Source organism: Pyrus communis, chromosome 7 (genome assembly GCF_041283825.1).
Source record: "Pyrus communis isolate YQ-2024b chromosome 7, ASM4128382v1, whole genome shotgun sequence".
Lineage (NCBI taxonomy): Eukaryota > Viridiplantae > Streptophyta > Magnoliopsida > Rosales > Rosaceae > Pyrus > Pyrus communis.
In genome coordinates this window covers 29,496,713-29,633,537 of record NC_142571.1, presented here as the reverse complement: position 1 = coordinate 29,633,537, position 136,825 = coordinate 29,496,713, and the positions used below count along the sequence as shown (strand labels likewise).

General features: G+C 36.9%; 19 protein-coding genes, 1 non-coding gene and 1 pseudogene across 36 annotated transcripts in view; 10 read left to right on the top strand and 11 right to left on the bottom strand.

Annotated features, from left to right (window-relative positions):
- LOC137733365 (CLP protease regulatory subunit CLPX1, mitochondrial) overlaps positions 1–3,866 on the bottom strand; it is a 5,733-nt gene extending 1,867 nt beyond the window's left edge. The window contains exons 1-8 of the mRNA XM_068472516.2: positions 2,355–3,866; positions 2,113–2,174; positions 1,793–1,893; positions 1,389–1,468; positions 1,038–1,088; positions 545–619; positions 376–453; positions 109–165 (exon numbers count right to left, since the gene is read on the bottom strand). Of these exons, the coding sequence (XP_068328617.2) occupies positions 109–165; positions 376–453; positions 545–619; positions 1,038–1,088; positions 1,389–1,468; positions 1,793–1,893; positions 2,113–2,174; positions 2,355–2,921 (1,071 nt within the window). The 5' untranslated portion in view covers positions 2,922–3,866. The remainder of the gene's footprint in view (positions 1–108; positions 166–375; positions 454–544; positions 620–1,037; positions 1,089–1,388; positions 1,469–1,792; positions 1,894–2,112; positions 2,175–2,354) is intronic.
- A 1,002-nt stretch (positions 3,867–4,868) lies between these two features.
- On the top strand, positions 4,869–4,940 carry TRNAQ-CUG (transfer RNA glutamine (anticodon CUG)). The gene has a single exon. It is a non-coding gene; the product is annotated as a tRNA-Gln (tRNA).
- A 376-nt stretch (positions 4,941–5,316) lies between these two features.
- Positions 5,317–6,923, bottom strand: LOC137733367 (tyrosine sulfotransferase-like protein). Its single transcript, XM_068472519.2, has 2 exons — positions 6,785–6,923; positions 5,317–5,942 (listed from the first exon to the last, which is right to left on the bottom strand). The coding sequence occupies exon 2, from the start codon at positions 5,920–5,922 to the stop codon at positions 5,536–5,538; it is 387 nt and encodes a 128-aa protein (XP_068328620.1). The 5' UTR covers positions 5,923–5,942; positions 6,785–6,923; the 3' UTR covers positions 5,317–5,535.
- A 289-nt stretch (positions 6,924–7,212) lies between these two features.
- On the bottom strand, positions 7,213–11,126 carry LOC137733366 (protein DEFECTIVE IN MERISTEM SILENCING 3). Of its 2 annotated transcripts, none has more exons than XM_068472517.2 (8): positions 10,969–11,126; positions 9,957–10,100; positions 9,608–9,722; positions 9,208–9,445; positions 8,701–8,892; positions 8,274–8,594; positions 7,913–8,138; positions 7,213–7,556 (listed from the first exon to the last, which is right to left on the bottom strand). In XM_068472517.2, the coding sequence occupies exons 1-8, from the start codon at positions 10,987–10,989 to the stop codon at positions 7,515–7,517; spliced, it is 1,299 nt and encodes a 432-aa protein (XP_068328618.2). In that variant the 5' UTR covers positions 10,990–11,126; the 3' UTR covers positions 7,213–7,514. The 2 variants fall into 2 exon arrangements, with proteins under 2 accessions (XP_068328618.2, XP_068328619.2); XM_068472518.2 differs by having other exon boundaries at positions 10,896–11,102.
- Positions 11,127–11,667: 541 nt separating this feature from the next.
- GMI1 (gamma-irradiation and mitomycin c induced 1) lies at positions 11,668–22,110 on the bottom strand. 4 transcript variants are annotated; one of them, XM_068472520.2, is made up of 33 exons: positions 21,970–22,110; positions 21,407–21,744; positions 21,212–21,247; positions 20,983–21,069; positions 20,837–20,892; positions 20,431–20,514; positions 19,935–20,007; positions 19,687–19,742; positions 19,477–19,582; positions 19,277–19,345; positions 18,870–18,953; positions 18,660–18,719; positions 18,032–18,164; positions 17,795–17,856; positions 17,543–17,671; positions 16,885–16,975; positions 16,735–16,769; positions 16,541–16,616; positions 16,264–16,446; positions 15,890–16,048; positions 15,636–15,657; positions 15,413–15,527; positions 15,170–15,286; positions 14,765–15,079; positions 14,504–14,653; positions 14,200–14,349; positions 13,852–13,965; positions 13,634–13,735; positions 13,311–13,425; positions 12,909–13,110; positions 12,624–12,815; positions 12,161–12,481; positions 11,668–12,054 (listed from the first exon to the last, which is right to left on the bottom strand). In XM_068472520.2, the coding sequence occupies exons 2-33, from the start codon at positions 21,737–21,739 to the stop codon at positions 11,814–11,816; spliced, it is 4,068 nt and encodes a 1,355-aa protein (XP_068328621.2). In that variant the 5' UTR covers positions 21,740–21,744; positions 21,970–22,110; the 3' UTR covers positions 11,668–11,813. The 4 variants fall into 4 exon arrangements, with proteins under 4 accessions (XP_068328621.2, XP_088553137.1, XP_088553136.1 ...); XM_088697011.1 differs by having other exon boundaries at positions 13,903–13,965; XM_088697010.1 differs by having other exon boundaries at positions 14,215–14,349.
- A 5,571-nt stretch (positions 22,111–27,681) lies between these two features.
- Positions 27,682–31,153, top strand: LOC137735085 (protein IQ-DOMAIN 21). The gene is made up of 4 exons (XM_068474458.2): positions 27,682–28,158; positions 29,461–29,766; positions 29,865–30,260; positions 30,332–31,153. Exons 1-4 carry the CDS (start codon positions 28,078–28,080, stop codon positions 30,971–30,973), a joined length of 1,425 nt encoding a protein of 474 aa, XP_068330559.2. The 5' UTR covers positions 27,682–28,077; the 3' UTR covers positions 30,974–31,153.
- A 998-nt stretch (positions 31,154–32,151) lies between these two features.
- On the top strand, positions 32,152–36,860 carry LOC137734979 (soluble starch synthase 1, chloroplastic/amyloplastic). Its single transcript, XM_068474325.2, has 15 exons — positions 32,152–32,593; positions 33,442–33,803; positions 33,895–33,972; positions 34,078–34,202; positions 34,348–34,429; positions 34,522–34,695; positions 34,870–34,951; positions 35,048–35,139; positions 35,213–35,275; positions 35,368–35,457; positions 35,568–35,692; positions 35,774–35,882; positions 35,963–36,018; positions 36,124–36,163; positions 36,347–36,860. Exons 1-15 carry the CDS (start codon positions 32,290–32,292, stop codon positions 36,503–36,505), a joined length of 1,941 nt encoding a protein of 646 aa, XP_068330426.2. The 5' UTR covers positions 32,152–32,289; the 3' UTR covers positions 36,506–36,860.
- An 8,294-nt stretch (positions 36,861–45,154) lies between these two features.
- Positions 45,155–46,998, bottom strand: LOC148696035 (uncharacterized; annotated as a pseudogene).
- Positions 46,999–50,158: 3,160 nt separating this feature from the next.
- On the top strand, positions 50,159–52,926 carry LOC137734840 (phytolongin Phyl2.2). Of its 2 annotated transcripts, XM_088697008.1 has the most exons (3): positions 50,159–51,409; positions 51,864–52,081; positions 52,453–52,926. In XM_088697008.1, the coding sequence occupies exon 1, from the start codon at positions 50,475–50,477 to the stop codon at positions 51,240–51,242; it is 768 nt and encodes a 255-aa protein (XP_088553134.1). In that variant the 5' UTR covers positions 50,159–50,474; the 3' UTR covers positions 51,243–51,409; positions 51,864–52,081; positions 52,453–52,926. The 2 variants fall into 2 exon arrangements, with proteins under 2 accessions (XP_088553134.1, XP_088553133.1); XM_088697007.1 differs by lacking the exon at positions 52,453–52,926 and having other exon boundaries at positions 50,180–51,409; positions 51,860–52,312.
- A 2,175-nt stretch (positions 52,927–55,101) lies between these two features.
- TAP46 (2A phosphatase associated protein of 46 kD) lies at positions 55,102–58,037 on the bottom strand. Its single transcript, XM_068474295.2, has 9 exons — positions 57,606–58,037; positions 57,377–57,499; positions 57,168–57,254; positions 56,935–57,039; positions 56,583–56,744; positions 56,411–56,446; positions 56,246–56,317; positions 55,724–56,004; positions 55,102–55,569 (listed from the first exon to the last, which is right to left on the bottom strand). The coding sequence occupies exons 1-9, from the start codon at positions 57,705–57,707 to the stop codon at positions 55,317–55,319; spliced, it is 1,221 nt and encodes a 406-aa protein (XP_068330396.2). The 5' UTR covers positions 57,708–58,037; the 3' UTR covers positions 55,102–55,316.
- Positions 58,038–62,698: 4,661 nt separating this feature from the next.
- On the top strand, positions 62,699–67,617 carry LOC137734088 (Ribonuclease P protein subunit P38-like protein). Of its 6 annotated transcripts, none has more exons than XM_088697005.1 (7): positions 62,699–62,951; positions 63,058–63,214; positions 64,032–64,158; positions 64,302–64,435; positions 64,644–65,860; positions 65,964–66,814; positions 67,046–67,617. In XM_088697005.1, the coding sequence occupies exons 5-7, from the start codon at positions 64,669–64,671 to the stop codon at positions 67,394–67,396; spliced, it is 2,394 nt and encodes a 797-aa protein (XP_088553131.1). In that variant the 5' UTR covers positions 62,699–62,951; positions 63,058–63,214; positions 64,032–64,158; positions 64,302–64,435; positions 64,644–64,668; the 3' UTR covers positions 67,397–67,617. The 6 variants fall into 6 exon arrangements, with proteins under 6 accessions (XP_088553131.1, XP_068329464.2, XP_068329462.2 ...); XM_068473363.2 differs by having other exon boundaries at positions 64,252–64,435; XM_068473361.2 differs by having other exon boundaries at positions 62,716–62,951; positions 64,037–64,158; positions 64,252–64,435.
- A 4,231-nt stretch (positions 67,618–71,848) lies between these two features.
- Positions 71,849–73,955, top strand: LOC137735141 (uncharacterized). 2 transcript variants are annotated; one of them, XM_068474527.2, is made up of 2 exons: positions 71,849–72,708; positions 73,496–73,955. In XM_068474527.2, the coding sequence occupies exons 1-2, from the start codon at positions 72,154–72,156 to the stop codon at positions 73,577–73,579; spliced, it is 639 nt and encodes a 212-aa protein (XP_068330628.2). In that variant the 5' UTR covers positions 71,849–72,153; the 3' UTR covers positions 73,580–73,955. The 2 variants fall into 2 exon arrangements, with proteins under 2 accessions (XP_068330628.2, XP_068330629.2); XM_068474528.2 differs by having other exon boundaries at positions 71,854–72,719.
- A 168-nt stretch (positions 73,956–74,123) lies between these two features.
- LOC137734554 (uncharacterized) lies at positions 74,124–76,237 on the bottom strand. The gene is made up of 3 exons (XM_088697002.1): positions 75,997–76,237; positions 75,298–75,823; positions 74,124–74,518 (listed from the first exon to the last, which is right to left on the bottom strand). Exons 1-3 carry the CDS (start codon positions 76,071–76,073, stop codon positions 74,339–74,341), a joined length of 783 nt encoding a protein of 260 aa, XP_088553128.1. The 5' UTR covers positions 76,074–76,237; the 3' UTR covers positions 74,124–74,338.
- Positions 76,238–77,832: 1,595 nt separating this feature from the next.
- On the bottom strand, positions 77,833–82,214 carry LOC137734717 (cyclic nucleotide-gated ion channel 1). Its single transcript, XM_068473984.2, has 8 exons — positions 81,870–82,214; positions 81,208–81,342; positions 80,255–80,807; positions 79,732–79,944; positions 79,346–79,644; positions 79,092–79,203; positions 78,758–78,994; positions 77,833–78,665 (listed from the first exon to the last, which is right to left on the bottom strand). The coding sequence occupies exons 2-8, from the start codon at positions 81,234–81,236 to the stop codon at positions 77,967–77,969; spliced, it is 2,142 nt and encodes a 713-aa protein (XP_068330085.2). The 5' UTR covers positions 81,237–81,342; positions 81,870–82,214; the 3' UTR covers positions 77,833–77,966.
- A 4,276-nt stretch (positions 82,215–86,490) lies between these two features.
- LOC137733739 (putative protein phosphatase 2C 76) lies at positions 86,491–90,837 on the top strand. The gene is made up of 9 exons (XM_068472910.2): positions 86,491–87,237; positions 87,579–87,864; positions 88,042–88,169; positions 88,670–88,768; positions 89,042–89,200; positions 89,393–89,479; positions 89,766–89,857; positions 90,199–90,273; positions 90,432–90,837. Exons 2-9 carry the CDS (start codon positions 87,617–87,619, stop codon positions 90,588–90,590), a joined length of 1,047 nt encoding a protein of 348 aa, XP_068329011.1. The 5' UTR covers positions 86,491–87,237; positions 87,579–87,616; the 3' UTR covers positions 90,591–90,837.
- Positions 90,830–94,516, bottom strand: LOC137733740 (uncharacterized). Of its 2 annotated transcripts, none has more exons than XM_068472911.2 (9): positions 94,287–94,516; positions 93,314–93,432; positions 92,852–92,992; positions 92,647–92,752; positions 92,290–92,472; positions 91,956–92,118; positions 91,519–91,754; positions 91,276–91,365; positions 90,830–91,110 (listed from the first exon to the last, which is right to left on the bottom strand). In XM_068472911.2, the coding sequence occupies exons 2-9, from the start codon at positions 93,326–93,328 to the stop codon at positions 91,064–91,066; spliced, it is 981 nt and encodes a 326-aa protein (XP_068329012.2). In that variant the 5' UTR covers positions 93,329–93,432; positions 94,287–94,516; the 3' UTR covers positions 90,830–91,063. The 2 variants fall into 2 exon arrangements, with proteins under 2 accessions (XP_068329012.2, XP_068329013.2); XM_068472912.2 differs by having other exon boundaries at positions 93,314–93,398; positions 94,287–94,478.
- A 1,398-nt stretch (positions 94,517–95,914) lies between these two features.
- Positions 95,915–99,929, top strand: LOC137734861 (uncharacterized). 3 transcript variants are annotated; one of them, XM_068474170.2, is made up of 3 exons: positions 95,948–96,085; positions 97,076–98,957; positions 99,045–99,929. In XM_068474170.2, the coding sequence occupies exons 2-3, from the start codon at positions 97,215–97,217 to the stop codon at positions 99,552–99,554; spliced, it is 2,253 nt and encodes a 750-aa protein (XP_068330271.2). In that variant the 5' UTR covers positions 95,948–96,085; positions 97,076–97,214; the 3' UTR covers positions 99,555–99,929. The 3 variants fall into 3 exon arrangements, with proteins under 3 accessions (XP_068330270.2, XP_068330271.2, XP_088553127.1); XM_068474169.2 differs by having other exon boundaries at positions 95,915–96,085; positions 97,076–99,929; XM_088697001.1 differs by lacking the exon at positions 95,948–96,085 and adding an exon at positions 96,212–96,349 and having other exon boundaries at positions 97,076–99,929.
- A 4,009-nt stretch (positions 99,930–103,938) lies between these two features.
- On the top strand, positions 103,939–111,593 carry LOC137735426 (putative trehalose-phosphate phosphatase C). 2 transcript variants are annotated; one of them, XM_088697000.1, is made up of 11 exons: positions 103,965–104,068; positions 107,072–107,094; positions 109,157–109,369; positions 109,492–109,632; positions 109,728–109,799; positions 109,904–110,029; positions 110,176–110,229; positions 110,379–110,480; positions 110,582–110,659; positions 110,776–110,916; positions 111,009–111,593. In XM_088697000.1, the coding sequence occupies exons 3-11, from the start codon at positions 109,163–109,165 to the stop codon at positions 111,207–111,209; spliced, it is 1,122 nt and encodes a 373-aa protein (XP_088553126.1). In that variant the 5' UTR covers positions 103,965–104,068; positions 107,072–107,094; positions 109,157–109,162; the 3' UTR covers positions 111,210–111,593. The 2 variants fall into 2 exon arrangements, with proteins under 2 accessions (XP_068330949.1, XP_088553126.1); XM_068474848.2 differs by lacking the exon at positions 107,072–107,094 and having other exon boundaries at positions 103,939–104,068.
- A 12,857-nt stretch (positions 111,594–124,450) lies between these two features.
- LOC137733946 (abscisic acid receptor PYL8) lies at positions 124,451–127,102 on the top strand. Of its 2 annotated transcripts, XM_068473167.2 has the most exons (4): positions 124,451–124,703; positions 124,792–124,968; positions 125,620–125,835; positions 126,476–127,102. In XM_068473167.2, the coding sequence occupies exons 2-4, from the start codon at positions 124,798–124,800 to the stop codon at positions 126,692–126,694; spliced, it is 606 nt and encodes a 201-aa protein (XP_068329268.2). In that variant the 5' UTR covers positions 124,451–124,703; positions 124,792–124,797; the 3' UTR covers positions 126,695–127,102. The 2 variants fall into 2 exon arrangements, with proteins under 2 accessions (XP_068329268.2, XP_088553125.1); XM_088696999.1 differs by having other exon boundaries at positions 124,662–124,968; positions 126,476–126,879.
- A 186-nt stretch (positions 127,103–127,288) lies between these two features.
- On the bottom strand, positions 127,289–132,583 carry LOC137733948 (polypyrimidine tract-binding protein homolog 2-like). The gene is made up of 11 exons (XM_088696997.1): positions 132,329–132,583; positions 131,281–131,486; positions 130,975–131,184; positions 129,663–129,725; positions 129,503–129,576; positions 129,131–129,226; positions 128,886–128,943; positions 128,466–128,570; positions 128,296–128,377; positions 127,899–128,011; positions 127,289–127,751 (listed from the first exon to the last, which is right to left on the bottom strand). Exons 2-11 carry the CDS (start codon positions 131,464–131,466, stop codon positions 127,413–127,415), a joined length of 1,326 nt encoding a protein of 441 aa, XP_088553123.1. The 5' UTR covers positions 131,467–131,486; positions 132,329–132,583; the 3' UTR covers positions 127,289–127,412.
- Positions 132,584–133,129: 546 nt separating this feature from the next.
- Positions 133,130–135,085, bottom strand: LOC148696034 (uncharacterized). Its single transcript, XM_088696998.1, has 3 exons — positions 134,602–135,085; positions 133,823–134,074; positions 133,130–133,727 (listed from the first exon to the last, which is right to left on the bottom strand). Exons 1-3 carry the CDS (start codon positions 134,956–134,958, stop codon positions 133,410–133,412), a joined length of 927 nt encoding a protein of 308 aa, XP_088553124.1. The 5' UTR covers positions 134,959–135,085; the 3' UTR covers positions 133,130–133,409.
- Positions 135,086–136,825: the final 1,740 nt, after the last annotated feature.

Here is a 136,825-nt window from a genome sequence, read left to right as displayed (position 1 = left end):
AATAGGCTTCTTTATGATTATGATCAATATGTAATTGTATTTATGAGCTAGTGCAGTTTACAATAATATATAGGTAACTGAGATATATATCTTCAGCCACTGAAATACCTGAATGTTTTCACCTCTAGGGTGCTTTCGAGCTCCCTTCTCAGGAACATTGACAACCTAGATCATAAGAACTCCTCAGATCAGAATACAATGAATTAAACACGCATAGATTATAGTTGTTTAAATGAATCCAAATCATAAATGAGACATCGATGACTCTGTACAAGAATATCCCAAGATGGGTCCTGACACAGCCTTGACCAAGATGCCACCTCCATGATGCTCGCTAGCATTAGTACTAACAAATTATGTAAAATGTGCACTTACGGTCCCTTCCAGCATCTTAAGTAAGGCCTGCTGAACACCCTCTCCAGATACATCCCTACTTATATTTAGGCTCTCAGCCTGAAAAATATGAGATGTCAGTACATATAAAAGAGTAAAGCTTCTAGAGAGAGAGAGAGAGAGAGAGAATGCGAGGAATATAAAAACACACCTTTTTGGTAATCTTGTCAACTTCATCAATATAAACAATTCCCTGCTGTGCAGCTGTTACATTATAATCGGCAACCTGGCATTGAATACAGATGCACATTGATGAACTTGGGATTACTAAGCAATTTAAGCATATAAATGCACATTCCACGAAAAATTTCATGATAAGTGGGAACTTGATAAGTAATAACAAAGGTTTATGGCTAAAAAAAAAAAAAGAAAAAACAACCTTCAACTTCCCCACAGAATTATGGCATAAAACAATAAAAACAGGTTTATGTTTCTCATAGGCTTTTATATATAAGTATGAAACCGTAAGCAAGAAATATTTTTCAGAAATTCTTCTTGCCAATTCCAATATTAATCACAATAAGAAGAATGCAATTAACAATGAAATGCACATGTAACACCAAAGAGAGCCCTTGATATTGAGCAAAGGCTATCAAATCACAAAATTCAGATGGACGCAAATAGAATATGCTCAAGGAATTTACCGTAAGGAGTTTGTATAAAATTGATTCCACATCTTCCCCTACATATCCTGCCTGCAAGTAACAACATTGTGTCATGGCCACCATAATGATAGGAACAATGCCATTCAAATCCATATTAAACTCTTACAGTTCTCAGAACATGCAACAGAAATTTGGAGAAGAACCTAAATAAAAAACCATACATGTACGTTGAATATTCTAGGGACCATGAAGGCCAGTGTTTTCAAAAAACATCCAAGCTGATCATTGCATAGAGCATAGTGACTTCAAATTTAATGATATAGGAAACACCACTGGCAATTACAAATGAACTCCAATTACAAAACAACAATGAAGAGTAACAAAACTTACCTGAGTTAATGTTGTTGCATCTGCAATAACAAATGGAACATTCACAAACCGTGCCAAGGTTTTGGCGAGTAGTGTCTTCCCTGTCCTTGAAAGAGCATCAAAGAGAACAAGTGAGACCAGTAACCAAATCAACATACTAATGAACACTTCAAAAGCAGACAATTAAAAGACATCCAAACAAGAAAGCACTAAAGACACAAAACTCCAGCTATAATGCAAATACATGCAACATCCATAGATAAGATACAGACAAATGCAACTTGGACATAGGGGTCTCCAGGTCTTTTGGCATCTCATCCAACCGCAATTTTAAATTTTGACACACAGAAAATCTTAACAGTCATTCAACATTCTACCTCGTAGTGAAAATGTACATAGCAGATTCAAGAATCATTCTAAATTACCTGAGCCTGTTGGCCCCATTAAAAGAATGTTACTTTTTTCAAGCTCCACTCTATCATCATCCATTGCATCTACTTTGCCGTTACTTGAATCTCCTGCAGACCTAATTTCCCAATAAGCAGCATGTTAAAAGCAGGAGCTAGCATCAGTTGGTAGGTCGGGTTATAAGTAGAAACCAAAACTAAACTGACTATAACTTTTCATGACTTCTAGTTAAAGCCAATGATATATGTTTAGTACAAATTCACTCAAGCTACGAAATGATTCTTCTTCATATAAAACATAGACTCAAACAAGATACGTATATGGATATGGAGCTGACCATTTCTGCAGGGACTCATGATATATCCTCTTATAGTGATTGTAAACAGCAACAGATAGTACCTGCACACAGAAAAGGCACAAAATTTACAAGAATTGCAGAACCAAAGTTTTTGAGTCTTAAAGAAAATTGTTTTCAAGAAATGTTTTGAGAAATAATAAAAAATTTCGAATAGGATACCCAAAACTTTTCAGATATCTCAACACCATAAAACAAACAAAAAAGGCAAAGTAAAAACTCACCTTCTTGGCCTTCTCTTGCCCAATTACAAACTTGTCGAGCCCTTGACAAATTTCCTTCGGTGTAGGAAAATTTTTCCCCAACTTGGAACCACCCCAATTCTCATCCTTCAAATTCGAATCGAACCCACCTCCCGAACCAGGGCTCGGACCGCTTCCACCGCCTCCCCCACGAACCAAATTCGAGCCGGGAGCGGCCCGAACCACAATTCCATCACCGGACCACACCTCCGGCGGGTCCCCCTGAGACGACATAACACCGTTACACCTGCTGCTGCTCAACTTTCGTCCCCAATTCTTATCACTATTCTTGCTGGCTCTCTGGGAAGCTCTAGGGTGATCGAAAATCTGCGAACCCTTTTCGACAAAGTTGCCGCCGAGCAACACCGGCTTGAAGGAAGTGAAGTGGTAGGGCGTGTTCATGAACAAGTCGTCGTTCTTGGTGCGGTGGGCATAGTGAGAGCTTGCCACCCGGCCGGCGTGCATGTAATTAAAGACGAAGTACCTGAATTGGGAGACGGCGGACGACGCCGTGTCTCTGGAGGGCTTGGATCTGAGCGCCGCGGCCATTGCGGGTTTCCGGGAAAACGACGGGAAATGAAAGAAAACGAGGGAAAATTAGGATCGACACATGGATTTTTTGGGTGAAAAATGAAAGCTTGAAGAGTGGCTTGGGAAATTTGGGGGTGAATTCAAATATGTTTATCTGAGATTTTGGGAAGAGTGTATGGTGAGGGAATTTTGATGGTGGAATTGGAAATTGAAACTTGGAAGAAGAGAACAAAGGAAAGTAGAGAGATTTGATATTCCACCTCGACTGTTCTTTTAACTTGCAAGAAAGACAATGAAAATATCTGAATTTACAGAACAGGGCTTTGAGGTTTGATCGATTTTCTATTTCATCACGTCTTTTTTAAAATTTTGATCCCCCGTGAAAGTATTTTCAAAATAATCAAAAACGCTTTCAGTAGAGACAATGTTTCTTATCGAAAGCATTTCAAGTATTTTTTTTATAATTTACTTGCATTTTTACTAAAGATTGATTTTCAAAATATTTTGACCAAAAAGGGTTTCAGTTATTTTAAAAGTAATTTCAAACAAATCTTTAAACTAGATTGTTTCGTGTTATAAATTTCAATCTATAAGCATAAAAATGTTAGTTAACTTGGTCAAAATTGTACCGTAATATAACCGGCCATGATGAGAAAGTTTTGAGGGGCTTATTTACAAAAACAAAAAACAAAAAAAAAACAAAAAAAAAAAAAATCTCAAAACGTTATCATTTAAAACTTTACATGAAATAGTTGTCTCTACAACGCAACATTTAAGAAGGCAAAGAATACACGAAAAAGAATGAAGATTATGACCCAAAGAAACCAATGACCACTTCTCTACAAGCCCTTGCGTTGAGCTTCATAATCCTAAAACTCTACAAGCACTCGAGCCTTCATCTCCGACCGGCACTTCCAATTGGAACGGCCGCTCCTCCTAAGCTCCCACGCCCCGTTTAATGAACTGCAGGGTCGCCGGAAACAATCAGACTCCGTGAACAGAAAACAAGAACTACAATCACGAGATTACTATTTTTCGGCGTTAGATAATGAAGTCCTCCGGAGAAAGATCACTCACTCATTTGTCGACGTTAGATTTTCGGCTTCAGTTATAGCATCACTCGCGGCGTAGAGCGCCATCTTCTTCTCCTGAAAGCAGCAAAATCATTCAGCGCACACATTCTTGCTTCTGTGAAGGTATAATTCTTACTGATGTACAGAAATATAGACGTTTGCTGCAACGAGACACAATACGTATAAATCATATGATCATATTGCTGCATGCATGCATGCAAAACGAATAATTTAACTTATTATTACGATCAGATTGTTCGGGATGCAAAGCCACCTAACGATGAGCTCCAGGACCGATCCAAATTAACACTACCTCCAATTTATCTTCCTTGGATCTGTGTTTTTCCGGAAGCAAAGAGAGAAGAAAATGAGAACTGCTGATAAATTAGCACTGCTAAAGAAAGGAAGTGAAAATTGGCACATCGATGGGACGAAACCTCACCCTCATATTTCTCACTTGATGCGGGCATCCAGCAGGAATGAAAATGTGGGGGTGGAACCATCCCGGTGATCTTTCAATTATAATTTGGTTTCGAACTTGTCATTTAAGAGGCAAATTCACGAGCTTTCAGGTTGGCAGAAGTTAATGTACGAAAATGTGTAGCATCATGGAGAAAATTGTATCGATGACATTGCATTATTGATCTGAAACATTAAAATTTTAATATGTGTTACAACCGCTCGCACAACTTAAATCTATGTGGAGCTCCTGTACTTACACGGCCACATCTGATCAGCTCAAAATATTTCATTTTTCATTTGTTTATTTTTTTGGTCTGACAAGTCAGATGTTTATTCCTTGTGATTCCTCGGAATCTTTGACGTGATACGGCTGTGCTTTTTCCCTTACAAAGGAGGTAAATAATAAAATAGTAGGCGTTGTTGACAACAAGGTTCTATGGTCTAGTGGTCAGGACATTGGACTCTGAATCCAGTAACCCGAGTTCAAATCTCGGTAGAACCTTTCAAACAATTTTTTTGTTTTTATTTTTTTATTTTTTTAAATTTTTAGAATTGGCCACCATGTGTGTACTGTAAACAATTACCACTGTTTAACTTTTTCGGGAGAAATTTTTCATTGTGACGGCCCTGACGGGAACATGTATGGTACCACGGGATGTACCACCATTTATATAGTGACACGTGATGTACCATTTCATGTGCCGATCACACTGAAAAATCTCTCGTCAATCAGCTCATGAATTGACTCGAACATGAGACATATAGAAAGATAAATCCAAACACAACCCATTGCAACAACCGAAGAAAATCGATTCTTTTCTTTGGTCAGCGATTGGATTTGCAATTCTCAAAATATATACCTCAGTTCTAACACAGGCTTGATCCAACTGGTGATTTATGAACTTAAACGGGAAAAAGTTGCACGAAAAGATGTTACACCTTGTGATCAATGAGGTTTTAAAAGTAAAACAAAAGCCAACAGAACAAAAAGTCGGCATTCATACACTGATGATTCGGACACATCTATCTTCTAGTAGCTCTAGCAAACATTCAACACGCAGGCAAAAACTACACCAACATCATCGTCACAGACACGATCAGTCCTTGGCTTTCTCTTCTTCCTTCATCTTCTTCTCCCACTTGCGCTTCTTGAAATCGGCCAGCATTTGTGGCATCTTCGCCATCAGCCTCTCAGTGTTCTCCCGTTTCTCCTTAGCTATCCTGTCAACCTTGTGCCCTTTCCTCTTGGTTTTCATTTCTTTCCTTGCCGGGTCATATGGCCAGTCCTCTCCCGCAAGGAGGACTTCCCTTCGAATTTTAGCTCGATGACGAGCACTGATTCCAAGCGGCTTCCATGCCCCTAGATGCCAGTAGCCCCACACGCCCTTGGATAGCTCGGTTCTGTATTTAGTCAACTTCTCACGCCACGGGTACTGGTACTCTGCAATTGTCTTTGCCACAGATTTTGCAGCTTGGCCAGCCATTTTTTAACTCTTGAGGTTCTCTGCCAAACCACAGAAGAAGTAAAGGAAATTAATGACTTAAATCCTAAATACCGACAGAATGATAACTGATGACGCCACTAAATTTCTCCACATTCATTCATAATGAATCATGTACATCCTAAAGATGCAATGTGTCCTAATAGAGTGACCGTACACATAAACCCGCTAAGCCTTCGTTGGACAGATTACCTAAATCAGTGACGGCGCTAGGTTTAGGATCTTCAAGAGTTGGAAAACATGAAATGCATCAGAAACTAGGGTACATTCGAAACCCATATTTTCTTGGTGAAAATGAACAAGCACTCAGAACCGAAATTCCTTAACAACGATGTTGAAGCCGCAGTCTCAAATGTAAATCCAAAATCACCGAAAACAGGAGAAACGAAAGAGCCTCAATAAAACCCAAACAACAGACATATTTCTTCTTCCTAAACCCTAAAAACAACCATTTTCTTTCGCTTTCCTCTACCTTTTGTATACAATCCCAGAACGAAACTATACAAACCAACTAACTCAGTAAATTCCAGTAAAGTTAACCGGTTTTCAAATTTGTAAAACGCAAGGGAACCTGCAGCTGCAACATTAATCCAAATTTTCCCTTTCATTATCTCCGAAAATCCAATTTAATTTAATTAACAACAATATCCACAATGGCAGCTAGGGTTTTTCTGCAAGCTTGAAATTTGACAGCAGAAACAACCAGAACGAATACATCCCGAAGGAAATGGTGATTGTTTCCGTATGCTAAAACCCTAAATCAAATCAAAGCTACCCACATATTCGATCGCCAATCAAATTACAAATCAAAACTGAGAGAAATTTCTAGAGAGAGAGTAAATACCTGATCCGGGCGCCGCCGGATTTAGAGAGAGAAAGTGGTGCGGTGGCGGGGGATTGAAGTTGGAAACGAAGAGTGAAGAGGGAAGAAGACGAGAGAAGTGGATTTTGCTTTTGCCTGTTTCTTCAAGTCGCAGCAGCACGAAAAGGTAATGGGCTTTTTTCTTATGGGCCTCAAGGTTTATCGTGGTGGGCTGGGAGTACCGGAATCCGGTTGGGCCATAGAGTCCAGTCAAAACCCGATTTCTATTTTCGGTCAAAAGCCTGTTTGTAAGTGGCTGATAGAATTACGCATAACTTTACAATGACAATGCGTGATTAACTTGAAACAACGCTTGACCGAAGATAAAATGTTACAACCGGTGAGTGTGTGACTAGCTTGAGGTACCGCCAGAGATCGAGAGAGATCGAGAGAGAGAGAGAGGGGTTGTGTTTGTATGGAAAAATGATGCATAAACTTCTGTCACAAAGTCACAAGCATTTGAGCAGAGGACAAACAAATAAAAAAAAAATCCTCAAATCTAATTCTGCTTCTACAAAGCCCTAAACTTCAACAAGCGAGCCCCCTCACTAGACTCAATGAATATGCGTTTTCCCAATACAATTTCTCAGGCTTTCTAGAGCAGAGATGAAAAATTGATCCTCCGCCGGACGCTCAACTGGACAAAGGTCAGAAGGCTCCCCCTTCTGTTTGGTTGGATGGTTTCTCGCTCCTTCAGTGTACTCTTAAGTTGTCACCTCGGGGCCATTCTGCTTTGCGATGCATAAATTTGATGCTGCGATGATAAAGGGCGCAATTAAAGCTCATTTACGAAGGAAGGAAATAAAACAAAATTAAAGAAAGAGACTATGAACTACTCAACATGAGCTCCTGTCTAGTGGAATAGCAAGTTGAATGATTTACTTCAGTATCCACGATTTATGAAACTATTTTCCCTAATGTTCCCACAATAATGGAATAAAAACGTATTTAACACTGCCGAAGGACTGAATGAAAAAGGGTCCTAGGATCCAGCATTAGTCTAATCATTTCTTCTTATCGGGTTGCTGCAGGCAACTGAAGGCACATGGTAGGTTACTTTTACGACTGTACTGCAATTTGTTGTTAGTTAAGATATGTGACGGGTGTTACCTGAGTTACATATGATGAACTATCAGCCAGGAACTTGAGAAAATCTTGCTTCTTTCTGTCAAAATTGAACTTTGCGTTGTCCAATAATGCTTGTTCTCTCTTCATATCTTCATGCATTTTGTCCTTTTTCCACTTCAACTCGTTGATTTGTCTTTCAGACTCCAGATAGTTTTCAGGTAGGCCTGATGTTGCTGATACTTTAGGGAATCTCACATCTACATCTTCCCTAACATCAGAGAGGTTTAAAAACTAAGATGTTAGCAGCAAAGAAAATCCCTGTTAGTATTAACAAATGACGATAACATCTAAGGCAGTTCAAAAGTTTAATTTCCGATTTCCTTTATTTGGCAGAGCTTCTTACCGGTTGCCAAGAGAAAACACACCAGTTGACCTAATAATCCCGCCATCTAAAGAAATGGCTCCATCACTTATACAAGGAAGAGCTGGAACCATATCTGCCCTTGTTTTATATACTTGCAAGCGACCAAAGAGGTTATAAAATAGAGTTGCTCTTAGTCCGTGCCCATTGGCTGTGAGACAATATAAGTTTGCGCTATCCACATTAATCATATTTACAGCATAACCAAGAAAGCCGGGTGGACACTCCCCATTGGCTAACCTAGGTTTTAGAAGATCAAGCCTCATCTGTGGGTCATCAGGCACAGATGCACCAGCATATGGTCTGCAGAAGAACAAAACAGATTTTGAGTGCATAGTCAATATAGTAAAGTTTACAAATCAATACTTGTTCAGATTGCTTGAGGTATGACAGCATACAGGATACATACCTTAGATTTTCAAGGCAGATGACCTGAAACCGGCCTTCCAGTGTCCTACCAATAGACGAGCCAAGTCCATGGAGACCAGCAGTTTTCTTTACGTAGCCTTCATTCTCATACACTTCTAGAGCTTTAACACCCTCATAAGTCTTACAGACAATTGCCAACATAGTCTCGATCCCTAAGTACTCTGAAAAAATCCTGCACATTCCAAATAAGCTGAATGAAAACTAGGTCCAGTATGGTTATAGGCCTAGATAGATAGGGGCGAAAGGGAGAGCTGGAGAGGGGGTCAATTAGAAATATTTTCATGGCCAGGTGTTACCAATGTATTCATTCCACACTACAACAACATATCCATTGCAGTACAACGTCGCCTAAACTCACCCCACTTTCCAAAATCAAAAGAAAATGCACGGAAGGTCGCAGAACACAACCACTTATGTGGTCATATGACTAAAGTACAATTCCACAACTTGAGAAATAAGTAAACAACAAACAATATGGGACTCTGACCTGCTAAGATTATCATCCTCTACTTTGCCAAGCATACCAACAATACCCACGACATCCTTGATCGGGGGAAAAAGGGCAACCTGAGTACCATGACGAGTTTTCAACTGCCATAAAATGCCTGCGGCAGACTTCTCATGCTGAAGAATCTTTTCAGTGGTTTCTTCCTCACTTTTACGGCGGGAATGGTCATCATCTTCGATTTTAGGAGTGCTTGAGGAGTGATACTTGCCTAGAATAACTGAAAGGAAATGATTCGGTAATGGAAACAAATAAAAAAGTGCCCAAAAAAAATATTGCAAACCGTATGCTTAGATATTTATTAACTTTTTAGTTTACTAGATTTATGACATCACCAATGAAATGTAGATAGTGGAGGAGGAAGAAGACGAAGATATTATACCTTGCAAATCAAGAATAGAGTCATCTAGTTTGTGCTTCTGAGACTTAAGCAGTTTTAAGTTGTCCTCATGCTGTTTAATTTTCATTCCCATCATTTGTAAATCATCTTGAAGTTTCTGTATAGATTAGTTCTTTGAAAAGTCAGTTAGTTTGATCCATCCCCGCTCAAAATAGGATCCTCCACAATAATTTCATTAATCATGAATAACAAAAAGATTGAAATGCTACAATTTTGTTACGATGAATTAATTACCTCAAACGGAAATGCATGGTGAAATATCAACTATACATTACCACAATGCACGGTAAATCAAAATATAAAGGCTCTCAAGAATTGGTTCTTGTACAACCTTAGTGTAGTAGATGATGGATTCTGCTTGTGAGAAGCCTCCATTTTTCACTTCTTCCTGCACAACTACACTAGTTTCTTGTTTATCTACTTGCATCATAGCTGCAGGATCTTGAACAGCCAATGGCTGGGGCTGATCTGGAACCTGCAAAAGAATGATTAAATGGCATCAATAGCACAAAAAGGACCAAAATGCATGTACACAGACTATACTGTTCAATAAGTTTGACGTTGGGCACGAAATAATGAGCACAACTTAGAAGCGATCTCCGCTCGCCAATAATTCATGGAAGTACAAATTAGTTTCTAAAAGCACATGCCTTTCTAAATGCTAAATACGTTTCTTTACCAACAAGAAAAGCCTGTAAACAATGTCGACTCACCACAGCAGCAGGCACATACACATTTCTGTGCCACAGTTTCTTAAATTAACGGCAGTATCTACAGCGAAAACTAAATCAACCAGAAAATTGTTTTAGAACATTAATGCCTCGACACCGGAAAAGAATTACACAATTCAAGACCGAAATTTCGGACTACAAATCGCAATCGCCTCTAAAGGGTCAATTCTAAAACCTATTTCAAGCAATTACAAGCACCACTTTCCCCAGAAAACTGCCAAGGACGAAAATGCAAAGATGCATGCTGATTTTCCATTCTTTCTTTTTCCTCGTGGAAACTTACAGCAACGGCAAGTTTAAAAATTGAAGAGAATTAAATAAACCCAGTTACCAAAAAGATCTAAAAATTCAAAGAATTGCATTGAGCACACAATTGAGGTTTAAATTTTTGGCATTCGAAGCAGGAAAAATCAATGGCGAAGAGAAAAACGACATGCATTTGAATTACCACAGCTAATTCCATGCTGGGCGTTTGACTAGCTATCAAGAGAGGAGAAAAGAAGAGAAAATTTTGAAACTTTATAACCTAAGATGGGTACCCAGTTATTTTCTTGCATTTTCTCGGCTGCCAAACAGAGGGCAGTGAGTGAAATTTTGAGAAGGGCGGCTCACCTGGTTGCTGGGGTGGAACATCTTCCGAGTTGACTCAGTGCTCTCGCCGGTGGCTCTCTCTCACTGAGTCACTCTCTCTCTCTCTCTATCTCTCTCTCTCTCCAACTGCAACTGTTCTGGTGGTTGTTGAGAATGTCAAATTTCATTGACCTCCCTGTGGTTTTCTGAGCTAAAAAGTTGGGCTTTATTCTCCGCGCGGAAATGAGGACCGTTGGATCAAATTAGATCCATGGGGATAGTTGGGCCCATATGATCCAAGGGCCGTAACTTCATCACTTACGAGTAAGGTGGAACTCTTTCAACTTTTTATTTGTCTTTACTCTTCAGTTTATTTTTACTAAGATTATAAAATATTTTCATATCCAAATCGAAATTTTTGTAGAACTAATTTATGGGATATATATAGGGGTGGATTCATGGTACCAATTTTTTTACACAATTTTTTGACAAACATTTTTTGTGAGCACACTTCGTAATGTATTTCAATCATCCAAACAATTAATCCTTTAAGTCTTTCTTCAAATATTATGTCTATCGAAAGTTACCTAATCTGAAACAATATGACCGTTCGATTAGGAGTTTAGGGTTTCTTTATAGAGCCGTATTCGTCTATTTTTTTTTACTACAAATGAATATCTTCATAATTTTAGATTTGTCTAATTTTTTGCAAGGATGATCCGAGAATAATGTTCTAAAAAATAGACAGCTAAGATCGTTGATATACATTAAAGTGTGAGCCCCACAAAACGTGTGTCAAAAGTTGTGAAAAAAAATTGCTACGGATCCGGACATATATATATGCATATACCAGAAGAACATGATGCAGCGTCAGTTGTGCAAAATAATCACAAATCATCTGTGATTCCTACGGATCCGGACATTTTCTTTTGAAACTCCTCCCCAGTCTTTGTTATCAGCTTCTGCTGCTTCTTCAATTTCTTCCTGAGCTTCTTCAACACTATCTCGCGGTCTTTGGCAATTTCCTCCATGGCAGCAACGACCTCACTCTTTGCTTCCTCGTTTGCTGCAATTTCCTCCAGGACTTCCGCGACATTCACCAAAATCGGGAAACAGATTTTAGGATTCCTGAAGGGCAAACAACAAAAAGGCCACATTGTGTAATCGTTAGACTTGTTCGCAAAGCAATGAATTTAATATGAACATACATATTATCAAGTGTAGAGAGAGATACCCGTATCCAAGAGAAGCTATCCCGGTTTGTTTTAAAATCCCGCCATCCAAGGATACAGCAGCTTGTTTGATACAAGCACGAGCATTGAACATTTGTTTCCTAGTTCTGTAAACATGGAGCTCACCGAAAAGAGCATAAAACAATGTCTGCCGCAGATTATGGCCTTCAGTTGTCACGGTGTGTAAATGTTCGTCATCTAGGTCAACCAAATTAACTGCATACCCCAAGAAACCAGACGGGGTATCTCCACTTGGCAATGCAGGATCTGGCAAGAAGAGCTTCTTTTGAGGGTCAGTACCATCAAAGTCACCTGTGTAAGGCCTGCAATACAGAAATTTCAAATTTCATGTTTCTATTTGCTTGTGCCATAAAGCATAGTCCAGAGTTATTTTCTCTAGAAGTAATCAACACGGATTGATTTATTACACATAAGTAAAACTACTTGGGAAGATTTATGTGTTACCGTAGATCTTCGAGGCATATAACAAGAAACCGGCTTTCTATGGATCTCTCAAGTTTAGCAGCTTCTGCATAAAGAGCATGCCTAGAATCAACTTCCCCACTGCGGTGATACTTCTCGAGAGCACAAGCAGCTGTGAATGATTTACAGACAACAGCAAGCATCTGATCTTCACCCAAGTACTCAGATAATATCCTGCATACAAATATATATAAAGATATGAACATCAAAGGAGAGGAACTAACTTGAAGAAGGGGAAAACGAAATTGGAAAAAGGGGGTAGCGGACCTGCTGAGCTTAATGTTCCGAACTCTGCCCAGCAGAGCAACTAAACCAATCATGCCTCCCATGAAATCGTTGTCTGGCTCTTGGAGTGGAACTCTTGAAAGGGTGGAGACAGTAGAAGCTGCCATGTGGCTCATTCTCTCTATGTGGTTTCTCAGCTCTTCTTTCTTTGATGAGTAATCCAAACTGCTCAGTTGATAACAAGCTGCACACGAACGTAAGTAGCATTTTTCCAATTACATACATTGTACATAGCATGTGAAATTTAATAAGAGAAAGCTAAACAAGTGAGAGACTCTTTGGGTGAAAGAGAATTTGACGTTTCAAAAATGTATTAAGTGAGCAACGAACATTCTAAGATGAACATGGTTTTAATATATTTATGTGCAGCCTGAGAAATATAACCTTGCAAATGAGATATTTCTAGCTCAAGAATTTCCTTGTCCTCATTAAGCTCAACCAATTGCTTTTCCAGATCTCCAATGCGCAATCCAATTCGTTTAATGTCATTCTCCTTTCTCTGAGAGGAGAAGAAGAAAAGTCAAAAATAGAAAGGCATTTTGAGGTAAGATTTCCAAATCTTCTTGGTTAATGCAGTCAACGGGTAATTTGGGCATTCGTAATTGAGAATCCTATTCATAAAACCTATTTCGGGTTAATGAGAGCATACAAAAGCAATTTGAAGCTGCATTTGTTTTCCCTATCTTATCATTATTCACAATTGATACCTGCAGGTTTTCCACTTGCTGAAGGGAAGATGGATCTTGGAGAAGCAAAGGAAATGGGGATAGTTCTTCGCACTCCACTTTTGGAACTTGCATTTCTGAAACCTGAACATAACAATAATCCATGATTGTGGATGGTGGTAGCACACATTGTATACTCTGGGTTACGTATAAATTTAAAGCTGCAATTGTCATGTAGCTTCTCATTATTCACATAATACCAGAAAGTTTCCTCCTTCCTGGAGGGAAGAGGAATCTTGAAGAGGCAATACCTTGCCAGGTGACAACGGAACCTGACTCTCATTGTACTCCACTTTTGCTCTTTTTACAAGAACCTGAACATAAAAGTTAACAGCCATCATTATCAATATGGCTAATACAGAATATGAACTTACATCTTTAAGTAATTTAAGAGTGTGTTGGTTTCCATGCTTCACTTTTGGATCTGGATGTGATATGAAAAATGAACTCACTATGGTACTTTCATGCTGAGATATAAAACTTCATGTGACTGTAAGTGAATTAAAGCTGCATTTTTATTTGTATTTTCTCATTAGAACAACTATTACCTGTAACTTTTCTACCTTGGGAGGGTGAGATGAATCTTGGGATCTCAAAACATTTTCCTTTGGGGGAGTCGATTGAATTTGTTTATACTCCACTTTTCGAGCTTCCTTGATAAGTACTTTTTTATCAACACTCTTGCCATTTGACTCATCCTTGTAAACAAATTCACAAGTAAAACTATCAGAAACAATTAAACAAATGAACCCACTATGGTACATTCATGCTGAGATATAAAACGTCTCATTTGTTTATTAGTAAATTAAAGCTGCATTTAATTTCGTATCTTCTCGTAAGCACAACTATTACCTGTAAGTATACTACTTTGGAAGAGTCAGATGAATCTTGGGGCCACAAAACCTTTTCCTTTGGGAAAGTCGAGTGAATTTGTTTATACTCCACTTTTCGAGCTTCCTTGATAAGCACTTTTTTCTCAATAGCCTTACATTCTGACTCATCCTTGTAAACAAATTCACAAATAAAATTATCAGAAACAACTTACAATCTTAATACATTTGAAAAAAAACAACAAAGAGCAAAGATTTAAGAGAGGTTACCAATATTACTTACAAGATGGAATGAAAATGTATAGATACCAGCATTTTGAAATAAATCTGGGTACTTTGATTTAAGTGGAAAGATGTATAACCCTTGAAATCCTTTTAGCGACTTGGGTGCTACGGACACTGAAATGTCATGAACTCTTTGAAGACCCTCAGCATCACTGCTGAACTTAACTTTCATGGACATTTGTAAATTAGTTCTGGCAATATGCTTCTGGTCCAGGGTCTTGGAAATACAAGAAGAGTCATAACTGGCAGGACGAACAATAGCCACAATTGCTTCTGGAGGATCTTTTCCAGTTTGGGCATCTACAGGCAGTGCCTGAAAAGAAATTAAAAAATATATGTTTTACTTGATTAATTTTCTATTTGATGAGCAAGACAAAAGTGAAAAGTAAATGAAAATTCTAACCCCATCAATGTCCAACTCTTGACATTGTTCTGCATCCAGCAAATCAATTGTAGAAGGAGATTTCTGACGTTGTTTCTCAAGTTGGTTATCCCACTCGGTACTTCGAACAGCTACACACTGATGCCAATGGCTCACAATTTAGCAACACAATAAGCTAGAATACCAGAAAAATATTTACTTTTTCGCCAATGGTATAAAAAGCAAGGTGTGAAGCAAGATACTAAGATAAAATAAGAAACGAACCATTCCAGTATCAATGACACTGACAGGTACAGGCAAGGAGCCACCAACATCTAAACTGGTATCCCCATCACTTATGGAAAGGATGCATCCCTTCGCTTCTGGATTACTTAAAGGCCTTGTAAAACAACAAAAATACAAAACTATGCCAGTCAAACCAAAACATAATCAAGTGCACAGGTTACAAAAAGAACGATTACAGAAGAACATACACAAGAAACCACACCTGCAGAACATTTGAGCCTGACCTGTTAAGAAAGAAAAAGAAAAATGAAGAAAAAAGTCAGGGACTTAAATTGACCAAACAATTTCATTGAAGAAGAAATCTACAAGTATAACTATCCTTAAGTAGCATGCCATAAAAAAGTGGAAGGTGCATGCCATGACAAAATTATGGAAGATATAAGCATGTCAATTATAAATCAATATTTATGAATGTCACATGAAACAATATAAGGATACTCAAGTTTCATGCCTTACCACCAGAGTCACCTTCAAGACCTTCAAGCAAAAAATATTCAATCGTAGCATAGACATTGTTCTTATGGACCCCAGCACATGCTCCCTTAAGAAGTTTGATTTTCTGGCCACGTTTCCAGGCTATTCCTCTTCTCTTTAGAGATTTATGCACCCTTGCAACTACAATTTGAAGTAAAAAAGTTCTATGATTAACGAGCATGGATTAAAGTTAGAAACTCAATTAACGTAATGAAATTAATAAGGACATCATGTAACAAGTTACAACAACCAAGCCAACAACAACCAAGCCTTATCCCACTAAGAAAATCATGTAACGAAGGATTCAAATTAAGTCATGCTGCATCAGAAAATCAAGCTTCTCGATTTACACCTACCTTCAGATGACATGTGAAGTGCCTTTTTGTTTATAGGACTGACAACAACCACTGGTTGATCTTCACCACAGTCAGCTTCATCATCATACTGCTCGTGCATTTGAAGAATCCAATTCTCATACTCCCTCTTTAGTTGAGCAAGATTTAAATGCTTTCCATCTCTAGAAATTTCAATTTTGATATCTGTCGGAACAAAAAATTAACAGAGTGAGAAGAATAACAAACAAACAATGCATCAAATCAAAATATTTCCATATTTATCATAGAAGAAATATACCATTTTCATTCTCCAGAGGCTGATTACCAAAATTCCTCAGTGCAGCGGTAAACGGACCATGGTGTGCAAGATCATTCTGTGGTTAACAATGCATTAAAGAATAACGTTTTTAAAAAAAAAAAAAATTATGATGGCCAGTGGCCACAGACATAATTGAAATTATTTTTTTCACTTAAACATATAGCATTTTGTACCTTAGATGGTGTTGGATTGAAACCAGCATCAGTCTCTGCAACCACAACATTCTTTGTTCATTAATACTGACAAAACAGAAGAATTCTAAAGAATATTGTATCAGTGACAAGAAAACATTGAGGCAAGCTATCAGGAAGGAGCTGTCCTACCGATAAAGCATTTAACTCTCAAACAACATCTTTTCAACAAGTGTGCCCTGTCTCCTTTTTTTTGCTTGAATTCCATGAAAGGAAGCAAGGCCTGTGGTAAATCAGATAAAAAAAACACCATTAGAACGAATAGCAGTTGCAACTCTAAATACAAATCGGATCACATTCCTGAACATCAATGTTCCAAATTGTGCATTAAACATTAAACAATTTCAAGAATAGTCTTCAATGGAGTTATAAAGCTTGTCAATATCTTCATTTAAATTCTTAGAAGTACTATAATGCGATACAAAAAAACACAACTACAACTCAATTTTCGTCTGTATGTACAAGAATTTGCTCTAAGGTCAAAGAGACCAATGATGGCTACAGAAGCATTAAGATGCATATTTCAAAAACTCCATTTCATCGTGTATATTTGGAACCCCAAAAGGTTTAGCTATTAGGAAAGATGCCACCAATGTATTTCAAGATAACAGTTACAATACAGAGCACTGCAGCTTTCAATATGCACATGTGACAACAATTACTGGAACCATCCTTCAGCCATAGAAAGTAAAATGCAGTAAATCTCATTCTAATTTTAAGAGTGTAATTCTAATATAACTTCTAGAGATTAATTTACAAGAACATGATTTAAAGAGAACTGACTACCTACCCAACGAGCATCTGGAAGTAGGCGACCAAGCCTCCGAATAGAGACACGACTATAGGTTTCAAATTTTTCTGAGGTGCTGCATCCCTCAGATTCTAAACTCTCCAAAATTCTCTCAATATTCTCTTTTCCCTGTGATAAACAATGTCATTTAATTTGCGCAATGTAGCTTACATAGGATATGTATAAAAACAATGACATATATATCCAGCAACAAAAGATTTTTACATGGTGGTATAGACATGGTCTTCATACCTTAACAATAGGAAAATAGACACACTTAAGGCAAGCATTAGCTTTAATATCTGTCTTTGAATCTACATATATGAAGTATGACAAAGGGTCACTTGAAGTTGAAATTTCTTTAACAGCTAAAACATAATATGAAAATAAATGAGTAAACAAAACAGGATGATAACTACATTATTACAAATTTTTCTCTCTTTACGAAAAAAAGGAGACAATTTACTAAAGAATGAAATTGGTAATTACCTGGAGATTGAGACATACTGTTTTTCTTACAGAAGAAATGAAGCTGTAAAACAAAATCAGGACCATTGGATGAATGCAAGTTAGTTGTAGCAATCTCCCCACCTGCAATCTCAGCTAAATCAACACCATTAACCTGGGAAGTTCAAAGGAAAAATTTATTAGCAATATTAGACTTAAAAGTGAAATTACCATAAAATTCAAGGTACTACCAGTCTACCACTAAGAAGTAAGGGCTCATATGTGCAACAATAGATGGTTATAGGATTTGAAACTTAGCCAGTACTCCTGATATTCGATAACTAATAGTATACTTGAATAATTCATACAGTATGTGAAAGAAAGCATCTATTTTTTCTTGAGCAAAAACTTCATCTATATGTTGTAGTGATTCCTGTTGGAATAATTGAGATTAAAAATTACTAGCATAAGTATGCAACAATAAAACTGGACAAGCCTGCAAGCACACCTCGCATAATCTGATGCACCCTAATCATGTTACAACTCAGAGGTCAAGGATACCTACGCATTTTATCTGGCAAAATGCAAATGACTACCAAGAGATGCAGCTACCATAGACACAAAAACGAAATACCAAATAAACAAAAAAACAAAAAAAAAAACTTCAAACCTCAAAGTTTACTGGTGTTACGGTCTTCCAAATCTTCCCTGCTTTGGATTCTTCATCACACTGCAGATGAATAAAGTAATGTATGACAATAGAATTTAGGATATTATAGTAGAACTTAGGAAATAGCAATAGATAAACAAGATCTCCAGTAGAAATCGTAAGTATGTCAGCAAAAGTTAATAATGTTCGTGCTCCATAAGTATTTGATACCTGAATATACGGGAAGTATATGTCCTTCAGCTTGCATCGGAGTTGATCTATGTCCAATTTCGATTTTGGTTTATAAATTTCAACCTGTCAATCAGCACTTAATATATAAACAATGTGAAGTTTATAAAACTCATAGCTATTCAAAAGCTTCACCTATGTAAATTAGCACTTAACATTGGATTCACAAACTTCACCTATGTAAATTAGTGACTACTGCTTACGGCCTAGAAAAACCAAAGCTTGAAAAAGTAATTTAAAATTGTGTCCAGACAATTTCAAATGCAAAAAAAAAAAAAAAAAAAAAAAAAAAAAGAAGAAGAAGGCCAGAAACAATATTTCCAAGAAAACTAACTTCATAACAGAATTGGACAATAATTTGATAACTACAAAATGTTGCAACACTCTACCTTTGTAAAGCTACCGTGTGGTGTTCTGATCATTTCTTCTTCTAAAGGATCCCTCATGCCACCAGCAGTCTAAAATGAAAGGTAAGGTTACCAGTTTGAGAAAATAACACCAGTTAGAAAGTTATATAAGAAACGAGAGAAATCAACGCAAGTGAAAGCATTGCCATTAAAAAGCGATAAACTGCCAAGCGCACTTTTACCTTCCAATTAGAATTAGAGTTTGACCTGCTCAGTAAAGCCTCTCTATCAAGATGTAATGTATAAACTTTCCTGGAATCCTTTGTCTTGGAAGAAATTAATGCATGCCTATAACATGATAGTACAATGATCATGGTTTGAAATGTGTTGGAAACCTTTCACCAGAAAATCGACACACATGAAGTAGCAAAAAGAATTCAGAGAAGTCGTACCTCCCTAATTGCATAGATGCTATAGGTCCACCATATCCAAACATTCCAAAAAATGGCTACGTGAACACACAAAACAGAACTTTAAAGCCAAGCCAGTATTGAATATACAACATAGACAGACCAATGGCATGCAGATTATAGAAAATTTTCAGTACATCATGGCATAAAACTTAACTTATCATGTTTAGCACACACACAACCTATTTCACGATTATCAATACAGGAAGATATTTTTAAATTGGTTCTACCGTTAAGTACGGAGGTGTGCCCCCTATCGCCTGGTCCTTAAAAGATCTATGAAGTGAAGCACCCATCTTTCCCCTGCATAGAATACGAATCACATTCTTAGCATGAAAATAGAACACTTAAACCTCACATTACTTGCCGTCACTAATGAGAATTATATACATAATTTTCCAAAGACTTGTGTAAGTTTTGCTATCACATGTGGAAAAGGTCAGCCAACAAGCAAAGCCATTAGATAACCTGAACAGAAATTTGAGACAATTTCGAGAAGGAGATAGTCACAACAGTATGAACCCCTACGGAGGTCCTTTTGCATAATTTTTCTTGATTGCTTTCCTTTAGGATCTTTTTCCAGAGAAGGAAAAATGATAATGGATTCAACCAAAATTTATTTCACCCTTCCAACCCGAACTTCTGTCTTGGACTCTTGCAATTCATAGCCCTCACGAAATTACATTCCAAATATAAGACAGAAAATGGTTCAAGGAAAATAAATACCACTTCACTATAGAATTTTCATCGCTTCCATCCATCCCAGGGCCAGTGTCAAAAATTGAGATCACATTATCAGCCACATCCACACTGAAAATAATAAAGGGAGAATGGGTAAAGTTATGAAGTAACCATAGAGATATAATATAGCTTAACATTGAGCAAAAAATGGATACTAGCACAATAAATTGAGTAGTCTGAAATAATCAAACAATAATATCAGTAGTGTTCGTCTAGGTAATAATTACGAATGAGCTAGCAAAGTATCTGTAAGCAACTATAATGACATGATAGACCATAGTGAAAAAGCAATCAACGAAAACACAAAAACCAAAAATCCATCCCAACAATACCAAAAATTAACATATAAAAGAAAAGGCGTGTACAACTAAAGGATCTACAATTTCCATACCTTATAAGCTTCTTATGTCTCCTGTCATTTGCCCAAACAGCTTGAAGGGAATTATCCTGATGAACAAATGAGCAGCAGAATGTAGGTAATCAAATGAAAACAAAATGAACCAAAACAGTGAATAACCAGCAGTATATGCAACTTACAATCAGATCCGCTAGAGCAGTCTCAGACGTGTACTCTTGTGGTAATTCCCTTAGTAGATCAGTAACAGGTGTCAAATCCCACATATTCTACAAATCAGAGAAGTCCATCATGAATTAACGGCATCCTTTGATCAATCGCATAAAACTTCCGAACGGAGCAAGATAAGATAATTCTTCAATTATGAATTTCAAAGCAAATGGAAACAATAATGTAGGAGATATTACTAACCTCAAAAGTAATAACTCTCTCAGGCACATTACCATCCTAAATCATAAACAAAACAAGCACAATATCACCATTCCGGAAAATATATTTATTATCCATCAACAAGCAAACAAATTAAAAGAGCACAACCACATGTTGAGAGTATTAATCCCACATCGAGAAAAGAAGGAACCTTTAAATCGTGAATCTTATACTCACATGAAGCTTCAGAATGTGGCACTCATGTGCCTTGAAGTTCTTGAAATTCACCACATCCTTTATCTCCCGGTCATTGGCATCTTCAAGAAATAAACCGCCAGCGTTCCAATCAATCTCCCGCCTCCGCTTCCTCGAGCTAGATTCTCTCAAGGCCAGGTGATGCTCCCGTTTCAGCATCTGAATGAAATCTCCAAGTGGCATTTTGTGCTCAGGGTTTTGCAATTGCAACCCAACACTCATGCCATTTGGTAACAGCACCTTGAATCTATACGTCACGTCCTTATCGCCGTGATCTTCGCGCACTTGGCTCCTTTTTGTTGGTGTCTGCTGCATCTTTGCTGCATGCATCCATTTTCAAAGACATACAAACAAATATACACATATATACATATATATACACGTATATAAAGAAATTTTCACAGAATAAAGGGGTTTTAGTGAGTGAAATAGCAGACAATCTTAACATTTGTACTTCCTTCAAGTAAAATCTAACCAAGTTCATGCTTTTAATTTCAAACAAATATAATGACAAATCGCAGACGCAGAATGTATAAAGTTCATGCCTTTTTTCGAAAACGTGAAGCTCTGTTCTTGTTGGAGCTCGCGCAGTGAAGCAGAAATGGGGGATTTCTAGGGGTTTTAGAGATAGAAAACGAAAGGTTTGAGCTTTGTAGAGAGAGAAAGCGACGTCGGAGTGAGCTGAACCGCCACCTCTCTAATATATTGCTCTTGTGCGTGGCTGGGAAGCCAGTTGGCTCGGGTACACGCTAAAATGCGCTGGGTTGGATTTTTCTGCCACGTCAACGTTAAATTAGCCATCGGTGTAGCGCACGTTACCCGAAAAGTTTCATGTTAGCAGTTTCGTATGAAGTTGGCGGTAAGTTGCTCCGCTGGAGATATATGCGAAAGTTGCTGGGTGTTTTGCGGAACGCGCCGACCACAGCAGCTTTATTGTCCGATGAATCCACGTGGCGGAGAGGGATTAGATGAATCAGGCGTGGGGACCCACCTCCTGTGACTGGAATGGCCAAGTAAGAAATTCTTTGTGCCCAAGTAAAGTAGGGAATCGAGGAGATCAGACAGGGAAAGGGATCCTCTCCGATCCCTTCTATCAAGTCATTTCCATTAAATAAATCGGATCGTTAAAATTTGATTTAACGGCTAAAGTTATTATAACATTTAAAGTGGACCTCTGTTTGTAACCGTTGAATCAAATTTCAAGGACCTGATGAGGAGATCTTAGTGGAAGGGATCCGAGGATCCCTTTGACAGGTACACATTTGTGTGAAAAATTGGGGAAGACAAATTTGGAATTTGCAGAGGCTCAAGTTTAATGGGCCTAACAATTGAGCCCAAAGAGAGAGTTTTCAATGTATCCATAACATGGTTGCAGTATGCTGTATATTATTATAGAAGTGGTGGCAAATATTTTTTTAATTGTCTCTCCATTTTTATAATGATCTATAGCGTACGTGCTTGTGTTTTGGCACATTAAAAAATCTCATGAGCCAAATGGGCACGTTAACATAACATTTTCAATTAACTGGTATTCAATTGAGTGCTTTACATATCATTAAATAAGTGGAGGATATGGAAAAAAGTAATACTTAGGAAATCATGTATTTAAACCATATTTTATAAATCATGTGACGTGATTTTTTATGATTTTATTACTTTTTTTAAATGATTGAATTATTAATTAAGTGTTGATTAACGTACTTATTTTCTATTAGTGACACATTAAATAGCTTGCAAATTTAATCTAAAAATTAGTTTACCTAAAATTACTTAACAGAAAAATATATTTTTCCTCCACGTAATATATGGAGTATTGCTTAAATAGCCGGTAGTTGAAAAAATCCTCTCCAAAAGCATACCATACAAACTTCGGTGTAGTAGCCCAGTAAAATAAGCCCATAAAGCTGCGTTGCAGATAAAACTTGATCCCGGCCCAAAAAGGCCCACAAAAATTCCTACTCGACCATTCCATTAAAACCCAAACAAAATGACCGTCACGAAACACGTTAAAGTGAGGGTGGCGCTATTAACACACTTATTTTTACATTTTCCATATTTTTGTTAATTTTTGTCAATTGATTTTCTTGAATTTATTTGATCTGACAGCCGGAAATTGAGATGAGTATATGAGAGGTAAAAATAGGTATGTGGATAACACCACCCTAATGTAATTATCAATTTATCCATTGTTGTTTATCTAGTAAACCAAAAAAGAAAAGAAAGAGATTAATTACTTGATAAGTAAAGATTCAACAGGAAATTCAGAGACATTAGATATGTTTTACCAAATCCTAATTGGAATTAAAGGAAGGTAAATACATCATGATAACAGTGAGTAGTAGTTGAGATCTCTTAGTTTTAAGTAGTTGAACTCAAGTCATCGTCTCATTCCATCAAGTTGCGTATATAGCTTTGATTCTGAATACACAAGGTGATTTGCTACCCGCCCGTTGGGCACGGAACATTATATAGCTTTAGATTAGATGCATGGTACAATGATAATAATCATGCTTAGAATCTACACTATTGTTTTACTTAGACGATAATTATATCGACGGACCAATTAATGCATGGTCTTACTTTGGAAGCACCATGCCAACTAGTCTTATGCCATATATGAGTTTTTGGGGTTCATGAACCTTTTTGCATTCATGGGGCAACAAAAATGATCTATGCAACAAGAGATTTTCGTATGTCATGGTATCTCTCTTACCACGTGATATTATTTATGAGTCGAAAGATATATTACTTAATATGAGAATATACACGTATTACGTGATGGAAGATATATTAATGTGTTGTGATTACCGATTTGGATGAAACCTTAAACTAGACGATTTAGTTTAGTACAATATAAAATGAGCCATATAAGAGTGTCACTTAAAGACCTTTTTGCCAAAATGGTCCATGAGATTGTCCTAACTTCTCATTTTGGTCCCTTAGATTTAAAATCGATAAAAGTGGTTCTTGAGATTGTCCACCGCCAATCATTTTTGTCCTTCCGTGATGAATCTTCGTTAAATTTGAAGAAACCATAAGTTCAAATAGAGGTGTTGATTTGACGAAACCCTCAATTTCACATAGATTTTTCGTGGAATGACCAAAATGATTGACATTGAACAATCTCAAGAATCAATTTTATCGATTTTAAATCTTAGAGACCAAAATGAAAAGTTATGACAATCTCAGATACTATTTTAACAAAACAAAAAAAAAACCAAAACATTTGAATAAGCTTGTTTAAAAAATTTCTTCAGTGACATATTTATACGACTTGCTTAAATAAGGATTAAGGAACATAAATATGTTGAAAGTTGCTTTTCACCAACCAAAATTTAATCCATCGAACGTAGGGCAAAAAAGTGAGATTGTGAGACCCCTCTTTCCCCTTCCTAATGAAGCATTTTCTTTATATCTTGCTTGAATGTCCCTTTAAATGCAAGTATTAGGTCATATCTACCTTAGTTAAACCCCTTTTATTTTTCGATTTTAATGTCCCAACCACACCCAATACTACCTCAAGTGACCCTGCGCACTGCGCAGGACCGTGGGTCTAATATAACTTCACAGCTCAGCAAAGGAGGGTTATCTGGTGGAGCCATGTTGCCCTTACTGCAGGTCTCTTAATTACCAAAACAGACAAATCGATTCTATACATTTGCCTCACAAATATCTGCCTCTCGCTTTCGAGATAAATTACAAGAAGATGTCATCGTGATAATGTTTTTAGTTAATTACGCACCGTCATATGTTTAAATCTCTTGTATGGCAGTTTTGCATTGGATTGGTATATTATCATGAGTGCAGAAAAACTTGGATGCTAGTATAATTGGAGGAGCATCTGAACTATAACTAAATATTAAAAGGGCGATTTCAAGCAATAAAGCTCTCTGCTTTTTGAGGGTTAGTGAAAGGGGAAGAGGAATATTTATCATATGAATTCTTATCTTTGCTTTGCAAATAAGCTGTTTCTACGATTCGAATACTTGATTTTTTCTTTTTAACAAAAGAGCAACTTTTCCGTTGCGCTAAACCTCAAACTTCAATTTGTCCAAAAAAAAAAAACCTCAAACTTCAACTAAAGTGCACACAAAATTAATTAACCGTGAGCATAGTTGAGTGGTATGTCAAATCTAGGAGTTTCACAGGTGAAAATGATATTTTTTACAATATGGTACACCAAAATCATAACTTGTCGTTGAAAATAACAAAAAGAATAATATGAATGGTTAGTGACAAGGGAATTGGGGTCTAATTCTTCACCAAATTAGTATGTTCGATAAAGTAGGAGGTCTATGTTTTTGGTTAGGGTGGGAGGATTAGTTGTGAGGTAATAAGAATTTGGTGATCACCAACACCGACGGTCAGGTGGATGAAAAATGGAGCCGCAGAAAGCTGAAGCCAGAGATAAACGAAAAGAACGTCCATACAACGGGATGGACAGAGATTCCAGCCGGATCTCCTCCATCAAGTCCTAAGAATTTGGAGATCTGGATCTTTGAAATTTGATCAAACGGCTATAATTATTATTATTTTTAGAAAGATCATCTGTTTGTAACCGTTATATCAAATTTCAATAGTATGAATTTCCAGATCATTAGAATTTGATGGGTGGGATCCGGCTGGAATCTCTATCCCAACGGAATGACACGGAATGACATTATGCATCGCTTAAGAGATAGAAGTCTTATATTTTTGTCCTTAAAACAAAAATGAAATAGAAATATTTGACAGAGGAAAAAAAAGAAACAAATATTATTAAAAATAATAGGATATATGATGGAGCAAGTTGTCTTATCAACTCGGGCATCTTGTGATGTTGGGTCACTATTGACTTGCCCCATGGCCCCCTCTTTCAAGTCCAGATCCTCGTCGGATTTTTTTGTGAAGATTTCGATGATTTATGAATCGTGTCCGTTCATCGTACATTATACTGTTAGAAATTATTTTAAATATTTTTATTTAAAAATAAATATAAACAGTACTTGATAAAAACTGATTACATGTTGTATGATAAACGGACATGATTCACGAATTTTCATGATCATCACCAAAAGGATTCGAATAGGATCCTGTTGGTTCTCTTTCTGTGACTAAAAACACCTTAGTTAATTGAAATTACGTTCTGCTTTTAATATTTGGTAGGGGAAAAATGGCCTTGAAGTTTTAAATATTTAACGACTTGTTTGAAAGTGCTTGTAAAATGACTGAAAACGTTTTTAGTAAAATTGATTTTGGATTTCAAAAACACTTAAAGTACTTTTAGAAGAAGCACCATACATGTGCTTCTTACAAAAAACATTTCAAGTACTTTTTCAGCATCCACATGAAACATTTTAAGTACTTTTTCAAGATCTATATAATTTTTATTAAGAATTAGTTTAAAAAATAATTTATTATTATTTTTTAATTATTTTGAAAGCACTTCTAAATAAGCTATAAATTAAAATTGTCTTGAAGGCTATCACAAAGACAATTACTCCAGTACAATTTACAGGTAATGTGATGATTTCGCTTGATACAAAATTGGAAAAGCAATTGCCCTTTTGTTTCACCAAAAGTTGGAAAATTACAAAATCCGTGACTTGATTCAATATAAAAGGTTTCTAATTATTTTGTTTCTTGTACAAGTTTACTGATGTGTGTATTGATAAAAAAAAAATAAAAAAAAGGTTTAGTAATTTGTATTATATACATTAAAGCCTTTATCACTTTATAAGAAAACTCTAGATGATGTTGTAGAAGTCCAATATTATAGAAATTATTAAGTACGAACTTCTTAACTACGAACGATCGTATTATATTTTCATCCATTAACACACACAGAGCATCCCATTTAAACTGTATTTTAGTTCCATCCACACTCAAACTGACACTTGTATGTCTGATATATTCAAGCGTTCAGACCAACGAATTACTTGCCAAATTGAGCCAGCCCCAACTACAACACATATAAACGACGATCTCAAACCAATATGGCTCTCTAGATTCTCTACTTTATGAGGGTCGGGAAAACGTTTATCGTACGCAACTTTACTTTTACTTTGCAAATAAATTGTTTTCACGACTCGAGTATGTGACATTTTAATCACACAGAAACAACATTTCCGCTACAAACTGCAACATATTATATACATATTTATAATGTTGGTATAGGTACTAGGTAGTAAACTAGTATGTACTGGTAGCTACAAATTTCTACAAGATCGATTCGCACGTGAAATCGTTAAATAGTAACGGCAATTGCGCGGGCTTGCAGTTATTACCCTCACAACACTACTGCTCCCTTCCCCATTCGACCCTCCATCTCTCTCTCTCTCTCTCTCTCTCTCTCTCTCTCTCTCTCTCTCTCTCCTCACAACACTACTACTCCCTTCCCCATTCGGCACTCCATCTCTCTCTCTCTCTCTCTCTCTCTCTCTCTGAGACATCCTTTCACTCTCTCTCTAGATCTCTCTTCAGTCTTGATATTATCAGCTCATTTCCTCTGTTTAATTTGTGAGCGACACTACTTCCCAACAAACATATACATATATACGTCTGAACTCTGTATTCTAATATATATATATGCGCGCGCGCGCGCGCGCTCTCGTGAGATGAGAGGAATATGATGACGGCAATGAGAGGTTGATCTTTTGACCAGCCGGCCGGAGATGGGGAAGAAAGGAAGCGGCTGGTTCTCCTCCGTTAAGAAAGTCTTCAAACATTCTTCTAAGGACTCGCCCGACAAAAAGGTTTTCTCTTAGTTCCGTTCTTTCAGTTTTCTTAGCAAGTTTTCAGATTCATATAATTTCTTTGAAAGAAAACAATTGTTCTTCATATAATTATTATTTTTTCTTTTCAATCTCAATTTATTTTCTGTGAATTTTTTGTACCAATCATCATCACACCAACAAGGCAAGCAATGATTCAATTTGTTATGCAATAATGATACAATTTATTAAGGGAAGTGTTATTGGCACTCCAAAAATCTCATTCTACACTCCTCACTAGTGTATTTTTCTTTCCCAATATGGAAAGTTTGGAATGTAGAATGAGATTTTTGGAGTGCTAATAACAATTCCCTTTATTAAACCTAATTCAACGATATTTGTGATTACATGCACTTATTTTGTTCGGGTAATGCTAGGAGACCAAATTTGTAAACCAAATGATGTGGATGTTAATGATTGGATTATTACTTAAATGTTAATTAACGTACTTATTTCTTATTAGTGACGCATCATTTGATTGCAAATTTGGTTTAAAATTTTGATATCCCTAGCATTAGCATTACCCATTTTGTACATTCACTAATTAATTCATTTTTTTGTCGAGATGTAAATTACCAAAAAAAAGAGTTCAAGCGTTTTTTATTGTTGGAGATGATTCGATCTTATATACAGATAATTGGAGCACAATGTCTGCCGCTAATTATTCGAATTTGTATGCATAATTGGTGTTCATGAATCACTAGTGGTTTCTAGTAATCTTATTTCAAATCAATAGGAGCTAGTTAATAGTTAACTTAATTATTTGGATATATAGAAGTAAACATATATCAATCTAGATCGTGACCTTTGTTTGTTTGGAGGTGAAGTTAAATGGTTTGCCTCGTGGAATCACGTCACATTAAAGATGCACGAGCTACCCTTTTGGTACTGGCATTTTTAGGACCATCAGTGCAAGAGATTTTTTAATGTGCCCGGAACATGCACTATATGTTATTATATAAGTGGATGGACATTTAAAAAAAAATTTCTCCACTTATATGGCGTACCGTCCTATGTTCTGGACACATTGAAAAAACTATGGACGGGATCACAACCAAGCTGCATGCCCCAACACCATATGGTCCCCTATCACTATCATTATATGGATACATAATACTGTAACAATAAGCTTTATATCTTTCCTTACAAGGCACATGACTCGACCTGACTTATCATTGTCATGCCACCTAAGCCATCACATCAATATTAGTTAACTTATTTGATAATTAAGTGTTAATTGTAGTACTAATTATGATATTTGATGCGTACCATGATATAATCCAGAAGGAGGTCGGTGAGAAATGGCAGCATGATGCCGCGGAGGTGGTGTCATTTGAGCATTTTCCAGCGGAGAGCTCGCCGGACGTAACGAACGATGAGAGAACAACCGAATCTTCAACTCCTCTAAATAATGGTCATCAAGATAGAAGCCACGCCATTGCTGTTGCTGTTGCAACTGCTGCTGCCGCTGAAGCAGCTGTTGCCGCGGCACAAGCTGCCGCTAAAGTTGTCCGATTGGCCGGTTATGGCCGTCACTCTAGGGAAGAACGAGCTGCAATCTTCATTCAGTCATATTACAGAGGCTACCTAGTAAGTTTACCATAACTTTATATAATGTTTAACATTTAACTTCAAAAGCCATTAACACTACGATCTAATGATATGTCTATTAATTACTTATTTTTTAGGCTCGGCGCGCTCTGCGTGCGTTGAAGGGATTGGTGAGGCTACAAGCATTGGTGAGAGGAAATAACGTTCGGAAGCAGGCACAAATGACGATGCGATGCATGCAGGCATTAGTGCGTGTGCAAGCAAGGGTACGAGCTCGACGGCTCGAATTAACCAAAGACAAGCTTCACAAGAAGGAGGATGATCAGGAAGATTACGATGAAGATGAAGAGGAAAGAAGAGCTTTGATGGAGGAAGAAGAGCAAAAGTCAAAGAGTCCTCTGCAAAAATATGAAATGCAAAGTGCGAATGGGAGTAGGCATCAAAGGCGTCAAAGTTTCAAGGAAAATGCTTCAAGGAAGCATGATGCTGCGGTCAAAAGAGAGAGGGCTCTCGCTTATGCTTATAGTTATCAAGTAAGTGACTTTGTGACGGTTGCACTGAAAAATTATTGCTCATTTTGCGTGACATTGTTTAACTGTAACAGAGACAACAACTTCTTCAGTCAAGTCCGGATGGACCCGAATTTGGGCTCCAGTCCAATATGCCTGATAAGGCCCAATGGGGATGGAATTGGCTCGAGCGGTGGATGTCATCGCAACCCCACCAAGACCGCCACTCAGGCCCACGAGATACCTCTTACGGAACACCCATCACCACTACGACTGCCAGCGACTTGTCGGAGAAGACAGTTGAAATGGACATTGCCGCACCTTCAAGCTCGCCTCACGTCAATATGAGCCGACTCAATCCAGACATGATTGATTCAGACATGTATTCAATCCGGCAACAACGCCAGCAAGGGTCGAATAACATCCCGAGTTACATGGCCCCGACCCAATCTGCCAAGGCCAAGGTCCGGGGCCAAGGCTCGGGCAAGCAGATTAGCCCGCCAACTCCCCAATGGAACCCTTCAACGAGGAAGGGGTCGGTTGTTGGGTCTGGGTGTGATTCGTCGAGCTCGGGTGGTGGGACAACAAACTACCTGATCCCAAGAAGCCCAAGCCCGAAAAGTAGTGGGCCGCGTGGGCTGGCTAGAGGGGCTGTGGGCTTTGGGCCTGATTCACCCCACGGTGATGATTGGGGCCTGCCGCTTGCTGTTCACAGTTGGAGACATGATTTCGGTTAGTTGTAAGTTAATATGTGGTGTGACATAAATTTCCATTTGCAAGACTTTTTGTTTATAATGTGTGAAAAAAAACATTGTATTATTTATTTTAATTGTGTTATGGACATGGATCCACGAGGCTTTGTAATAATATAATATTAATTTATTGTGAAATATTATATAAAATTGTGTCGTTGTGTATCATCAACTTATAATCTGAATGAGGGATTCTTTGGGGAAAAAAAAAAAAACAGAAGAAGAAGAAGAAGAAATTTAGGTCAATTATGCTTTCACTCTGGGCCGAGGGTCTACTGTTCCCAATCATCTGTCTTTTCTATGTCTTCTTTCTGGTTTTTTGACATATGTTCTTTCACTTAACTTTAAATTTCACACACTTACTTTGAGATGGTACATCACGTGTCAATATATAAATTGTGAGATATATGTGTTAAAAAGTTAATAATTTAAAAAGTAAAATTTTTCACCACTTACATAAAAACATATGGTATACTACCCATGTTCCCGTCACAATAAAAACACCTTAACTACGGAAGTATTTTTCACATTTATTCTTTTTCTTCTACACTTGGATTATCATATTGACTGACCAATAGCATGAACCAAATTAATCACAATAAATTCTTAGCGAAGGATTTAAAAGCTATATATTCCTCCTCCATTCTAGAATTTCTCTACTCTCGTTTTTCTATAGCATTTGAATTGAATTAATGAAAATTTTCTAATGACAAAATACACAAAAATATTAAAAAATAAAAACGAAAATGTAAAAATCACTAATATTCTAAAAAGCGACTCTCGTGAAGGGACAAAATTGTTCGAGTCTTCAACAATTGCACTAAAAAGGCTGCAGATTTCAAGTTTTGGCAAACTTTACCTTTGGCATCACGTGTGTCTCACTCCACTCCTCAGTCCTCGCCAATTACAGCTTTACACGTGTACCTTCCCGACCACGTCACCTCCACAAGCTGAACCATAATCCCCTGCGTCCCTGTCGGACACCACAAACCACCTCCTCGGTCGCGATCCTGCCACGTCCGACGCTTCAATATCTGTCTTTCTCATCGCCAACACGTGGAGTCATCTTATTGGGTGCAGGGTTTTTACAGGGATGTGGTGCGGAACAGGGAATCAATGTTCTGGGTTTGGCGCTTTTTCTGGATCTCACATATCTGATCCCTACAGGTGGTACGTAGTTCCTCGTTTGTGTGGGACATCCTTATTTTTTCCAGGTTTTTTTTTCTTCGTTCTGTCAAACGTAATTCTCGTTTCCTTCCGGCCTATATCGGACTCCGGTCCTTTCTCTCTCTAGAACTCTAATGGAGTCTCTGAAATTCACTAGCTTAATCCCATGCAAATCGTCGTCCTTAATTCCGGTTCCAACTAAGTTCGCGAACCATCAGGCGATTGGGCAACTGGGTTTTGCTCCCCTGTGGAAAAGACGGTGCAGAAGAGTCGGTCTGTGGCTCAGAGCGTCGGTTGCCGGCGGAACTGGCGGCGGCGAGCAGGACGGCGCTTCTGCGGTGGAAGACCAGCAGGAGGACGAAAAGGGTGCTTTTTTGGGCGCCGAGAGAGACGATTCCGGCGCCGTTCTTGGGTTTAACTTGGTTCCTCCTCCTAACGGTAAGTTTTCAGGCTTCCGATTTTGCTTATTTATTTATAAATTCTTCTGCTTTTACACTGTTTTTAAATTGGTTTCATGGATTATTTGAGAAATTGGAAGTACTTTCTATGATTGATATGTTTTTGGATTAGAAAAATAAACCAGAATTAAGGGTTAAATCTGATTAGTTTTTAAAATTTTGGACTTAAAAAACCTTGAAGGCAGAAAGGTTTAATTTGGTCACATTGTGTGGCACGCTGATGGAGACACAACCTAACGTGGAAATATTGGTAAATGTTTGATTTGATGCATTGATTGGTGAATGTGGTGTAAATGTACTATAGATTTTAATTGCTATTTGCCCAAATTAAGTCCTCAAAATCATTGCTTTTTGTTTGCAAAGCGATATTCTAAACTACCTTAATTTATGGGGAGAGTTACTGTTCTGATCAACTTGAACTAACCCATGTCTCTCCGAAAAATCATTGTTTTTGGTTAGATAAGAGACGTGTGATGTGTCAAAATTTGCTATTTTTAGTATATTGGGGTCATTCATCACTAGTGGTGGTTTTTGGTGGATTCTTGACTTGTCTGTGGTAGTCTTGGTTTTGGATGTCCACATCAATTTGCACATGAGGACTCCAGGTCCTTACATTTTATGTGGTCTCCACCTCACATTGTATTTTTTTCCACTCTTGGTCCCATATCGGGACCTCATAGCATGTACATTGTTCCGTTCATAATCTAATGCTGCATTTTCATTGGTCGAACTGAGTGATCCAGCATATTTTGATGAGTAATTCCAAACGCGGCATATCGACATATTCTAAATTTTTTTATGAATTATTTGTGGACCCGTTTACTTCAGGTGAAACCAAAGTCATTGACTCGCCCGAAGATGTTAGTTCTGTTGGAATGGAAGAATCAGTGGAAGTAGATGGCAAAGAAAAGTCCAAGGCAAGTGTAACACACAATGTTGTGTTTGTTACTGCCGAAGCTGCGCCTTATTCTAAGACGGGAGGCTTAGGAGATGTTTGTGGTTCTTTGCCTATTGTTCTAGCGGCACGTGGACACCGTGTTATGGTTGTTTCTCCCAGGTACCAAAACGGTACTGCTGCAGACCATAAATATTCTGGTGCTGTTGATTTGGAAACCCGCATCAAGGTTTATTGCTTTGGTGGAGAGCAAGAAGTTTCTTTCTTCCATGAATTTAGGGCAGGTGTTGATTGGGTAAGATATTGGGGATATTTCGCATGTTCTAGTTTCTCCAGACTGATAGAATTCTCTTACCAATGACGAACTCTTTCCGTATCTTCTTTAGGTATTCATGAACCACCCGTCATACCACAGACCTGGAAATCCATACGGCGACAGTTTTGGTGCATTTGGTGACAATCAGGTATGGTTTTAGACTGAAAAGTTGTACGTAGTGGATAGATCATTTAAGTAGTAACCTGTTTTATTCACGAATAATGATACCTTTTATTCTCGTTTGGTTTTACAGTTTCGGTTCACTTTACTTTGCCATGCAGCCTGTGAAGCACCATTAGTGCTTCCACTGGCAGGGTTCACCTACGGCGAGAAAAGCCTGTTCATAGTCAATGACTGGCATGCCGGCCTTGTGCCACTGTAAGTAGTTTCAATTAATTAAACGGATTAGCTATATGATTTTGTTTTAAATCTTTCCTATATTGCTCTATCTTTTTGTTTTTTTTTTTTTCGGGTAAACAAACTGATAGTGGAGATCTGATGATTACATGTCCCTCTGATTCAGGCTTTTGGCTGCCAATTATCGTCCATATGGGGTTTATAAGGATGCACGAAGTGTTCTTGTGATTCATAACCTTGCACATCAGGTTGATGCTTGTTCTTCCTTTTTTTGTTTTGTTATCAATCTTCAGTCGTATATCCGATCAACGTTATTAAACGTTGTCTTGTAATATGCAAGGGAGTGGAACCGGGAGTAACATACAAGAATTTGGGGCTACCTGCAGAGTGGTATGGAGCACTGGAATGGGTGTTTCCAACATGGGCAAGGACCCATGCTCTTGACACAGGTGAAGCAGTGAACATCCTGAAGGGTGCAATTGTGACATGTGATCGGATTCTGACGGTCAGCGAGGTCAGTTGTATTCCATATATAGTCGTCGTGTCTCATTTAATGAAACACTAAACGTTTTTATGGTGGTCAGTAATAAGACCTGCTGTCGGATTTTCGACCTCATTGCATGTGCCTCCTTATTTTTCATCATGCTGTTCTTCTTTCTCATGATTAAATTATGCCTTCGAATTGTAGGGCTACTCCTGGGAAATAACAACTGCTGAAGGTGGATATGGTCTAAATGAGCTACTAAGCAGTAGAAAGAGTGTTCTCACTGGTACGTTACTTGAACTTCATCTCTCATTGTCTAGCTTTCTATGTGCCATCCTCGAGGAAATTAACTCTCAATTAACGGAATAATACCATCTGACAGGAATAACAAATGGCGTTGATGTGGTTGAATGGAACCCATCTACTGATGTACACATTGCTTCCCGCTATTCTACCGATGATCTTTCCGGAAAGGTGGCTAAGTCTGTCAATTAGTATGGTGTTATTATACTATAGTCCGCTTACCCTTCTTGTGTGCGGGCTGCAGGTTCAGTGCAAGCTTGCTCTGCAGAAGGAATTAGGTCTTCCCATTAGGCCGGACTGCCCATTGGTAAGACATAAGACATTGCTGTCTAATTATGCTATGCTTCAATAACGAAAATACTCCACTCCTAACACTGATTCGAGTTTTGAACCATATAGATTGGATTCATTGGCCGACTGGACCACCAGAAAGGTATTGACCTGATTCAGTCAGGAATGCCACAGCTTATGGAAGATGACGTGCAATTTGTGAGTCTTTCTCCTTTCATTGATTTTGGTGTTGTTATTTTAAGTAGCTTGCTCCCAACTTTCGACAATTAACTCTTTTGTTTCAACCATACGTATGTAATATTTCTCAGGTTATGCTGGGGTCTGGGGATCCACTGTGTGAAGATTGGATGAGAGCAGCAGAAGCAACTTATAAAGATAAATTCCGGGGCTGGGTTGGATTTAACGTCCCAATTTCTCATAGAATAACCGCAGGGTAATTCAAGATTTCGTGCTTCGTTGTTTAGACGTTTACTGTATACGTGCATCATACTGACCCTGATCCTGTAATTACCAGCTGCGACATACTCTTGATGCCGTCAAGATTTGAGCCCTGTGGACTTAATCAACTCTACGCAATGAGATATGGAACTGTACCAGTGGTTCATAGCACAGGAGGACTTAGAGTGAGTTTAAATACTTGAAGAACGAAATTCGGTTCTTCATCACGCGGCCACTTTGTCTGACGATTTCTGTTGTGTTCCAGGATACAGTAATGAATTTCAATCCTTATGCTAAAGGAGGCCAAGGTGACGGGACAGGGTATGTTTCTCAACTCTATTGCTCGATGCATTTCCCTGACAGTTTCACGTTACAAAAGTTCTTTAGACTCTTTACTTATAGCATCATTGTTGATAATATTGGCAGGTGGACTTTTTCTCCATTGACGAAAGAGAGTATGCTGGCGGTAAGTTTTTCTGCTACTTCTCTCGTTTTTAAAACCCAAACATCGATTATTACCATGTTCTATATCAAAGAAGCGAGTAAATTGGATGTTCATATAGTCTTGCGGAGTTTATTCAACTTAAACCAAATGTTGTAAATCTTTTTCACCGTACTGACTCACGGAGTCACGGTTAATACATTGCAGGCACTAAGACTTGCTTGTAGGACTTTCACAGAGTACAAGCCTTCCTGGGAGGGATTGATGAAGAGATGCATGGAGAGGGACTTCACATGGGAAAGCGCTGCAATCAAGTACGAGCAGGTCTTCGAATGGGCGTTTATCGATCCACCCTACGTCAAGTAAAACGTCTCAAACAGAAAAGAACACCCGAGAGATGAAGAACAACGTCCAAAAAATTTCACGGTTCAGTTCTATCTATTATCCGTCGGCTGAGAGATCAAACACACTGCAACAGAGAAGCTTTTCGTTTCGTGTTCATTGTTTTAGGTTGTCGACACGGTAGGTATACACAGGAGCAAAACTATGTAGTTCTGATTCATTTTAGGGAGTGCAAATTAATAAGCATCCTGCAGTTTCACTCCCCATTACATAAGATAATTAAGAGCAATCTCAACCCTTTAAACCTTAATTAGTAGAGACATTTTTAAACGTATACTTTAATTAGCAGAAGAAATGGGATATATTTATTTGTTCTAAATGATTTGCTTCCTCCGGTTGGTTTCTGCAAAATTAAGAAAGTCAACTCCAACGAGGTTTGGTACGATAATATATTTTTTTTGTCACCAATTGTTTCATAATACTTAATAAACCGAGTCATATTTCTAGCGCACGGAAAATTTCTCTATAAACAAAGAAGAAGAAAGGTCCTAAGTTGACTTCTCTGCTAGAAAGATGGATTACTCAAAATACTTTAGATGAAAATAATAATTATTCATCTAGTTATATTATAAAACTTTTGTCCTCAATACAAGCATGTTCTATATCAAATTCTAGTTTTAACACAATTTTTCCGACGTGACTGATCTAGTTTCTAACACACTGGGAAAATAAGATAGAAGGATCGACAAGCGTTGAATTCAATAACACAAACAGAAATTCATCAGTATTTCGAAGTCTATCGGAAAATGAAGAAAACTTCTAAAGTTAATTGAAAATATTAAGAGTTAATCTGAATTACAACCCCAAGATGAACCTCTTTATATAGGCATCAAACGCTAATTCTAAGAGTAAATGGGAAATCTAATGAATATAGGAACTCCTAATTAACTAGAGAAAAGAAAACCTAATTCTTGTATATACGGAAAGATAAAATCACCTAAACCCTATTCAAGCAATCCAAATATTTTAAACGATCACTACTACAATATATGCTATCACCGGCGGAGGACAAACCGACGAGAAATCAAATTTCTGTCGAAAATTTGGCACAAATCCGACATTAAACAATGTAATGTCGCTTTTCAATAGCGACACTATTGCTAGCGTCGCGAAAGGGCTTCAGTGTCGCTTTTTGAGCTTAATCCGCCACTACACAGTGTCGCTTTAAAGCGACACTAATCTTAACGTCGGTTTAATGCGACGCATACTTACACGTGCATCAGCTATTTAATTATAAAGTATGCAGTCTACTGTCACTTTAAAGCGACATAATATTAAAATTAAATAAATAAAATATTCCTTAAACCGACGTTAGATAACAATTAAATAAATAAAATATAAAATCTAGTAACGGTCTTAACCGACACTATATTTGTTAATAATAATAAAAATAGATGGACAACTGCATGCAATTTCAATTAATTCCAACTAAAGTAAATTATATAATCAAAATTATAAATTTTAAGATCTAAATAAACATTAATGAAAATAAATAACAAAAACAATAGTGCCAAACTGTACATCTAACATTTCACATAAAATCCAAAAAGTCGTCCGTCGTAACAAACATTAAATCCGACATTACAAACATAACATAAAAAAACAAAAAGATAGACCAATTATACTGTCGTATTTAACCGACAAGAAAAAGAACCAATTAAACTACCCAACCGAATCTGCGCCTGAACGTCGTCCAGATCCTTCTGCTTGAGATCCTCCATCTGATCCAAAAATCCTCGACAAGTCCACATCAAATCCAACACCTGCAAGCATTCCAGAAAACCCCCCAACTGGAACTTCAGGAAAAGATCCACTAGGAGCAGCCATCTCAGGTCGATATACTGGCACTTGATAAGGTGGCTGCTGCATGTATGGCATGGGCTACGCAGGCATCGGATACACATGATATGGAGGTTGCTGATTATGGCCAACATACGGATATGCAGGGGGAGGCTGACTTTGGCCTGACTGTTAAGGAGGTTGACTGTGGCCTGATTGTTGGGTTCACGGGCTATACGGTGGTTGTGGCTGAAATCTTTGAAAAAACCATGCAAACAACTGATTTTGCTTGTTCTCTAGGTCCGAAATCCGTTTATTATTATTTTCGTCCCTCATTTTCAACTCATTATTTTGAGTCATCAGCAACGCCATTAAACTCTTAGATGATCTCCTGGAGGAAATTGATGTAGAAGATGAAGAAGATGCATAAGACACCATATCAGGAGTCACACTATGACCGTATCCTCTGACTCTATTATACCTCTCAGGACCCATAGTATCAACATAAACTTGGGTCCTAAGATCTTCATTATCGTCTTGGCCCGACTCAATCAATGTTTGCAGGTTGCTCTCCATTGTTGACTTGCATTACAATTTTTAAAAACAAAAATTCAATCGTAAAACAGAAAAATAAGCTATAGATAATAAATACTAATAAAATCAAATACAAACACGAAAAAATCAATTACCCCTGTACGCTCCGATGTTTCATCAATCCATGTTTTATCTTTTCGTGTATGACATTCACGAAAAAAGGTTACAGGATCTGCTTCTTTCCCATGCTTCTTCCGCTTTATCAAAAATAAAATTTCATACAAACAAATTAAGCAAACCTCATACTAAAAATAAATATAATTATTTAAAATTAATCATCTCTTCAAAATGTACAATCCATACATATTCTTCCCGCACTCTTGCAAAGGATTTTGTACCAGTAGTATGGTTCATTGATTTCAGTCCCCGATTAATCTTATTTTTTTCAGCAACCTCCTGAAAAAAAAACGAACGAAAAAAAAAAAGATTATATTAGGCAACTTTAAAGTTATAACGAAATAAATCGTGTAAGGTTTACCTTTGTTTTGTCTCTATTCCAATATGCCAACAAATCATCCCACTGGGCAGGAATCACATCAGGATGAGGCTCGCTACGCACCTCTTCTGCTCTTTTAGTGTAATACTTTTTTTTTAACTTATTTCTAAACTCTTTGTGCGCATGCTCTGCAATCTTAAGCGTCATATGACGGATCAAAGGCATTTTTACTATATCTGCATCTTCAAAAAAAATATTTCCCTACATACATAAAAACAAAAAACAAAAAAAATCACGCTAGTCAAATATTATTACAATCATTGACCTATTCTTCTATTTTCAACTAAAAATAAAAACATCTATATATACCTTTATTCTATTCCAGAAAGCTTCCTTATCTTCTTCCGTAACCTTACGCCAATCTTTCTCCAACGGCAGATTTCTATAGTCCCTAACCTCCGCTGCTACATGTTTTAAAAAAGCACTAGCATTATCACTAATGCATTTTCCGGACGAATCAAACGAACAAAGTTGTTTCGTCCATTTAGGAATTGAGGGTCCACGCCTCCGTTGAGATGTACCTTGTTAATACAAACACACAATTAAAAACCAGGAAACAAATGTATATTATCAATTTAGCAATAATAATAGTTCAAACACACACACAAAAAAATAAAAATAAAAACTGAGATTAATAACAATTCAAAAAAGAACTAGCATCACCCTCGTCCTCTTCCAAGTGACGTTCTTCAGAACGTTGATCTTCACGAGAACTATCCATAGCAAAATTTAATGGAAGGAGAAGGAATATGGCTGAAATGGGGGAAAGAGACAAGAGACAGAAGTGGAAGGAATATGGCTGAAGTGGGGGATAGAGATGAAAGACAAAAGTGGGGAAGTGGGGGATAGAGACGAGAGACAGAAGTGGGGAAGTGGGTGGGGAAGTGGGGGATAGAGACGAGAGACAGAGATAGGAAATCAAGAAGATTAAATGTGGATAATTGCATAGCGTCGAAATATGAACACTTTGCGTCGGTTAAAACCGACACAAGGTCTGACTTTGACAGAAAGCCTACACAAACCTGACATACTTTGGGCAGAAAGCTACAGACCTGACATACTTTGGGCTTGACATACTTTGGGCAGAAAGCTTGACATAATTTTCAGACCATTGCGTCGGTTAAAACCGACGTTATGTGGCATAGTGTCGAAATAAGGACCCATTGCGTCGAAATAAGGACCCATTGTGTCGCTTAAAACCGACACTATGTCTTATAGCTTTTGACTGAGGACAGTACCGTCTGACTCAGCCATCATTATAGGCTGACATACTATGTCAGTACCGTCGAAATTAGGCCACATTGCGTCGGTTAAAACCGACGTTAGACTGACAGATTTTTATAACATCGAAATAAGAACAAGTTTGTGTCGAAATAAGATAAAATTTGCGTCGAAAAAAGAACAAATTTGTGCAGTGTCTCTGACAGAAAATCCATTGTAGCAGATACTCTCGAAATTGTATAATTTTGCATCGGTTAAAGCCACTATAAGCATAATTTGATATGATAATGACTGACAAAGTCTTCCAACCCATTCCCCCGTGCAAAAAAACCAGGAAAATTCCCGCCCAACATAAAAAAAAAAGTTTTAAGTTACAAAAAAAAGAGAACAAGGATAAAAATAGAAACAAAAAAATTAAAAAATTTTAATCCAAAATTAAAAAGTAATCAGTTATCTCATATAATATTTTAATAAATAAATTTATTAAGTTGAATCAATTTTTTTTGCACTGTAATTGTTATTTTAATTTGTTTTTATTTTGATAATTTTTTGTTGTTATTTACTAGAATGGATTAGATGAACATAATTTGAGTTGTTTTGAGAAAATGGAATGAATAATATTTATAAGCATTTATGTTAAATTAACAATATTAAATATAACATAAACTTATAATATTTAGTAATATAAGTATATATTATGGATTAGATGAGCATTTCTCAAAAGTTTAACTTTGATAACATTTGGTTGTTATTTACTATAATGGATTAGATGACTTTGATAACATTTAATTTGTTGTTATTTTGATAACTTTGATAACATTTGGTTGTTATTTACTATAATGGATTAGATGAGCATTTCTCAAAAGTTTAAACCTTGCCAATGTAACTCAAAGCTTGCATTTTATTCTTTTTACAAAATCATCAATTTTCATTGATCATCACACTTTCATTAAGTATAACGTAAGATTTTGTGGTATCCACTAGTATAAATATTTTAATTTGAAGATCGAATTCATTCATTGTATTCATATAGGTTCAAGGAGTGTAGCTGCAAAAAATCATCAAAATCGGACTTAAAATAACCGTTAAATCGTCATTTTTCATTGATAACCGTCGAAATTTTTTGTCCCGTTACTTCATCCCAGAATGTTTTTTTTTTGCGATTTTTTTCGTATACAATCTCGAATTATATACAAACATGTTTGACGGTTGGATCATTGAAATTAGTTTCGTAGAATGCGTATCCCATCAAAACAATAGATTCACTAAGACTTAAGAGTTTATTCACACTTTCATTAAGTATAACGTAAGATTTTGTGGTATCCACTAGTATAAATATTTTAATTTGAAGATCGAATTCATTCATTGTATTCATATAGGTTCAAGGAGTGTAGCTGCAAAAAATCATCAAAATCAGACTTAAAATAACCGTTAAATCGTCATTTTTCGTTGATAACCGTCGAAATTTTTTGTCCCGTTACTTCATCCCAGAATGTTTGTTTTTTGCAGTTTTTTTCGTATACGATCTCGAATTATATACAAACATGTTTGACGGTTGGATCGTTGAAATTAGTTTCGTAGAATGCGTATCCCATCAAAACGATAGATTCACTAAAACTTAAGAGTTTATTCACACTTTCATTAAGTATAACGTAAGATTTTGTGGTATCCACTAGTATAAATATTTTAATTTGAAGATCGAATTCATTCATTGTATTCATATAGGTTCAAGGAGTGTAGCTGCAAAAAATCATCAAAATCGGACTTAAAATAACCGTTAAATCGTCATTTTTCGTTGATAACCGTCGAAATTTTTTGTCCCGTTACTTCATCCCAGAATGTTTGTTTTTTGCGATTTTTTTCGTATACGATCTCGAATTATATACAAACATATTTGACGGTTGGATCGTTGAAATTAGTTTCGTAGAATGCGTATCCCATCAAAACGATAGATTCACTAAGACTTAAGAGTTTATTCACACTTTCATTAAGTATAACGTAAGATTTTGTGGTATCCACTAGTATAAATATTTTAATTTGAAGATCGAATTCATTCATCATATTCATATAGGTTCAAGGAGTGTAGCTGCAAAAAATCATCAAAATCGGACTTAAAATAACCGTTAAATCGTCATTTTTCGTTGATAACCGTCGAAATTTTTTGTCCCGTTACTTCATCCCAGAATGTTTGTTTTTTGCGATTTTTTTCGTATACAATCTCGAATTATATACAAACATGTTTGACGGTTGGATCATTGAAATTAGTTTCGTAGAATGCGTATCCCATCAAAACAATAGATTCACTAAGACTTAAGAGTTTATTCACACTTTCATTAAGTATAACGTAAGATTTTGTGGTATCCACTAGTATAAATATTTTAATTTGAAGATCGAATTCATTCATTGTATTCATATAGGTTCAAGGAGTGTAGCTGCAAAAAATCATCAAAATCGGACTTAAAATAACCGTTAAATCGTCATTTTTCGTTGATAACCGTCGAAATTTTTTGTCCCGTTACTTCATCCCAGAATGTTTGTTTTTTGCAATTTTTTTCGTATACGATCTCGAATTATATACAAACATGTTTGACGGTTGGATCGTTGAAATTAGTTTCGTAGAATGCGTATCCCATCAAAACGATAGATTCACTAAGACTTAAGAGTTTATTCACTTTCATTAAGTATAACGTAAGATTTTGTGGTATCCACTAGTATAAATATTTTAATTTGAAGATCGAATTCATTCATTGTATTCATATAGGTTCAAGGAGTGTAGCTGCAAAAAATCATCAAAATCGGACTTAAAATAACCGTTAAATCGTCATTTTTCGTTGATAACCGTCGAACTTTTTTGTCCCATTACTTCATCCCAGAATGTTTGTTTTTTGCGATTTTTTTCGTATACGATCTCGAATTATATACAAACATGTTTGACGGTTGGATCGTTGAAATTAGTTTCGTAGAATGCATATCCCATCAAAACGATAGATTCACTAAGACTTAAGAGTTTATTCACACTTTCATTAAGTATAACGTAAGATTTTGTGGTATCCACTAGTATAAATATTTTAATTTGAAGATCGAATTCATTCATTGTATTCATATAGGTTCAAGGAGTGTAGCTGCAAAAAATCATCAAAATCAGACTTAAAATAACCGTTAAATCGTCATTTTTCGTTGATAACCGTCGAAATTTTTTGTCCCGTTACTTCATCCCAGAATGTTTGTTTTTTGCGATTTTTTTCGTATACGATCTCGAATTATATACAAACATGTTTGACGGTTGAATCGTTGAAATTAGTTTCGTAGAATGCGTATCCCATCAAAACGATAGATTCACTAAGACTTAAGAGTTTATTCACACTTTCATTAAGTATAACGTAAGATTTTGTGGTATCCACTAGTATAAATATTTTAATTTGAAGATCGAATTCATTCATTGTATTCATATAGGTTTAAGGAGTGTAGCTGCAAAAAATCATCAAAATCGGACTTAAAATAACCGTTAAATCGTCATTTTTCGTTGATAACTGTCGAAATTTTTTGTCCCGTTACTTCATCCCAGAATGTTTGTTTTTTGCGATTTTTTTCGTATACGATCTCGAATTATATACAAACATGTTTGACGGTTGGATCGTTGAAATTAGTTTCGTAGAATTCGTATAATAATTATTTATTATAGTTTTTAGGGGTGTAAAACTGTTAAATTAATATATAATTATATATAATTATTATAGTTTTTAAATTAATATATATAATTATATATAATAATAATTATAATTATTATAGTCTTTAGGGGTGTAAAACTGTTAAATTAATATATAATTATTATAGTTTTTAAGTTAATATATATAATTATTATAGTTTTTAAAACTGTTAAATTATAGATAATTATTACATATGATTCACAACATTGCGTCGAAATATGATAATAATGCGTCGCATAAAACCGACGTAAGGTTAACATTGCGTCGGTTTAGGATAAGGTTGCGTCGGTTAAAACCGACGTAAGGTTAACATTGCGTCGGAATAGGCTAAGGTTGCGTCGGTTAAAACCGACGCTAAGTCTGACACACATGACATATGCCGTCGGTTAAAAGCGACAGGAAACAAGAAAAAAAAAAAAAAACAGAAATACAATTTTATGATAGGATATCATAGCATACAAAATGAAACAAAGTCTAATTAATACAAAAAATAATTAATATATTTATTCCCTGTCATCATCTGTTAACTCATCGTCGGTATTTGCATGATTAACGAACCCGGTAGGCAACGCTAATGATTCAAGAAAGGGAGTCTCTTCCACGCCAACCCTTGTATGGAAATTTTCATTATCAAGAATTCGATCATCCAAGTTCGGCATGGCATAATCATCAATAGCATCACTATCCTTTAACACGTCAAATAAATCTCTTGGCTGAGTTCGAACAACTACGTGCCAATCTTTTTCAATCGTATCCTCCACGTAAAATAACTGTCTAAAAATTGCACTCAACTCTAATAAAACCATAGTAACAGCTTTAGGCAAAACCGGGCGTATTGCAAGCGGGAGTAACTGCTGCATTAAAACATGGCAATCATGACTTTTCAACCCATGTATTTTTCGTTCATTCACGTGCACACATCGCGACAGATTTGATGAATATCCATCTGGGACCCGAATAGTAGACAATACTTTACAAAACGCAGTTTTTTCTTCTCTTTTCAATGTGAACAATGTTGGAGGTCGAAATGTTCTATTTCCTTCTCTACGTGGGTGTTGACTATGTCTTATGTTCAAGTATTCAAGATCTGCACGTGCCGCCAATCCATCTTTAGACTTTTCTATATTTAGCAATGTTCCCACCACACTGTCACATATATTCTTCTCGATATGCATAACATCAAGATTGTGTCTAATCAACAGATGCCTCCAATAAGGTAGTTCATAAAAAATCGATTTCTTCTTCCACTGACTGTTACTACTTGTACTGCTCGAAGCTCTTCTTCTGCGTTGCCCAACTGAAGCATCCTTGTTTGGTTTTCCAAAAGTAAATCTCAATGTAGAAAGTTCTTTGAGACATTGTAAACCAGTCCACTGCCTTGGTGCACTACGATGCTCTCGACGACCATTAAAAGTGATGGTTTGCCTTCGAAACCTATGATTATCTTCAAGAAAACGTCGATGCCCCATATAACAAATCTTGCGACTCGCTGGCAAGTAAATAGATTCTTTATCATGCATGCAATGTGGACAAGCTTTATAGCCATGTGTACTCCATCCTGACAACATTCCATAAGCCGGAAAATCACTTATAGTCCATAACACGGCAGCCTTCATCGTAAAACTTTGGTTGGAATACGCATCATAAGTGGAAATGCCCACCTCCCACAACTCATTCAGCTCGTCAATCAATGGAATCATGTATACATCAATCTCTTTACCAGGATTGCGCGGTCCTGGTATTAACAAAGACAATAACAAATTTGGTTGCTTCATGCACATCCAAGGTGGCAAATTATAAACAGAAAGCACCACAGGCCATGTGCTATGATCATTCCTCATTTTCCCAAAAGGATTAAATCCATCACTGGCTAACCCTAATCGGACATTTCGAATTTCTGACGCAAAATCTGGATATAAATTATCCAAATGCTTCCATGCGGGAGAATCTGAAGGATGTCTCATAAACTCATCCTTAGGACATTCAGTTGCATGCCATCTCATATGTTCAGCCATATGCTTCGACATAAAAAATCATTGCAATCGTGGTTTTAAAGGAAAATACCACATAACCTTTGTTGTGACCTTTTTCCTCTAGCTATCCTCTGCATTGGTAATTTTATATCTTGATTTACCACAAACTAAGCACACGGTCAAATCTGAAGTATCTTTCCAATAAATCATGCAATCATTGGGACATGCATCAATTTTCACATACGACAGCCCCAAGTCATTTATAAGTTTTTTTGCCTTATAACAAGATTCAGGCAAACAATCCCCTTCAGGCAACATTCTTTTAATTAACTCCAGTAAAGTGGTGAAGATCTCGTCAGGCATTCCCGCTAAACACTTGATCTGATACAATCTTACAACTGCTTCCAATTTCTTAAACTCCTTACAACCTGGCCACAAATCTTGATCTGTCTCTTCAAGCAACTTAAAAAAAGTCTGCACCTCTTCTGGACGCCTTTCCCCAATAGGGGGCTCAGTAGATGGCCCAACACCTTCTTCTGTTAATGGTTGGACAAATACATCATTAAGAAAATCATGCATGCCAATCACCTCATCTCCTGTTTCTTCTTCTCCAATTCCCACATTTTGCTCTCCAATGTTTTGCTCGCCATGATGTCGCCAACAAGCGTTTTTATAATCTTTATCCATATCATACAATATGAGATGTTCAACAATGGTGTTCCTAACAAAAGTATATCGATTACAACATCTTTTGCAAGGACATCTAAACTTATCATGACCAACACCATTTGCAACTGCTTGATCCAAAAACAAATTAATTCCAGTTGTATACGCTTCAAAATTTCACGGTATTGTCAACCAAATCTTGTCCATATTTTACCACTTTACGAAGGTAAAATATTACGTTGACACTAAGATGCCTACAATCTTTCAATCCCTATCATGTAGGCATAACTATCAAAATTTTCAATTTCTATCTTTCACCCCTCGAACTCTATCACGATTGCAATCTTTTAATTTTCAACACCTATTATAGTAAAAACAAATTAAAATAACAACAAAAAGTTATCAAAATTATGCTCATCTAATCCATTCTAATAAATAACAACCAAAAGTTATCAAACTTATCAAAATAACAACAAATTCAAATAACAATTAGAGTGCAAAAAAAATTAATTAATATATTCTTATATTCCTAATTATTATAAGTTTAGGTTATATTCTTATATGAAAGGTTATATTCTTATATGAAAGGATATTCTTATATTATAAGTTTAGGTTATATTCTTATGAAAGGTTATATTCTTATATTCTTATATTCCTAAATATTATAAGTTTAGGTTATATTCTTATATGAAAGGTTATATTCTTATATGAAAGGATATTCTTATATTATAAGTTTAGGTTATATTCTTATGAAAGGTTATATTCTTATATTCTTATATTCCTAAATATTATAAGTTTAGGTTATATTCTTATTAGAGTGCAAAAAAAAAAAAAAAAAATTAACATAATATATTCTTATATTACTCAATATTATAAGTTTATGTTATATTTAATATTGTTAATTTAACATAAATGCTTATAAATATTATTCATTCCATTTTCTCATAACAATTCAAATTATGTTCATCTAATCCATTCTAGTAAATAATTACAAAAAATTATCAAAATAACAACAAATTAAAATAACAATTAGAGTGACAAAATTAATTAATTCGACTAAATTTTTATTAATTTAACAAAAATAGTAGAATTTTATCTAAGTGCTTAAATTATAATTTTTTTAATAAATAAACTTGTGTATTATACAATTTAAAAATTAAAGAAGTTAGTGATACAAACCTGATTTGTTGAAGAATTTCGACGTCAACAATTCTTTATGTACTCAACCAACTCAAATAAATTTCCTACAAAAATAAATTGTAACTAAAAATTAAACATAAGAAGAGAAAATAAAAATATTATAAGCAAGAAAAACTTACTGTTGTGAAGAGGAAATGAAGTTTGAAAACCAAAGGAGAAAGCTGAAAGAGAGAGAACACGGGAGACTTTGTAAAAATTGGAAGAACGAATAAGAAAAGTGCAAGAGAAGAAAAAGAAAACACGGGGGAGAGGATATAAAGACGATCAATGTGTCGCTTACAACCGACACTGGTTTTCAAAATATATGGCGCTCAAAACCGACGCAGGATTTAAAATATTAAAAACAAGAATTAGTGTCGCCTAAAACCGACACCCATAGTTTATGTCGCTTAAAAGCGACGCCAGTACTTAAAAATATTAAAATATATGTCGGTTATAAGCGACACTAATTTTTTACGTCGGTTTAAAAGTGACATAGAAATTTTATGACGCTTATAAGCGACAGTAAATACAACGTCATCTTCAGTGAGTGTCGCAAATCTCTTTTTCGCCACTATATAATATTAAACCGACGCAACAACTGACACTATTAGGTCCTTTTGTAGTAGTGGATACGCCTTTCTATATTTTATCGTTTTGTGAAATGTAAATTTTCTTTCTTGCGTTGTCCATTGTCAATCATCTAACATTCTCTTTTTTTCTAGCTTAACCACTTTAATCAACTCCTATGTATTTCACACATTTTCTCCTTTTAAGTTCCTGATTATCTCTTGATTTATTTAAAATGTTAGAAGAGTGATTCTTTTTATCAACAGATCACAGTTATTGTTTGAATAATATGAAACGAAAATTATCATATTAAAGGAGTCATTCTTTTTTGTCAACAAATCACAATAATTTAAAATTTCTTTTTATGGCAGTTTCTTCGAATAAAACCTGAAAATCATTTACCAATACACTTTTCTCTTTGCCAATGGACCGCCACCGGAAGTATACAAGTTCGTGCCCCACACCAAAATATAAACAAAAGATAACATGTGATTGCTTGCATCAACCAGGCCAGCAAGCACGGAGTGAACCTTCCACGTTGCACATTATAAAATAAAATTACATTGTATCAATCAACTAAAAAACTATTTTCTTTTTTCTTTTTTTCTACTGAAAAGATAATATAAAAAAAAACGACTTTTTGATTTGAACACTTTCGACTTTGTTTCTCATGTTTTTTAATGATGAAGATTTAGAGTGGCAAATTACCTTATTGGTTGTTGATGAGTAATTGTTAAAATTCGTTTAATGTAATATCATTATAATATATAGATGAGATTGATAATGTTAATAATAGTGTAAAGTGAATCAGACTAAATGTGTCTTAATGGGTGTTCATTAAGATTTTGTTTATTTGATATAACGATAATATAGAGATAAGATTGATAGTAGTGACAATGGTGTAATGTGAAATCAAACTAAATGTGTCTTAATGAGTAACCACTAACAACTAAATGAGTTGATTTGCTACCTCTAAAAACTGTTTATTTTCAAGATCATTGTAAATGTCATATATATAAAAAAAAATTAAAAAATTAAAAGAAATAAAAAATATTTAGTCATCTAGTTGTTATTCAATAAATAGACACATCATATTTTTCACTTAAACATTAAAATTTAGAGCATATTATAACTGAACGATTATAACTGAACGGTTAAATGATTCATGACTTGATACTTTTTTGCAAAGTTAATTTTGAAATAATAATTTATAATATGAACGATTTTGACTATCAAACAACATTACATAAATAAATAAGCAAAACAAGAAAATAAAACAAGAACCGTTATGATTATCCAATAACATTATATTAATAGAAATTATTATTGGCACTCCAATAACATTTTTCATATTTATGTATCGCGTAATATGCATATTGAAGGGTACATCCGTAATAAATCCCTCCCGCGATGGCACTGATTAAACCAGCCGTCATTCAGTTTCTTTTCCCTTCAATTCCCACGCATTCCAACTGTTGATTCCTCCCTTCAATCGGAGGAGACTAAACCCTAGATATTTACACCGAGAGACAAAGAAACGAAACACAATCCGATCCTCCGGGAAATGGTATAGAGAGAGAGAAAGCAGCAGAGAAACTCATAAGAAACGTTTCGGCGTCTTGGGGATTCGAAAGATTCGATCTTTCCGAATCGAACACCCACGGTCGAAATCCCATCTTGTTCTTCATCCCTTGAATCTTCGATTGAAAAGATTCAAAAGTTTTGTTTTTGGTGGGAAGAAAGAATCGATGATTTCGAATCCGGATCTGATTTTCTACGCCTGCATTGCCCACAAGGTCACGATTCTCGGCGAGTTTTCGAAAGAGCCGGGTCTCGGAAACTTAGCGCAGCAATGCGTGGAGGTAGCCCCTCCCCACCATTCCATGTTCAGTCACACGGTAAGAAAAAGGACTTACATTTTCTCATGTCATGACCCTTTTGTGTATTTCGCTATCTGCGATGCCCATCTCGATGACTCCGAGGCGCTTTCGTTCTTAAACCAGTTGAAATCCGGTTTTGAGGATGTTAGTGGAAGTGGGTCGATCTTGGTTCGGGATAATTTTTCCCCCAGTTGCTTGCAAGTCCAGTTTGATTCGATTATTCGAAAAGTAATGGCCTCGGACTCGCCCAATTCGCCGGCAGCCAGTCGGAATCTAAGCTTTGGTGCGAGTAAAGGGAAGAAAATGGTGCTGACACCGCTGCTTGGGAAGAATCCGAGCGAAGGGTTGAAGAAGAAGAGGAGGTTATCTGGGGAGGTTAATGGCGATCCTTGCAAAGATGTGACTGCAATGGAGAAGAAGGTGGATGTGTGCGATGATGCTAATGGCAGCGGGTTTAGAGATTTTCCGTTGCCAACACAAAAGAGTGGTCTTTTGCATTCGGGTGACCGCCAAAAGGCCAAGCAAGTTTGGAGGAGGCATGTTTGGGTTGTTTTGATCCTTGACTTGTTTGTTTGCGCCGTGTTGTTCGGGATTTGGTTGTGGGTTTGCAGGGGATTCAAGTGCATTGACAGTTGAATGGGTGGATTTGGGAGGTTTTGGTGTTTCGGCGTTGTATTGTGCTTTACTTTGAAGACGGATGAAAATTCTGTAACATTACAAACAAGCACTCGGAGGGATAAGTTAGCAAAGTCAATCAGGCTCTGTTTCAATTGTGTACCGGCAACTTTCTCCTTGGCCCTCCGGTGAGCGTCTTGTATGTATCTTAAGCTATATAGCTTGTGTTATACAAATAGTGATAAGCGTTTTCATGTGATGCATCAAATTGTGTATACTTAGATCATCACTATGCAGGCATTGTTTTTACTTTCCTTCCGTTGTTTTCGGTTGATGTTGTAATTGCTCAAATGTCTTGATATTTGAGTTTACCAATAGAAACTGTTTGTTTGCTTTAATGGAAGTTGTTTCTGTTTCTGGATTTGATTTCGTTTTCCTCCGCAGTTAGTCTCTTTATTTGATTCTTTACCTAAAACAAGATAAGACCAAGAAGCGAAATCTTCTTTATTTGATTCCGTTGTCTAATGCGTTCCCCGCTATGGATACTTTTCTTCCATGATAGATTAGCGTCTCGAATTTGTATAGATGCGTTAGATAAGTCATGAATTACTTACTATTTGAGGATATCGAATGTCAAGGCAGTTATTGCGCCTTGTTGTTTGGGATTTGGTTGTGGGTTTGCAGGGGATTCAAGTGCATTGACAGTTGAACGGGCGGATTTGGGAGGTTTTGGTGTTTCGGTGTTGTATTGTCCTTTACTTTGAAGATGGATGGAAATTTTGTAACATTACACTCGAAGGGTCAAAGTCAATCAGGCTCTGTTTCAATTGTGTACCGGCAACTTTCTCCTTGGCCCTCCGGTGAGCTTCTTGTATGTATCTTAAGCTATATAACTTGTGTTATACAAATAGCGATAAGCGTTTAAGTGATGCATCAAATTGTGTATACTTAGATCATCACTATGCAGGCATTGTTTTTACTTTCCTTCCATTGTTTTCGGTTGATGTTGTAATTGCTCAAATGTCTTGATATTTGAGTTTACCAATAGAAACTGTTTGTTTGCTTTGATGGAAGTTGTTTCTGTTTCTGGATTCGATTTCCATTTCCTCCGTCGATGTCTCTTTATTTGATTCTTTACCTAAAACAAGATAAGACCAAGAAGCGAAATCTTCTTTATTTGATTCCGTTGTCTAATGCGTTCCCCGCTATGGATACCTTTCTTCCATGACAGATTAGCGTCTCGAATTTGCATAGATGCGTTAGATAAGTCATGAATTACTTACTATGTGAGGATATCGAATGTCAAGGTTACTGGTGCTGGATGGAACAGTCTAACACCATGTGGTGGCAGACCGGCAGTGTCACGGTCGCATTCAAACATTTCTATTTGAGCTGCTGCTTCTTACCAAATTGCAGCAGAAGCAAAACATACCAACCTTCCAGCTACAATTTTCCGGTTCTGCTACAAACCAGGTTCATCTGACAGTTGCGGTGACGCACGCAGATGTGCAAGAACGTTGAGTTTCAGAGCTTCAAGGAGCCTACTTTGGACGCCGTTGCTGATATTTGCTTCATTAGCTCCGCGACTTAGGGAAGATGTCGAGTTAATAGGCCAACTTTGTAGAACCCAATGGGTTTGGGTTTCTGAACGCTCTGTTTTTCCTGGACATTTTTTATTATTATTGCTTAAATCAAATTATCGAAAGTATAGAAACTAAAAAAGACGTGCTAAAAGAAAAAGGGAGTGCGAAAATTATTTCTCAATCATTATTTAAAAAAATTCTTAGATGCTCGAGTGGTCTTGATATTTTAACTGTTAGATTTTAATTTTTATAATTTTAAATGAAACTGAGGGTTAAAATATTCATAATACCAAACACTCTGGAGCACCCAAAAAAGTCCCAGATGATTTAGCTTAGGGGTGGGCATAAAAACAGTCAAACCGCAAAACATCATCGAACCGTATGGAAAAAAACTGAAAAAAAATCATGTTGACTAAAAAAGTCAACTTTGAGTTAAAAAGGGAACTGGACCGGTTCAAAATGGTTCCGGTTTGGTTTCGAAGGAACAAGAACCGATCGGAACCGAACCTAACCATTTTATTAATAATAAATAAATAAATTATATATATATATATATATATATACACTTGTCATGGTATAATAGGTTGAAACATTAGTTTCATCAAGTTGCAAAACAGTGAATCCATCCCAATTAGGGCTCACCCACCCACAAATGTTACATTTGCTTGCCGCTATTGCTGCTGCTTCCAATATCAGGAGACCAATGCTGTTTAAATTCTTGATTTTTTTTTTGTTTGCTGACCGACCAATGTATATTTCTTTTAATTGTCTCTTTTTGTTAACTTGGTGCCACTGCCAAAGATATTTGCATTAAAAAGGATTTGTGTTGTATGCAACTTTATATAATCGTTTTAGAAGACCTATGTGAATGCATGATGATTTGGTGTTCAAATAATTTAGTATTCGGAACCGTAAACCGACAAAAACCAAATCGGAACCGTTGTACACCGAATGGCACGGTTCTAGTAATAAATTTAAGTGGAACCGCACCGAATCGAACTGTTGATATTTTCCGATTCCGATTCTAGTTTAGGGGTTGAACCGCACTGAACCACACCGTGCCCACCCTTGATATACATGCAAATCGAGCCGAAAGGCTACTGACACTGTCCCAGAAAATGTACAGGGATACTCCGAAACTTCCATATATAATGGTTTGCGGTGTCTTCGGCTCCAAGATTCTCTTCGCCAGCAGCGTGAGGCCCTCGTACTCCGAGGACCGAAGACTACTTGCGACACGAGAAACATATATGCTCGACACAAAGTCGTCTCAGTCTACGCTGCCGATCATTGAGAAGGGCCAAAAAATCGTGGGGGTTGAATTCGGGACAGCAAAACCTCGACCTGTGCTGGTTGAGATCCACCGTAACATCTCCGATGTTTTGCTTTGACGCTCCGGTGTTCATACTCAAAATCTATAGCCACTAGGCGTTCCGATCCAGTTCCAACAATGCACTTTTCATACCGAAAATTTTGAGCTGCTGGACGTTGCAGATTAAAACTCATCATTGCCCGATTAAATGTGAACACACTAGATAGATCAGGGTGCTTAGTTAATTTGTGGTTTCTTGTTTGAATATTACAAATGCATTGATTTCCCAACTTTCGAGCAGATAATCTCACATGTGAATGTCAAACCCGATTCAAGGACCTCGCGGTCGGGAGTCGGGCATCAACAGCCTGCATTATGATCCTTTCAGTAACCCAGTTTACATCGGCACACTGTTTTCTTCATAAACAGACCTTTTTTATTTGGTTTTGGTATTTTATTGCAGATGGTCCTGAAATCGACTTAAAACTCTTCATTTTAGTCCCTCTATTTGAAGATCGACCATTCTCGTTCCTTAACCTTAAACACATCAATGTCGCCCTTTCGTTTGAACTCTGTCGACAATTCCAATTCTGTCTGGTGTGCTGGGATCACCAAATCCTAATTTGATATACAAAATTTTGAACAAACATGAGAATATTGTTTATTCAAATAAGATTTTTAGCCAAAATGTTCCTGAGATTTTCATAACACATAACTTTAGTCTCTAAGATTTAAAATTAATAAAAGTGGTCTCTGAGATTATCCACCATCCATGATTTTAATCCTACCATTAAAAAACTTCATTGAATGGTCCTGAGCTTTTTAATGGAAAACCCAAAATGATGGACAATCTCGAGAACCAAAGTGATATGTTATGCAAATCTCAGTGATCAAAATTATGTGGTATGCAAATATCAGGGACCAAAATTATGTGTTATACCCTTAACTTAACGGAGTATTTTAACGGAATAACCAAAATAATGGATGGTGGAGAATCTCAGAGACCACTTATATTAATTTTAAATCTTAGGAACCAAAGTTATGTGTTATACAAATCACAGAGACCGTTTTAACTAATAAGCCTTGAAATAAATACATGGGTAATATACATAACTTAATCTACACAACAAGAACGACACCAAATACAAAACTTTCTAATTTGCAGTAAATCAAAATCTCAGGGCTCCCCAATGCGCCATTTTATCCACAGGGAGTGAGCTTCTTGTTGCCAGCACCCCGAGGATTATCATCTTTCCAGTCATCCCATGCCCTCGCCCTGTCTTGAGCGGCATCATCATCTTCCTCTTCCCCCTCCGGCGGTGGTCCTGGTTTCATAGGTTCCTTGTACCATGCAGAATTGGCTTCTTCCATGAGTTTCACATTCCTCTCTTGCCACGTATTCATTATCTCCATCTCCTTCAGTCCAGCTTCCTCTATGCTCATGGTCGGCATCCTTCCCGCACAGTAAATTCAATTTAGCATCTCAAATGATATGTTTAACACGACGAAAGATGAAAACACATACGTGAACACCAGATATTTCCAAACATTTGTGCTCATGATAAATTAGACTTGGCAAAATAAAGTAACAGAACACGGAGATATACCTATGACTGGGCTGGAAAACCTGAGCCGCCATCCTTTCCCTCTCACTTGTTGGGTTTCCACCAATAAGACTCGCTGGTCCAAATATTAGTGGCTGGTGCTTGTGTTCATGCATCTCTGAAACCCTGGCTCTCCCTTCTAGAACATCTTGAGCAAAAGTTGCACAGGTGATAGGCTCTGCTGGCCTACTATACTGCACCCGGGTTGCAGCATCACGATGCCAAGCCTCGGCCCTTTTGGCACGATCGTCAAGAACTTCTTGATAAAATTCCTTCCCGCCATCCTGAAATACATGACAATAACAAAAGCTTTTATAACAGAAATAGGTCAAGTTGCAGGACACAGCTTTTCCTATATGCTCTACAAATTTCTCTCTCCGCCCCCGCGCACCCCCCCCCCCCCTCTAATTATCACCAAAAATTGCAAATTCATGACAGAGTAATGGAACTCAAGACCAACACTGACAATAATACAGTAAAAGTGTCTAATCTTAAGTTACGGTAATGGGTGTTAATATTAAATACCTTTGATTGCCTTTCCTTAAAAGCTACAAGCATTTCTTCCTCTTTCTTTAGCATCTCCAACAGATCAAAAGTCTGAAAAAGATTGCATGGCAGAAAGACACGAGTATGAATTGACGTGAATAAAAACGACAGCATGTGGAGGATTACTTTAAGCTATAAACTAACCTTGCTAACTGCCAAAGAGACTGTAGTAAACCACGCCTGCAAAAACAAGGGTTCTAATTAGACAGTTTTTTCTTTCTACCAATGTAATTAGACTTCAAACTTATGAAAACATTCTGATGTAGAACCAATCAACATGTCAGTAAAGAGAATATGTAAGAAGAAATCTACAAACCTCCCGCTCCTCCTCTCCGTCATCATCCAGCACATCTTCCTCTCCTGCCTCAATAGGAGTTGACAAGGCAGATGCTTTAGTTGAACGACCTCTTCGCTCTTTCCGCTCCTTAATTTCCAGCAATTTTGATTCTGCAGCTCTTTGCCTTTTGAATCGGGCAATCTGGATACAGAAGCAAGAGCATAAGTAACAAATTACAACACCAAACCTATACTTTAACATGTTCCGCCAGGCAACATGTAAAACAGTCGGCAGCAGAACAAGATGCCATTATTAAAGTCATGAGTATAAATGAAATTTGAGATAGGATCTTCATGCTTTCTAAAGAAAGACAATAAGAAAACTACAGTACCTTCAGAGCCCTTCGATCAACATGTGAATTTGGGCCATCAACTGCAGATGCTTCTAACTCCTCTTTCGGAACAAGTTCCATTGCCTCGCAAATTGAAATAAACTCCTACAACATGCCGCCGTCCTAGTTAGTTTTAACAGAAACATAAACCTCAAACCAACAGGACACTGACTAGCAAGACATATCCGATGTATTATTGCTTTACCGACAAGTAACTAATAAAAATGGATCACCTTTAATTTAGCCTGGGAAGCCTTAAGAATCAATATCCTGTCATCCTGCGCAACCTTTTCGGTTAATTCACCGAGATAATACGGCACCTGTGATCAAAACCCCGTCAGAAGTTAGCTCATTACATTCAAACCAAAAATCTAAGCTTTCCAAACTATTCCATCAAACATTCAAAGTTTTCGACTTTAAAAATTAAACCCAAAAGAATTACCATAAGATATTTGAGATTGGTGGTGCTGATATCCTCCTTGGTCTCATTGGCTGAGAACAAACCCAGCTTGCTTATCATTTCATCGCACTTCTCCAACACCCTGCATCCCTTCCTCACCTCCTCCTAATAGTAATATCCAAATCAATTAAATTAATTACACAAAAAAGAAAACTTTGAAACTTTCAATAAAATGTGCGAGCCCATGAACTTATGGTGTGGATTTATGTACCTGATCGACACCACCCCCGGACTCCGTCGCCGCCACATGGATCTTCCGAGCTTGCTCGAAGAGCGCCGGAAGAGGCATGTCTTCCATAGTCAATTCTCCCATGGAATTTGAAATGGAGCTTCTGGTGTGGGTTTGAGCTTCTTTAATTGCTAATTTCCGAGAAATGTTAGGGCGGTTGAATCGAGAATTTGAAACTTAGGGTTTTCAGATTTGGGGATAGAACTCTGGAGAATATAAAATTAGTAACTTCGGGAGGGAGATGGAGACGTGCTTATAAAGGGAGATATGCGCCTCCGGCGTAAGTTAGCGTGGAGCTGAATCGAATGCGGAGCGGTGCATGGGTTGGCCTATCGTGGATCTCTACGCCCAGTTTGCAACCGGGTCAAACAACACTGATTTCAAACGGCGAAATATTATTGTCGTTTTCATGGTAGATCAGAAATTAGAAAGAAAAATGCTAAGTAGACTTTCAAAATAGAATTTTTCATAAACTCTCTATCACTTTATATTTTAACATTAATTTCCGATATTATAAAATATTGTGGAGAGAATATGAGTGGCAGAGAGTTCAATGACAGATTCACTTTTAAGAGTCTCTTTTGCGTTTGGAATTAATCGTATATAAATGAAGAAGGAAAAAAAGAAGAAGCCTTCAAAATCTTGTTAATTGGTCGGCAAAAGTCTTTTGTTAATAGGTAGTTTAGATATTAGTCAATTTATTTTTTTATATAAATTTGATAAAACTAAGAGAATTGTTATTGGCACTTCAAAAATCTTATTCTACACTCCAAACTTTCTATATTTGGAAACAAAATTATACTTATGAGGAGCATAGAATAAGATTTTTGGAGTGTCAATAACACTTCCCAAAACTAATACTAATATATAAAAAAAATAAATAAATAATGTTAATTGTCACACGCACAGGGATAGTGTTTGAGAAAAGCTAAGCATACGGCATACAACATTTTGTAAACCACGTCTAAATCGTCGCTCTTATAGAGGTGGGATATGTCACTTAGTACTACGGTCTAATGATATTCCTCTTCATTTGTAAGTAAGAGGTCTTAGGTTTGATTCTCATCCAAAATTGAGTTCGAACTACATTATTGTTAGTCCATTGTGAGATTATTATCTACACTAATGGGATGGGATGGGATGGGATGAGCTTAGCCTCACAATGGGCTAACAATAATGTGGTTCAAACTCGCATTTGACCAGAATCAAACCTAGGACCTCTTACTTACAAATGAAGAGGAATACCAATAGACCGTAATATTAAGTAGCAGATAATATCATTTATTAAAAAAGAAAAAAAATAGCGGTGGGATCTATTTATATTGTGTACCCTACCATTTAGATATGGTTCACAGAACGTGTTCCGGAATGTTTAGTAAGGGATAGAATGTTACAGAAGAACTTACTGTATTTTTGTCATGATATTCGAATATTTCTGTTCAGATGTTCTGAATCACCCATCATCGACGGCCTTCCCTGCCAAAATATTGGGTTCTCACGTCCTTGAATTTGATTGGGATCAGGTATCTGCTCAGACCTTGGCAGACGAACTACTCGGTTGCTTTCTGCTCTAATTATTAAATATATAAGAGATTTGTTCGGTAATCATTTTAGTTTTCGGTTTTTAATTTTTTTTATTTAATTTTTGAATATTTTTTTTTTGTAGTTAATCATTTTATTTTGAGAAATCTGGGTGAAACGACGATTTTACAAATTTTGTTTGGTTAAATGATCAAAATCAAATAGTAATGATACGGGTCAAATAATGATGACAAATCAATAAAATCTTGACAAGATATTATTGCAGCAGTTGGAATTTGTATTTTCATCATTTGAGTCAATTTCTCTTGTCGACGTTGGGGTCAAATCTGTTGAATTCAAAAAACATATAGTTTTGTTTTCCGCTTGTGAATTATGAAGAGTAGGTAGGGTATTATTGAGTTTTGACTAGGGGTGCTTCGGTATGGGATACCATACTGAAACTAGTATCCCGAATCCCAAACCAAAATTTTTGGGGACGGGAATTTGAAGACCAATCCCAAACCAAATTTTCGGGAATCCTAAATTTCGGGAATCCCAAAATATTTTCGGGATTTTGGGACAAATCGGGAATCCCAAATTGAAATATGAAATTATGAATTGTTCTTCAAATATATAATTCAAGAACACATTCATGAACTAGGAATTTCATTTCATTCACACTACCATTTAATTGAACACTGGCATGCCTGACTGTTTTTATCATAGTCAAAATTCAAATTAATTAAACCCTTTTTGCAATCTGTTGAGAGACAAAAGAATCAAGTCTTCTGAAATCATCAGTCATGGCAGCAGCAATAATAAAATCCACATGAATATCAAACAGAACATGAAAAATATGCAAGGTGTAGGGCATTCCAAGTTGCAGAGCATGAATTAGAAACTACTAGCATCAATTATAAAAGAATAATATATATATATGTATAAATATATATATAATAATTAACATTATATATTTTCGGTTCGGTATGGGATTTCCGAAATATTGAGAAGCCAATCCCGAATCCCATACCGAAATTTTGGGATTGGTTCAGGATAGCATCTCGAAAATTTCGGGAATTTCGGTTTGGGAAATTTTTGGTTTGGGATCGGGATTTTTTCGGTTCGGTTCGGGATTTTTGGGAATTTTTTCCACCCCTAGTTTTCACCATTCATTTCGATCATCCAATTTCACCATAAAATTTTCTGTATGTTGTGAACACGGTACTGCACATTAAGTATCATATTACAATTAGTTGGAAATTTTGTTTTTTAAGTTTCCAACTAATTGTATTATTACACTTGTATACCAAGCCTTGTTCTTGACACACTAAAAAATTTCTCTAATTTCACAGCAATATTACCTTTGCACTGCTATGTGTGCTGTTTTTTGATATTTTGCAACATGTCAGATACAAACAATATAGAAAATTCAAATTTCAAACCTTAAATGCGAAAGGAAACTCTTATTTAACTCATTCAAGCCCACGATGTTATTATTATTATTTTTTTTTTTCATTTGACATACATCAATTTCTTTTTTAAATTTGATGATTTGATGTCAATGGAGTTTTTGAACCAAAAGGGAAAAATCTCAATGGAGTTAACAAGTTTTGGTGAAAAGTCCTAATCAAGTTCTTTGGAAGGGTGTGTTTGTGAATGATTGATGACTCAATTATTCAGTATGCCAATATAGAGAGTCATACTGAATATGAAAATAATTACCTAACGTTTGAAAACTAGACATCTGGTAAGTTATCACAAACTTCACCAACATTAAGTAATGACGTTATTAGCATTAAATGATGAGGTGGACAAATACTAAAGTTGATTTTCACTAATCGACATCTTTGGAGTTCAAATTTGTCAAATTGCCCCATTTTAGGCAAGTTAACCACAAATTTGCTTAAGCTAAATGGCGTCAATTTGGAAATTCAAATCACCATAGATGACTTGAGAGTTACAAACACTGCTTAATATTTGTCCATGTCATCATTGAATATTAGTGAACCTAATATATGTCCTTTCTTTAAAACTTTAGGTAGTTATTAAGAATGTTTTAATATGTTAGGACCAGTTTGGAATCACTCCTAAAAGTTGAGTGGTTTGGAATCACTCCTAAAAGTTGAGTGGTTATCCATACTTAACTTGAATTTTAATATATAACTCGTTGTTGTGGCCTATTTGTGAGAGAGGGTGCAACAGAGAGAGATGTAGTATGACATTCCACATCGTTCAGGGGAGTGATCCTTAAATGTATATTCTCATCCCTACCTAGCACGAGTCCTTTTGGGAGCTCACTGGCTTCGGGTTCCGTAGGAACTCCGAAGTTAAGCGAGAAGGGGGCTAGAGCAATCCCATGATGGGTGACCCACTGAGAAGTTGCTCGTGAGTTCCCAAAAACAAAACCGTGAGGGAATGGTAAACACAAAGCGGACAATATCGTGCTACGGTGGTGGAGTTGGGCCCGGGAAGTGATTCACCCCGGGCCGGGATGTGACAATAAACTGTCACATCCCGGCCCGGGGCAAAAGGGCCCGCTCTACCACCGTAGCACGATATTGTCCGCTTTGGGCTTACCATTCCCTCACGGTTTTGTTTTTGAGAACTCACGAGCAACTTCTCAGTGGGTCACCCATCATGGGATTGCTCTAGCCCCCTTTTCGCTTAACTTCGGAGTTCCTACGGAACCCGAAACCAGTGAGCTCCCAAAAGGCATCGTGCTAGGTAGGGATGAAAATATACATTTAAGGATCACTCCCCTGGGCGATGTGGGATGTCACATGTAGAAAGGCTTGAGGAATCCTGTAATGCTATTCCTTATGCCTAGTTTATCTCTACTAATTAATGGAACCCTATTTGTCAACCAAAATAAGGTAAAAAGACAAATTAGTTTTCTATCACACAAAAAAAATGATGACAATAATGTAATTTCACAGGTCCAAATTTTTCTATTTTTTATTGAAACCTCACTTACAAGTGATGTTAAAATTCCTCCACTATAAATAAAATAAAATAAATAAATAAATAACGAAAAACAAACACCTCCCACTCCCCCCACGTTCTCCCTATCTCCCTCTCCCTTTCTCGTTCTTATTTTCTTAAAAAATGTGTTCATACACATAAAGTGTATAGGCAAATGCTAGTAGTAATAAGAAGAAAATAACTTGTTCTCCAAGTAAAATAAAGTTTAATAGGAATGATATTCTAGATTTCTAAAGATTCTTAACTTATAATTTACACAATTACACATTATTAAATATTAATTATAACAATAATTGTATGTTTTTAATTAATATTATTTTTGTTTCATGTGCACGGAATATACAATCGGTTACATCGCAAATTTTGTACATATGAGGCTCATCGTGTGTGAAAGCACTAAAATTGAAGAGAAAATGTCAAACCATTTCGTATTCGTGTTCTTTAAATGAAAGATTAAAACTTTATTATGAAGCTAAATTTTTGAAGCATTGTGCAGCAGTACACATTATCCTGCTGGGACCCAAGAAAGGCACAATAATTTAATACAATGCCATGGTGGGAGCTGGGAACATGGGCTGTGATCCCAAATGCCCAGACTTGACTGTGACCCTCGTTTCTTTTGTACCTTCTAATTGTTTTTTCTTTTTTATTTATTTGATTTGAGATATGTTATGCAAGAGAGAGAGAGAGAGAGAGAGAGAGAGAGAGAGAGAGAGAGGAGAGGAGAGAGAGATTGCTTGGAGAATGGAGATAATCAAATGAATACTGCATTACCAACCCCAGATTCCAAGGGCAGATCAAGGAAAAATTAAATAAAAATTTAAGGTGATTATTTCTCTAACCAATAATTAATTAGTAAATATGATGCTGCTCTTTCAAGTGCAATGGATTTGCAGTGTAGTGTTTCATGAACAAGTTTCCTGCTTTACAGGTCTCAGAGGCAAAGCAAGGAACTTGAGAGGAAGCCCACCTCCCTCTCTCTCTCTCTCTGTGGACCCATGACCTTCTTGCCTTGCTTGCTCTCATCATTTGCAAGAGATGCTCTGCTCAGTTGCAGCTCACTTGGACCTTTCACTGGTGAAACTCATGTATTTCTACTTCTTTTTTACTTTGCAATGCATATCTTATTGGTTTGCTAACGGAGTGTATGATGAAAAATCGAGCGCAATGGGGTTTTAAGATTCATATAGCAAGCCGATCCCACTTAATGGCAGCGGCATTATAGAATTCATACAACTGAGCGAATCCCACTTAGTGGGATGATACTTGGTGATGGTTGTTATATCTTATTGGTTTGCTATTGCTGTGAATAAGTAACCGAAGAATTGGTTTTTTTTTTTTTTGGGGGGGGGGGGGCAAAAGAACTGTTACTGAAGTCAATTGGATTTCTTGGTGCATGTTGAAAATTTAATCATGGGTTTTTACTTTTCAGTGCAACTAATGAGGTTTTCTAATCCTAATTGGGTTTTTAGTGAGATAGAGAAATGATTTTTACGCGCTATTTTCTTTCTCTGCACATTCATGTTTAATTTAATGCGGGTTTGCAGTAAAAGTGTGTAGAAATCATTTCTCGGAGATTTGAGCTAATGAGCTTGTTTATTATTGCACTGATATTTTGAGTCCACCCAACAGTGCAAGAACATCTTTTGAGCTTGTTTTAGTAGATAAAATTAGAAAAAAAAGGAAGAAGCACAAACTTTCTGATTACTGAAAAGTGCTTTTGATTTTGTAGTCTTTTGGGGTCCCTTTTGTCTATATGCTTTTACAAATTATTTTATGCAGTGTAGTTTTAATCCAGGTAAGCCACTCTGGAAATATACAATATTTATAGGGAGAAGTGTTTGGTTGAGATATGTTTATTGTTTTGTTGGAGTCCACTGTCTGATCAGTAATGGTGACAAACAGCCCAGGAATCTGGTGCTTTTGATTCCAATGGCAGCAATCACTCATGACTCCTGACCTGTGCTGAAGAGAAAAAGGAGGATAAAAGCCGGTGGAGGGGAGAAGAAGCATGTGGGGCTTGCTTTGCTAGGTCAGTCTTTCACTGAAATCCAGGGGATTCTTTAAATTCTGTTTCGTTTTTCATTTCCGTTTTGAATACATCTCGATTTAACTGATTTTGCAGTACCAGGCACGAGTAACGCGTTTGTTGTCATATAACTTGTGTGGTAGAAGGTGAATGCTGTTTGGTGTGGTTGATGCTTCAGGATCTCCATTGAAGCATTGCTCTTTCCGAGCTACACTTTTACTCCGCTATAAGCTTCGCTCTGTGGTTTTGAGCTGCAAGCAATCATAAGTTCCTTCTTTCTGTAAGTTCAACTACAATTCATGAAACTCGTTGATGAAACAGTTTCTTTCTGTTTTCTAGTACTGCACTAAGTGAGATGTTTATATCTTATTAGAAATTATAGTCGATTATCTTTCCTCTTTTCTCGAAATGGATTTTTGTGAATGCTTAGATTTTCAGTTTCCTGATCGAATTCTAATCTTTTGTTTTCCGGTTTTATGTTTTCCCAGACGAAAGGAAGAAAATTTCTGAGTAATGGAAGAGAAAGTGGTCTCCAATTCAAATTTATTTGTCTGTGAAGATAAGAGTGATAGTTTGTATCCTACGTATTTTGGTGTGTCGTGTGCATTCTTTGCTCTGCGGCTCCTGTCAATGCCTGATATGCAAGATGAGAGGTTGTCTGAAGTGCGGGAGAAAATGCTTCGAGGAAGTGCGCAACTGTTGGGATTGCTTGTATGGAGAGTTCAGAAAGAAGGAAGAAGTGTGCAAGATTCCGCACTTCTCCATAAACTTGAGGATGCAGAAAAAGAGATCAGAGAGTTGAAGAGACTGAGGCATGAAGATGCAAAAGCCAACGAGAAAGTCGTGAGCATCTTTGCTGCACAGGAGCAGAGCTGGTTGAACGAACGAAAGAAACTGCGGCAGCATATTGGGATGCTAATAAATGCATTGAAGGTTCGTGAGAAAAAGCAGGATGAAGCAATTTCTGCAATGAATGATAGAATGAAGGATGTGAAGCTTTTGGTGCAATCTAAGGATAAGGCAATGGGGGAATTGGAGCAGAAGTTGAAAGAATTGGAAGAGAAGCTAACAAAGGCTGAAAGTGCGGCGGAAGAATTGAGAGAGAGTGCTAAGCGTGCAGCCCAAGAACATTCTTCTGAGCTTTTGAGGCACAAAACTGCACGTTTGGAGCTTATTTCAAGCCAACGGCAGCTTGATGCTGATATGGGTCGAGCACTTAGGCAAGTTGAAGCTACTAAGCGAGAGTTGAATGTCGTCTTAGATCAAAAGGAGGAGTCGGTTTTGATGGTTCAGAAAATATCTGCGGAGATTGTAAAGATGCATACGGATTTGGAACAGAAAGACAAGATTTTGTCAGCGATGCTTAGAAAATCCAAGTTAGACACAACAGAGAAGCACATGCTTCTAAAGGAGATGAAATTATCAAAGGCAAAGAGGAAGCAAGCTGAGCTTGAAACAGAACGATGGAAGGTAGTCTCCTCGGAGTCTAGACATGAGAGGCATTCATTGAAAAGTATGTTGGTGAAAGCGAATTCTAGGTTTGAAATTGCTTTAAACGAAAGAGGGGTGAATTCCAGTGCAACAGGTACATCTCATTTACAAAATGGAAAGACAAGACCACAGCCAATCAATGCTCTTCTTGGCTATGAACATTCTGAATTTAGAGACGATTCTGATGGGTACTCGTTTGAGGCAAAGGACCTAGGTGAGAATGAATTATTAATTATCCTTTTGATTTAACATATATGGTTCCTCCGCTTAACCACTTTCGGTTTCTTGATTTAACCTTGTTCTATGATTGATCGCAGCTGATATAAAGCAGTTGGAAGGTTGGGTTCGCTCCGAGGCAGAGAGGTATGCAGCGCTAATTGAGCAAAGGCATCACCTAGAAATGGATGCTTTTGTTGAACAATTGAGACTTAAAGATGAGAAATTAGAAACTTATCGATGGCGTTTGATGAGCATGGAATTAGAATCTAAGCGGCTAGAATCTCATGTTGAGGGACTGAACAAAGATATATCGCATCTCAGACACGATAATATGAAGTTGGAAGCCTTGTTATTGGAGCGGGAAGATGAACTAACTTCCCTAAAAGAGCAGTTTGCATCACAGTCACGGTTTCTAAACTGCCAGACAAACAACTTAAATATCATAAGTACGAAAGTGAAGACGGAAGATCCAAAAAGAAAGACAAGTTCGGTGGAACCATGCGAAGAGGAAGGTGGTAAGAAAGGAGAGGAAACTCCATCTTCTAGCCAGTTCAATGCTGCAGCTGTGAAGTCTCCTGACAAAGAGTTTGAAGGTGAGCAGGATACTTCCCACGAGGGTACAAGTCAAGCGGGAAGTACGAGTCCAGTAGAAGTTGACGGTGCTGAAAAGTTAGCATCACCAAGCCAGGCCTCAAGTACAAATACTTCGCCGTGGAGGATGGATCTTCAAGCTCTTGGTGTTTCTTACAAGATCAAGAGGCTGAAGCAGCAGCTTATTATGCTTGAAAGGTTTTCAGGAAAGCAAGAAGCCGGTGAAAGTCATACCGAAAGCAATGATGATGGGCAAAGTGGGATTAAAGGCTTTCTCATGCTGATGTTGTTGCTGAATAAGCAAGTTGGCCGGTATCAGTCCCTCCAAGGGAAGGTTGATGACCTCTGCCAACGGATGGTAAGCTTCGATTCTTAATCTTGTTAGTGAATTTTCAGCAAGCATACGACCTTCACAACAGTTTCCTACAAAAAAACTATACCATCTAGCTGTAGTTCTATGAAAATTTAGGATCTAACGGTGACCAAAAAGGTCGAAAACTGAAGTTAATATTGAAACTAGCACATTGTTACTAGCTTCACTATACAATAATGACACGTAATTTGTTTTTGAATTCCTTATGATTTTCAGCATGACAATGATCTCGATCTAAATGGTAGACATGGAGATTCAAATACTGCAAGAACAAAGGACAAGATAAAGACACTAGAGCGCCATCTTGATGAAACGTTTCAGCTGCAGAGATATATGGTTGCAACAGGGCAGAAACTAATGGAAATCCAACCCAAGATTGCTTCTGGACTCGTTGGGGTTGCGGAAGAGCTAGAGACGTGTGCAAGCTTCGACATGAAGCGCTTCACCGATTTCATTAAAACTCTCTTCCAGGAAGTTCAAAGAGGTCTGGAAGTTCGGATAGCGCGAATCATTGGAGATCTTGAGGGGACCTTGGCTTGTGATGGGATGATACATTTGAGGAGGTAGTGATGAAAAAACGCAAGGAGTTCGATCAATAACGGTAGTTCGACTGATTTATATACTCAGATTTGTATAGAGAGCTATAGGCAAATAACATATATAATTTTAATGCAGAAGGAATGCCAAGAACTTAACTTTCATGTACTATACTTTTGATTGAGCAAATCATCTCTGCATGTCAAGCTTTTGATGAATAAAGGGGTGATGAACACATAGGATTATTACCAGTGGCGGAGTCAGCATTCAGAGTACAAGGGGCTCAAATGTCTCAATCTAAAAGCTCTCATAATCTTACAAAAATTATTCTGCCATGTGGTGAGCAACTAACCAACATTGTTTGGGTCTGGTACCGTGTCATCCTCATCATCCTCTTCATTAAACCTAAATCTCAAGCCTCTCTGACTTTCTTCCTCTCTCCCACTCTCCCTCTCTCCCTCCACTAATCTCCAGACCAAAGCCCTCCTCAAAGCTGACAAGCACTGAATTGTCTGAATTCCATAGGAGCTACCAACCTCAAATCAAACGTAATGAAAGAAATTAAAACAAAAACGTTGGGTTGAGGTTTTGAGCCTACGGAAAACCTTGAAAATCATAAGCATAACACTACACTTTTTTACCTGAAAAAAATGTCAGAATGAGCCTGAGCCCATCTTGTCCCTTCAAGGCTCCACTTCTAATTTTTCCCACTAAACTCTGATAACTAGCTATTTGTCGTCTAAATTTACTAATTAACTTGTCTAAACATTGATCACTCTCCAAACTCCATAGCTTGTCTCCTTCAAAGTTCAATCATGGGACCTTGAAGAGCTTCGTTGTCTTTTATTAGCAGCCGCCCCCAAATCGGTTAAGCGTCGTGATAACAAAAAAATGTTTGTGTTTCAAACTGATGGACTAGTTTTGTTGGGTTTTGATGCCTACTATTTGTCCCAACAAATTTTGGTCATTGCGTTCATTCATTCGGGCGTCGGTCGAATCCAATACTTGCCGACCTTCAATTGTACTATAAAGTTAACAAGTTACAAGAGACCGATAGTTGTCACAATACATTAAGAGCGGTTTAGAGACTACTCTTGTAGAAAACCATTTTGCTCATATACAAGTGCTTTCATTAGAAAAACGTTTAAATTTTTGTTAAGCATTCAAGTGTTTTATTGAAAAAAAAAAAAAAAAAACTTGAAATAGCTTTATAAAAAAACATTTGACAAGCGATTCTTCATAAAGCACTTCTACGACCAATAAACACTTTTAGTTTTCAGAAAGTGCTTTTGGCCATTTCATAACCAATTTCAAACAACACTGAGCTAATAACAAACGAAGAGAAAACTTGGTGATTAGAATTTGAAAGTTGAGGTCAAAAGCTCAATGTGAGAGTTCCAGATGGAGCTTTGGGATGAACTTATTAGGGTTTCAATCCCATGTTCTTTTTCCTGGACGGAAAAGGAAAGGCTCACAGTTCTCAGTCACTGATAGATATTAGAGAGGCGGCCATTAATGGGGAGGATGGGGGTTGGGGATGTCTCAGTCAGGTTGAATGGCTCAACGTCTGCTAGTGTTCCCAATTTGCATTTCAGTTTTGAATTGGGGTGGTTGTGTTGGGGCTCTGCTGATTTAAAACTTGGGTCATCAACCTTTCTTGTCAAGGAGAAGGTTGCTTTCTTGTCAATTAGGTGCTATCATTGCTCTCTCTCTCTCTCTGTTGAATTGTATTCCTCATCAAAGACATTTTTAAACACCACGGGTGGCTAGTGATCAGAGACGAATTTCAAGTTCGTATTTCGCACGGCACTCTTTAAACTTGATTTTTGACGTTGGTGGACGCACGATGGTGGTGAAGAAATTCTGAAATGTCTATGTAAGTCTTTCCAACTCCCATAATGATGAATTATTATGACGAAGCCACTGACTGATATTTTTTTTTATAAATATTTTTCATGATGCATATTATTATTCTGTTCCAAAATAGTAAGCACATGTTCTTGTTGTTGTTTTGTCGTTTAGGGAGCCAATGATTTGAGTGTCCAGGTATAGGAACCTCCACCTTAAGTAAAATTTGATCATAAAACTAGTGCCGAAATGTAGTCTACAATTGAGGCAAATTTAGCTCTCAGATGAGCTAAGACTCGAGTAAAGGCTATCAATGTGATTTTTGTGGGCATAATTTTTTTCCTTGTTCAAGCGATATTCTAATTTAATCTAATTATAAGAAGGAGAATTCGAACATAACTGCAGAATGTGAGCACACTGTTATATCATCTTAATTACGTTAATGTCTGCAAAATAAAATAAACAATTTAATAAAATGAAGCACTAGAAGCATCCTTGCCTCCTTGGACAATTGGAAAAGGAAAAATGAAATTAAAGACCTAATGGGCAGGTAGTGGATACAACTATGTATCTAAAAATCTGAAGTCCAACACTTCCATACCAAGAAAAGAGAGATCATGTGTAATTGTCACTCTATCATGGCTGGTACTGACTTGGCATTTTGGAGTTGAAAGGTAATTTGCCAAGTCATATTACACGTTTGTCGACAGATGTCAATAATCTTCGAACGAGTATGTTAATTTATGTTAATAACTTTTGAGTGAGTATGGGGACAAATGCAAACTTATGCCGAGTGAGCCTGTCTAAAGATGCTCATAGCAATTAGCAAACCATACAAAGAGATGAGGCTAGCATCTACCCTGCTCAGTGTCGATAGAGGTAATTCGTCAAACAGTTAGAGTGCAGCTTTCAAAGGCATTTCATGTTTTCTAAGGGCAACACAAGTTCTTCCATGAAGAATTTCTGAGTTATGCAGTCAACTAACCCACCTTGTCCCAAGGTGGATCCGCCTCTGTCGCCTTGTTTAGCTTTTGCATACTAAATGTATCAAAGATGAATCGAAAGACAAAAACAAGAGAACGAGTGGAGAAAAAGAACACAAGAGTTCGTAAATCATTGTGCCAAGTGTTGAGAGAGGAATGGGACTTTAATTGGGGCCCTAAGCCTTCTTAAAAAAAACTTGTTACTTGAACTTGAGAGCCAGCTAGCAAGAAGTTATTTATTTTCCTCAACCAATAATAATGCAGAAACAAGTGACCAAATAAATTGGCAATGTTTCTGTTGCGTGTTTTACCCTAACTTTCTACACTGCCATTGTATAATATGTCGGTTGGAGTGTATAAATGAGGAGCAGATATATGCAGTCGTTATAGCAAAAGCCTCGTGCACGACTGATCATATGTCGTATATCTCTCTCGTAGTCTCATAACATTATCTCGCTTATCGTGTAATTACACTGACATACGTAATAATTTTTTGCTAATAAACAATAATTTTCAGTGTTTCTTTTCTTCTTTTTATTTCTTTTTCGTTTCTCCGCCCCAACATTTTAGAAAATAAAGTTTCATGGCATGCACATGTGCCACCTTTGTGCAACTTTTGACTGGTTAAAGCTTGTAAGAATGCCGATAAAGAGCTCTCTATCTTCCAAATATTTCAAATTTCATGTCACAAAACTGACTAAAAGGAGAAGAGAATAATAATTCCCACTCAAATTTGTTCAATTTAAATTTTAGCACCATTTTTTCATTTTGTTTTGTGTGTGACAAAAAAAGTGGAAGAAGATGATTCCAAGGAAAAGTTGTTAAAAAATATGTGCCGCAGTTAGCCGGCTCTTTTAATCTGTGTTGTAGAGAGATTTTTCAGTGTACTCAAAACACGTGACGAACATTACATGTCATTATATAATTTGAATAACATATAAAAAAAATTTCCTCCAATTATATGATGACATGTGGTGTTTCGCATAATATTCTGCACGCGCTTCAAAATTTCTTATATGGTGTGCACTTGTGTGTGCTAAAACTTTGATCTTTACAAATTCTACCATTTGCCATCATAACCATCCCATCGTTTTACTTTCTCCGCATCCGAGTTTATACACTGATGTGTTTACTTAGAACAAAAAAAATGCGAGTCTTTAATTAATTTTGAATTTGATACACACGAGTTTCGAACGTAAGATTTAAGAAAAATACCACTCAAATTTAATGTTTTTTATCATTTTTCTCACCTGGGTCCATACACCGACATGTTTTTTGAGTACATTTATATTTTTACATTAAGAGGAGGAAGAGTTCGGCAAAGTTACATAATGAGCAGTCTAATTTGATATCGAATTTGTCATCTACGAGATGCAAACTTAAAATATCTCACTTTTAAATAAAGATGAATAAGACCAGATTATAGTAGTGACCATACCGACGTGTTTACTTAGGAATACGCGTGTTTAGAAAAATCAATGGTTAAAGCTATAGTTTACACGTTAACTAAGACTTTTTCCACGACCCAATTGACGGACTACAATTGAATTGATGGTCGTTATCCACGTCAGTCTAAAACACCAAGTGTTTCCAGGGTGGGACCCCAAACCTCATTGACTAAAGGGCATTTAGGTCTAACAGCAGGTAAGAAAAACTATAGGAAACTGGCATTTTCTCGTGAAGAAGAAGCGCCAGGAGCGTTTGCTCTCTGCCCCTCACAACAATTCACCTTCCTCCACCGCCTCCCAACCCCCTCTCCCTCTCCCTCTCCTCTCTCTTTCTCTCTCTAAAAACCCCTCAAATACTCTCTCTCTCTCTATAAAAACTCACACTTCCCGTCTCACCAACCGACTAGAAACGAAGCTTACTCTGTTTTTTTCGAGAATCCTCTACTTTCACTGTTTTTTCGAAAGAGTTTTTAGAAATTGTTCTAGAGAGAATCGATAAGAAGAATCAATGGCGTCGGAACCAAGTAGAACACCGAAGCTGTCTTTGTTCTCGCTTCCTTCCCAGCCGCCGGAGCCGCAGGGGATGTTAACACCGCCGCTCCAAACAACCGCCTCGGTTCCATTCAAGTGGGAGGAAGTTCCAGGAAAGCCCAGGGACTGCGGCGGCAGCGCAGAATCCAAACCCAAGTGCGCGAGATCCTTGGAGTTGCCTCCGAGGTTGCAGAGCGAGGCGGCCAAAATTACCAACATGCCCTCCCCGACCACCGTGTTGGACGGGCCTGACGTCGGGCGGACTATGTCGTTTTCGTTCAGAGATAGGAGCCCTGGTGCTCTTGGGAGTAAGAGGTTGAGCAAGGAGAGTTGTAGGAGCGGCAGCGGTGGCGGTGGCGGTTTTGGGTCTATGAGGTGGGCAAGTTTCAGGAAGAACAAAGAGGTTGTTGACCACGGCGGCTTTGACTTTTTGCCTCCGGCTAGTGGCGGCGGTGAAACGAAGGTGAAGATCACAAGAGTTAGGAGGACAGCTAGCTTCTTGAATTCTTCCAACACAAGGTCACGTATGTGGGTAAGTACGAGGTAACCAAATCTCAATTATTTACTAGCTCCCCTAACGCTCAATTAGCAAATTTAATTAAGTTTTTGCTTGAAAATTGTATTAAGGAGGATTAATAATCAACCAAAAACGATGTAATTTTATATAATAATATTGAAAATTTTGGCTAAACCGGACGAGTCATATTTAAGTATTGAAAATTTTAGGTCAAAATATAACATATTCACCTACTATAATAAGCATCGTAGGATCGTCTAGTGATTTGAGACGAATTCTAGACCCCCATGGCATGTTTTAGTTCGATTCTTATCAATGGTGAATCTCACGACGCTCGTCAAAAGAATATTGAAATGTCTATGTGAGTTTTTTCAACTTTTGAAAGATTAGACTACCATGATAAAATCATCAGCTGATTTTTTTTTTATATAAATAATAAAAATAATAATAATTGTCACTCTGGACAAAATATTTGATGCCACACTCTTTATTTTTAATTTCTTCACAAGACTTTAAAATTGCTTGTCAAATGTTTGGCATTGTGCGCATTATCTTCCCATTTTCTGCTAAATTAATACCACTAATAATTATTGGACTTCTCTTGGATACCAAATGTGATTATTTTATAATCAGTTTCTTTTTTTTATTATTTGTTTAATTGATTACAACATAATCTTATTTGGTATCTTCTAATCAGTTACCTAATGTGATTATTTGTGACATAATTTCTCAACTCACAAATATTTAATTAGTGTTTTGCCAAATAAATAGTTAATTAGTATTAATTTTTTTATCATTGCAGGCAAGCATTTGCGAAAGCTTTAAGCAGGTGGTCCCCGTTCCATGGAGACGCAAGCAAGAAAAACTGAGAAATATGACCTCCTAAAGTCTTCCAACCGTTGGATCAACCCCATCTGACGCTCCATTTCCAACTTGTTGAAGAATATGTGTAAATATATCAGAAAATTAAAAATAGTTTAATTAGTCTAAAATTCATGAGCTTCACTTTTATAAGGAAATCCCTTTCCACCAAATTCACGGGATCCGGACTGTTGAAATTTGATCTAATGGCTACAGTTATTATAACTTTTAAAGAGACTTTCTTTTTGAAGCCGTTGGATCAAATTTTAACGGCCGAATCCTGAACTAGATGGATTTGGTGGAAATGAATCCGGAGAGGATCCCTTTCCTTTTTATAAACCCTCTATAATTCCTCAGTGTACCAACAAATTGCCCCCTTTATCTAAATTTCTGAGCATCTACTCTGATTTTTTTATTAGATTAATTAATTAACCTTTTCTTATCGTAAATTTCTTGTTATTTTAGGAGAGAAACTTCTCTAACGCCTCATGTGAGAGAGAAACTTCTCTAACGCCTCATGTGAGAGAGTAAATTTCTTGTGAATGAAATGCAAATTCTAGATCACAATATCAAGCAAGGAAACGGGTAATCGATGAAAATAGTTAGATACAAAGTTCAAGGTCACATCAACCTGATGTATCAAGTCTTCGACATTTTTGAATCGAAAATATACCAATCTTGCCAATTGTTTCAAAGATGTGAACTTCATCCTCTCAACACGTCCTATCCATATAACATGTCATGATTTTCTCATCTATTCTATAATTTTGCGTATATAAGGTAGCTAGACTAAATCTTGGACCGGCAGAGCAGTCAAACACAAAGCCCTCTTCTTCTTGTAGTTGGTTTTGAAGCAAGCCTGCCTCAGCCTCTTGGCTCTCTCCGGCAACTCCATGTCCGGCATCTGCTGTAGAACCCTCTTGTGCTCCTCCAGCATCATCACATCATTCGTCAATCCCATCCCCTGCAATATTTCAATTTTCAACAGTCAATCCCTACATTACTAATTACGACTTTCCAAAAGCAAAACTCATTGTCAATTAACCCCTTACCGTCATATTTGATGAAATTTCATTCACTGTGCCGTCAAATACTGGCACGTGACCAGCACATTATTCACTTTTGAGGATAAAGTCGTGCCACTATTTGACGATAAAGTGGATAAAATTTCATAGAATCTAACAGTGAGGGGGTTAATTGATTAATTTCAAATCATTTCGGAGTTAATTTACCAAAAAATAATTTAGGTGGTCAATTCAACTAAGATAATCCTTGAACAAACGATAGTTTACCTAAAGTATATGTATATAATAAATTCATGGCACATCATGACCTTATTTTAAAGTCGTTTTCATCGCAACACGTGTTTACCAATATGTAGGTTATTTTGAAGATATTTCAAGACTTGAAGATTGCTTTCAAACCCTCTTTTAATTTTTGATCCATAAACTAAGTAGTCATCCTTCGTCCTTGGTCAGAATTTAGAACAATAGTAATGGGCCTGACAATAAACTAAGTAGTCTCGCAATTACATCCTAAGTAGTCTCCGTGTAAGAAAAGAACTGAGAAAAATTCTCAGTAGTATATCTCTGGTCACGTGATAAGAAAGATATATTAACGTGAAAGTATACTCCCATGACACCGAAATCTTTCTCGTTTCGAGCGGAACCAATAGCATCGGACAAAATAAGCACTAAAGATCATATGACAAGTTGACAACACATGAACATGAAAATTACGTACCTTAACATTTTCAATGAGAGCATTCAAGCTCTTGATCTTTCTGCGCGGCCATCTCATGATGTTCAGTTCCCTGCACCTCCTCTTCAAAACCGTCAATCCCACCTTCAACTCCTTGGCCGCCTGAGTTATCGGCACGTCGAAATACTTCTGAATCTCGTCCAGTTCCAATGGAGTGCCACACCTCTTCTTGCAACAACTCTCATTTTTTGTCCTGCTTTCATCTTCATCTTTGCCCCAAATCTTCATCCCCCACTCGATCGTCCTCAAAACATCGTCCGAATCACCCGAAACACTGTTCGAACAGTCAACGGATTCCGCCATTGTTGTCAGGGGCTTTTCATCAACCACCTCGTAACCAAAAGGTGATCGAAAAGCAGCGTCGTTCAAAATGTAGTCCCAGATGCCTGAATCCTCAAAATCTTGAGAACCCATTTTTGGAAGCTGGTTGGACTTGCATCCCAATGGCAATGGCGGTGAATCGAAACCATTGAAATTTTCAAGGTGCAGACTTTCTAATGCAGCAGCACTGCAAAAGTAAAGTAACCCATGTACTAAAATTCATGTAAAAATCATAAAACATATACATACACAAACACATATATATACAGCCTTCTTCAGTTCTTGAGATGTTTGAACAAATAAATGGAAGATTAACAGGGGGAAAAAAAGCAAGAAGTACAAATTTTTCGATCATCTTACTGTATGGAGGAGTTAAACTCATGTGGGTCTGTCTCAATTTTTGGAAACAGAAGTTGGGAGGAAATGGAATCTGCCATTGGAGAGTTTTGGAAAGCTTGGAGAACTATCAGAGAGGGTGGAGGAATTAAGCAGTATAAATTTGACTGGGTCGGGAAGGAGATTGATGGGATGAGAGAGTCCGTGCCGACGCTCTCAAAGGGGTTACGGTTCCTGTTTGGCACTTACTACATCGGACATTTAATTTGTGAACAATTACCAATCACAAAAGGGGGCTGGACCATGCCTTAATTATGATTTTAATGTTTAAGAATAATTGACTTGAATATGGCCTTAAAATTAATTTATCACCCACAAATTCACGGAAATTTTTTTGCTCACCACCTTCAAGTGATGATGATGCTTATCAGTCACCATCCTATTTATTACTGTTAGATGAGTTTAAATTTCGAAATCTGTATAGTAGATAGAAACAAATTTAATAATTTGTTTAATAATAGTCAATGAGATACAAGATGAGAAAAGTATACACGGGAAATTCGTTTATTATTTGTTCTTTTATTTTTTGTCAAAAATCAAGTATTACTTATTCAAAAAATCTATTTTATAGTATTTTTTGAATAATAGATAAAAGAGGTGTGCGGTAAAGAAAATTACTTTTGCAAGATATGTATGTATACGTATAATGCATATATTAATGTGTGTGTGTATATATATATATATATATATATATATATATATATATTAATTATGTCGTTTAGAATTACGGCCTAGTAATATTCATCTTTACTTGTAAGTGAGGGATCTTAAGTTCGAAATCAAAAAATAATGATAGCATCAGTGAGGATTGATGCTACACCAAGATGCATAGGCTTTTATGTTTTTCGCCATCATGATAAAACGTCATCTGCTTTTTAATCTTTTTTATGAATATTAGGGAGGATTTTTTTTCCTAGTTAAGAATAATGGTGAAAATAACGATTGATAGGATAACAATTTTACAATGCATGCACAAATAAATGTATGAACATGGCGCAAAAAAACAGAAAACTTGACTAGAGGTTAGGATAGGATAGGAGGTTACTGAACGATTAACGATGTAGTGGACATAAATTCACATTAAAATTTGCTTAATTACGATTCTACGGTAACAGTGTAAGAATAATCATTTCACGCATTACTCTACTAAATATTCTCATCTCTTAATTAATTACGGTAGTTTGTGATTAAGAGGAATAAAAATCCTCTCTTTTAAAGTGGAGACTCTTTGCCACATTATATTTTGGCATACGTTTTATAATGTTAGCACGAGAATTTACGAAAACAACATTAAATAACATTTCTCTAAGAGGAAAGCAACAACTAGAACAAGGAGCGACCGACCGTGGTCCGTGTGTTACACAAAGACCTCACACAAAATAAGTGCAAAAGATTAGAATTCAGAGAAGAGAGAGACCTTAAAAATCCCAATTTATTGGAGGTTTTTTTCCACTTCTAATTTTTCATTTAATCAGTGCACTACACCCCCCGCTTGTCTATGAAAAGTTTAGTTTCTTCCAGACATTTTTAGTCACCAATGAGCGGTTGAGATTCAACTAAATAAGCTATAGTTAAATCTCAACCTTTACTTTTTCCAAGTTAATGCACAGGCAAGCCTTGCTCCTCAATCAAACATTGCCTCAAATGATTGTGATACTCACCATGCTATTCATTACCGTTAAATAAGTTTAAATTTTGAGATACGTGTAACAAGTATACACAATCTCAAAATTTAAACTCATTAAACGACGATAAATAAAATGGTGAGCGGTAGGAAGGGTGGAGAGAAAAAACCACACATAAACAAAAAGTGGCTCCCTACCATTATGCAGTTGCACCTTTCTACATTTTTATCGGTAAAACCGTTTCACACTTACATTTTACAAGAAGACGAGCAATCATATAACTCAATCAAAACCTCCATATACCTACGATTATTGTTCTTCAGCGGTAAAATCAGGCTCCGCCGGCTTCTGAAGTAGCATGGCCGGTAGTCTCTCTGGCACCCTTGCCTTCCGTGTACCACTGCGCCCTAAAGTACGCAGTATATTAGCAGCAAAACGGGAGGCATAAATGGTGGCGCCTAGACTTGGGGAGCTGGCCTCAGCCTTGGCCAATGCATCTTGCAGCCTATTCTCCTCTTCCTGCAGAGACTCTTCTAGCTTCTTCTTCATATGGCGGCGCCACGCTGCTTGTATAAAAGTGGCTGCCCAAGTCCTCCACTGTTGTGAGTAGAACCTGAATGTGTGCCGGAGCTGCTTGCTGTGGAGTCGCCTGAACTGAGAGGCTACAAACTTCAAGTCATCCGCTTTTAAAGCAAAGGCTTCAACTTCACTAAGGGCTTGGACAGTTCTGGTCGAGATGGGAAGATTAGCTGATGGGTGGGGATCAAGAGCCCATGTCAAAAGTTCTTCGCCACAAAAGTCACCGGCCTTGAGATACTCTGAGTTGAAGAAACCGGTTCTTCCACCATTTGTGGTCATAGTCAATAGCCTGCCCCGCATAATAAAGAGCATTTCGTCGACTGGGTCTCCCTCCCGAACGATATAGCTTGCCTCTGTATATAGTACCGGCTTGAGACAGTCACACATTGCATCGAGCAGTTGGTCATCCATTTTCTCGAACATTGGCACCTTTAATGCAGTCAAGGAAAAAGTAAGAATCAATATCTAGCGGTTTGAAAGGCACACTAAGATGACAATAACTTAATGGTAGAGAAACTCACTCTCATAAGCAGAGCCAAACAGAGATGGCGCTTTATGTCCCTTCTAAGATCCTTCGGAAGATTACATATCAAATTCTGTTCATCAACGCCTCTGGTTTCTTGCCATTTATATTGTTCGTACCGCCTGATGCGCTCTCTCAAAGTATCGGGTAGCAAGCGGTGGGACATCCATTGTTCTGCATCTCTCCTTTTCACTCTCATTTCCTCCAATCTCGTGGTTGTAGACTGCAAATATGTCTGTTTCAACAATTTAAAGTTCATCAGGACCTCACGACAGAAATAGAAACGATACTTCAATCCTGCAAAAACTACATGCACAACACTAAGTACCAACCTGCATATTTCCGATGAGAAATGAAAATAGCACCAATCCAGCAATGGAAATGAAGATTGCAAAGCAGATTTCCCATACATATGTACTGGTTGCAAGGTTCTGACCAAGTGAACTGCAAAATGAGAATGTCGAGAATCAATACCAAATAAAGATACTGGGCCAAATATAAAATACTCCTTTTAAAAGTTAACTCTACTGAGATCACCGTCAGAAAACCCTAAGAATGCAGACTAAGACAAGTTGTATAGGCACACCTCAAATTCCGTAGGCCCCACCAAAAGCAGTAAAAGAATTTCTGAGGAAAATCTGTGCTTGACTCAACAATACCAGATTGAAGGGCATCAAGGAATATTCCAAAATCGAACTTTAATTTGTCTTCATCTTGTATTGGGCAGGAAGAATTTAAGAATGTGGTCTTCCTAGAAGCATTCAAGCTCGCGGTATCACAGTATAAATCCTTGAACAAGCATATGGTTGCATTGTTCCCACATGCTGCTTTCCAGCACGTGGTTTCGCGTTCTATAGAGACCAAGTACCAAAAGGCTCCCAGTACCTAAGAACAGCAAATCACTTGAAAATCAGAAGATTTAAAAAAGATGAGTAATTATATTGTAGCAGTGAATATCATGATCAAACTTACATGACTGGCAAGCATGTAAAGAAAAAGATTAAATGCAGCTCCTGCCCAAGCAGTTTCGGTAAGTATACCAGATGCCCTTGTGACTTCTCTATACAATGGATATATTCGTATAAACCTTGGAAAATACTGGAACAAAACCACAAACTTCAACAAATTCTTTGTATTCAACGTTCTCGAGCCTGCCAATCTTGGAATGAAAATTAGAATAACCACCTGGACATATTTCATAGTATTATTAGTGATCCAAAGTAGAATCAAAATACTGCACAAACATTCCAATCTAAACAAGACATCGACTACAACTAACCACACTATATGCCGAATTTAAAGTAGCAGATACGACATATGACTTAGTAACACTTGCACCACCAAGAGTAAGCACAATATTGGGCAAAAACGATTACCCATCCTATGCAGAGAGAGTACAGATTGTGCGTAAAGATACTCCTCAACCCACCATATTAGATGGGTAACCAAACAATATATTAATGCACCTCATACAAAGTAGGAAGGGTTAGCTTACTTGTGGGAGAGGCAGGACTGCAAGAATGTCAATTACGAAGTATGATGAGAGATACCTCCTTGCAATGGCCCAAGCATCTTGAACTAAAACACCTCTTCCAAACACTCGAGAAGAAGGAGCAATAAAACCAGTACGAAACTGGAAAATTATGTGAACAATATAAAATATATCTGTGAATGAACGCAAAACACTAGCTGTTATCTCCATCTTCCTGTCCAAACCAAGGCACTTTTTCTCATCATCAATCACCGGGATGTAAAAGAACAAGGGATCAAGGGAGACAGCAAAAATACATGCCAATACAAATATCTTATTCCACTTCTGAAGGAATGGCCCTTGAGGATCAAGAATTCTACCACCAAAGCTGTTGGCGACAACACTGTCAATTGAATAAGATTTCCATGACTTTTTAATCCGCTCAGAACCAGATTCCAAGCGTCTTTGGAATTTGGCTGAGACCGAGTTAAATGTTCTTCTGAACTTCCCTGGTGGCATATCATCATCTGGAGAATATAATGGCTCAACATTTTTCTCTGCAGTCCAGTCCTGAAACCTGAAATAAGACGGTATGGATATTCCAACATAAATTACACATAAGGAGATTTCCAAGCATCTAGCATTACATACAAAAGTTATAACATATCTCTGAAACGAAAGGACAGGGACAGGATGGTGTAATTATGTGCCAAAGCTAGTAGCCTAGCAACAAACAAAGAGCTCAGATGAGGACGGAACCAGTGAAAGAAGTGAAATTAGCAACAGTAATGGCACATTATATCATCCCATTGACACTGATGTAAAAATTCAGGCAAGTACTTCGTAGTAGCAGGACAGCGAAACATCAAAAATCCAAACTTATTTGGTTCTGAAAGCGAGAAAAGTGTTATATAGTTGCAAACTAGTCAACATGATATCATGTACGTAATGTTATAAGTACTAATTGTCAAACTAACCTGACGAACTTCTCTTGCTGAAAATTCATGACTACAACTTGTTTTCGATAGAATCTCCACCGGAAATTCAACCTCCGAACCTTTCAACAACCGAAAGAACTCCCTCATGCACCTCCAAGTTCCCGGAATCAGTCCCTAGACAAAGATTCAAAGTGAAATGAAGAGAGTTCAACATAAAAACTTCCATAATATCACAAGATGTTTCCTAAAATTACTCGCCTACGCGTTAATAAAAAAGTGCTATTTGCCCCAATTCCAAAAGCAGAAATTGCACTAACACTAAATATCCATACAAAAAAAATCTTCATTTGAGCAAATATCCCCCTAAATTTAGCGTCCATTTGTTTTATACATCCATAAATTCATTGCTAACAACAAAACTTAATCAAAACATAAAAATTTGGTCAAAAATGGACCGACGGGACCTCTTCCATTCAAAATTTTGAACCAAAAGTCAAATAATTCCAACAAATTAGATATTTTGGATTTCCAATTTCACATCCTATCCAGTAAAGATCAAACCCAAAATTCAAAAACTAAAAATCCAATCTTGGGGGAAAAACCATGTCACTGAAACCAAAGAAAAACCGAAAAAAAACAGACCAAAAATATCAAATTGAAGAAAACCCAACAACAAAAACGGATGAAATATGTTAACTCACCAAGAAATAAAGTCCGAGAGCGCCTAAGAGAAGAGATTATCCATGGCGGAAGAACCGAAACTGAAACTTCTCCTTGTGATTATCTCCAAGACCCAGGTAGCTTTTTGTGCTCGATATTCAATCAGTGACAGAGAAAGAGAGAGATTAGAGAAGAAGAAGGGGGTTCGGGGAAATGCGCAGTGAGTCAGCGAGTCTCCGAGTCGGCCCGCTCTCTCCTCGCCGAGATTAAATTATAGATTTTGTAACAGAGGCGTCCGGGGAGAGAGAGAGAGAGAGAGAGAGAGAGAGAGAGAGAGTCCAACAAAGTTCGCAATTTTGACGACTGTGATTTATTATTTTTTGGTCAATTATTTTGACGACTGTGATGGCAAAGTAACAAAGTCTTCTGGCCTGGGTCCCACCCCCGTGAAATAAAAACAATTTTTTTTTAAATAATTTGTGCGCTCTCTCTCTCTCTCTCTCTGCAGTTATTACCCGATACGGTGCGTACGCTCGCCGACGTGGAAAAGTACATTTGTGCCCGCGTGCTTCCCGGGTCTATGGTATCTTTTTGTCTTTTTTATTTTCAGTTTTACCGCTTTTGTCTTTTTAATTTTCATTTTTACCCCATTTTTTTAGTATTTTAAGTCCCACATGAAAAAACATTGCAAATTGGACCAACAAAAAATAAAAGAAAAGCATTACAAATATATATTGTATTTTAAATCCCACTTGAAATGTATTGAGTGAGCAACGAGGAGGATTAGTCGATATTAATCATATTATATCATTTTTTGGTTGGAACTATCGGCAATGTGTCCAAGAAAAAAATAACAACTCACTAACACGTCAACAAAAACTTACATGTGTACAATACAATTCTCATAATCTCACTAAATAACATTTTACATATGATAAATAAATACATATAATAAAGAGTGTATTTTTGCTCACCCTTAAAGTGAATTAGTTGTTCTTAAATTACTAAAAAATTTGAAATTTATGTTTTAAAACCTAAATAAAACCGAATCGGTTTTACAGATAATATTTAAGTACTCAATCGAGGTCAATTCTAAATTGGCAACCAAGGAGAGCAAAAGCCCAAAGTCATCAGAATTTGATTGGTTGACTCGTGATGAGTGAAATTTCCTGGAAACTTCTTTGACAATGCGTATGAGAGCTCGATCCATCCATGGCCTTGGTTGCTTCTGTTGACTTGACGGACCTATCGACTTTCGCATTTTTTAAGGTCACCATTTCTGCTTCCTGCATTTTTTTAAATAACTGAAAACGTTTTTATGGTATTGGCAAATGGTAATGGAGATTCAATTTTTAGGTTCCAAAGCACTTGAAGTGTTTTATGCAAAAGAAGCATTAGTTATGTGTTTCTTGTAAAAATAACTTTAATTCACTTGCATTTTCATAAGGATTTGTCTCAAAAACATTTATTTTCACTAAAAGTAGTTTCGATCATTTTTAAAGTATTTCCATACAATCCCTATGTTTGCCATTTTGAAATTTTAGGGAAAAAGTTTAAAGCCAATTTCTGTTTGTAACATGTTGTATAACTCAGGCTACACCACTGCGAACCTGATGAAACGTCTTTTGTTGTCAACTTGTCAAACAGAAATATTTGCTGTCAAAAGTTGCGAGATCGGAGGAAATGAGATTGAAGGAACAAAATATGGAATTGCGGATGCATTTCCACTCATTTCCTCGGAATTTTGAGGTGCGGATTTGGCAATCTATGAAGCACAAACTGAAAGAAAACATACGCATGCATTGACGTGGAGAATTTTCTTCACATTCTTCAAGTATTGACACTCAGATAAGTGGCGATACTTCAGAAAATGGACGAGCAACTGTTGGACGCCATCTGCAAACATCTCACACCGGTGCTGTACGCGAAGAACGACATCATTTTTCACGAGGGAAAGCCGCTTGCTGAGGAGGATTAGTCGATATTAATCATCTTATAGCATTTTTTGGTTGGAACTATCGGCAATGTGTCCAAGAGAAAATCACAACTCACTAACACGTCAACAAAAACTCAAAATTTGGGTTTTCGTAAAGAAAATTGTACATTGATTTAATCAACTTAGTTAAACTTACATGTGTATAATACAATTCTCGTAATCTCGCTAAATAACATTTTACATATGATAAATAAATACATATAATAAAGAATGCATTTTTGCTCACTCTTAAAGTGAATCAGTTGTTCTTAAATTACTAAAAAATTTGAAATTTATGTTTTAAAACCTAAATAAAACCGAATCGGTTTTACAGATAATATTTAAGTACTCAATCGAGGTCAATTATAAATTGGCAACCAAGGAGAGGGCGTACAAAGAGAAGCAAAAGCCCAAAGTCATCAGAATTTGATTGGTTGACTCGTGATGAGTGAAATGTCCTGGAAACTTCTTTGACAATGCGTGTGAGAGTTCGATCCATCCATGGCCTTGGTTGCTTCTGTTGACTTGACGGATCTATCGACTTTCGCACTTTTTAGGGTCGTCATTGCTGCTTCTTGCATTTTTTTTAAATAACTAAAAACGTTTTTATGGTACTGGCAAATAGTAATGGAGATTCAATTTTTGGGTTCCAAAGAACTTGAAGTGTTTTATGCAAAAGAAACATCAGTTATGTGTTTCTTATAAAAATAACCTTAATTCACTTGCATTTTCATAAGAATTGGTCTCAAAAACATTTATTTTCACTAAAAGTGGTTTCGGTCATTTTAAAAACATTTCCATACAATCCTTATGTTTGCCATTTTGAAATTTTAGGGAAAAAATTTTAAGCCAATTTCTGTTTGTAACATGTTGTATAACTCAGGCCACACCACTGCGAACCTGATGAGCCGTCTTTTGTTGTCAACTTGTCAAACAGAAATATTTGCTGTCAAAAGTTGCGAGATCGGAGCAAATGAGATTGAAGGAACAAGAAATGGAATTGCGGATGTATTTCCATTCACTTCCTCGGAAGTTTGAGGTGCGGACTCGGCAATCTATGAAGCACAAACTGAAAGAAAACATACGCATGCATTGACGTGGAGAATTTTCTTCACATTCTTCGAGTATTGACACTCAGATAAGTGCCGATACTTCAAAACATGGACGAGCAACTGTTGGGCGCCATCTGCAAACATCTCACACCGGTGCTGTACGCGAAGAACGACATCATTTTTCACGAGGGAAAGCCGCTTGCTGAGGTGCTCGATCTTCCGTCACGCGTGGTAAGCTATTGAGTTACACTGCCTCAGCTACTGCTAGGGTAAGCTTTCTTGGGGAAGGTGACTTCTGCGGAGAAGAGGTTTTCGATCGGGTGCTGATCAACTGTGCTGCCTTATTCAACTTCACCTTGCCAACTGAAACTGTCAATGCGCAAACAGAAGTTGAAGTGTGTGTTCAAAGGGTGCAGCAGTTGAAGACGGTAGTCTCTAAATCCTGGTGGCTTTAAACCAGAAGATAGTCATGCTATAAAGATTTAGTATCTACTAACCCTCTCTGGTAAAAGAGTAATGTTAAGGAGATCAAATTTCCAAACCAAATTTGCAAATCAAATAAGGTGTTACCAATACGACACTTAAGTAATAATTCAAACATTAACATTCACATCATTTGGTTTACAAAATTTGGTTTTAAAATTTAGTCTCTCTAAAATTGCTCTTAACAAAAATTTCTGCATTACTAACACAATATTAATAGAATATGGATGTAATATTAAGGGTATTTTTCTTAAAATGACTAGTAGAGATTGCACGTTGAGAACATGATTAATTTTGGTTGTTAATTTATATATTATAAATTTTACGAATTAATATTTAAGACGTTATTTTCAAGTTGGGATTGACCAAAATAATATTTAACCGAGATTATTAATTAATCGGATATTAAATGATTAAGGTTCTAATTTGTTTTAGGATAGATGCTAATCACTGTTCTATGTGCTTCCATCTTGATGGTTTTAGATCAGACGTTCAATGGTGACATCACCATCGCTTAAGGGTTTAAGGGTAGGGATTAAAGCACTAGAATTGTAACCCACTAAAAGCAGAGAAAGGGGAACACGTGGGGTACTAGTACTAGGACTCTCAAAACCCCTCGTGGACGCGGCTGCACCATATTACTCCTCAAGTGGATGCATGAAAGGCAACACGTTGGCAACTCTATTCACTGACAAGCAACCAGAACAAGACTTGGCAACTGAAGAATCAGCAGCTCCTCTTGATGAGAGCCAATAATGACTGAACATGTATTCAAGTTATGATTTTTTAATCATAATTTGAATACGTGTCACGTCGTGATTTCAATAGGAGAGGTTGCTGATTCTTCTGAAGTTAAATCCAACAAAAAGCCTCTCTCTCTTCTCTGGCTATTTCGTGTACTGTCCCGCTATATTTATCCACCACCTGAATCTCACTCACTCAGTCCCTCTCATTTTCTCTCAAAACCCCTCATGGATGTGGCTGCACCATATTACTCCTTAAGTGGATGCATGAAAGGCGACACGTTGGCACCTCTATTCACTGACAAGCAATCAGAACAAGACTTGGCATCTGAAGAATCAGTAGCCCCTCTTGCTGAGAGCCAATAACGACTGAACATGTATTTAAGTTGTAATTTTTTAATCATAATTTGAATACATTTCACGTCGTGATTTCAGTAAGAGGGGCTGCTGATTCTTCTAAAGTTAAATCCAACAAAAAGCCTTTCTCTCTCTCCTCTGGCTACTTCGTGTACTGTCCCACTATATTTATCGTCCACCTGAATCTCTCTCTCTCTCTCTCTCATTCTCTCTCAAAACTCCTCGTGGATGCGGCTGCACCATATTACTCCTCAAGTGGATGCATGAAAGGCGACACGTTGGCACCTCTATTCATTGCAATCAACCAGAACAAGACTTGGCTGCTGAAGAATTAGCGACCCTTCATGCTGAAAGTCAATCATGACTGAACATATATTTAAACTGTGATTTTTTAATCATAATTTGAACACATATCGCGTCATTATAGGCTTTTAGCAGGAGAGGTGCTGATTCTTCCAGCAGCAGCGAAGTTAAATCCAACAAAAAACCCCTCTCTCTCTCTCTCCCTCTCTCTCTCCCCCTCCTCTGGCCACTTCGTGTACTGTCTCACTATATTTATCCACCACCTGAATCTCACTCACTCAGTCCCTCTTTCTCTCTCTCTTATTTTCTCTCTCTAGGATTTTAGATTCTATCAGGTTTTTAGAGTGAGAAAACTGTACTTTTACACATACCTGTGCAGGCATGGAGCTGATTGGATCACACTTTTAGAGTCGGAACCTCGCCGTCTGCGCCCGGTATATTCAGTCGGATCCGATCCTACTCGGTGCTCGAACTCGAAGATTTCAGCCACAATTCTGTAATAAATTCAACTTCTTCTCTTCAATTTCATCACCAAATTTGTTCGAATCTATCTCTTGGTTGCATTTGGATTTGCGTATGTGTTTTCTGCTAGTGGACTTGTCAATTATTTTTCTGTTTGGTTGCCGAGAAAGCTGAGGAAAGTCATAGAAACTAGAAATGTTGTTTTTGAATTTCATCATTTCGTTGTTTAGTTTAGTTATGAGATTAACTTTACCTCAATTGCGTTAATCTCCGTTAATCGGTTTACTGGAAGTTTGATGCTATAAAGAAATGGATTATTTTGTAGTTACATTGGCATCTTTTAGTGGTTTTTGATTTGTTCAATGCGATTTGCAGAAGATCTGGTGCTTGCGGCCAGACCGGTTTATGCTTGGATGATCTGCAAAAGTTACATTAGGAGTGTGATTGTTCAAGCCTGGAATATCGTAACGTCTACGAAGGCAAGGGTGCATTTCAACAATACTGATAGAATTTGCGTGCTTGCCAATTCGTGGAACCGAGCATTTAGGTCGAGTTTGAGGATGATGGTTGATACAGGTGCGACGGATGAACAAGGATCCGTTTTTGATGTGCTGCCTGACAAAGATGAGGATGGTGAATATACCAGTGGAGGGTGCAAAAGGTTTATATCGATTATCCGTATCTGTCTTTATTTTTGTGTGATACTAATAGGCAAAATAGATATCCTTGTTCAACTGTGAGCAGGCCCGTTCGAATATTAAATGATATAACTGGTGCTGGCTGTCAAAGAATTAATCTTCGGACTTAACTTCGTGTTCCTTTTATGTCTCGTTGACAGCGAAGGTGGAGAACTGAGTTGCGGTTATTCGAGTTTCAGGGGAAAAAGAGCAACTATGGAGGATTTTTATGATGTTAAAATGTCCAAAATTGAAGGGCAAACGGTCTGCCTGTTTGGAATTTTCGATGGTTAGATTCTCTTTATCTTCTTCTTTTATTTTAGATAACGGAATATGTTCTGATTACTAAAAGTCTTAAATGTAGGGCTAAAAATCATTCATCACAATGTCTATGAAATGCTGTCCACATAAGAATCCAGAGTGTTTGGACACATGGAATGAATTTAGGTTTTTCGAACATAGTTGCAACCATTTAGTGGCTGAACCCTTAGGAAACTGCGGTGGCAAAAGGTTGGGCGAATCTGATAACTTTTGCTACTTTAGATCCCACGCGGTTACTTTCCACGTAAAGGAAATAATGAAAGAAATTATCAATTTAATCATCAAGCCGGTTGGTTGATATTACTCGCATATATCTGAGGGTTCTGCTACACAACTTTGACCTTATTCCTAAGATGTAATTGTCCTGAGATTTCAGTCAAATATAAGCATTTTACCTCTTGGCTGAAGTAGAAAGTACTTGTCCTGTGTATGATAAAAGGTTTTCTAATTTCTCGTCTATCTTTACAGGTCACGGCGGTTCTCGTGCTGCTCAGTATTTGAAGGAGCATCTATTTGAGAATCTCATGAAGCATCCACAATTCATGACAGACACTAAGTTAGCTATTAGTGCGTCCAAGTTCCTTTATACCTAAATTTGTGCAGCACTTACATTAAAACGTTAGGGTGGCATGGTTGTAGCATGTCCATTGTTCTGACACAGGATCCTCATCCCATACGGGTGGAATTATTTAGTTATGTGTCCTCTTAGGTCAGGTGGAAAGAGATAAAATGTTTTTATCCCTGTCATTTCATCAAGCTGTGGGGTTCTGCATGGAACACTTTTTTACCCTGTGACATAGGTCTGTTTGGTTCTTCTGGGTAACTTGGGTGACCTTGCAGGTGAATCGTATCAACAGACCGATGCAGACTTTTTGGATTCTGAAAGAGATATATACCGGGATGATGGTTCTACTGCTTCAACAGCAGTCTTGGTTGGTAACCATCTATATGTTGCTAATGTTGGAGATTCACGTACAGTAATATCAAAGGCAGGAAAAGGTATTAATTGAGTCATTAGTTATTGAAAAGTGGTTAAAATTTTATGATACGTAACTGAATTCATCATGAAGTATATTGGACACCTTTCCATGCTGAAAATGTTGAATGTAATCATATAGAATGTAAGAATTTAATATTTTATTGATATGCTGGATTTCTATAAGTAGTTTTCGTTTTTCCCATTTTGGGCAGCTATTGCTTTATCCGAGGATCATAAACCAAATCGAAGTGATGAGAGGAAGAGAATTGAGAGTGCTGGGGGTTTTGTAATGTGGACAGGTAAGACTTCAAAGTTTCTGATTGACGCAAGAAACTATAATCTCTATATGTTGGCTGTCATTATATATTTATACGAACAAATAATGTGTTATTCATGCATCGGTTGTTTCTCCTAGTTTTGCTTATGTGGTGCCTATTCTTGAGAGTTCATTTATGGGCTTTGAAATTTCTACACAGTTTCCGGCCATCCAATACCAGTTGTAGAGCTGCTTGTTTTACTCTTTTGACAATTATGATAAATCAGCAAGGTAACTCTAACTCACCTACTTTTCTGTTATATTCTCAGGCACTTGGAGAGTAGGCGGTGTGCTGGCCATGTCTCGGGCTTTTGGGAACCGCATGTTGAAGCAATATGTTGTTGCAGAACCTGAGATCCAGGTGATCATCGAAATTCTTACTGTTTGATACTGGATTAACTTATTTCTTTATTTGTTTTCTGTGGATTTAATCTGTCCATGCGTTGAACCGGTCTTTACTCTTTCTACAATCTGGTCTAGGAGCCGAGTTTTGAATAGTAAATAGTAATTTCCCAGTAATTGTTGTATCCGAGGAGTCTTATTTTGGTAGAAAAATCACAAATTACTTGTTTCATCATGGATGTTACATTGATTTGTATCCCCTAGATTCGAAGATTTTTCATTCCAAATGTCTAAAACTAAAACGACCACAGATCGGAAGTTAAAGGAAAGTTTTCAGTAGTTTTTTTCATTCTAATTCAGGACCTAGTGGTGGATGAAGATTTTGAGTTTCTAGTGCTTGCTAGCGATGGGGTATGGGACGTGCTACCAAATGAGGTAAATCCTACCCCGGCCATTCACCTGTCCTTTCACCGTCGGACAGTGGGATGAGCAGTTCTTTTGCGTACGTATGTGTAATGATAAGATCTCGTTTTCTTGGCCTCGGATTATTGGTTTGGTTAAACCCTGGCTCCCTGCGTATCTATGTGTGTCAGGTTGCCGTTGAAGTTGCCAAAACAGAAGAAGAACCCGAGGCAGCAGCTCGAAAGTTAACGGCGGTTGCCTTTTCCCGTGGCAGTGCAGACAACATAACATGCATTGTGGTGAAGTTCCAGCATGACAAAGCAGGGCCAGCCAGTCCTCACCAGGATTAGAAACTTTGCATACTGCATGTGTGGATTTTCAACATTTTTAAGAAAACCATATTAAATTTGCACATGCAAATGGCCGAATGTGCTTATGGAAATGATAGCAATTTGTTTATTCGTTGGTTTTGTATCGTAACATTTCGTTTTAGTACGGAGAAGACGGGCTTTTCGACCCGTTCCGCTTCCGTATCTGTCTATGTATTGTATACCCTTTCTACGTAGCTGTAAAGATGTCGGTTCGGGTGTTTTGATCTTCTGATAGTTCAAATCCCTGTCATTTGAGAATGGAGCTCTTCATGTTTTAGGGCACAATCCCTAAATTATTGAACATGCAAAATCGGTAGTCGAACCCATAGAAGTATGTAAGAAAACGATTGCTCAAGAATAGCATATGTTCCTTGATGATCAGGAGTTCGACCTAAAGCCTGTCTGATATAACCAAAATACACAAGACGTTGTGCCTTGGCGCGCAAGAAAGTTTACTCCGATTGAGAGCCTTGCCCAGGGTCGACAAAGAACTCTTCCACTGCGAAAACAACGCGTAATTTTAGTTTTTTGTTCTCTCCATATCAAAGAACCATGGAGCCAAATTCACTAACTTGTTCATAGATGCAATCAAACTGGGAAGAACTGAACAATGCTTAAATGGAAATATCGAGTGACTAAGCATTTAAGAGTAACGCGGTTTTACCCATGTCATTTTGCTGTGGAGAATCAAGCATAAGGTCCGAGTCGGAAGGCAGAAAGGGTGAACCCGCATAGTTTCCAAGTGCTCCAAGATCTGTCCATGCAATAAGCGAAGAAGAATCCATCAATAGAAGAGGAAATAGTTAACAAGCACATGACGGCTTCACAACCCGAGAAGGTTTCCATGAAACTTATTAACAACTCTAATTAGTTATACTGCACTGCTTCCTGTTTCTAGAATTATTACCTGGTAAGTTTGGCCATCCAGCAGTATCAAAAAGCCCGGAATTCCAAGGAGCCTGCCCTGATAACTTTCCACCATCTGTTCCAATACCGAACCTCTCCAAATTTGTGAAATGAGAAGTAAATGCAGAGTCAAGCACCGATGTGTCTGCACCTTGCCCTGATATTTCTGATGGAGTGTAAGGAAACTGGCCATTGGACACTGATACTGGACTTGAAACCAACTCCGTCTTGATACCACTGTGTCAAGGATGATCAAGAACATATCAGAAATGAAGGTAGCTGTGAGCGCGTTGTATGGACAGACGTAAACTTTACTGAATACGGATGTACATGAATCCTCGATTCAAGTTTAAATGAATCAGACAAAGTATAAGAATGTCAAACATTGGCAAGAACAAATTGAAAGTAAAGAAAAAAGTGGTGAGATAGCATCCTCACTCTTGACATAAGTTTAGTGGCATATGGTGGAAATTTCCTTGAGCAGGGATTCCATTGACCAAATGACAACTCGCTATAGTGCCCATGGAATTGATTTGGTGATGACCCTTAGACGGAAATGGAGGCTGCTGCATGACGGGGTATCCCATAGGTAAATTGTTAACTGCACGAAATATAAACAAAAGAGGAATAAGGTATCACATTACATTGAGATTTATGGCATAGACTTCAATTAGCAATAGAAAATGCAACGCAGCGTCTAGTCTTTTCTTGAACAAAAATTTAAAACGCCGACGTGTGCCTAAACATTCAGGTTCTCTTGAGAAGAAAATACCAGGCGTGTAATGCATTCCATTATGCATAGGAGGCAATGGAACCTCTGGAGGCTCTTGCTGTTTCATCAGCTGGTATTGTTGCTCAAGCAAACGGTTGTACATAACAATTTGATTTTTCAGCTTTAGCCTCGTGTAGTAAGCCTTGAAAAATTCTGCATTTTCTACTTCCAATTTCTGCAGTACTAAACAAACAAAAAATATGACAATTAGATCAATTCGGAAAATATAGCAGCAATATAACTACGAATACAAAACCTTCTAATGCACCATCAACTAGTGATACTTATGCATTGCGAACAATGAAGAAAAGTGAAGATGAAACAAAGGAAATTATGTGGTATAATGTAGTGGCATACCCAAGCTTGTAAAGCCAGGCTCAATCCTAGCACGATCTAACAGGGTATCGACGACTTCATTTTTGTTCATATACAACCGCAGACACCTTTCAATCAAATTCTGGACCTACAATGTTCATTAGAATACCGAACAAAATAATGCAATTAAGTTTCATCCTTGGAACAAAATCACACTCAAGCTCAAACAAGTAAAAAAATGTCTTACAACTTCAATATCTTCACGTGTGACCTTTGTGCTCTTGTTGCTGGAAATAGTTACTGAACCAGAGTCCAGCGTAGGGACCTCACTAACGCCATTTTGTCGGTCATTATGCGGAAATTGCTTTTCTGTTGATTTCTGTTTATCCTGTGAAAGTCCTCTTGCTTAGTGATACGAAACTCAAAGAAGTAAACAAGACTTACGAAATAAATGTACTGTTTTGAACTCATCAAAATGTGAGGCTAGCTAGGAGGGGGAAATAATTAAGTTGTATGGTTTATGGCATGGCTACTCTTTTTCCTTCTTTCGACATAGGCCAAACAGAAATGACTTAGGAAAAACAGACAGCCAAGAGTTTTTCATACAACAGCACTGGGTTAGAGAAATTCGGGTGCTATCATTGTCTGTCACATTAATAAAATCAACGATGACTCGCAGATTGAGAATACAAGTAAATGATGCTAAAACCTGCAATATCTTCATTTCACTTCAATGCACCTAAACTCTGAGCTTTTGTTTGGCTCGAGATCTTCCCTTCAACTTTCTATGATGGCTAAATCAGAGAGACCAATAAAACCAATTACAACCTGAAATATCATAAAAATTGTTTAAAAAAGGATGAACAATTGGAATAGCATGTTGTTCAAGCGTTTGGATGTCAAAATAGCTTTCAAACACAAAACACGGCGTAAATACACTACCACTCATTCAACTAAGCCCTAAATGCAGCTACATATTATAGTATTAAATTTATTGAAGATATCCCAAAAAAAATGAAATCGCGAAGAAGACAAAGTAGACAATTGAAGTATTAGTAAATTCACTACCTCAAACCAAAATACGCGTAATTATTTGATGTAAACCAAATAGGTAACATATCGAAGCATTAGTTTACCTCCATTGAACACCAGATGCACATAGAATTCCTCACAACATCAAATGATAAGACAATTTGAATGCCGAATATGCAAGACGGGTGAATTTACATCTAATAACATTAGTGTAACATGCCAAACAAGGAAATGGATTGATTTCACCACTTCCAACCATCCAATTATGTAAAAGGAACAACTTTGTTTTTCTGTTTCTGCAATTGATTGATAAATTTACAATTCCTTATCGTTTTCCCATCGACGACTCTCGGCATCTAAACAGACCATAAATCTCAGAATACCAAAACCCAGTGATCACTTTCCCCTGACCCCTTGTTTGGTTGCCAAGAAAATCCAAGAAAGAAAGAAAAGAAAACAACACCTCATCCCCAAACCCAAATCTTCAGCTCAATTCTCTTCCTTTCTCTGTACCCTTTTTTCAGCAACCAAACAAGCATCAAACTTTATGAGAAGAAAGCTGAAAGGAAGCATCTTGAAGCAAAAACAAGCAGAAAAATAAATACAAAATCGTGAACGAGGCGGAAGAAAGAGAAAGGGTTTTGAGTTACCATAAAGTGGAAGGCTTTGGAGGAGGAGGACTGCTTCTGCTACTGCTAGGGTTTTCCAGAGGCAGGCAAGTAGGCTGCAGGTTTACTGAAACGTTGGTGTTAACAGTTAAGAAGGAGAAATTTAAAACCAAGTGGGAAGGGAAACGGTGTGAATTTTTTTTACAATTATCTCACTCACTGTGTCACACTCTCAGGTGGTATTTTGTAGTTTTTGTGTTTTTATGGGGGTCAAGTTTTGAGGAAGCTGCTTGTACCCTGTTGATGTTGTACGTGGCTTGGGCCTTTTTGTTTCCATTTTGTATTTTGGTCACAGATATATGGTGTCCCATTTTGAAAATTTCTTAGTAATACGACTCGGTGGATGCTACGATTATTGGACGACATGGATTGATTTATGTCCAATCGAACCGTTGTATAAAGTTTGACACTTATCGTTTATAATTTATTAATTAATCTACAAATCATTTGCAAAATGAAATTTGATATATAAGTGAAAGAGGGTGTTTAATTATATCTATACTATTAAGAGATCCCTCATTGTCAACTCTTTTTCCTTTTTTTTTCCTATTTTACCTTCATTTTTGATACACACTATAGACAAAATGAGGGTAAAATAGTAATTTTGTACTTTTTGACAAAATGACAATCATATTCCTATTTTTCCTATTTTACCTTTTTTTTCATAAAATGACAATCATATCCTTATTTTTTTTCAATTTTACCCTCACTTTTGATACACAATATTTACATAAGAATGACAAAACAGTAATTATGTAATGTTAAAAAAAATATGCACTTATTAAGATAAATTGTTTATACACACAAAGTATGTGCTCTCTACTAATATAAAAATTATAATATGTTTCAATATCAATGTTATACCGATATCTTATAAAAATGTAATTTACTTTTCGATTGAAAAAAAGAGAATTTAATTATTTAAAATATGCAAATGTGTGGAATGTAGGACATAGATAAGCGCTAAGGCTCTCCAACTTGCCACATTGTCCCTAAATTTTTCGTGAGCCTTACTAGGATACAATAGAAATTTAATTGTAACATTTTGTTAAAAATTTGTGACAACAAATTAAAGAAATAAACAAATATGTTAGTTGCATATTTCCTAATTAAACTAAAATTACATCCAATAAACGAAATAAATCGCAATATGTTTCTTTAAAGTTAATGTATATGTTGAGGATGGAACTCAGGATATGTTCCCACTATACTTTTAGTTTCTCACATCTAAAATCTGCGACGTACATTTGGCGTAACAATTTTCTTACATTAGGAATGTGTGGTGTCCATCTAGCGTAAACTCTACGCAAAGGTTAAAACTTGAGCATGGTTAGTCGGTGACAATATGTTTCTTTAAAGTTAATGTGCGTATTGTGAATTGAACTCAGGACTTGTTCTCATTATATTTTTAGTTTTCTCACTGCTACAATGTGAGTTGTCCAACTGGCGTAACGATTCTCTTACATCTGGCGTAACATTATTCTTCCATCTAGAATGTTCGGTGTCTATCTAGCGTAAATCCTACGCGGAGGTTAAAAATTAACCCTAGTTAGTCTTCTTGGGTTAAATTAAACCAACCAATATATAAATCTATACAATACTAGAGCCTAGAGGCACCAAAACCCATTCTTACTTTTTCCCTAAAAAATTTCAATTTTTAAGTCTGCAATTAAGAAATTTCTCTAGGGGCTAATGGGTCAGTGTACCTGGTGGTGATGGTCGTCTCAGATTCAAACTCCTTCAAGTCAGTCAGAGTCCAGACTCCTCTTCCTTCTTTGTGGGTAAGCACTTTTTCTCTGCAATTTCCGCTTTTGCTTAAGTGCTTTTCTGGTTTTGTTCAATTTTGGGAAATGGCACAGAGCTAGGGTTTGTGAAATATTCTGAAATTTTGAAGGTGCTAAATTTCAGAACTTTCCCACCCAACAAAATGAAGGTTTATCTCAGAAGTTCAGACGATGTTACTGAAACCCTAAAAGCTATGTTTCTGTGAACTCACACAGAAATCTTGTAGTTTTTCAGTAAAAAGCTTTGAGCTTTCTGAGTTGGTAAATTCTGATCATTATTTTCTTGGGGACTATTTCCTCCAAGTGGGTTTTGGGATTTTTTTTGAAGGGTTTTTTTCGAAAAGATGGCTTTTGTTTTGTTGCATTTTGTTTATGATTTGACATATTGTATGCATTAGGGAAGCTTGATTAAGGTAATGTTTTGTTGAATTTCTTGTAAGAGTGTGCAATGGCATGCCATATCTGGCTTTCTTAATTGCTTAGATCTGTTGGAAATTGTTGGGGAAATGCTGTGTTAAGGAGTTCTCTTGGTGTAGTTCCAAGTGTTTGATGAAAATGTATGCCTAGCCCTTTGTAATGAAGCGAAGCCCTTTCGTCCTTTGACGGGGAAGTCTGTGGTTCAAGTCGAAAAGGAGAGATGATTGAGTTCTGTCGTCTTAACTTAAGAAGTCATTGCTACACTGCATCTAGTAGATTTGTAGTTAACTTAGTACATCATCTGTTTCTGTCTATAAAAGTGATACTTGTTTCTATTCAATGTGATGTAATTTATTGTTTCTAGATTTATAGCAACGGCTTCTTTCGTTTGGTGTTGGTGGAGGAGGGTTTTAAACTCTGTATTTAAACAATGTTTGCTTTGAAATGAGTTTTTTTTTTACTTCTGCATCAGGTCGGACTTTAAGTTGTTAGCATAATTGAATTTGGTAATGTTTTTGTAGTTAAAGTAAAATAATCTGATGCTATTTGTTTGCTTTCTCTTTGGATCAGGTATTTAACATCCGTAGTCATGACCGCTTTCTGGGAAGGAAAAATGGCTAGGGGTTAATGTAATACTTTTTCTCGTATTATGCTTACTGCTCCAGTTAAGTAAAGACTCAGAGGAAGTGTATTGAGACTGTTAGGGAAAATGGAGTGCAATAAAGATGATGCGGTCAAGGCTAAGGAACTTGCTGAGAGGAAGTTTGCAGAAAGAAATTATGCTAGTGCTAAGAAGTTTGTTTTGAAGGCTCTAAATTTGTGTCCCGAGCTTGAGGGTCTCTCCCAAATGTTGACTATACTTGATGTTTACATCTCTTCGGAGAATAAAATTAATGGGGAAGCAGATTGGTATGGAGTACTCAGTGTTACTCCGTGTGCTGATGATGAGATGATTAAGAAAGAGTATAGAAAGTTGGCTTTCATGCTTCATCCGGATAAAAACAAGTGTTTTGGTGCAGAAGGCGCATTTAAGTTGGTTTCAGAGGCCTGGACTTTGTTATCGGACAAGGCCAAGAGGGTAGCATATAACCACAAGAGGAATGTACAAGGGTTTCAACAGGAAGCAGTGTCCTGTACTGGGGGTCCGTCAGTGCAACCTAGTGCAAGCACATTTCAAAATTGTATGAATAGTGTCAGGAAGACTGTAAAAGCGTCTCAACAGGAAGCTGCACACTGTAGTGGAGGTCCGTCAACTCAACCTAGTGCAAGTACCTTTCAGAATGTTACGGATGCAAGGACCCAGCAACCTAGTGCATCTACCTTTCAGAATGTTATGAATGCGAGGACCCAGCGTGGTTCCACCCATATACCTTCATATGCAAAAGCTGCTACATTTTGGACCATCTGCAACCATTGCAAAACTCATTATCAGTATGTCAGAATGTATCTACATCATCTTCTTGTCTGTCCTAATTGTAAGAAGACTTTCTTGGCTGTAGAACAGGCTCCACCTGCGGAGATTTTCAAGTCGTCCAAGAGCTCTTCTTCTCATCAGCGTCAGAATTCAAGACACTATGCGGCTGGTGGTAACTCAAATAGTTCTGCAAGAAACTGTGCTGCAGCTCAAAATGTAGGAGCTGGGGGGTCTTCAGGTCCTAATTTAAACAACAACACAAACTTCAAGCAGGGCTCTGCCACCAAAGTGACAAGTATCGGTAGCACAGTTGCATTGGGTCACGCTGCTGTGGATGCGGTTCAGCTGGCAAGTGAGAATATGAATAGAAATTCAGAACGGCGACAGTCAATTGCTGAATGGGAAAGGAGTCAAAATTTGAAGGGAAATCCTACATTGAAAAAGAGAAGAACGGATGATCCTCATTTGAACGGTTATGATAAAAAAAGGGCTAATCAAATGTCCATGGGAAATGGTGGAGCCGACGTGGGAGGTATATCTGAGTTGAGTAAAGGTAATGCTGGAACAAAAAGAATTTATGATTTCTCTAGTACACAGGACAAACCTAAGGTCCTCAGAGAGGTTCCATATCCGGTAATAAGAAAAGTTCTAATAGAGACGGCACTAACTTCGATTTGCAATTTTCTTGCGCGGAGCTCAGCAACTGAAGCAAAGCAGGCAAACAAAAAGCAAGAAACTGTGAAAGTAAAAAAGAAACAGAAGAGTGTGGTAAATGTTGACACAAGCACAAACAGTGATCCAGATGTAGAGGATAAGTCACCAATGCCGATCAATGTTCCAGACCCCGATTTTCATAATTTTGACTTGGATCGAACTGAAAGATCCTTTGGAGAGGACCAAGTTTGGGCTGCATATGATAATGATGGTATGCCCCGTTATTATGGTCGAATTCAAAAGGTGATCTCCTTGAAGCCGTTTAAGATGCGGGTCAGTTGGCTTAACTCGAGAAGCAACAATGAATTGGGTACGCTGAACTGGGTAGGTTCTGGTTTTGCTAAAACTTGTGGTGATTTCAGGCCTGGCAGATATGCAATTTCTGATACTTTAAATTCTTTCTCAAGCAAGGTTAATTGGACAAAAGGCACACGAGGGATGATTCGCGTATTTCCTACAAGGGGCGAAATCTGGGCTCTATATAGGAACTGGTCCCCTGATTGGAGTCAGCATACCCCAGATGCAGTAATCAACAAATATGACATGGTGGAACTGCTTGACGGCTTTACTGAGGAACACGGTGTGTCTGTCGCTCCTCTATCTAAGGTCGCTGGTTTTAAAACAGTGTTTCGTAAGCACACAGACCCCAGGGAAGTGAAAAGGATTCCTAAAGAGGAGATGTTCCGTTTCTCGCATCGGGTCCCTAGTCACTTACTTACAGGTGAAGAAGCTCATAATGCTCCAAAGGGTTGTTGGGAATTGGATCCAGCAGCTCTCCCTTCGGAGCTTTATCAAGTTATAACAGAAGCTCGTGATGCACCAGTGAAACAGAATGATGGCAAAACAAATGAAGAGATTCCGAAACCTCTACCAATGATGACCGACGACAATGGTACATGCCAAGTCGGCCAAGGAAACTGAAGCCATAAGCGCTCCCCACCTGTAGATTATGGACGTTGCTGAAGATAATACCGGTCTAGATAGGTTTGGACCTTTTGTTTTTGCTAACCCCTTTTGTTTTTGGTAAGGCCTGCTGCAAGTGTACATGTTGCTGCATTATTTGCAGCAATTGGTTAGCAGGTGGTGGTGGTGGTGGTACCATCTTTCTTTTTGCATTTTGTGGAACATGAAAGGTCAGATGGTGATTAGGTTTTAGTAAAGTTGGAAACTTTTGTATACTCTCATGCCTGATCTCTCTGAAAGATAAGGTTCTTTGGCATCATGGGTTTAACTTTTACTTACATCCTTCAGTGTACTGGTTACTGCAGTAATATTTACTTTTCCATCTGTGAACTATGATTTGGCTCACAGATACATCTTCCCTGTAGCTTAGGGCATTCTTACCAAAAAAACCGAGAAACCGGCCGAACCGACTTGGATATCCGGTTGCCTCGGCCGGTTTACTTGGTTCGGTAATTGGTTCTCTCACACGGTTTGTTCCTCGAAGCGTGCCGGTCCCTTACTTGTCCGTTGTGATTAGCAGATTCCGTTTACAACGGATTAATTAAAAGGAAATCAATAGACAAATAGACAGATGTTTGTAGAAGTAAAAAAGAGAGCGCGGAAATCAACTTCCTGAATCATGACAAAGTGAAATGTATTTGTTTGGTATCAGGAGACCAAGTCAACTGCCAAGCATCAAAGGACACGTACAATAATAGAAGTTTAATGATCTACTTGTCAAAGAAAAGCAAGGGGGGGAAATAAAAAATATTCCATCCCATATAATTGACACAACCTACATTTTGACCAAACGCAGACACTTGCATCTGCCACCAAATGCATGTAATTGATGTGCCGTGTGCATGACTGTGTGTCCACACACATGATCTATGATATTATTGGATTCATCGGAAATATCAATATTTTTATAGACGATTACATGTTTGTAAATGGCTAGTTTGAAATTGATTTTAATATGACTGAAAGTGCTTTAGAAAAAATACTTGGATTCTAAACGCACTTAAAGTGCTTTCTTGAAGTGTCTTCTGCAAGAAGCGCATAACAAGTGCTTCTTGCAGAAAGTATTTCAAATATTTTTTTAGGATTTACTTCTATATTTACCAATGATTGAATCCAAAAATATTTTCACTAAAAGTGTTTGTATCAATTTTAAAAGTACTTTCAAACGAGCTCAAAGATTTCACAATGTATTCTTACTATCACAACAAAGTTGTAGTTTATATTGCCGTAAGGCGAAAGGTGTGAACAATCACAATTAATTACCGCACTCATCTCTCTATGTATCGTTTTCCTCCTTCATGTCAATCGAATCCAAGACTTCCTTCAACTAAAAGGAGACAAATACAACTAAATCAGAAGTCATTTAATCGAATTTAGAATAAGTTAATTAGGGATTTTGTCTTTCTGTGTAAGGATTCAAGAACAAGATTTTGACTCTAAATTGCGGGTCTTCGCGGCAGATTACAGTAGATACAGTCATTCATGCAACAATGCAATGCATGAGACGGAGAATCTTATAACAATATATATATATATATATATATATATATATATATATATATGTGTGTGTGTGTGTGTGTGTGTGTATGTATGAGGAGGGGTTTCCTTCCCTCTTCTCATATTCTTTATTTTATCTCTCCTTTTATATAAAATTAATGTAAGATGTTGACGTGATTTAATCGTAACCTTTCAAATAAAAAAAAAAGAAAGAAAAGGAGAAAAAATAAGAAAGGGAATCCTACTCCATGATGAGGAGGACGACCAATATGAATAATTTATGAACATCTGTGTTGGTCTTCTTCGTCATGTCATGTGGGCAAAGACTAGAAAACTGTAAAAGTCTAAGGAAGGTTCATACGAGAATTCCACCAAGCATGTCGAACCGGAATCTTATACAATTATAATTTATTTGGTTCACATTCAAGGAAGTTCCTACTTGCTTATTCTCATCTAGAAACAATTGAACAAATAAAAACTAGAGGCGTTCAACAAATTACTTACGCATTCAAGGAACCACGATGGGGTGACAAAGTAGTTGGAGATGAATTCCATATTCTATTTCACATGGCACGTCCTGAGTTCGATTTTTGGTGTTGATGAATCACACGATGGTGACCAAGAAGAGGTTAAAATGCATCTGTGAGTCTAGTCCCATTTCAAAAAATAAAATAAATAAAAAACAAATTACTTACACATAATTTATTCGCTGACTATGTGAAGTTGGTTAGAACGCTGAGTTTTTTTTTTTTTTTTTTTGTCCGAACTCAAGTTTGAATCTCATTTCTTGTAGCTTAGTATAAAATTCTATATTTTGCCAAAAACAAAAATCATATTATACATCAATATGACAATTTGTAATATGGTTTAATAATATTCTTATTCACTTATAGGTTTTAAATTCGAATATCGTAAAGAGTAAAATGTAATAATGGTTCCTCAACTTTAATCAAATTGGAGCAATAGTCCTTTACTAAAAATTCATTACCATTGGTCCCTCAACTCATCAAAATATGTAGCTATGGTCCTTTTTGTTAACTTCGTTAGAATTTTATCAAAATAAGTTATGTTGGAATGACCATTGCTACAATCGGGGTCCCTTAACTCATCAAAATGTGTAGATATGATCATTTTCGTCAACGTCATCAAATTTTTGTCAAAATGAGTCATGTTGGAAGGATCATTGCTAAAATTGAGTTAAAGTTTGAGGGATCATTGCTCCAATTAGGTTAAAGTTGAGGGATCATTTCTCCAGTTGAATTAAAATTGAAGGACCAATGGTAATGTGTTTTTAGTTGAGGGACAATAACTGCATGTTTTGATGAGTTGAGGGACCAATGGTAATAAATATTTAGTTAAGAGACTAGTCCTCAAATTGAGTTAAAGTTAATAAACCGTTGTTACAATTTATTTTATCGTAAATGATGAATTTGATATCAATTTATTTTTTCCATGTCAATGTATTAGGTCATTCTAGGAGACACAGGCTAGGTCTAGTACCTCATGGGCAATATATAGGGCTGTTTGTGTAATTTTGTCATGTATATTGGATTGGATACTTCTAATTTTATTGTAATTTTTTGTTTAACTTTTTCTGTCGACATACAGTAATCCCCCACGGTGAATGCCAAAATTAATCCTGTATATTTCATAAATCATGAAAATATACATTAAATAATCGTTGTGGATGCATATTTTTTTCATTGCCATCTCTTTCTCCCTTGTCATGGTCGAACATATTTTGATCCTTAACAACTTAGTTGGATTCACGGACGAAATAGGAATTACAAAATAAGAAGTTTGTAGCTCAAACAATTAACGTTAAATACTCTTGTAACTCAACTATTGGTTTGTGTCCATGACATAGCACTAAGAGAAAAAAGCTCGACGTTTGTTAAAGGTAACTCATAGCAGTACTTCTTTGACGACAAGTGCAAGATCCCCAGAGGTGGTTTGGCAGTTTGATCAACGAGGAAGAGGGGGAGCAGATGCAGATGTATTGGCTGTACCCTTACCCTTGCGGACCTAAATTAAATCAGTAAATGAAGATCCTCCTTGTCTAAAATAAGTAAAAGGAAAAAAAAAGTGAATTCTTGGAATCATGGTGGAGGCATTAATATGCACCAATCACTCTAGGCAATCACGGCTTTAAAATTATCTTCTTCTTTTTCTTTTCTTTTTTCTAGTCAAAACGACTTTAAAATTACCGATATGGGAAATCATGATGAGTAATGAGACTTTACTATCAAATGGTATTTTATTCAATACAATTAATACTCACATATAAGAGAAGATTACGATTAAATTACATAACAAAAAAAGAAGATTACGGTTATTATACTTTCTTTGTATATGTAGATAGTTGTATATGCGTCTAGGTTAATAGCTCTCGAAAAAATTTACCGGTATCAAGAACATTAACCACATATTGTTTCTAGCCCACCAATAACCACAGTCAAAACCACGCAGTATACCATTGATCGTGTTATGATATTAAGAAGTCGGTGTGCTTTGCACTGTAATTCAAGTCTCAATTTCCGTAACTTAAATTAATGTAAAAAAACTTAGGAAATATAAGAAACAACTTGGGCCTATTTTGGTGCATGCAGGTAATTAAGTCCAACAAATTAGAAGACTCCTTCGAGTTAAAAAGTGGGGTTAAGGGGTAAATCTTCTTGTTGGAGGAAGGTGCAGGGCAATGGGAGACTTAACCCACGTAGGGCATGTCACCTGTGGCAAACATCCACGTCTCCTTTGGTCCCTACAATTAAAACCCTCGCTCCTCCTCCTCTCCCTCCTCTATAAATAAAGCCCCCTCCTCCCCTTCATCCTCTCCCCCTCCTCCCTCTCTCACATTAAACCTCTCTCAACCTCTCTCAACCTCTCTCTCTCCTCCCCTCTCTCTCACCTCCATCGGAGCACCTTACTGTCTAGGCTAGGAAACCACAAGCTATTGGCAACCAAGATTTCATTAGGTGCGTCTCTATTTGCTTAATTTGATTTCATTATTCATTATTATGTTCTTGCCATTTTATTAAGAAATAAAATCGAACTCAAGAACTTAAGATGAATACTTTTAATCAACTGAGTAGGGACTTAGAAGACTTTTACATCAGATCCGTCATTCATATTGTTTCGTGTATGTTTCTGATTTTCGTAGGATGTAAGATGTTGTAATTCGAATCGGTTTGAATAATCTACTCGTTGATTTTATTATATTTTTTTTGTGTGTAGAAGTTGAATTTTTTTTAATATTTTTTTTCTTAGTTATTTGTTTACAACCGTAGTATTCGGTTTTACGGTTTTTATTAGTGGAAAACTCAGCGGCCGAAACGAGAAAGCGGTTGGTGGTTGTTCCTTTGACCTCCTAATCAATTCGCTGTACTCAAACGCGACCCACAAGCAGGTGAGTCTCCGTCGCCGTCTTGAACTCACGTGGGCGCCGTAGGTGATGAACGTGGCGCTCACGCGCCACTCTTCTTCGTCTTCGTTCTCTGCGGCTAGGAACTCTCCTGGAAATCTTCGTCCAGCGCACACGTGTTCAAATGTGGCCCACATGTTGACTGGGCCAAATGGCCCACCTGACGTATGGAACCAGGTCACCGTTTGCATGGGAGACCCGCTGTATCGACTAAAGTACGTCGTCGGTGGGGGTGCCACGTGTACGGTCCGGATTATAAAGACCACCGACTCGTTTGTTCTGCTACTGTGGGTCCCTTTGGCTGTGCTTTTGCTCTTTACCAATGACATGACTCGTACCTGAAAAACAGTTAAATCTTTGTTGGTGTCTTTGGTCCACCGATTAAAAGGTTTTGTTTTTTATAAAAAGGTCTAGGGATTCACTCTAGGGTTTTTGTTTGATTTACACAATTTAATGGCTAAAAAATGCATGAGAAGTTAAAAAAACATATATAGAAAGGTTGACCTTAAGTAAATAGGGTCGAGAAAATACCTATCGTAGGAAATTTTATCCTTATTTTTTGCAAATAAGTTGTTTTCACGGTTTGAATTTTATGATTTTCAGTTACAAAGGAGCAACATTTTTTATGCTTTAAGACTGGTGTTCAAGCTAAAAAGATATAATTTAGAAAATAAATCACATATATATATTTTTTAATTTATACTAGCAAACTGTACGTACCCCATACTGGTAATAAAATTCATGTTTCGGGTAATTATTAAATTGTTCATAATTTTTATTTTTGTTTAGTTTGGCGAGAGAGTTAGAATGGTATTTTTTAGGGTGTTGGTTGAGAAAAATTGGTCTTTATATAAAAGTTTTTAGGAAGCAAAACTAAAGATTTGTTTGCAATATGGCCCCAACTACTTTATGATATTTTCCTTTTGTTTAAGTTTTAATATGGTATAATATGCGTATTTTATTTTGTGTTATGTATGTATATCTATTGGTAGATTATTTACATAATATGCTTGCATGTATTATTGTATCTTGATTTTGTTAGAACAATCATAATTTGTTTCATGGTTTTCTATTTTCTATTTATTATATCATAGAGGAAGTTATCTTGGAAGATTTTTGGGGAAATTATTCTGCAAAAGATAGAGTTTTAGCCCAGTTTTTTATTTTTTATTTTTATTTTATAGAGTTTTAGAACCTTATTCATTTGAGGTCTCAAGAGTATTCGGGATGTGTAAGAGTGCTTGAGCACTGTTAATGGAGACTGAAGTGACTATATTTATAAATATTGAGAAGATAGTTAGCAAGGGAAAGTGATTTTTACAAATCTCTTGTAGCATTTTATACACACTAATTTTCTCCTAATACGGTCGTTGGTTTTGTCTGATTTATGCAATTCGATTACCATAAATAAAGATATGATTAGTTTTTCTAACTTTGTCAAGATTTGTTTCTGTAGGGTCCTAAGTGCTTGCTTTTTATTTTTTTTATTTGAAGCCCGCCCTTTTCTCTTTCAAACATACTTTGAGAGGTCCGATCTACGCATTTCACCATAGAGTTATGCTCGGTCGGTCCTTAATGTGCTTATCGAGCGTTTCATATAACTTTTAATTTCTTGAAACTATTTATTTTATTGTTAATTAATTTTATAATATAACCAAATGTGATTATTGGTTTGCATTTCCTGAATACAAAACAAAGAAACGTAAATCATATGGCCTTCCCGAAAAGCACACACAAAGTCCTAGGAACAGACCAGCTTTTCACTTTAGTATGTGTTCTGATTACAGTGACATTATTCCACAACACCAGAGGTTTTGTCGTCTAATTAGCATATGATAATATTATTATTTATAACACTTTTTTCATTTCACTTCGTGGTACTTTCTTTTTTGACTTGGACAGTTCGTCGTATTCGGCTGTGTGGTTCTTAATTCTTGTACTGCCATTTTCTCTACTCCAATCTGTGGTTAGACGTGTCCTCTCTGCACAACCAAAACGTACAGAGCCTGTCGATCCACCACTTCTCCAGTCGACACGTTAAAGTCGTTTTTTTCACTTTCTCTATGGGTTTTCTAACTATTTACTTATTATATATATTAGATATATTTGTTTATTTCTTTTGCCTCCATTGCTTTCCCCATATTTCCAAAACTTGGAACTTTAGGTTCTGAAAGGTCAAGGGTTCAACCTTTTTTTTTATTCTTCTGAAAAGAGTTGTTTGATAATTTTTTAAACTTGAGTACAGGTCAATTGACTCAAAGAAATAAAATTTATGAGACGTTAATTATGGCTATTTTAATACACGTGTCTTCGGCATATTTGACAGTAAATTATCATATATTGAGAGCATAGTCATTAAGAATTACTATTTAGTCTATTTTACTTAATTTAATTTGTTGTTTTAGGTAATAATCTTATTAATCATGTCCTAGACACGATCCTTATAATAATATGTGAATTAATATACAACATGGCTTGTTTACATAGTTTCCATATAAGTTTAAGAATATTTTTCCATTGCTTTAATTTCTGTCATGGTTTCATTGGTGTTTTATAGGATGGGGAAGCTCGTCCTACAAGGTTACAACCTATGTTATTTTTTCAGAATGACCTTTTTCTTTTATTTTGCAAATTAAAAACTCTGTTTGATTTGTTCTTTCGATTCACTTTAAAGTTGTATCAGAGTAAATTTTGAGTTAGCAGTGTTCATAGCTAGACAGTAGTTTTATGGTTAGTCATCTGCAGAACTTTATTAAAAAAATGAAAAAAATTATGTTCCGTGATTGATATTGTGTTAGTTGATTCAGTTGTAGCAGTAGTAGTAGTAGTAGGTAGATGAAAGAAAACAAACATCATGCCGGACCCTCCTAATAATTTAATTAGCTAGCCACCAATGCTATTTTTATTACATGTATGCATGTTGTTTCACGTGTATTGTGGGGTACTTCAGAAGCATCGGCTGATCAACCGTACAAGTGTCCTACTCTTTCAAACCATGAAGCTTTCAGAAACATTCTTCAACTCTTTGGTTGTCTTTTCAGGCCGCCCACGAAAGTTCTAGCATCCTTCGGGATGTTTTGTTGTTAGATTTTAACTATTAGATCTTTAATCAAAGATTTAATAGTCATTTCAGTGTACTATACACTGGAGTGTATTAGAATTCTCGATTAGTCATTCGATTTTCACTTGGCTAACAAAATTAATTCTTTCTGCTACATCTCTTCGAATTTTTCCATAAAATTTAAATATTTGATCATGTATTAATTTGCACTGGGTATTCTCATTTTTTTTTTTTTTGGTTGAAAACAAACTAATTAATTAGTGTCTTATTATATTTTTATGAAAGAGATCAAGTTAAACAATATATATTATGATTAGATAGATACCTATCAGTTAGGTTGCAGTGAGGTCGCACTTCAGTTAAATGGTAGTTAAGGTAGGGCCAAAAGAAAACAAACATGTATCTTACAAAAATCGTTTTATGTACATGTGTTGTCGTTGTCATCTGAATCATCCTGTTTGGTGACTCCCCCTGAGACAGAACCTTTAGGTTTAAAAATGTAATGTCGAGTCACCAAATCTAATTATTCACACACTAAACTGGTCCTCTTGTTCTTGTTTTGTTGTTCTTTTTTCTACGAAAAGATGCTAGCTCCTGAAAACGACATTATCCTTCCCCCTTTGAAAAGCAAAAGATGTTTTATCCGATACCGACTTTATAACTTTTTAAATTAGGGAATTTTAATGAAAAATTCTTGGTATTGTTCACGTTAATAAAAAATTATATTTTTACATTAAAAAGTCAATCATGGTATTATTCATTTTACCTTTTATTTTGCCCTTATCGTTAAAACTCAAAGTTTTCAAGTCCGTTTTATTAGTTTTTCTTTTAAATTATACACACAGATTTATGTTCAATCTTTACCATCCTGTTCTAGCACACTGAGATTAGCTACACCACCTGTTCAAATTTACAAAGTAGCCTAATTGTTGAAGAATTCAGTTTTGACCATATTTAATTATCCATGTTGCTTGCTTTATGTGAGGAAATATGACCATACCTATTGTTTAGTGATTCTAATGAGAACTATTGGTTTTGAACTGGTTAAGCATGACGATGACATTCTAACTAAATTTTTTGAATATTTGGAAAGATGGAAACGTGAGTGCGAAATCTTATCTTTTCTCTCCTTTTAATCCTTTTTAAAATTTTACTAACCTCATATACAAATTCATTCGATAATAAACTGCATCAAGAAAATCTCATTAGATAAACCAGGAGGGGCCGTGGATTGCGACAAATCTTGTTATATATATGTCAAAATAAAAAAGAGGGAGAGGATAACGCGAGTGACTTTGACCTAATCGGTGGCAAAGAGAAGGAGGAAAACATTTTGTCTTGTTAGAAGCTAGAAGGTTCTGGTCCCCTGAAAGCTCAAGGCTCTTAGTTTCCTTAGCTTTAGAACTCTTTTTCAGACCATATAAAGGAATTCAGTTCGTATTATTTGAAATTTAAAAATGTTTAATTTTCTCTACCTCATAAACTTTTTAAAAATGGTAAAATTTGGTTTATGTACTTGTGTGACACTCTTTATATATATATAGCCTCATCATATTTTTGTTTGGAATTGTGCGAAAATAGGTGATCATGACAAACTCGGCGAAGCTGAACCAAGCAATGGGACTACATAGGTCATCAACTTCCAAGAAGCAAAAGGTGCAACCCATCACGAAAGTAGTAAAGAATGACGAGAACAGTGTCAATCTTTCCTTAGCATCAATCACCTCAAACCTGCATGATATCTCTACTCCTAATAGACCAATCTCCTCAGATTTAGCTTATAATTCCTGGGTGGTACGTTCTAGCCATTTGAACTTAGTTTGGTGATCTTATGACAATTCTTACCATATATCACTGCTTTGATTATCCTTGTTCGTTTTTATTTTATAATTCTTTTTTGGGTGTTACATGTTTAGGTTGAGCACCCTTCTGCATTGGGCTCATTTGATCGGATGATGAAAGCAGCAAAAGGGAAGAGGATGGTTGTTTTCCTAGACTACGATGGGACCCTTTCACCAATTGTTGATGATCCTGACCGTGCCTTCATGTCTGATGAGGTACAGTCTTTAATTTTCTTGATAACAACATTCCTGTTTTTACATATGACTCAATCCACCCTAATTATATTGACTATGTTCCAATATGCCGGTAGATGCGTGCTGCAGTACGGGAAGTTGCCAAGTATTTTCCAACAGCAGTAATTAGTGGAAGGAGTAGAGATAAGGTAATGATTAAGCCATCAATATAATCTCGAGAAAATTTGAAATGTTCATCAATAAACACTATGTTGCACATAAAATAATTTTCTCATTTAATTTGATTCTACAGGTTAAAGGATTTGTACAGTTAAGTAATGTATATTATGCTGGAAGCCATGGGATGGATATAATGGTCCCACCAAGGCCACTAAACCCCTGCGATGGCAAGAATCACACTACAACCATGGATAAAAAGGTCAGTGATCACTGATCAGTGTGTGTTCTTCTATTTCTCTGTACTGGTGCAGCATACCCCTAATATATATAAGTATATATGTGTGTGTGTGTGTGTGTGTGTGTGGCTTGGTCAATAATAACACAGTAGGACCACTTACGGTGCAGGCGAGTGACGTTCTCTTTCAACCTGCTAAAAGATTTCTGCCTGCAATCCAAGAGGTTAGCTAACAGTATATATATCATTTATGCTTTTCAATGTACTTATCAATTACAAGAAAATAAAAATGTCATTTAATTAGAGATACAGAGTTCAGATGTGCCTTAATTTTTACACAAGAAATTTATCTACGTTTTAATTGGAACTGCAGATACGAACACTGTTAGAGGAGATAACCAGGAAAATAGAAGGTGCTAGGGTAGAGGACAACAGATTCTGCATCTCTGTACATTTCCGCAAGGTCCGCGATGAGGTAATTAAGAACATTCAGTTTAGCCAATTTTTCTATCATTTCAATCCTGTATTTAATCTTCATTGACTTGATAAGTGCTGTATATATATGTACATCTGTAGGATTATGACATATTAGAAGCAAAGGTAAAGTCTGTACTTGAAAACTATCCTGAATTTCATCTCACCTTCGGCAAAAAGGTAGGTTATATATATAAAAAAAAATCTAAGTTAATTTCTTCCTTGTGATAAATTACAACGTGTGTACATATTGTTTTATTGTTAACATGATTTCATGTGCATCTTTATATATTCAGGTCTTGGAAGTACGGCCATCCATAGAATGGAACAAAGGTCATGCCCTAGAATATTTACTTGACACTCTTGGATTCAGCAATTCCAGTGACGTCCTCCCGTTGTACATTGGGGATGATCGGACTGATGAAGATGCTTTCAAGGTACCTACAACAGATCCAACTGTTTCATTAATTTTCATACTTGTAGTTAATTTTATGGATTAATAGTAATTACTTGTTGCACATACATGCAGGTGATACGAAGTAGAGGACTAGGGTTTCCGATAATTGTGTCTTCAACCCCAAAGGATACCAAAGCTTGCTATTCCCTGCAGGATCCGTCGGAGGTGTTAACTTTCTTGTTACGGATTGCAAGGTGGAGAAAAGCGTCTTCTTCGAGCAGGTCACTTGCTCAAATTTGGGGTCCTGGGAATTTACCTAGATCAGTTAATTAGCTAGATTTTGTACATAAGCTTTTAAGAAATATTATTAGGAAAATTGAGGCCAGTATTTGTTAGGGCCTTAATAACCCTAATATATATAGCTAAATTATAGGTTCGTAAGTAGAAGAAAATGAAGCCACAGAGTTTCACTGTTATGTTTTAGTCTGTTTCGGTGAAACTCCAGCCCATCCCCATGCATATATTATACATATATATATATGTATGTATGTATATGTATGTGTGAATGTCCGTAATTTCCAGCTTTTTTGGAAATGTGTTTTCTGGTGTGTGCTGTATTCATGAATATTATGCATGTACTATGTTAATATTGCAGTATTTTAATTTTAGTATATTTAATTAAGCTTAAGATGAATGGGTTTAATAGAGACTTGGACTTCTTGTAGGCTCAAGAGATTGGGCCAAGCCTTTTGGGTATCAAGTTGATCAATTCTTCCTCATTTTTTTTTCTGTTCATTAGCAAGAATTATTGAATTAAGTTCACAAACTACAGTTTCCTACTTAAAAAGCATGAACCTATATATCTCACCCGGCCATACATACCAAAAGCAGAAGTTAATTCATAACGAATCACAAGATTAGTGAGAGAGAGAGAGAGAGAGAGAGAGAGGACTGGTACTAGAATGGAGACTAATCCCTATGGTGGTTGATATTCATTTTCCACGAAGTTTTACTAACGTTGGATACAGAATTTTTAAGTCATGATATAACGAACTGTTCAATTCAAAAGTTTAGTCTCATCATTTATAAGTTTACAAAACACGTAAAGATGTCAAAAAGTTCATTTTAATTGATTAGTCATGTCACGTCTCACCCACTAAAACCGTGTTGCATCTACGTCGAACACAGAATTTTCAAGTCATGATATAGCGAACTATTCAATTCAAAAGTTTAGTTTCATTATTTATAAGTTTACAAAACACGTAAAGGTGTCAAAAAGTTCATTTTAATTGATTAGTCATGTCACGTCTTACCCGCTGAAACCGTGTTGCATCTACTATACTCTGGTGTAACTTTCTCAACATTGTCAGCCGCATTTACCACCTTTTATCTCTTTTCAAGAAGATACAAAAAAAGGGTGGGCGGTGGGGGGAATTCGAACTCCCAATGAAGATTGGACCCCTTTTTGAAGACTAAATGTTCCCATCATTTTCATTCCTAAAATGGCTTACATTAATTATGTAGAACAGTTAGATTCTCTCTCTATATATACAACATAAATACATGCCTAATTAGGCAATTCAATTATCTTTGTTTTTTCTTTTAATTTTATTTCCATGCAATTCAATTAATTTTGTTTTTTTTTCTTTGTTTTAATTTCTATATATACCTGATAAATCATGCCTAAATTGTTTGGCTTGCAGATGAGGATATTATTGAGTTTGTTTCGCCTTTTTCCGTTTTGTGTTAGTCACCATTTTAAATAAAGCCAGGATGAAAAAGCCTTTCTTCGAGTTCAAGACGATGACGTGATGATGATGCATGTAGCAGATGCAACACAATCCCACCACAACTCGCTAGGGCACAGTGATCTTCTATAAACTTCAAGTTGATCTAACTAATTAATTAACCTCATTAAATATCAAATATTGTTTTATTTAAATAAAGCATATATTTTTAAATAGATTAGATTGTTTAGACCAAATTTACAAATCATATAATGTGTCACTAATAAAAAATAAGCACGCTAATAAACACTTAATTGATAATTCAATCATCAACAATCATGTCATATTTTATAAAATATAATTCAAATAGATGATATCCTTAACATTAGCATTATGCTTTTGCGAAATGCAACAAAAACCGTCATAAGCTCATTTTCGTGGAACTTGTGTCATACCATAAGCTTCTTAAAATTCAATAGGAAATACTTATATGAGTCATCAAGGAACTAGAAATACCACTTTCAAATGTCTTATAACACATGGGCAAACAGTCTTTGATATCACGAAGGTAGTTGAAATTTCACCATGCGTTGAACCATCTAACAATAGTAAGATTAAAAAAAAATTAAAAAGAAGCAAACCTTTTGATAAATTCTTACAAAATTTTATTAAACCTTATACATGTGTAACAACACTCTAGTTCTCACAAAATTTATAATTCTTTAATGATGGATATTCTCATCCCATTAATATTTGCATCCAAGGTCCTTTTAGAATTATTCATGTTCTGATTTGATGCCTTTGCAATTTGTATATTGGTGGATCGTGGATCCCATTCAGCCATTCTTCCAAAACCTTTTCAATTAAGAAATTAATTAAACACAAAGATGGACAAATTAAAGTGCACATTTTGTAGCTTTTCTTGAAAAATTAGTTAAATATAAAGATTACAGAGGCAAGGAAAATACTAATGCAAATTGACAAAGCCTCAGCTTTTGCGCTTTGCACTTTGCAGCAATGGCCCTTAATATGAATAACAGAAGAGATAAAAATAAAATAAAAATTGAATGTTTAATAATATAATTAGTTTGTCTTAGTGGAGAAGCTGATTGGTTCTTCGTTATATAATTATAAATTTCATTATTTGTCATACTGCATACCAATAATTCGTAATTAACAATTATATAAAGAATTGGTGCTCCACCTTTGTGAGAGAAAGGATTAGGGGTGGGCAAACCGGGTAGAGGATCTGTGGATCGGGGTGGGTAATCAAGGTTCGGGACGGGTCCAACTTTTTTAAAGGATAAACGGGGTTGGGCGGAGCGTTGTTATTTAAGGGGCGGGCCAAATCCTAATATTTAGACTAACAGGGCCCCGGACCGGACCGTTTAAAATGTAATCAATAACTGAGATTGAATAATTGACAATTATGCAATATCAACCGTTGGATGAGATTATTTCTCTGACTTAATCCCTCCCTTCCCTAGTCCCACACTACACTCATCTTTCCCAATCCTCTCTTTCTCCCTATACGACATCACCGAAACTTAGACCATCGATCCGTCATTGCCGCCCTATCATTGCCGCAGTGACCACCACCACCCCATCACCAGCGTCTAGATCTCTGGTTAATCAATCATCATCATCACCCCTATCATCGTGGCACCAACCATCTCGATTCCTTGACAGCACCAACCATCTCAATTCATCAATGACACCAACCATCTCGATTCCTCGACATCACCACTCATCTTGATTCCTCAACGACAGCACCGTTGTCGCTACCAACATCACCCCATCACTTTCTTGAATACTAGAAATGGATATGCCCTATTTATTTTTAAATGAAATCAAAACTGATTACAGGAAGGCTTGTGGAGTCGTGACAGCTATGGGAATAAGACTAAACAGGCAGGCAAGTTGGAGATCTAGTAGCATATGCTGGTCAGCAAATGAGCTTACATGCGGAAGAGCAGATCCTTCATGCAAACAAAGCTTTGATGAGGAAGACGACCTCAACGAGGTTGTCCTACCTGTGCTGACAAAAAAAAAAAATGGATCCGTGGACCCGGCCTAAATTGGCCCATTTTAAACGGGCTGGGTAAGGTCCAGTTCCAAATTCAGAAATCTCAAAACCCGACTCGGCCCACCCCGTTTCATTTTTAACCGGTTCCAGTCTGATTCCTTCAAATTTGGGTCCTATCCGACCCATGCCTAGCCCTAGTATGGATCACTATAAACCATCGTCGTTTCTTGCTAGCTGATTTCAAAATTCCCAGAATCCAGGATTTGCATCCAAGCTAGATATTCGATGTATTAATTAATTTGGTGAGTTCTTATGCACAAAACCACTTTAATTAATTAAATGATGCATATGTTCCACCGAAAAATTAAATAAATAAGAAGAGCCATTTGTATAACATCTTGATTGGCTATAGCGAATTAAGATGAATTCGAAGGTCTAGACTACTTATTTTAAATTTTGCAGCCCTCATTAAATGACAGTTTCATTGGTTCACCTTATAGTACAAACCAAAGGTCCAAATATTTCCTTCTCTCTTCAACGGCTAGAACCTCCGAGTTCTTTGAGTTCAGATACAGAGATCTGATGAGGATTTCGACTCGGCTATAGCGTGTTGTAATTCAAATATGAAATATATATCGGCGGATGTACATATAACGCTCTCTCTTATTCCACATTTAATTTTTTTTGCCTACATAAAAATACGGAGAATAAAATTTATTGGCGCAATTAGAGTTCGGTTAGTTGTGATGCTCTTAACGCTTCAAAAGGCTCTAGGGCTTCTTGGGACTAGAGTAGCTTACTTTGCTGTAGAGACCTTATCATTTAGGGTGCTAAGTGGCAAGTCGGGAATGGTAATTTGGTTAATATTTGGCAAGATAAATGGATCTCCTCTACCCAAGAAGGGATTATCCACCCTATGGTACCAGTTACTAGTTCTGCCCTTTCCTTAGCTAAGGACATTATCAACCGCACTGATGGCTCGTGGAATCTTAACTTGGTTCGTTCCTTTATCTCCTCTTAAGAGTGCTCAGCTATTGAAAGAAATCCTTTGGGTGATCTTTCTTCACCTGATCGTCATATTTGGCCTTAGACTCTCAATGGGGAATTTTCGGTTAAGTTAGGTTATGCTTTCCTAAGTCTTGCGAATCAGGCTCAGCCTATCTCCCGTCAAATGGCCCACCAGTCTCATTATGTTGATCCATCTTTTTAGAAGTTGATTTGGGGTCTACACACCTTGCCAAAGATAAAAAAATTTCTATGGCGGATTACTAACAACTATCATTCTACAATGTCCAGCCTTTCCCAAAGGAGTTCTTGTGCTTCCCCGCTGTGCCCGTTATGCTTGGAATTTATAGAAATTGCGGAGCATTCTATCTTATTGTGCCCTTGGACAAAGGCTGTTTGATTTGCTTCTCCCTTGAACTATCAAATTGATATTCAGACTATCACTACTTTTGACCAATGGTTTGTTGCTTTGGCATCGTTAGGGGACGGTATCACCCTTAATCAAGGTCGCATTCTCTCTACCATTGCTTTCCTATGCTAGGAAATTTGGAAGGCCAGGTGACATGCTTGCTTTAATGACTCTCCTCCCTCTCCTCCCTGCACTGTCTTGATGGCCATGACATCCATGGAGGAATTCTATGCAGCCAACCCCTTGAAATCTCTCTAACAACCTTTGAGCACCCTTGATGCTGTCTCTGTTCCATGGCAACCTCCTCCTCCTTCCTTTATGAAAATTAATTGCGATGCTTCTTAGTTTAAGGACTCCATCCGAACTCGTTTGGGGTTGTCATTAGTGATTCCCGTGGCTCTTTGGTTGATGGCAGGTGTATTAGTGGCTCTGCTTCTGTTGTAGAACAATTCAGAAATAAACAAAAAATAACAGAAATAAACATAACTTGAAATTCTAATATTTTATTAACCAAAAATACTTGATGTGCATAATGAAATTATACAATAAATACAGAAACTAATATAAGAATATCAATAATACTAACTTGATCACAGAATGTAGAGGCTAGCGTAAAAGCTATGTCATTCGAACAATATTTTCTTCCCACTCTTGTGCTTGTGGTTCTACAACGTCTGCTCGATCAGGATTTAACTACCTAATTTTACAACCCGCACTGGATTCTAGAATTCTAGCGAATTTGCTTACTCTCTGGAAATATCGTACGGAAGAAAAAGAGGAAGAAAAGATGATCTCACTTGGATACTGTGATTGCAAATATATAGGTTGTTTCACACCCTTTCAAATACCTGTTCAGTGTATTTGAAAGTACACAACTCTTTCTAATAGTTGTGTCTTTTAATCAAAACGTTTTTTAATTAATAAATTAATTAAAAAACTTAATCCGAAAATTAAAATTAATGAATCTGATTAATTTTAAATTCCAAGGCCCCAAGGCTCTTGTCTTGATTAATTAATATTAATTGTATTTATGTTATATTATATTTAAGCCTAATCCACACAACTATAAGGCCCAAGCCTTCAATTCATTTCCAAATGGTCCAAGTTGTAATTACTAAGAATAATGAATAAGCTTATATAAAGGTTAGTGAAAAAATATTGTTGCCCAATGTGGGATAAGAGGGTCTCAAACTCCTACAACTTCTTCTGTTTTGGAGGCGGAAGCTAATGCGGCGATCCTTGATATGCAAATGGGTTTATCCAAGAATTTGAATAAAGTTCTCTTTGAATCTGATTCGGCTTCTCTAGTTCGTTTCATCAATGGAAATAAGAATAATGTCTCTTGGTCTATTTTCCCTTTATTTCGTCAGATTTGGAACCTCCGTCATCGTTTCAGCTTTTCTAAGTGGAGGTGGGTTCCCCGCCAAGCGAATTCGGCAGCTGACTGGGTCGCCTCGCATTGTAATAGAGGAATGCGTACGGAAGTCTGGGTTTCCAAACCCTCATCCCCTCTAGTTCATATCCTGTCCATTGATGGCCTCCCCCTGCCCACACTGATTTTTTTTGTGGATGCTTGGTTATTAAGGTCAGCGACACAGCTATGCTGGTGGTCTTCTTTATCTGGCCCTAAGCTCCTTGCCTCACTGTACTTTAGTTTCCTCCTTATATGGTCCTACAGTTGGCAGTTGACCTAATCTTGTATTCCTTTTGGCTGTTAAATGAAGAAGTATCTTTGATAAAATAAATAAAATAAAAATATAATAAACCTTGCCGACAAGGATCTAGACCTTCTTAATTATTGGGGTGAGCTGGTATATCTAGGAATAGTGTAATCTTTACTTTCTTACAAAATATCTCATACACTATGTTATTAAACGATTCATATTTACTTACACAAAGTAAAGATTATAATTAAATACTTAAAAATTAGGATCAGATCAATTAGGAAAAAGGGGGCGAAGTTAGTTGATTTAATTCTATTTCCTTACTTTTTTTATTTTTAAGTTTTTCGATTTCCGTTAAAGAAATTATATTGCCAAATATATTATAGCAGTACTCCAAAGTGAATATATAGAAATGATTCCTTGAGTTGCTCAAAAAATAATGCATGGATATAATTCTCAATGAATGAAAATCATTTGTGGATTTTTTTTGTGAGGATTATAGGAATCTTGAAATCGTGTATGTTCATCGTACATCATGCAATTTGCTGATGCTTGACAGGTGTCCTCTAGAAGATGATGTAGTACTCTAGCTAGCTACATTGCATAAAGAAAAATGAAAGAGATAATTTTTTAAAAATAATTTTGTTCACCGCACCCTCAAGTGACAACGATACTTACCATCATGTTTATCATCGTTAAATGAGTTTAAATTTCGAGATTTATATAATTGATAGACATAAATATTAAAATTTGAACTCATCCAATAGTAAGATGTTGAGCATTACCATCACCTAAGAGTAGTGAAAAAAGATGTACCCAAATTTTTAGACCATATTTTAAAGACTACATGATATGACGATTGATAATTGAGCTCCTATTTAATAATTACAAGAAGAAATTAAACCACCAACCGTCACGTCATGTGATTTACAAATAATAATCTAAAATTTTGATCTCTTTAGCACTACTTTTGCACAAATGGTTCCTGGCAACACTGCTAGTCTTATGACCTTGGAATTTAGAATCTGACAAGCGTGTGCTGCATGCATGGATATGGATTTTGCTCTAAACAGCTCTAACTTTCTCCAACAAACACAACCAGTATGCTGGCCTAAATTCAGTAAACAAGAAATCAAATCAACAATATTTATCCTTCGGAAGAAATATATGATTTACAAAACAGCTACGACGTGGTGACAACGAAGCTAGCAACATTTAGAAACTTTAGAAATACTAATCACGAATTTTTATAAAAGTCGAATTTGAGATTTTTTTCTAGTTAAGTGAGACAAGTACAACGTAATCAGAAAATAATTGGTATATACACTTCATATATTAAATTGTTTTGTGTCTGGATAAGAACACTTTTTACTTAACTTTCAGGCTTCCCATTTAGGCATTAGGATATGTTTTGCTTAGACTGTATTGATAATAAGAATGCAACAAGATAACACCATGAATACGACCATTGTTTCTCCAAATTAAGCTGCTAACACAATCAAGGATCCAAAACACGGGACACGTCGGTATTCATAAACTCGATTAGGGAACTAATTATAATTCATAGGTACATTTTATATTAAAAAAAGGGGTACATTTTACATATAACAATTTGGTATATGAATGTGTACATATAAGATTAAAAAAATTGAAATATTTTATAAAAAAAAAAAATAATGGGTATAAACTTATTCTAATTTTATTTTTTTTATATTTTGTGTTTTGAATTGAAAATTAATTAGGAATTTAGTAAGGATGTGAGTATTAAAACCCTAAATCAATTACTAATAATTATTTTAAAAAATTATGTAACTGACATGTAATTCATTAATACATTAATACTAGGGACTTTGATCAAAATTTAAAAACTGATAAGGTCTCAATCAATGAACATTAAAAACTAGGAACCGGATATTAATTTTTCCATAAAAGCTGATAAAGGTCTCAGTCATCTTTTTAGACCATATTTGGCTGTTAAAGATTGAATTTCTTCTTTAGGCCATTAAAAATTGAGTTGCAATGTAGTTGCACCATCGCAATAATGGTGTCACATCGCATCATAGTTGTACTATATATGGTTCGAAAAAATGATCTCTTTAACATTTTAACATTTACAATACAGACACATAAATGGTTTGGAGCACTATCATACAGCTGACGTTCTTAATAATAATAATCTGGTCCAAAATTATAGTGGATAGGATGTTGGGTTTTTACCCATTTATCTCGAGTTCGAAACTTTCCCTTTCTCTAACTTATTTTAATAGTTTTGAATCCTTCCTTATTCCCTTAATAATAATAAATCTAAAATAATAATAAAACATAAAAAAATAAAAATAAAAATAAAAAATAATAAAAAACTGACGTTCTTATTTCATGCAAGTTTTTCCTCATTACAATGAAAGTAGCGAAATAGCTGTCAGGCATCAAAATCACCACAACACAGAATTCGGTGTCTTGTCTCTATGAGCTGAATTTGACATCTACACCTAAATCAAATGCTACTTAATGCTCTTGCATGTATACGTTTTGGTTGATTGGTTTACCATTTTATGTCATGTCATTTTCTTAAGAAAAATTAATTAAGCTCAATTAAGAGTGAACTTAATTTCAAAAAGGTCAGATGAGGTCGTTTTAGTTTCTACCGACAATGGTTGGTGGAATACAAAGATATAAGCCACAATGGTATAAACCCAAGAATCAAGTGAATTTTATCTAGTGCACATCAAAAGTGCATATTTAATATTACACAAATACCAAAAACAAGAAGGTTCCGGTTTTGAAATTCCAAGTTAGTAAGTCTACTTGATTGAGATTAGGAGGAGATTGAAATGTCTCTGTGAGTCTTCCAAGCCCCTGTTAGGGTTGGATAACCGTGGCTTACCATAAGTTGTCCCGCTTTAAAAAAAAAAAATTACACAAATGAACAAAAATCGTTAAACGATTTAACCAAACAGGATTTAACGATTCTAATTTAGATGTGTAACTTAAATGTGCACAAAAAGCCTAAAAAATCCAGACAGTCAAATTTATTACAATTAAATTTAATGAAAAACTAATGAAAATGATTTGAAAATTTTGAGTTTTAACGATAAGGACAAAATAAAAGGTAAAGTGAATAATACTAGAATTGATTTTTTAGTGTAAAAATATGATTTTTTTGTTAAAGTAAACAATATCGAAAACTTTTCATTAAAGTTTTTCTAAATTTAATGGTTCTTCACTTCATGCACAACCCATGACTCATATTTAATTTTTCTGGTGTGATCCATGACCCATCTTAATTTCTTCAATTAAATTACAACCCATGACCCGGCATTTTTTTATCCTCACGTGCACGTGCAGGGGATGCAGCAGCTGACCTTCTCCTCTGTCTTCACACGTGCAGAGGATGCAGTAGCTGACCTTCATCCCTCTACACAACCCCACGCTATTTTTCTAGCGCGTGTTCTGCACTCTCGAATCTTGTTTGAGACATGCTCTTCCTTCGCGCTTTGCCGTTTCCAGCCACAGACCTAAGGCTGCGCGCCGTGTGCTTTGAATCCCCACGTGCATTTATGCCAATCGAAATTTTTTTTTAAGGAATTTTAACAAAAAATTCTTGGTACTATTTATTTTAATGAAAAATCATATTTTTACACTAAAAAGTCAATCCTGGTGCTATTCACTTTACCCTTCAAATTCAAAGTTTTCAAACCCTTTTCATTAGTTTTTTTTTTTTTTTTTTCAGTCAATAAAAATAAATTTCATTAAGAGAGAAATCTAGTACAAGGTAAGGACATCTCAAAAAGAGAGTCCAGAGAAGCCAAGCAAAAGCTCAACTCCATACAAGAAAACCCAGAAAAGCCTAGACATGAAAATGTAAAGCAGCCACCTCCACCAAAACAGCACCACCGCCACCGCCACCGTAGATCCATCACCATCACCTAGAAGAGAGGCCGAAGAACCTAATGGATGAACCGAAAATGGGGGTAGGCAAGCTACCCGCGTTGAGAGCGCTCCCATAATCCTACCAAATAGTGCAAAATGCACTTTAAATGCTACGAGTCACCAAAGTGCACCTCCAGAGGATAGCCTAGGAAGAGACACCCAATGAAATGAGCAGTAAGGGTAGATGGTTGTAAATTCACATTGAGGAGAGATATTTGGAGAGGAGCAAGGTATAGAAGTCAGATCTAAGATAAACCCAGGGACAACTAAGACCAAGCTCAGAATGACATGAGATACAAAATACTCTGAGAGAAAAAAGCTGAAAGCTAAATGCATAAAAAGTAAATCCAAATCACCAACCATGGTGGTTTGGAGATGAGAAAAACAGGATGGATTAGGGGAAGGAAGGGGGAATGGGGAGGTAAGGGGAAAACAGAGGGAAAGAAGGGAAGATATGAAGGTGACAGAAGGTTGAAGAAAATGGAAGACAGAGGAGGGTGAAAAAAAGGGAGAAAAGGAGGAACCAGAGGGTGGAAGAAAGGGGAAAGGGAGGAGGGATGGGCATTGGGTTGCCGCCAACCCCAAGCCGGAGCAAGGAGTCAACGACGGAGAAGGTTTCAAAAGTTTAGGGGTTTCTGGGAGAGAAGGAGGGGCATGAAGTCATTGGCTGAGCATATGCTAATCAAAATTGGACGACTGCCTTTAAGGCCGCGAGACCCATCTCATTTATCAACAAATAACGATAATAGACAAGATTCGAGACATAAAGATAAATGTAACAAGAAAAATGTTAAGGGGATTCTCATGGAAGTCAAACTCTTTATGAATTCTCTGCAACCTTTTGTTTTTTACATTATAATGTTAGTAAGGAAATTTACGTTAAATTATAAAGTGTTAGAGAGTTCGTAGAGAGTTCCATTTTTGAAAGAGACCGCTTAGCATTTCTCAAATAATAAAGAAATAACCAATTAAACAAAACTTGAGAAATTGTAAGAGACTTTTTCAAAATGGGACTCTTCATGGATTCTCTGTCACCTCATGTTTTTGTCACAATATTTTATAATGTTGGCACATAATTGACGTAAAATTGTGAGGCGACAAAAAGTGCTTAAAAAGTTCAACTTTTAAGAGAATATCTTTAGCATTTCTCAAAAAACTTATGCAAGTAATAAAGAGTTAATACTACTTGGAAAAAAAATTAAGAGTTAATACTACTCTTAAGGGTGCCTTGACTTTCAAGTCTTTAGTTGAGTTTCAATTACTCAAGAAAACAAAACGAAAATAATATTATTTCGAAGTCAATGTTAACTCATTTTGTAGGTGCAGTAACGTTTATATCCGATAAATTAACGAATTTGTAGTTCAAGTAATTGAAAACGTTTATGCATTCAAAATTTTCTAATGTATTATTCGGTTCTTTTGTAAGTGCAATGAACATTGCGTTGTTTATTAAATTTCAGATTAATGGTCTTGGTTGGATTACAATATAAAATATATGGTTTAGTACATAGGACCATTAGCTGTTATCCATCATTCATTGAAGGCCATGTGACCCTGACTCTTTAGGACATAGAGCACCAAAAGGTAAACTAAACAATATACATTATTTATTGTAAGAAATAAACAAGTAAATGACCTTTAATTAATTATCAAATTAAATAGTTCATGTAGCTTAAGATAAATTGAATTGGGAATTTTTGTAAAATACTATTGTGCCCTTGGCATGGTCTACAAATTACGGTGGCCTGTGAAGAACGTCTCAAATTGAGTTTGGGAGTTTTCGGACAATACCTCTTATAATCAGACGGGTGAGAGAAAATGGATCTAGAGCCTCTCTCAGTACTGGTAAGAGAAGTATATAACTAGATTAATAACTAATTGGTATTAGGACAATAACTAACGACATAAGCTCAATAGCGGAATTCTCTTAAAGATTGCTTCATCAATTAGCGACAAAAACCGCAACAATTAGAGAATGACTTAACCTACATCTAAGATGTTATCATTAAGTCAATTAAGTATTGTCACACGAGGAAATTAAATACATAATAATACGTGATCAGCTATATGTATTTAGAACCAATATAACATCGTGAGGATATAAACCTTAGTAAGAGGAACTTGACCCAGTTGAAGGCCACACTCACCAGAGATGGGGAGTCAAACCATTTACAGGATGAGTTGTGTCCACCCGGGGCTGGATAGTATCCAAATCCGAAAAAGCTCATAAGTTAAACCATCTAGTTGGTCAAGTTGCCATACCCAAACCCTTACACAAGAGTCTAAGTAGATCGTAAGCGTAACTGAAGCAACCTTGAAGGACAATTAAGTTACAGAAAAACAAAATCCTCAAAACCAGACAAGAAGTGATGGCATGTTCACAGTTACCATCCAAAAGAAGTGATGACATCTTATATTAATTTTTTTATAGAAATAATAAGATAAAAAATAATATGTAAAAAGAAGGGATAGCGGGATGAGAATCAAAAGGGAAATAATCATACCCCGAAAAGAGAGGGCATTTGCAAGACAAGAAAAGTATAATCTAATGCAAATTGCATTAACAGACAAAAGTAATTGCAAATTTATTTTAATTAATTAAAATTGGAAATTATTTTTTTTGGTTGGAGGTTTTAAAATAAGAAAAATTAATGAAAAAGACTTGAAAACTTTGAGTTTTAAAGATAAGAACAAAATAAATGATAAAATGAATAATACCAGGATTAGCTTTTGAATGTAAAAATATGATTTTTCGTTGAAATACACATTGCCGTAAAATTTTCATTAAAACTCCGGTATCAATTTATTAAAAAGGGGTGGGATTGGTGATGAGGATGATAGGGAGGCCTGAGGCGCTTCTTCTCTATCTATGGCGGTGACTCTCTTACCCTTCTCTTTCACCAGCTACCTAACTTCTTCCTTTCACACTCCCAGTCTTTGACCGAGTCCCACCGAGTCCCACCGAGTCGAACCGGGTTGTCTCTCTCTCTCTCTCTCTCTCTCTCTCTCTCAATCGGTATTGGTTTTGTAGACGGAAAGGTGGAAGATAAGGCTGCGTTTGCGTAGGTGAGTTTGTGAATGTTTGGTTGGTTGGTTTATTGAGAAAGGTGATTTATTTTTGTTGGTTTTAATCGAAAGTGTTTGATTGGTTTAGAGGAAGATGATGAATGGGAATAAGAATGGAGGCGGAGGGGGCGGAGGAGGCGGCGGAGGAGGAGGGGGGTTTGGCGGGATAGTGAGCGACTACATTCGGAGGCACCACAGGCACGACCTTAACGACCGTCAGTGTACATCTACTCTCGTCCGGCACATCAAAGCCCCTGTCCATCTTGTACATCTCTCTCTCTCTCTCTCTCTCTCTGTATGTGTGTGTGTGTGTATATATATATTTGATTAGTTTTGATCTGGGATTTGTCTATTGGAGATGTAAATATCATGCATGTCACAAATAGGTAGGTGGGTGTTCATGTTACAATTGGATTTGGAGTTTAATGTAGGAGTTGTGGCATCAGTTTGTGAAGATGGGGTTACCGGGATTCGACATTTCGGATTGTTTTTGCTCTATAAAGTTTTGTTCGTTTTCCTTAGGACATGTGTGATCGCATTTCTGGAGAGCATCTGAGCTTTAATCTGTGGAGTTTGTATTGGATTCCTTAATGTTTTTGCCTACATTGATGTGGTGTGTTGATCGATTAGATCATTGTAGCTCTTTACTCACGGTGTCTCTGCGTGTGTAGTTGTTAAGAAAATTGGGGAGAAATAGAAAAAAGAAAGGAAATTTTGATTGCTTTTCTGGGAGTGTTTTTTGTTCGATTGTTCGATAGCTCAGAAATGTAATTACGGCTTTTTTTTTAAATGTTCGATTGTTTCTTATTCCTTGTTTCCAACAAAATGGAAGATTAAGGTGTGTTTGAGAGAGATTCTCAATGAGTATGAACAGTTATCCCTTTTTAGTAATGTGAATTGTTTTGTTTCTCTTCAGGTTTGGTCGTTGGTTAGACGATTTGATCAACCGCAAAAGTATAAGCCATTCGTCAGCAGGTGTGTGGTGCAGGGGAACCTTGAGATTGGAAGTCTCAGAGAAGTTGATGTTAAGTCTGGGCTTCCTGCCACTACAAGTACTGAAAGATTGGAACTTCTTGATGATGACGAGCATATTCTTAGCATTAAAATAATTGGTGGGGATCACAGACTTAGGGTATGAAGACCCTTTCCTTTTATAATTCAGCACATACTTCTCTTTTCCTTTTATTTGGTTGCACATTTCTCAGCATACAAGCTAAAAGGTTAACTAGTTCACAAGATTTTGATATGAAGTTCTGTGTTCACCGGAGTCTTTGCATATTAGTCTGAAGTTTTTGGGCCCGTTGAACTTGATCACATCAAAATTTAATGGAAACAGTAAAAGATTTCCTGAAACAGGTTTCAGCTTTGGCTGCTTAAAATTTAAATTTACGGTGTTGATGGCATTGGTCTCTAAGTTTAATATTGGTACTTCATGGCATATATATGGTTGAATTTGGATGATCTTATTGACTTGAATCTGACTGATAATGTGAAATATATACGAACAATTACACATATATCAATCCTTAGGGTTAACCATAAAACTCTCATGCTATCTGCACTAAGCAGCAACGGGGCGCTGCCCTGTTGACTACAGTAGGCCTGTATACAAGCCTCTGAACCGAAAACTGATCCTCATATAATTTCTGGATCAGTGAGTGGATCTTGTGAACGGAAAATGTGGAGCCCTTGTTTTTTGGTGGATCCTTTTGTTCTGCTATTATGCAACCAGCCTATGTATACTTAACTTGTTCTTATTATTTTTTCCTCAGAACTACTCTTCAATCATCTCCCTCCATCCAGAGATCATTGACGGAAGACCGGGGACTCTGGTGATCGAGTCATTTGTAGTTGACATTCCTGAAGGGAACACCAAGGATGAGACCTGCTACTTTGTCGAAGCCTTGATCCAGTGCAATCTCAAATCACTTTCAGACGTCTCAGAGCGACTTGCGGTACAGGACCGAACTGAGCCAATTGATCGGCTCTGAAAATTGGAACCGATAACACATGGTGGAGGCGGGAGAGACTGCCATGGATGAAGCTTCCGAGGCTTTCGTAACTCGGAGGTTTGGGAGACGGACAGGCAGTTGTACACTTCCATTTCACACACACGAAACGCGCTCATATTTTTGCTTGCCTTGTTTTCCGTCGGTAGAAAATTAAATTATTAAAACTTCCTGTGTGTAGGATCGTAATAACCGCAGCTGTGATAAAGGTTTCTGTAACCCTTTCGCGAATGAAAAGTACAGGAAGAAAGAAAGGGACTAGGTTATGTGCGAATTTACGGGTTCTGTTTCGGTGATGCGATTTTGATCGTGTATACATGTGCCGAGAGACGGCGTCTGTCTGTACACTGCTTTTGGATGCTTTCAGCTTCTGCTTCTTGCTTTTCTTAACCTCTCTTGCTTCTCCTATCTAACAATGGTACGAAAGGTGGAAACCATTGCGGCGGCGGCAGCAGGAGCTTGTCGGAATCAGAACAATTCCTCCCGAATATGCTTACGTTTACGTTTGAAAAACCACCACCCAGAAAATTGTGTTATGATCGTATGAAACATGAAAAAACCAAGACAAACTCGAAAAACCGAAAACGAATAATCAAGATAAATTGAAATCTGGTTATGGATCTTTTTCCAATTGAGAACAACTTCAACTGGGAAATGTAATTTCTACTAGACTTAACAGCGAATTTCCTTAAGAGTCACGTCATTGCACATGACCACGGTGGTAGGGCGGAGGCGGCGGACCGCTCTGCATCATCACAGGGCCCATTTGAGGAGAGGATACAGGCATAGTTCCCGGTGGCATGTACGGTTGATTATGCATCTGAATGGGCATGGACTGAGGAACTGCCGGAACGGTTGGTCTCCACCCTGCAGAAGGCTGAGGCATCACAGCCTGATCAGTTGGAGCATATTGAGCCCCGTTGTATGGAGGCACCGCGGGACTCATCTGATGAACTGGCTGTTGTCCTAGAATTGACGGTTGTGCCGTCACAATTGGAATGGTAGGGATCGTATAGTCTCTGCTCCGGTCATTGTTCACCTGTAATCAGCATGGTAGGCGCAGAACATTAGGCGCAACTTGTCTGCCGATCTCATGGGGAAGTTGAAAAACAAAAATGAACACCAAAGAGAAGGGCAAATGACTAGTCCAGGCGAGAACTTCAGGGAGTACGTATATTTAGGTTACCTTTATGCTAAGATCGGTATGGCGTGAATATGAGATGTGGAGCTTGCAAAACCCTCCATCGTAAATGCAATGCCCTTCTAAGGCTTCCTTGGCAACAACAGCTGTCTGAACATCTGAAAGCCATAACACAATTAGCACCGTGTAAAATCAGCAGTTACTTCAACAGGAATTGTAAAAAGCAGCACCCGTGTACACCGGTAATAACAAAATAACATTCAACCAGCAAGGCTAAGGTGGTTCAATCAGAGTCAGTAAGCCCTAGGTTCAAGAATCAAAATCCGTAAGGCTTAGGTTCAACCATAGACATGTCAGCTGGCTGGTTCCCAATTAATCAGGTCAGACCAAACCCTTACTTTCCAGTTTTGAAAACCATGAAAGAGAGTAAGTAGAAAGGTACCTGGATACTGAATCAAAGCCTGAACCCCTCCGTTCTTATCAAACATGGCGATCTTTTGAATAGGCCCAAAAGCAGAAAAGACCTAGTGGCAGGAAAAGGAAAATATCAGTTTCTGACTGAATCCACATGGTTAAAAAATAAAATCATATTTATAAATTAATCTGATATACCATGTGTAAAACGTCCAAGGTGACAGCATACTGCATGTTTTCGATGGATGCAAGAAGCACATTACTCTCCGATTCTAGCTTTTTCCCATCTAATCCCACAATTGGCTGTATTGATTAAACAGTGAACTCTATTAATAGCAGTACGATATAACATGCCCCAAGATACAAGTTTACACCACAATTTTGAACTAGTCTCAAGTATTTCCTAGAAAGAAGCACCAGCAGTCGAATTTAATTCTTCCTTTCCTCAATTTATAAATATGTACCAAAAACGCCTCGTAAATATATAAAACTTTTTTATGTGACATGCATGCCAAGGTTGCGAAATGGATACTCTATGAATAAGGGCCTTCGTACAGAAATGTATGCCTGCCTCATGATATAATCTAATAAGAAATTTTCCCTCCACCAATGCATTACCTGACCACTTCCATCTATGGCTGATGGAGCAACTGGAAGGGTAGGATTAGTGTAGTCCCTGAATAAGAAAAACGGTTAAAGTGAGAAAAGTGGTCACCAACATAGAGATAAAGACGGTCCAAATAATAGAAAACATTTATTATTTTATAAATAATTACAAGAAAAGGAAACAATGTGGAAGGGTGCAACATAAAATTAGGTATTATTTCCGAGTAACAGGAAAAACCAAAAACAAACGTGAATACCTGCTTCGGTGACTTTGAAATTTCACACTCAAATCAGTGTGCCCAGAATATGTTATCCTGAGAGTACATGGTCCCACATACTCGGGGAGCAGATACCTGTACCAAATGAAACACGAACAACACAAATTAGAAAGAATACAGGCAGAAATGAGCCATTATCACCGAATATCATCTAAAAGCAATATTTATGACAACCACCTAATAGAGATTATAGCACTAGAACACGCCCAAAAGTTCAAAAATCTGTTTTCCGACATAACAGTTGTGCCCTACAGGGTGTCTAATAGCCAACAGGTAACTAGGTCATATACGTGTGAACCATTTTAGAATTTCATAGTTGATACCAAGTAAAACAACTAACACAACTGTCACCTAGGGATGATTCTTGAATCCAGTGCAGTTTTGGCAGAAGTGGCAGTTTCTGCATCTGAAAATTGCACCAGTGCCTGAAAAGAAGAATACAAAATGAGATAGATAGAGAGGGAAATGGGAAGCCGGTTAGAAATTTAAAAGAAAATTAACTCGTATAGACCTGGAATCCCGCAGTCTTCTCAAATGTAGTTATCTTGTGCACAAACCCAAAAGCTGAAAATACCTGCATCACTAGAATAATATTCAGAAAAATATATATAGGGAAATACACTTTAAAACAAACTTTCAGGGATAAGCCCTTGAAAAATTATTGTCAATTAATAAATAACACACATTTCATTTTCAAGGTACTGTAAAACATCTAAGAAACAGATTATACTATCTTCAAAAACAGCTTAACATATGAACCATAAAAAATGAAAGCAACAAAATAACAGAAAAGATACAGGAAACTAAAGGATAATATATTAACTAAATCTTTTAATATGAATTCAACTAACACCAGGGGAGACTTTCTTGCTAGTGGTGCCCCACAATTGTATCGAGTTTAATGTGATGTATTCCCACTCAATAAAATTATAGAAATCAAAATAAATTGATGAAAAATATTCCTAAAATATTCGACGACCACTTCCTATTGGGGGTGAAAAAATAAGTTGATTAGAAACTTATTCATAATGTGGTAAGCAAATTTTTTTTTTCCCAACTTTAAAAAGCTTACAATTATTGTTCTTTTCTTTATAGGCAAAACTTCTTTGATAGCCTACTAAAAAACAAAAGTGACATTGATTTTATTTTTAGGGAGTATTCTTAATCTTTCAATTAACATATTTGAAAATCATTATCCTATCTACAAAATATAATAGAACTGTGTAACTTAGGAATGGTCTACAGAACTATGGGGCCACGAAATTCCAGTTTAATTAAGGAGAAGAAGAGCGATGTCATTAACCTTTTAATTGACGTCGTTAAAGCATATAGCCAGTTTTTGTATAACATGCTCCTAAATTTACACTTGGGGTGCAATTAAACACTTGAGACATACTATAACATAAAAGTGTGAGACAATCATGCTGATGAAACAAAGCAAAAGAAACAAATTCTACAAAACGAGCATCTATAAATAAATAAAAAGGGGATATGCACAGTGCACAAGAGAAGAAATGAAAGCATTCCACGCTATTAGAGTGGTAGGATTAGGATCATGAGGAGGAAGAGTAGGGAAGAAAGAGGCAGTGTTAAGAGAAGGAGAAAGGAGACAAACACTCATGTGCTCTTTCTCCCGATGCACAAAGCTGCCATTGAAGATTTTCTCTTGAAATGGGCCTGCTGATCCATTCACATTCATGTCAAACAAAAGCACCCCAGAACAAGAGGATTTACAACCCAAACACAAATCCTTAATGCCAACATATTTGTACTGAAATGTTTACCTGTTTAACTATAACATGGAAGCAGGCAAAATTGCTTACCAGGTGTAAAATATCTATGCTGACAAGGCGTGCATCCGCACCTTCAATTGTTACCAACAGTACATTTCCTGCAACATCTGCGGCTGTTTTGTTGTTCACTATTTCTTGCCTATTGGAGTACTGTAGGTAAACAGTTTTCCCCCTTACTTGAGCGGGTTCTGAAGATGACGCATAATATGATATCATCGCAATGGCTTGATTTAAATCTGCCTAAAAAGTTCATGAAATATTAAAGGAAAATGTTAATCAGTCAAACTTATATTAAAAGCACAATGATCTACAACCAAAAACTGAAATTACACTCACAAATTCAATAAATGCCTGATTACGGTTTGCTCCAACATTGCACTTTGTGTTGACAACTTTACCAAATGGCTTTCCCAGTTCTATCAGTTCCTCCTCCGTACACTCCCAAGGCAAGTTCCTCAAATGAAGCACCTTAGATGGTGGCTGAGTGTACCGGAACTGTGGCTGACTGGACACAGAAGCCATTCTGTATACCAACCCGTCACCTACAAAACAACACCAGATAAATAATCAGTCCTTCTGACCACCACACGCAGACGCATTTCACAATTAGATTCTCCGTCACAAGAAAATGAACTCATTACTCTTCATCTTAACTACACAAAACGAAAAACTACACTTCATGCCATCTAACGTTTTGCAAATTGGACATCTATTAGCTCACCAATGTTAAGTGATTACATCACAAGCTTAAGTGATGACATGGACAAACACCGAAACATGATTTCATTCTCATGTCATGGAGCTCTAGATTCCCCAAATCAACTCCTTTAGTCAAGTTAAACCCTTAATTTGATCGGGTAAAGGGGCCGATTTGGATATTCAGAGCTCCATAAATGACATGGGAGTGAAAACCCATTTCAATATTTGTCCACGTCATCACTTATCGCTGGTGACCTAACAGATGTCCAATTTTTAAAACATCAGGCAATTATTTGGAATGTTTTAAAAGGCTAGGTAGCTATCCGTACATGTACATATATGCATATGGGCAGTAACTATGCATGTAATAATGCGTATATTTGATTGTGAACGTTTGTAAATGCATATGCAAATCAAATTAACGAAATTTTCAGGACGAGAAAAACATCAATATCCTCAAAATTCTACCTAGTTTATAACAATTCACAATATATCCAAACCATTAAACATGAAAAAAAATGCAAATAATAATTCCAATATCCTAATTAAGCTAGCAATAGCAAATACATGCGAGTAGCGAGGGAAAAATAAAAAAACGCAACAGCAAAATTTGAGACGAATGAAGCAAAACTAACAGATGGAAATTGCGAACAATCGAAAGGATTAAAGGAGGGAAATTGGGTACCTGAAGAATGCAACAGGAACTAGAACCTCGATGGATTGTCAGCAAAATTAGGGTTCTTCCACCTGCTTAAATTAGTACAGAAAAGTTTATGTTTTCAGGGGAAGAAAGATATACACAGAAATTGAAATGTCGATATATAACCTCGAAAATTGAGCGTCGAAAAAATGAAAATGGGCTTCGAGCCCATTTCAATAAACGAAAATAATATTTTCGAACCCATTTGGTAATGTTTTTTCATTTCTAGAAAGTATCTATACTATTTAAACCCCGTCGAAATTTTAAATAAAATCAGATTTATTCCTTAAAAAACACAAGTGCTTCTTTCAAATAGTATTCCTTAAAGACACTAATGCTACTTTCGAAAGTATTTTCAAGTACGAAACACTTTTGATGATATGAAAGGGCTTTAACTCCAAGTACTATTAAACAAGCGGAGTCCTAGGACACGTGCAAATATATGATATTTTCTTAATTGCTTGCTATAATGTAATGCAGACATATTATGTGCGTGTGAATAAATGAAATTAAAAAGACGTTGTAGAGTATTTTAGAAAATTATGAATCATATTATTAGTTTATGACCTAAATCGAACCGTTTTGATTGTGATGCAAGGTTGTTCACTCATACCTAATCCTTCGTATCCTGTTTCTTTTTATGGCAAGTAATTAAACATGAATAAATTTGAGTCATTCATATTGAAAATTCTATAGTGCTTTTAGAATATCTTATACTCTGAGAATTTTAATTATTAGATCTTGATCATTGCATCTTTGACTTAAAATCTACGGCTAAAAATCACATAATACAAAACAACGTATATTATGACATTTGAGTTTTACTCGCAGCCGTGGCTTCCGGACACTGTTTCTTTGTATGCAGGCAACTTATGCTTCTCAAAATCCCTTTTGTTCTTCCTTAAACGCAAAATATAATACAATATCACTCACTCAGAGTGTACAAATAGCGGCCCCTTAATAAGTTGTTAGTGACTTTCTAATAGTGTCTTGATTCAGCTGTTGCAGCAGACCATATTATATAGCTTTGATTTAATTTACCACAGGACCAATCAAGTTAATTTATTCAACTTGTCGGGCCAACAAGAACGTCTTTGTAAGGAGTAGGAGCTGGTTCTGCAGCTACGTTTGGATTTGGTTCTACATGATGTAAATGATGTTTATCATCGTGACGAACTGATGATCTCCTCCGTTGATCTTCGAGTATAAGCGGAACCTGGCCTTCCCTTTCGTGAACAAGCCTCTCCTGCGCGCCTCCCCGAAGTTTCTCGAGCCTCAGTCCATCACCCATTTGTTGCATCTTGAACACCTTCACCACATTTGCTAGTCCTCCAATCAGGAAGAAAAGGCTTCCTCCCATCCCCAGCCACACCCAATTCCTACCCTGCACATATTAGCCAATAAAATTAATTATGTAAACAATTTATGATAATCACAATTATACGAACTTAGTAAAGTTAAGGAGTAAGGACTAATGACCAGTAGCTGTAGGCCATGAAGGAACAATCCATGTTGCTCACGGCTGTTGAGAATTGCACCAACTGTGAACAACACACTCCCAATCAGAAAAGGGATGTGGACACTTTGTTGCAGTATTTGGACATGCCCGTCTGCCCTCTCGTAGATTTGGCATGAATTGTGGATCGATCCGAGCAGCCACAAAACAGGACCAGCAATGAGCATGTTCTTCGCATGCCTCTCAAGCTTAGAGTATCCATATCCTTTCTCCGCCTAAATTTGGGACAATACGTAGCACTCACAAAGTCGCAAACAAATGAATACGTAGCACTCACAAAGTCACAAACAAATGAATACATTGCAATGTGCACAAGATATATCCAACATAATCAAGGGTCTGTCCATTCTAGATGAATAGGTACTCAATACAAACACTTGAAAATACGGCACTCATTAGATCATCATGCCCCCATTGAGTGGTAGATTTTGGCCCATTGAATGGTGTAGTCCACTCCAAGGGTCTATTGCACCATTCGAATGGTAATTTTTCACTATCCTAGGCTCATTTGTAGGTGTTCGTATTAAGCACGAATTTGTACAGAGGAAAAGGGCATGGTCAATATTGATTAGTTGGGTTTGTGTAAGGAAGTAAAATTTTCATTCCATCAATTAATAATCAATTAACAATCTTGTATACTATCTCGATTAGTGAAACACATATGGATCCTCTAGAAAATAGGGTTCTCTAACAATGATTTACGTAAGTATCATTTATTCAATTCAAATGTGTGATCAAATACCTGAATTAGGAGGAAAAGAATTCCCAGGAACGAAAGAACCGTTCCCAAAGCCTGAACCACCGGGACAGCAAACTCGACGAGGGCGAGCTGCAAATCGAACTCCATCAATGGCATCCGGTAATCGAACATGGCAAGATGTGCCACCAGATCATGCAAATTCACCACCAAAATTAACGCCAAGGCTATTAGCATCAGGACTAGGCCTGACTTGGGTTCGTTCGACAGCTGAGCCACGAACCCGCCGAGCAGCACCGCAGTGGCAAACACGTAGAGCCCCGCGTTCATGTACTCGGCCCGGTTCCGGCTCAGCCGAGGGCCGTACATTCGGAATTCCCTTGCCGACGCCAGCTTCACCATTGTGTGACAATATATACTGAGAAAAACGAATGATTTTCTGTGTTTATTGTGAACTAATAAAGTTATGAAAAGGACTTTCCAGTTTTGTTCTTCCTTCTGGTTTTCTGGGTTGAGAGTGGGAGAATGAGTAAAGAGAACAACTGTTAACTCATCAGAATTGGAGTGGTACGTGGCTTCCTGCATGGAGGGCGCGTGTATTTGGGAGAGATTTTTCAATACGACCAAAACACAAGATGGTACATCACGTGTCAGTTTTAATTAAAGGATTAGAATGATAATTTCATAAATTTTTGGTTGACAATAAATTTTTTATTAATATGTAGTTTACAATCTTGCATTTGTCCCTCTTACCGTCTTACGGTCTTACCTTCCACCACCATATTGGTTCTAAATTTTTAAATGTTAGAAATTTTTTGGTATAACTGTCTAACCATATATAATAATTCTTATATCGAATGATATCAAGTTTTAAGTTTTTGTAAAAAGCGATTCTTAGATAACGTTGTCAGATACTTTTGCTCAAGTTTTTCTCTCGAGACATTGCAACCAAAACACTAATTGGGGGCTCTAGGAATTAAATTAAGAAAAACTAATGAAAAAGATTTGAAAACTTTGAGTTTTAACGATAAGGACAAAATAAAGGGTAAAATGAATAGTATCGGGTTTGACTTTTTAATGTAAAAATGTGGTTTTTTATTAAAATGAATAGTACCGCAGACTTTTCGTTAAAACTTACATTAAATTAGGCTCAAGTTTTTGTAATTACCATAATACCTAAATATGTTGCAGCCATTAACCTCAACCTCTGTGTTTTCTTTTCTTTTCCTCTTTTTATCTCCCCTCCCACCTATCAGCTATGGTTGATGTCGCCCCGGCTCCAAATCAAAAAATGAACCATCCCCGGTGCCGGTGAACGAAATTTTGGATTGTTACTCGTTGGCTAATGTTTGGATTTTGAATTTCAATGGAGAATTTTGGATTGTTACTCAAGTGTCATAACGTAAGTTTGTAAACATTCGGTACAATATTCCTTTGTGTTATAATTCCCTTCTCCAGTAGGACAGTGAATTATTGAAGATGGTACAATACATGCATGTGACCCAAACATAATGAAGAAGAACTATTCAAATGACGACCACCATTCGTACCAAGACTTCGAAGTGCCTATTTATGCAAAATGCAACAATATGATGATATGTAGGGCTAGTATATTAATGAGTCAACGCTCAGGGGCCCATGTTTGAATCTTTCTTCCCATAGTTTAACATAGATTTCTTATCGTTTGTCAAAAAAAAAAAAAAAAAAAAAGCTTTATCATGGATTACTATGACCCATTACAGGATATAACTTTCATGTCATGATTGCAATGCAAGTAAAGTTGAGCATTTAAATCAGAAACCGGTGAATCAGACCAAATAGAGCTCAACTAACCGAATCAAACCAAATGTTCTTGAATTAGTGCAGTTTGGTTCGGTGGATATGATCAATCTTATGCAAAATTGAATCGAACTAAACCGATTGTATAATTACTCTTTTATTTCAAGAAAAATAGGATTGAATCAAACCGTGTCTAACCCTACTTACAAGTCAGATCATGGGTGATGCAAGTAGAATGCACCCGTAACATTGAAATTCCTATTTGAAACAAGGGAGCAAGAATTGTGACCCATGTTATATTAGTAAATGCTCCCTATCATTTCTCCCTCTCCTTTTTATTCTAAAACAAGTCAAATTATGCAGATCACCCGTGTATAGGGGATCAAAGTCATTCACCAAACATACAATTTTCGTTCGAAAGTAATTTAAAATTTTCACGTGAAGCTTAGACACGAGCAAATTTACTCATGAAATATTTTTAGATCAGATA

Coding starts and splice junctions, on each gene's coding strand:
- LOC137734717 (XM_068473984.2), bottom strand. CDS start 81,236: ATGAATTTTCAGCAAGAGAAGTTCGTCAG. Junction 79,945..80,254: donor CAGTCCTGCCTCTCCCACAA/GTAAGCTAACCC, acceptor AAATATGTCCAG/GTGGTTATTCTAATTTTCAT. Junction 78,995..79,091: donor TTCTCATCGGAAATATGCAG/GTTGGTACTTAG, acceptor TTGTTGAAACAG/ACATATTTGCAGTCTACAAC.
- LOC137733740 (XM_068472911.2), bottom strand. Junction 92,753..92,851: donor CACGTGAAGATATTGAAGTT/GTAAGACATTTT, acceptor TGAACATTGTAG/GTCCAGAATTTGATTGAAAG. Junction 91,111..91,275: donor TCCACAGCAAAATGACATGG/GTAAAACCGCGT, acceptor TTGTTTTCGCAG/TGGAAGAGTTCTTTGTCGAC.
- TAP46 (XM_068474295.2), bottom strand. CDS start 57,707: ATGGGAGAATTGACTATGGAAGACATGCCTCTTCCGGCGCTCTTCGAG. Junction 57,500..57,605: donor CCGGGGGTGGTGTCGATCAG/GTACATAAATCC, acceptor TATTACTATTAG/GAGGAGGTGAGGAAGGGATG. Junction 57,040..57,167: donor CTTCCCAGGCTAAATTAAAG/GTGATCCATTTT, acceptor GGCATGTTGTAG/GAGTTTATTTCAATTTGCGA.
- LOC137733367 (XM_068472519.2), bottom strand. CDS start 5,922: ATGGCTGGCCAAGCTGCAAAATCTGTGGCAAAGACAATTGCAGAGTAC.
- LOC137733948 (XM_088696997.1), bottom strand. CDS start 131,466: ATGGCTTCTGTGTCCAGTCAGCCACAGTTCCGGTACACTCAGCCACCA. Junction 131,185..131,280: donor ATCAGGCATTTATTGAATTT/GTGAGTGTAATT, acceptor TGAACTTTTTAG/GCAGATTTAAATCAAGCCAT. Junction 129,726..130,974: donor GCATAGATATTTTACACCTG/GTAAGCAATTTT, acceptor CTAGTGATGCAG/GTATTTTCAGCTTTTGGGTT.
- LOC148696034 (XM_088696998.1), bottom strand. CDS start 134,958: ATGGTGAAGCTGGCGTCGGCAAGGGAATTCCGAATGTACGGCCCTCGG. Junction 134,075..134,601: donor TTCTTTTCCTCCTAATTCAG/GTATTTGATCAC, acceptor TCCCAAATTTAG/GCGGAGAAAGGATATGGATA. Junction 133,728..133,822: donor TTCATGGCCTACAGCTACTG/GTCATTAGTCCT, acceptor TAATATGTGCAG/GGTAGGAATTGGGTGTGGCT.
- LOC137733366 (XM_068472517.2), bottom strand. CDS start 10,989: ATGTTCCACCCCAGCAACCAG. Junction 9,723..9,956: donor CCATCATCTACTACACTAAG/GTTGTACAAGAA, acceptor TAATCTATACAG/AAACTTCAAGATGATTTACA. Junction 8,893..9,207: donor GAGGATGATAATCTTAGCAG/GTCAGAGTCCCA, acceptor TGGAATGTGCAG/GATTTTTTCAGAGTACTTAG.
- LOC137734088 (XM_088697005.1), top strand. CDS start 64,669: ATGGAAGAGAAAGTGGTCTCCAATTCAAATTTATTTGTCTGTGAAGAT. Junction 65,861..65,963: donor GTTTGAGGCAAAGGACCTAG/GTGAGAATGAAT, acceptor GATTGATCGCAG/CTGATATAAAGCAGTTGGAA. Junction 66,815..67,045: donor ATGACCTCTGCCAACGGATG/GTAAGCTTCGAT, acceptor TATGATTTTCAG/CATGACAATGATCTCGATCT.
- LOC137735426 (XM_068474848.2), top strand. CDS start 109,163: ATGACAAACTCGGCGAAGCTGAACCAAGCAATGGGACTACATAGGTCA. Junction 110,230..110,378: donor TTCTGCCTGCAATCCAAGAG/GTTAGCTAACAG, acceptor TTGGAACTGCAG/ATACGAACACTGTTAGAGGA. Junction 110,917..111,008: donor CTGATGAAGATGCTTTCAAG/GTACCTACAACA, acceptor ACATACATGCAG/GTGATACGAAGTAGAGGACT.
- LOC137734554 (XM_088697002.1), bottom strand. CDS start 76,073: ATGGCAGATTCCATTTCCTCCCAACTTCTGTTTCCAAAAATTGAGACA. Junction 75,824..75,996: donor GAGTTTAACTCCTCCATACA/GTAAGATGATCG, acceptor TTACTTTTGCAG/TGCTGCTGCATTAGAAAGTC. Junction 74,519..75,297: donor CTCTCATTGAAAATGTTAAG/GTACGTAATTTT, acceptor GAAATATTGCAG/GGGATGGGATTGACGAATGA.
- LOC137734861 (XM_068474169.2), top strand. CDS start 97,215: ATGGAGTGCAATAAAGATGATGCGGTCAAGGCTAAGGAACTTGCTGAG.
- LOC137734840 (XM_088697008.1), top strand. CDS start 50,475: ATGATTTCGAATCCGGATCTGATTTTCTACGCCTGCATTGCCCACAAG.
- LOC137734979 (XM_068474325.2), top strand. CDS start 32,290: ATGGAGTCTCTGAAATTCACTAGCTTAATCCCATGCAAATCGTCGTCC. Junction 33,973..34,077: donor GTGCATTTGGTGACAATCAG/GTATGGTTTTAG, acceptor TTGGTTTTACAG/TTTCGGTTCACTTTACTTTG. Junction 34,696..34,869: donor GGATTCTGACGGTCAGCGAG/GTCAGTTGTATT, acceptor TTCGAATTGTAG/GGCTACTCCTGGGAAATAAC.
- GMI1 (XM_068472520.2), bottom strand. CDS start 21,739: ATGCAGCAGACACCAACAAAAAGGAGCCAAGTGCGCGAAGATCACGGC. Junction 20,893..20,982: donor CTGCTCTAGCGGATCTGATT/GTAAGTTGCATA, acceptor TTTGTTCATCAG/GATAATTCCCTTCAAGCTGT. Junction 16,770..16,884: donor GAGAGTTAAATGCTTTATCG/GTAGGACAGCTC, acceptor TTGTGGTTGCAG/AGACTGATGCTGGTTTCAAT.
- LOC137735085 (XM_068474458.2), top strand. CDS start 28,078: ATGGGGAAGAAAGGAAGCGGCTGGTTCTCCTCCGTTAAGAAAGTCTTC. Junction 29,767..29,864: donor CATATTACAGAGGCTACCTA/GTAAGTTTACCA, acceptor CTTATTTTTTAG/GCTCGGCGCGCTCTGCGTGC. Junction 30,261..30,331: donor CTTATGCTTATAGTTATCAA/GTAAGTGACTTT, acceptor TAACTGTAACAG/AGACAACAACTTCTTCAGTC.
- LOC137733739 (XM_068472910.2), top strand. CDS start 87,617: ATGATCTGCAAAAGTTACATTAGGAGTGTGATTGTTCAAGCCTGGAAT. Junction 87,865..88,041: donor ACCAGTGGAGGGTGCAAAAG/GTTTATATCGAT, acceptor TCTCGTTGACAG/CGAAGGTGGAGAACTGAGTT. Junction 90,274..90,431: donor GGGACGTGCTACCAAATGAG/GTAAATCCTACC, acceptor TATGTGTGTCAG/GTTGCCGTTGAAGTTGCCAA.
- LOC137735141 (XM_068474527.2), top strand. CDS start 72,154: ATGGCGTCGGAACCAAGTAGAACACCGAAGCTGTCTTTGTTCTCGCTT. Junction 72,709..73,495: donor ACACAAGGTCACGTATGTGG/GTAAGTACGAGG, acceptor TTATCATTGCAG/GCAAGCATTTGCGAAAGCTT.
- LOC137733946 (XM_068473167.2), top strand. CDS start 124,798: ATGATGAATGGGAATAAGAATGGAGGCGGAGGGGGCGGAGGAGGCGGC. Junction 124,969..125,619: donor TCAAAGCCCCTGTCCATCTT/GTACATCTCTCT, acceptor GTTTCTCTTCAG/GTTTGGTCGTTGGTTAGACG. Junction 125,836..126,475: donor GTGGGGATCACAGACTTAGG/GTATGAAGACCC, acceptor TTTTTTCCTCAG/AACTACTCTTCAATCATCTC.